Genomic DNA, 142,514 nt, shown 5'->3' with positions numbered 1-142,514 from the left:
GTATTCAATTAAATACTTAGTGGTCTGAGAATCCCTAAGAAAATATATATAATGAACGATTTACCACTAGTACATCTAATCTTCAGAAAGCATGACGCTTGATAAAAAGCACCATTCCGGCTAAAAGTGAACGTTAATCTACAAATTTATGTCAAGAAAAGCACAAGATAAGAAGAGACTCTTTATGACCAAAAGATTAACTAACAAGCCAGAGGTCTTGAGAAAAAATCCTGTCTCGGCTGGATTTTGTATGAACAAAGAGAAGGGTCATACGGGCCTATATTTGGATTTAAATCCTAAAAGGGATTCACCAAAATAATATTATAGCAATTGATAAACAGAGGTAAATTAATTGAAAGATTATCTTATAATGAAACAGGTTCAGTGCTAATTGAAACTGTTTATAGTTCATAACAGTTATTTCATAAGATTAATAATATGTTTTAAGTATTTGCTATAATGAGAAAACATATTATTTAAAACTGACAAGTATTATTGCTTGTTCAAGACCTTGCTGTAGTGATAAGAAGATTAAAACCTGGAGCAGTATTCGATTTACTTAAATGGGAAAATGGTACAAGTTTATTCTTCTTTCTATTGAACAATAAGACTTCTAGACATTATGATATCCATTGAAGTATAGAAGTTAAAAGGTGTTGTGTTATGTTTTGTGTTAAGTTTGTAATAATATACTATAATGTACCTTGTTATTAATCCACTATACTATTGTCTATGGCAGATGGATTCCTTATAATGCGGTGATTTGAAACTGCTGCAGTGAAACCAGGGCCTCTCTTCTTATCTAGAAAGAGGGAATGTCCTTGGGTTCCACTTCAGCAGAGTTGCAAGCCTCATAGAGATGAAGTGTTAAGTTAGTGGTTTAGTACTGATAAGTAAATGTCTTGAAATAATATGCACAACTCATGGCTTAATGGACAGGTCATATATCTAATAAAGTGCTTTGCACAGACTCTGACCTTGAAAAAAACAAGAGACTGTGGAAACTGCTAGCAGTAACATATTCCCAGAGTCAGGTACAGGTCAGAGCCTGGTCAGTACATCTCTTTATGGATACATAATTGTAATGAAAACTATTACCACTTAAACTTAGTGAAACTAAATGACTTGAATATTGTATGAGACAAACTTGTGTCAAATACTCTGTTAGACAATGGTATATGGAATCAAAACTGACTCATTAACAAAATGATGAAACAATATGAAGTTAAAAGAAACACATACCTTTAATTTAGCATAATATAATCACTTAGAAGATGATGTCACATATTAAGAACATCTCTCATATAACACATATAAAATTAGTGTTTTGCATGCAGTAGTGTTTTTATATTATATTATAAACCAAGATCCTGGGAACCTTGGTTCACTTAACGTTTCAGATAAAGGAGGGGCTCGGAGGAAAGCAAAGAAATGAGATCATAGGTTTGGAGTTAGACAAATATGAAGTATTGAATTTATTGAGTACATGACGCCTATTAATTCTGAAAAGTTAGTCTGGATCTTTTGAAAACTATTATTTGTAAAATGGATAAGAACTGTCCCACCTGATTAATGATTGGATTTAATTGAGGCGTCCCATGTATTCCAATGAGACAAAAAACCTATTTAACTCCAGAGTAATTTCAATGGAGTACCACACTCATCCCAGACAGGGCAAGGTGGTCCATCTTCTGCAAACCAAAAACACAATTGAACTGATTTAACTCAGTTTAATTTGCCTGGTGAAGACAGTCATATCCTTTTACGATCTTTATTAAAGGGTAAGCATTAATCAATTATTATTTTATCTCACATGTATTGCATGTATTGCTATAAGGGACTCACGCTATGTTTAGAGGATAGGAGAACATTTGTTGAATGTGCTGAAAAGAGGCTACTGGGTGTATTTAGTGTCGTGGTCGCGGCCAGGCCTGCCGGCTGCACGAATACATAAAGATGTATTAAAGTGTTAACGTTAATATCTGTTAAGACACTGGACTGCCCAGAACGTCTGTCAGCTGGGGATATGAAGTAGCCTGTAGCTACTCAATCCAATATTTAACTGTTAATAAACCGAAGGAGTACTGATCATACTCTGATTCGTAAAGGCACTTTAGATACATGAGTCTGTCAATTTCTTGGGTACTATATTGGTCATCCGAATATACTGCGGGTCCAGAGCACGAACTATATCCCACTAGGAGTAATAACATCTCTGTCCTCCTAACGTCTCCCCTGAGATAAGAGTGTATGCTGAGCAAATAAAAAGAGTACGTAAAGAAATCTGAACACGCGGATTGCGAGACAGGTCTATCTAAAATAATGCCTCTTGCAAAGTCAGCTGACTTACGATAAAAAGATTATAGACCTATAGACACTAACAAAAATATTGTATAGGATGAATAAATACATTCAGTGCTGTGTTTACTGTCTCCGCTCACTCGTTTGCAATAGTTCTTGAATGATTCCTGTTCTTCATGCTGTCTTTAGTGTGTGACTTCAGGACCTGCCCATGTGACTGGAAGGAGTTCAGTAGAAAGTGCTACTACTTTTCCAAGGGCGAGAGGGACTGGCAGAAAGCAAAGGAATTCTGTTACAATCAAGACGCTGTGCTTGCAATGGTCAAAACCCAACAAGAGCTGGTAAGAAACTCCCTCAGCCAGCTTCTCTAATAGAAATGGTGCAAATCACTAGCAAAGGATGACTGAAGCCAGGGTCAGGGGAATTCCAATTCCAATTCCAATTCCAATTCCAATTCCAATTCCAATTCTAATTTCTTTTGAAAATCAATTCCAATCCCCCATTCCCCTTTTAATCATGTCTAGCACATAACTGGTCAAAATTGCAATTAGCAGTATTCTGTTCAAATGAGCGTCTCACAGTGGCAACAAATTACTTCAATTAAAGTCACTGTAATTAGTCAATTAACTTTTCAATATTTAATTGTCAACACATTTCATAATATGTTTGTACAGCTATGGTCAAAACTTTTGCATCACCCGATAGAATTAATAAATGTTGCTTCATAAAGTCAAATTAAACCCGCTGAATAATGTTACATTAACATATTGAATTACACACTGCTCTGTGTACTTAACGAAGAAACTGACAAATTGAAAAATGTGACATTTCGAAATCTAACATGACATACTACTAAAACTGAAATATAACAGCACTTCTTACTGTTTGATTTTACGAAGGGGTTGTGATTCTGTTATTCATCATAGTGCCACTAGGTGGCAGTGTAGGCTAGCTCAGTGACGGTCTCAGCCTCTGCTTGAGAGAGACCCGGGACTGAATGGCAGAGAGAGGGTGCAGCTCTGAAAAATACCTCCCTAAATCTTCCTTGCTTTAAACTCCCATTCATTATATAGAGCAGGTCTCAAATATGCTGCTGAAGGAAACACAAGTACTGGAATTGGTTAAATGCCTCAGTTTGCAAGCCTGGCTTTCGGTCAGTGTTGCACTGGCTTGGTCATTGTCTCCACCTGCTTCCCTGTTGGCCCAGGTGACACTGCTGAGGTGAAATGACCCAGGAACTTTCTCTCATCTAAAGTAGTGCAAGATGTTTTAAAATGCAAAATCATGCTTCATCTATACAGCTAATGGAAGTGCAGCACAGGCTTATGGAATGAGCATCTCAGCTACATCCAGTTACTTTATCTTCATATACAATATCAAAGTTCAGCTTTTGCCTGGGATTGTAAATGCATTTTGAAGAAACAGCTTTTTTCTTTATGAGAAACGCCTGATCTAATCCTTATCGTTTAGTGTTTTTGATTCTTCCATTTTATCAGTAATAACCCTTTGAATAAAACATGCAGGGAGACTCCACACAGAATTGTGAGATTGAAGTTTGAAGTAAAGATAATAATAATAATAATAATAATAATTTTACTTCGACTTCTTTGTGTTGATTTGTTTAAATTTGAGAAATGAGGGTGTTTCTACCCGAGCAGGGAAGACTGTAATGTTGGAATGGATTTTCTATTGTTTTAGCCAGGTTACAGTATTTGCACTGTTTAAATTATTTTATTAATGTTATTCGTTGTTAGAATTAATCCAGAAAAAACGATTACTTGACATTTTCTTTTGTACTCTGCAGCTTATGCTACTGTAGCTTTAATGGGAACACATAAACTTTACCAGCCTACAGACTAAACAGTGGGTGTGTGCGATTTGTCTGATTATCATCGATAAGGGAGCCGCAGTCTTCTTAATCTGTGCTGCGATAGCTTTCTTTAACCCTATATATATATATATATATATATATATATATATATATATATATATATATATATATATACAGTATATACACACACACAGGGTACATATAAATAATACATATTAGGATGAAACTGTATAAGGTTAAAGGTCAGGTTATAGTGATGGTGTTTTATTATATTCTCAAATCCTAGTTTTATATTGGCCGCTCTTGATGTCATCACAGTCAGCGGGGCGGGCTCTTTGGTGTGAATTTCCAGAACATTGGCTCCTCTGTATATTATTCTTACCTAGTTTCCTATTATAAAACGATTCATTCCACAGTAGTCTTGTTCACATTTCAATGGTATTTATTTAAGCAGGACAGAGCCCTTGAGATATACATCTCAGTGTCAAGGGGGTCCTGGCAAGAGAAATAACACTTTACAAAAATCAATAAATCATTCAAACAGGACAGAAACACTAACAGCAAACATGAAAACAGGAATACAAAATCATACGAGCATAAAATAACAGAACAATTTCAACGTGCATGATCCTGGATGATTTAAAAAGGTATTGTGAAAAATAAAGCAGAGAGGATTTCAAAGTCGCTTTTCACAAATCCAGGGCAGTTTTGCTTCACATGTTAAGTCATTTAGCAGGCCACTGCTCAGCAGCCCACAGTCTTCACTGTTTTCATAGTTGTTTGGTTCTCCTTTATGCCACAATCTAAACAATAAAACCACACGAGTTATTTGGTTCAGAATTCCCTATAAACAATATTGAAAGAATGTCACAGATGCCCATAAGGATTGAAAATGTGCATTTACTAGGGACCTCTTCAGTTCAGTTCTTGTGGTCGCAGTTAGGCGGTTTCTTTCAAATGTTTTCAGGACAGAAAGCGGTCTCGTTTTCAAGAAGGGTCAAACTGAGTTATGGTTTAATGGAGAGTTTCTCTAGTTTTGGAAGGGGCGTGGGAAGCAGTTGGCAAAAGAGGGGACTGAGGAAGCTTGTGGAAACCGTGCAGAATTTGGACACAATAAAATAACATGAATGATATACTTTCCAAAGGAAATGTGAACGAGTGGGACATTGTACTTTACTGTGGGTCAGTGTTTGTTTAACATGACCACCTTGGTGGAGTTTTTAAGGTCAGGAACCCATCACTCCAAGTGCTTACCTCTTCTCAACCACACGTCCATCCAGCCACTTCCAGGTGCCTTCGTTATCTGAATCACTCAGTCCAAGCCACAGTTCTTTTGCGGGTCCTTTGTCCTGTAGATATTTCTAAAAACACAATTGCATTATTAGTATTTATATGTAGCAGAGATTAAAACTGAGGCTTGGTAGTCCAGTGGTTAAAGAAAAGGGCTTGATACCAGGATGTTCCCTGTTCTAATCCCAGCTCAATCACTGACACACTGTGTGTGACCCTGAGCAAGTCACTGAACCTCCTTATGTTCAGTCCTTCGGATGAGACGTCAAACAAACGAGGTCCTATTGGAAGTGACTCCGCAGCAGCAGTTGTTGATGCATAGTTCACCCCCTACTCTCTGTAAGTCGCTTTGGATAAAAAAAATATCTGCTAAATGATTAATTAATAATAACAATAAAATAACTTGTAATGTTTTTCTAGGCTTGCTTCGTTTCGCTGGTTTGTTTTATCAGGGGCTCACAAAGTTCTGTAAGAAAGTTTTTTCAGTAATGTGCTTTTATTTGAGCCGACTCGAGTTCTTTATTGAAGCCTCACAAAACCTGTAAATTGTGCAACAGGTTGCAGGGGCTTTGCTACGTTAGGCAATCATTTTCATTTTCAGAGGGGGAAGTATACTGTCTGATAATCACTAACTGTTTCTTACCAGCTCTTCGTCGCTGTTGATCACTGCAAGGTCTGAGTTTTGGGATTGACAGAATGTGCGTGCTTCTTTCCAGCCCTTTTTCTCCTTGGAAAAGTAGTAGAAGGCCCCATTGAACAAGTTCCAGCTACCACTGCAGGTATTGGCACACACTAGAGAAAACAATTGAGGGGCAGGATTACTATACTGGGTGTGGCAGGCGGACCCCCTGCCAGTGTAAACAGGGCTACGTTTGGCAGGGATGGGGTTAAATCTGTCCCTGCCAACAATCACAGGTGTGGCCATTCCCTAATTAGGTAACTGAGTGCTAATTGGGGAATGGCCATGTGTATATAAAAGGGATGCTAAATCCTTTCTCTGGTGGAGGAGTTTGGGGTGAGAGTTTTTGTAAATGGTGTAGTGAAGGTGAATGCCCAGCTTATATGTGTTTATCCTTTTGTTTGAATCTTTTATTTTGGCCCTGTTGGTTTATAATTGTTTAATAAACGTGAGCAAACAGGGCTTCACTGCAGCTTCTGAGTCTCCTTTACTGCCCTAACATCTTGGGCCACAGCGCTATCCTGCCCCAGTTGGAAGAATGAACACTTGTAAACTGGGCTTTCACCTTCACAAAACATTTACAAAAACACAGGTCAAAAACACTGGTGAAACACTCCTCCCCGACTCCTCCACCAAACAAATATATATACAGTCAGCCTCGGTTTACTCCTCGACACCCCACGGGGATGCTGTAGGTTCGACTACAGAATGTCTCTACCACTCTGAAAAACAAACACATTTTTCATGTTGGATTCAGACCTAATATGGAATTCAGTACAATGCAGAGATAAGTTCGCTTTGGTTTAAATATTTACTCATTATCTGTGAAATGCAACACTAACATTCTGTAAGAAAATTAAATGCACGACATGATAACAAACATGTACAATCCCTAGCAATTCTGCCTTTAGGACTTACCTTTATAAACATATTTTTCCAGCTTTGTAACATTTTCAATGATCTGAGAATCTGAAAAGAGACACAAATCAGTGAGCTGGTGCTGTGAGAAATCTCCACCCTACAGAAATTGGTAAAGTACTTCACATAAAAAGATAACTGTGGCCTGCAGCACGCAGATCAAACGCCAACACATTAACACTTACCTTTAGAAATGTAATTCTCAAAATTTGCCACGATTTGAGAATCTGTGAAAAAAGACATCCGATCACTGAGCTGAAGTTATGAGAAGTCTTGTCATGGAATTAATCAAAACCCTTGAGCCTGGCACGGTGTGGAGAATACATCAAATAAATACTGGTGTTCAGGGAGGCTCCTTGTCTAATCTGTTGTTGCAAATACCCACTGACTACACACAGAGGAGTGGAAAGTGACAGATATGGAGGCAAGTCCATATTATATTAGAGACATTAAACTGGCCCGTGGTGTGCCCAGATTAGTGTGTTTATGTGAGCAGACTGAGATGGACAAGTACAGGACTTTCCATAACAGTCCTGCAGGGGATTCCGCAAGATTTGGTTTGAGAGTGAGAAATTCCAAGAATAAACGAGCTTCTCCAAGACACCCAGATTGTTGTTGTGACAAGTGCCAGCTAAGACAGGCCCGTTTAAAAAGAGAGTTTGCACAGTTTGCTCCCCTGGAAGATGTTGTGTTTATACTGAGGTTAGTTCCGGAGAGCCAGTGGTTAATTTCAATGGCAAGGACATAATAAGAGCAACCTGCTTCAAGTGTAAAAAGCCAGTAGACTGGGGAGCCATGGGAAGCATGGTATGCCTGCAGTGTAGGGAGCTGAATGAGAGAGGCGCAGTACATTACAGGTGCCAACCACAGAGAGATCACCAGACCTGTGATGCAAGATACTGGATGCCTGAGACCAGCCTTTGAGGGAGAAGAGGAGAACAGAAAAGGATGGGGTCCCTCTTGACCTGAAGAGAAGAGCTTGCTTGCTGCTAAATACTTTATATCATAAAGTATAGTTACATACTGCATTTTCTATAATAAAAAATAAACCCATGCTTTCTGGTCACTAGCACCAGTCTTCTCTAAAAGATTAACTATAGCTGTCTTTTCTTTTAAAACCTTTTCAGTGAAGCAGCAACGCTGCTAACTAACCATTTTCTCTGACAAACAAACTTATACCCAGTAACAGCCATCTAGATAGTGTATTTTTATCAGTCAGAAGGTCAGTGTGTGGTTTGGTCTTGCAGTATCGCTTGCTAGAGGCAGATTTTTGAGGAAGTAGGCTGAAGTCTATTTTCTGTGAAGGTAAAGATGTATAATTAACATGCTAAACTTTATTACATGTGATAAGCTTATGATTTATATTTACTTAAACTTATGTATTATAATTACATTTACTTAGAGTAGTATGTGCATTTTGCTTAAACATGTTAAATATTTTGTAGTGTGAATTTAAACATTTAGGTAAGCTTGATAGCTAGCAGACACATTGTAACCACATACTGCATGAGCAGGGGGGTTGTGGCGACATCATGAAAGATGGGTAGGCAACTGAAAAATTGGACATAAAAACTTTAAATCAAACAATACCAAAGCATTCTTTTTCTGACCTCTGATCCTCAACTGAGCGCGTGAGAAATCGAACCCAGCCTCTGGGTTCTGATTTGAGGCTTGAAAAGCCTTTACCTGCTGATTAATGTCACCAAGCCGCTCTGAATCAATTGCACCTCAAAGAGAAAGGTAAGCATACATTCATTGCCTGAACTATAGATGTCTTAGTGGATTCACTGTATTAATTTCACTCGGGCCCAGTGCATGAAAATTAGCTACTAGGAGTACTGTTCCCTCTGGAGTTTTACCTTCATAAGACTCGAATGCGACACTCTAAACTAATCCAATAGATCACCTGGCACTAACAATATCTGCAGGGCTGTGGTGTGTCTTCCTCCTAGACTACTTGATGTTCATATATTTTTTTTATTTTTAATTTAGTCGTTGCCAATTATTTTTTATTATTTTCTCCCCAATTTGAAATGCCCAATTATTTTTAGGCTCAGCTCACCGCTACCACCCTTGCGCTGACTCAGGAGGGGCGAAGATGAACACACGCTGTCCTCCAAAGAAAGTGCTGTCAGCCGCCCGCTTCTTTACACTCTGCAGACTCACCGTGCAGCCGCCTCAGAGCTACAGCGTCGGAGGACAACGCAGCTCTGGGCAGCTTACAGGCAAGCCCGCAGGCGCCCGGCCAGACGACAGGGGTCGCTGGTGCGCGGTGAGCCGAGGACACCCTGGCTGACCTAGCCCTCCCTCCCCCCGAACTCGTGACATCCGGCTATAGAGCGCATCCTGCACTCTAGCGAGTGCTTTTACTGGATGCGCCACTCGGGAGCCCCTGATGTTCATAATTTGACTATCAAATACATCCCAAGGTGTTTCTGTGCAGGCTGTTGGGTTTACAACAAAACACATTGCGCACCATTGCTGCCTAGTGTGCTGCACGTGTTGCTGCTGTAGCTTCTTTAGCATCATGATGTTTTGATATTTTTATTCATGAATCAGTTTTGAACACTCATTTTTCTATGTACGGGGAGTGTACCTCCAATATAAATCCTCATTTCTGTCATCTCTGTTTACTCCGAGTAAGTTTCCAGCACAGATTTCATGGAGTCAACTGGTTCATCAGACCTTCACTGGTCGCTTCCACAATGGTTTATTGGTAATGACAGTGGCAATTGTGACCCGCTATGAAACCGATTTATGAACAAGGACGTGTGAATAAAAAAGCTAAACAACGCTTTAATATTTTGGCTCTGATTTTCATTCAGAAAGTAATTTTTACTTCATCGTGCAATCTATCTTTGAAGTATTAGTCTCTCCTCTTTATCACATAGATACTTTCTCAATCCATAGCTCTAAATGTCAGCAGGAGCTGATTTAATTAAACGATTGTAACGGATGCACGTGAGATCTGAGTTCTCGGCTCACCCCCAGTATAAACATCACTCTAATATACTATTATGTGCGCTCTACAGTTGTTTCTCAATAGCATATTATTTAAACAGGCTAACAAACAATTCCAGGTAACAAATATTTCTCAGCCACCTGGGCTGTTTCCTCAATTGACACCCTATTTGGTTTGACTGGAGCTCGGGCATCAGAAATCCCAGTCTGGATTTGAGTTTGTACTGGTGCACATGACATCTCTCAGGATCTGACATCCTACCAGCTAAGAGCCCCATGTAAAAATCTACAATCATAGCCAAAGTGGAGCAGAGGGCCAATTCACAGGACTTTCAAAAATGAAAAACGAAGGATATGTACCTTTTTCTGTCAGGAGAGTTTTCAGGGTTTGTATTTCTGCAGTGCCTGAAAACAAGAAAGCAGATCATATGTGGGGCTCTTAATTTTTGATTGTATTTATTATTTTTATTCCACTGAAATTGCAGTAAACATTCTGGTTTATTTGTGTGGTTTTTGAAATCACCAGTCTGCACTCAGAGAAGGACTCTCCACTCAAACACCACTACCTGAACCTCAACCTCAACTTCCTTTATTGAGGCTCATCATACTTACATTTCACAAACAGCAAGGAGAGCAGAGCCGCCCACATCACAGAGCTAGCGATCAGCAGAACGTAGAGAAACACAATCGATTTGGTTCCGCAGACATTGTGATCTGGAAAATAATAATAACAATAATTCACAATAAATAGTTTCAAAATAGTTCTTTATACCTGTAGTTGCAGTTTGTTTTTTTGAAGTCTTTGTTTGATACATTTCTCTTGGTGTTTCGGGTAATGTACACTGAGGTCAGTGACATTCAGGCTTCCTGTTCAGCACAGAACACACAAACAGTGGTTTGACTTTCATTCCATTAAGTGCTAATTGTGAACTCAATAGAAAGCGTGAACACAGTAGAATATCTGTGAAATGTTGTTTTAGGAACCAGTGAATAAATAACTTACCTTGGGCTGCCTGCATAGTGTTACGTTAATATACTGAATTGTAGTTTTCATAGATGAAAAGTATAAAGTATAAATGACAAACTATTTGAACACTTAAATAAACTTATTTCAGTACATACAGCTATGGCTAAAAATGTTGCGTCACTTTTAGGATTGAGACAATTTAAAAAAACAAAAACTACATGAACATAATTTAGATTGTTTATTTAACATCATTCATATATATATATATATATATATATATATATATATATATATATATATATATATATATATAATCTTTTCGTTTTTGTTTTGTTTTTAGTATATAACACAGCTACTCCCATGACAAGATACTACAATCCCCGTCACACCTAAGCTAGAAGTGACCCTAGATCAGAGATAAGAGACGAGATGTACCTGGAGCTTGGTACCTTTCCCTGTCTTGGTGTTTTCTTTGTCCAGTTTGTTGATGGAAGTCACTGTTTCCATAGACATCATCAGCCATGCTGCTGACCGCACCGATCATGCACCAGTTATGAAGCACTCGCCCGACAACTGCAGTTCACATAGCGACAGGAAGTGTTTATTGGAGGCACCATGAACCACAAATCAACACCTCGCTCAGATAAAGCAGAAGAAAGGTGGACATAAACAACATATATTACAATTTAACATTCACTGTTTTTCAGGTCAGCATTTAAATATAAACTCTGGAGAAAATGATCCATTTCTGTTTTAATAAGTATTATGTTTAATCATGAAATATCTTGAAGTACCTCTTTTTAGACTGTGAAAAAATATATTTTTTACATCCCTACTCATCTTGACTAAGTGTTAACCAACTAATTCAAATCTCAAGCGTGCTGCAAAACACACAAATACAGAGTGAACTTAAGATAGCCGTGGTCTAAAAAGTTATCGGTCCTACAGTTAAAATATATATATATATAATTACTGTCCTATAGACGCTAACACAGGAGGAATGGGAAGCTCCTAGATTACTGTCCTAAAATCTCCCTGGCTCCCCTTGTCTTGTGTACTTAGTTTTTTTGGTTATTTTGTATACTTTATTTTGAGCTCTGTACACTAGTATATTTTAATTAGGGCTCTGTACACTAATGCAACCCCCAGTTCACCTTCCAGTGATACAAACTCATAATGACTACACTTTGGCAGAAGAAACGTTGCATAGGAAATGCATCTTTATTGTTTGTAAAATCTTACACTCTTTAAATCATTGCATACAAGTTATTCTCCAAAACAATATGGGGCCATTTAATAACTTAACAACTACTGGCACTGAACGTTTCTAGACAGGGTTGGGGGGGGGGGGGGGGAGAGGATGGGGGGGTCAGTTCCTGGAATGGGAATTTGAATCGGGAATTGATTTTAAAAAAACATAATTTGATTTCAGAAAAAGCAATTGCCCGCGACCCTGCTTCTATCAATTGAAATGTTCAAATGTTGAAGGGGCAGGTCAAGAAGTATTGCGGACCGTCACACGCACAGAATCGCCTACTTGATGAAAAACAGCAATCAAAGTAAAATAAAGAGACTGCGCACAACTACTGTTACAGTTTGTCTATTGTTTTTTTTTGTTTTTTTAAGTTTGACCTCATCAAGTTTCATCGCACAATACTCTCTACAAGGACCATTACAAGACCCTTCTAGTTTGCTCCTCAGAAGGGCGTTGTGTGTCCTAAGAGAATCAGGATTGTTTTAAAGCTTCATTTCACAAATCCAGTGTTCTTCTGAGTTGCAAGGAATGTCATTCAGCTTGCTGCTGGTCAATATGCCACAGTCTTCATTATTTGCAGCATTGTTTGGCTCCCCAGAATTCCAAAATCTAAATGGTAGAACGACATCAGTTATCAATCGCATGGTGTCCTATAAAACACGAACGTGTGATCACACGAAAATGGGAAACACTTCAAGCTCGCTTTATGAATCATTCTTCAGTTATTACGAGACTTATCACAGTATTGTGTGAGCCCCTGTAAACTGAACGTTGAAAAGAGCGAGTCTAGTTATAGCAATTCAATCTCCCCAGACTGTAAGCTGCAGGGCTGTCTCCTGTGCAGTGCTTACAAGGAATAATCTGAGTGACCAGCTCTCGAGTCTCTCTCTCAGTCTTTTACAGGAATGCTTATTCATTGGAAATTGCACTGAAGAGCAAGCAGTTTCCTGTTTTTAATGAATTTGCAGCGGCATGATGTAATCGCACTAAATTTAGGAACGCATCGTTTGGAAGGACTTGCCTTTTCTCGACTGGGCGTCCGTCCAGCCACTTCCAACTCCCTTCCGTCTCAGAATCACTCAGTCCAAGCCAGTAATGAGTGGAGCCTATTCTGCTCTTCAGATAATCCTGAAAACATCATTGTAGAAAGTAGTTGGAGAGCAAGGGAATCGTTTTTAATAACATATAGTGAATATTAAATAAAATGAGCCTTAACACTTTTACTGTAAAATGATTTTCCTGAGTGGAACTCTGACAAAACTGGTAGAATATTCAATGTGTAATCCTTGGATATCCTTCTCCAGAACCTGATTTGTAATGGTGAAATGAAGAGAACATGTCATACCCAGTCACTTGAATTGGAAATAAGTGGGGTACCCCAGCACCTGTTTATTCAGAGGCACCAGGGTATTTAGTAAGCAAGGGGTCTAAGGCAGGTCAAATGGGCAATACAATTTTGCTAATTTTTTGGCTAATGTCTGGTGCTCTATTTGTGAATGTAATGTTTCACAACCCCATGCTGTCAGTACGCACGCTAGATTCTAGAACTCCTAAATGTTCTAAAGCGTCACTTTTATGTTGGATTGGAACCCGTACCTGCAGTTCCGTCCCTCTGAAGCTGCAAGCTTCACCAATTACTTTACAGCCCTGTGATGTGCGATTGAGTGGACTAGCAGTGTGTCAGGTCAGCGCTACCCCTGCTTACCAGCTCTTGGTCGCTGCTGATCACTGCGAGGGAAGCGTTTTTACTGTTGCAGGACTCCTTTGCTTTGTGCCAGTTTGCGCGCTTCTTGGAGAAGTAGTAGCATGCTTCATTGAACGAGATCCATTCACAGGGGCAGGTTTCGATGCACACTGAAGACAAGGACATCTTCAGTTATCATTATTTTACAGCTCTGGACAAAAGCGATAGGCTTGTGAAACATTTGTACACTTTAATAAACCTGTAAACTATGGGCAGTGTTAAGGTAACTACTCTTTTTTTTAAGGCAGGATTTGGTCAATGGCATGTGTGTTTTGACCAATCATATGCAAGATTACATTAGCAATTAAGATAACAAAGGGTAAAGGCTAGTGACGAGGTGGAAAACGTTGAAGAAAACGGATTACCAAAGAAACGTCTGTTACAGATGCTTACCTTTACTGATTAGGTGAGACATGTCATTTCCAAAGCTAGTGACCAGCGCAGAGAGCTGAGAATCTGAAAGGAAGCACACAGAAGTCCATTACTGAACTATTCTCGGGTCTCTCTCAAGTCCAATACTAATCTAGCTGGGCCAGAACACGTGTAATGCTGACAAGTACATCTTAAGGGTTCCTAATTTTTTTTTAAAGAAAGAAAATAAAAAAAAACGGTCCTATATTATCCACCCAGACCCTCCAAAAAACAGAGCATGATTAATATATAAATATCAGAAAAAAAAGACACAAACTGACAAGAGACAGCTTTATGTTACTTTATTTTACTGAGGACTACAATGGGCAGTACAGAAATGTGTCCACTAGGGTGCGCCAAAGCACCTGTGTAAAGTCATGCCTTTCAAAGGAGTGACTAATGCAACTGAAATGACCAAACCGGGCTTTAACTGTTAAATAAACAGACATGCAATAAAAAATGCTTTTTCCAAGAGTTTGATATTTCATTTGTATTTGTACATTCATCTTCCTTCAGGAGACACTGCTGTATAAATATATTCAGTATGAAAGAGCCCCAGAGCCCTGTGTGTGCCTACCGTTGTCTTGCAAGGTCTTCTGTGTGGTTCTCAGGTCCTGTAGTACTGCAGCTATTTCCAAATCATGAAACAGAAACATTAACGTCATACACCAGCCAGTCTGCCTGTCGGGACACAGCATTAGCTAACCAAGGCTTTCAAAATCCTCTTATTAACCCCTGCTGGGGGTGTGGAGGCGGTCCTGCATTACCAAGGATATCATCCTCTTATCAAATTACCAAACTGGGCTTTAACTGTTAAATAAACAGACATGCAATAAAAAATGCTTTTTCCAAGAGTTTGATATTTCATTTGTATTTGTACATTCATCTTCCTTCAGGAGACACTGCTGTATAAATATATTCAGTATGAAAGAGCCCCAGAGCCCTGTGTGTGCATACCGTTGTCTTGCAAGATCTTCTGTGTGGTTCTCAGGTCCTGTAGTACTGCAGCTATTTCCGAATCTGAAACAGAGACATTAGCGTCATACACAGCCAGTCTGTCTGTCGGGACACAGCATTAGCTAACCAAGGCTTTCAAAATCCTCTTATTAATCTCTGCTGGGAGTGTGGAGGCGGTCCTGCATTACCGAGGATATCATCCTCTTATCAAAGTGTAATTAAACATTTCCTTGCTAATTCTTCTATTCTGTGCATGCTGCTGGATCACGGTCATCAACTGTCCCGTCGCGCGGACAGCTCCAGTTTTGAATTTACGATGCTGGCAGGGGGCTGGATGTTGCTGACATGCTTGTTAGTTCAGTACTGGCAAACATTAGTTTTTATAACATTATTCGTGGATATTCTGGTATTTCAAAAGATCACTTCTTTGACTATAATTTTTGCAACGTCCATTTAAATCCCTGCCTTGAAGGATTCCTTTCTTTCTATGGTAATTTTAGAAATGAAAACCTGGCGATTAGTATCCTGACATCTCTCAGGATCTGACATCCTACCAGCTAAGAGACCCATGTAAAAATCTACAATCATAGCCAAAGTGGAGCAGAGGGCCAATTCACAGGACTTTCAAAAATGAAAAACGAAGGATATGTACCTTTTTCTGTCAGGAGAGTTTTCAGGGTTTGTATTTCTGCAGTGCCTGAAAACAAGAAAGCAGATCATATGTGGGGCTCTTAATTTTTTATTGTATTTATTTATTTTTATTCCACTGAAATTGCAGTAAACATTCTGCTTTATTTGTGTGGTTTTTTATACTTGAAACTCCTTTAGAAATCACCAGTCTGCCCTCGGACAAGGAGAACTGAGGATATAACCTCACAACTCAAACACCAATACCCGAAGAAAGTTAATAAAAAATACAACGTGTAACTACATTATGTACCAAAAAAAAAAATACTATTGCAGATTACATTTTTTGGCTTAAATTGAAATAAATATATTTAAAACATGTGCTGACTAATATAAGGATATCATTTTAAAAAGACAACATGCATAATCTTATTTTTTAATCTGTGTCCAGCAGCACTCAGATCAAACATCATGCTATTAACACTTACCTTTAGAAACGTAATTCTCAAAATTTGCCCTCATTTGAGAATCTGTGAAAGAAGACATCCGATTGGTGAGCTGAAGTTATGAGAAGTCTCTAAACTAATTCAATAGATCGCCTGGCACTAACAATATCTGCAGGTCTGTGGTGTATCTTCCTCCTAGACTACTTGATGTTCATAATTTGACTATCAAATACATCCCAAGGTGTTTCTGTGCAGGCTGTTGGGTTTACAACAAACCCAGTCTTGTGTGTGTTTAAATGTTACAGTGTTTGTTTTATTGAAATGTACCTCCTAGGGGAACTTTACCCTCACATTTTTAATCTTTTAATTCATTATTTCTTATACTGAAACCCCTCTTTGTCTTTGCTTCTTTTTGCTCTGTGCCAAATTGTCAATTAAAAAAAAAAGTGTCTAGGGAACCCAAAGTCAAGGTATTTAAATAAGAGGACGTTGCCCTCTTTAAACACAAGGTGGCGCTCTCGGTGTCTGGTCATCTAGCGATAGCGCTACGAACGGCATCTGTCAGGATCTGACATTCTACCAGCTAAGAGACCCATGTAAAAATCTACAATCATAGCCAAAGTGGAGCAGAGGGCCAATTCACAGGACTTTCAAAAATGAAAAACGAAGGATATGTACCTTTTTCTGTCAGGAGAGTTTTCAAGGTTTGTATTTCTGCAGTGCCTGAAAAAAAAAACCAGATCATATGTGGGGCTCTTAATTTTTTATTGTATTTATTTATTTTTATTCCCCTAAAATTGTAATAAACATTCTGGTTTATTTGTGTGGTTTTTGATTAATACTTTAAAACTGTTTTAGAAATCACCAGTCTGCGCTCAGAGAAGGAGAACTGAGGTTATAACCTCTCCACTAAAACACCACTACCTGAACCTCAGCTGCGTTTCCTTTATTGAGGCTCGTCGTACTTACATTTCACAAACAGCAAGGAGAGCAGAGCCGCCCACATCACAGAGCTAGCGATCAGCAGAACGTAGAGAAACACAATCGATTTGGTTCCGCAGACATTGTGATCTGGATAATAATAATAACAATAATTCACAATAAATAGTTTCAGGATAGTTCTTTATAGCTGTAATTGCAGTTTGTTTTTTTTAAGTCTACGTTTCATACATTTAAAATCATTTCTCATGGTGTTTAATGTACATAAGAACATAAGAAACGTTACAAACGAGAGGAGGCCATTCAGCCCATCTTGCTCGTTTGGTTGTTAGTAGCTTATTGATCCCAGAATCTCATCAAGCAGCTTCTTGACGGATCCCAGGGTGTCAGCTTCAACAACATTACTGGGGAGTTGGTTCCAGACCCTCACAATTCTCTGTGTAAAAAAGTGCCTCCTATTTTCTGTTCTGAATGCCCCTTTATCTAATCTCCATTTGTGACCCCTGGTCCTTGTTCTTTTTTCAGGTCGAAAAAGTCCCCTGGGTCGACATTGTCAATACCTTTTAGGATTTTGAATGTTTGAATCAGATCACCGCATAGCCTTCTCTGTTCAAGACTGAATAGATTCAATTCTTTTAGCCTGTCTGCATACGACATGCCTTTTAAACCCGGGATAATTCTGGTTGCTCTTCTTTGCACTCTTTCTAGAGCAGCAATATCCTTTTTGTAACGAGGTGACCAGAACTGAACACTATATTCTAGATGAGGTCTTACTAATGGATTGTAAAGTTTTAACATTACTTCCCTTGACTTAAATTCAACACTTTTCACAATAAAGACTGATGTCGGTGACATTCAGTCTTCCTGTTCAGCACAGAACACACAAACAGAGGTTTGACTTTCATTCCATCAAGTGCTAATTGTGAAATCAATAGAAAGCGTGAACTCAGTAGAATTTCTGTGAAATGTTGTTTTAGGAACCAGTGAATAAATAGCCTACTTGTGGCTGCCTGTGATTTCACTTCCTCTTTGAATGCTTCTGTTTGGTTTGTTTTTTTCTCCTCCATTTTAATGGAATCTTCAAAATTTTCATAGTCGGCTTCATCATCTTCATCATCCATTCCTGCTGTTGAAATTAAAAATGCAACAGACCCCCTACTTAGCAAAACTTGATCACAATAGCAAGCAAAACAGACTGCGTTTTCTACATCACTGCCCAGGAACAAACTTGGGATTTCGAAGACAACTTTATGCATATTTCAGCAAACACCTAAAAAAAAAAAACACAGCAAAAAATATATATATATATATAATATGTTATTGTGTATTGGCAGAAATGAACTTGTTATTATTTCAGTGTAATTGCTTGTGTTTTACAGAAGTGGGGTGTTGGGATTGTATTGCACATTGTTCCCCTCTCAGACCCCTTACTTACTAAATACTGTGTCTCTTTAAAAATTCTCTTGTCTTTAAAATATGCACAATATTCAGGAATAAATGAAAACGTAATTTTGAGAATGCACTTTTATTTTGAACAAACATCTCACAAACTAAACATCTAAAATAAATTACAAAAATGAAGCCCTAGCATAATATTACACCAATTCATTTATTGAAGGCCTTTCTATTGATATATAGAAAGCCCCCATCCTTGGATTGCTTCGCTCCCCCCCCCCCCCGTTGAGAACCACAGGGTAGCTGTGATGGAATAACCACCACAACACCTCACATCAGCTGTCCATGAACAGTTCACCCTGAGTTGCTGTGATCATAAGTTCTTGAAGACTCTGATCAACGCAAACCAAAGACCGCTAAACGAAAAGCCTGACCTCTCCCACCCAAACCAAGCTGCATCAACAACAGTCAAAGCTGCACAACAGCAGAAACAAGCGGAGGACCGGAGTAAACCGCTGATGCTACAACATCCGCCCTCCTGTCTGTCACCAACTCACTTAAGTGTGCCCGAGCTGCCTCTCTCTCCTCTGTCCTAATTCTCCTCGACCTCTCTGCTGCCTTTGACACTGTTGATCACTCTATTCTACTATCATCTCTTGCTGACCTGGGGATCTCTGGCACTGCTCTGGCCTGGTTCTCCTCCTACCTCTCCAACCGCACTTACCAGGTAACCTGGTGTGGAGCAACCTCCACACCTCACCCACTCTTAACTGGAGTCCCCCAAGGGTCAGTCTTGGGTCCTCTCCTGTTCTCTCTCTACACCCGCTCCCTGGGCCCCCTCATTGCATCCTATGGTTTCTCATACCATTTCTATGCTGATGATGCTCAGATTTTCCTCTCCTTCCCCACCTCTGACTCCACCATCTCCTCCCGTATCTCTACCTGTCTGTCTGCTATTTCCTCCTGGATGCACTCGCATCACCTCAAACTCAACCTCTCTAAATCTGACCTCCTTTTCTTTCCCTCCTCCTCCCCCTCCTCTGATCTCTCTATCTCTGTTCCTCTGGAATCTACCACACTCTCTCCCTCTTCCTACGCTAAGAACCTTGGAGTCACCCTGGACCCCTGCCTCTCTTATTCCCAGCACATCTCCACTCTGGCACGCACTTGCCGATTCTTCCTGAGCAACATCCGAAGAATCCGACCCTTCCTCACCAACTATGCTACCCAGCTCCTGGTCCAGGCCCTGGTACTCTCCCGCCTAGACTACTGCAACTCACTCCTGGCTGGCCTCCCTGCATCCGCCACCCGTCCGCTCCATCTCATCCAGAACTCTGCTGCCCGCCTGGTGTTCTCTCTGCCTTGCTTCGCCCACGCTACTCCACTACTCCGCTCGCTCCACTGGCTCACGATCACCGCTCGCATCCAGTTCAAGACTCTTGTACTAGCCTACAGATGCCTTGATCAGACTGCAACCAGCTACCTCCAGACCCTCATCTCTCCCTACACCCCCACTCGACCTCTCCGCTCCGCCTGCACTAGAAGACTGGCTCTACCTCCGCTACGCTCCCCTGCCTCCCGAGCCCGCTCCTTCTCCACCCTTGCTCCGCAGTGGTGGAATGACCTTCCTACAGATGTCAGGACTGCCCAGTCCCTGACCACATTCCGGCGCCCACTTAAGACTCACCTCTTCAAACAGCAGCTGTAGAACTCCTCTGTTGTATCCTGGGACACTATCACCCTTCATTTAAATATGCTTTATTTTGCTCTTATCTGCCCCCTATTTTACTACATTTAATCCTGTACTTCAGAATATTGTAATCTGCCAAGTGTTTAACCTGTAGTATTTTGTACTTAATCATATCCTGATGTAACTATCACTATTTAATCATATCCTGATGTAACTTTCACTATTATCTGCTGTATTATTGAATTGTGGTTTGTCACACTTGAAAAAAAAAAATTATTGTATTTCTTGCTCTTATTGTATTACTTGTATTGTAACACTTGAATGTATTTTGTATTTGCTTGCGATTGTAAGTCGCCCTGGATAAGGGTGTCTGCTAAGAAATAAATAATAATAATAATAATAATAACATCCATATACATTGTAACTCCTGAATGTGTCCAAGACTTTTGCATAGCAGTGTGTGTATATATATATACATACATATATATATATATATATATATATATATATATATATATATATATATATATATATATATATATACATATATATATATATATATATATATATATATAGATATATATATATATTTTTTTTTTTACTATATAACACAGCTACTCCCATGACAAGATACTACAATCCCGTCACACCTAAGCCTAAAGTAACCCTAGATCAGAGATAAGAGACGAGATGTACCTGGAGCTTGGTATCTTTCCCTGTCGCTGTGTTTTCTTTTTCCAATTTGTTGATGGAAGTCACTGTTTCCATAGACATCGTCAGCCATGCTGCAGATCACACCGATCATGCACCAGTTATGAAGCACTCTCCCAGGAAGTCTTTATTTAAAGCACTACAGAAAATTTGTGTTTCAAAGAACAACAGAAAGTGATAACCACAAACATCTCGCTCAGAAAAAGCAGAAGTAGGATGATGAAGAGCTTACTTGAGTTTCAAAAGGTTTAGTGTCGTTAATGATATGGTATATAGATCTTTTTGGTTGTAATTTGACTAGTCCTTTTTACAATCAGACTGAAAATTGCTTATTGAGATGGCAATGTGTTTGTGTTAAAATGGTGAAGCACTCAGATCCCTGATCGGCTGTGTGCTATGATTGAACACACACAGCATAGAGCTGCACGGTTTCTTTAAAATGACTTCAAAGATCGGAAATATTTCCGCTATAGATCGCTCTGTCCAGCACAAGAAGGGGATATTTCATGTGTTGTTATTTTTACATTTATTTATGTTTTCATTTTGTTTGATAATTCACTGAGAGTGAAAAAATTATGTCTTTATGGACACATAAAAAGTGAAATATTACAATTTAACATTCACTGTTTTTCAGGTCAGCATTTCAATATTTAGGAACAATTGTTGTATAATATAACTCGAGAGAAAATGATCAACTTTGCATGTGACAAACGCTATTTTTCTGCTTTAATAACTATTATGTTTAAATCATGAAATATCTTGAAGTACCTCTTTTTAGCCAGGGTGTTTTTTTTACCATGAACAAAATACAGCCCTACCCATGACTCAGTGTAAACCAACTAATTAAAATCTCAAGCGTGCTGCAAAACACACCCAAATACAGAGTGAACTTACAAAACCTGTGGTCTGTCGCAAGTGACGCTGAATCAGCTAGGCTGGTCAGTAAAATATTGAGTCCTTTGACATGGAGGATCTCGGTAGCTACAGCTGTTGGTTCATCAATTGAATCAGATTCAGTTGTATTGTGTCTGCCAACTGATGATGTGAGGCAGAACAGTAATTGGACACCAGAAAATATGAATAACAGTGAGTTTTGGCCTCCTTCAGTGTTCTGGATGGAAGGCGTACCTCGCAAAGTGACTCTGTGCGAACAAAAGGAAATATAAAGAAATAATATTTACAGCTAAACGTGTCCAAGTATCTTATAGGAATGAAGTCAGGCCATGGAAATCCACACCTGTGATGGAGAAACATTGGATCAAGGGACTTCTTGTGGAAACAACTAAGAGCGAAACCTGGTACAGGAGCTGAATCCTGCTGAGAACATATGGATATGCTGAATATGTACTAGGCGATTTCAAATATGGAATGTATTATAAAATGAAGTGTCAAAGATATTAGGAAGGATAAAGAAAGAGTATCCTTGTACCACTAGTAGGTGGCTCTCTTGCTCCATGAAATAGGTCAGTCCTCTCTTGTTTGGAATTACACATGTATTCAATTAAATACTTAGTGGTCTGAGAATCCCTAAGAAAATATATATAATGAACGATTTACCACTAGTATATCTAATCTTCAGAAAGCATGACGCTTGATAAAAAGCACCATTCCGGCTAAAAGTGAACGTTAATCTACAAATTTATGTCAAGAAAAGCACAAGATAAGAAGAGACTCTTTATGACCAAAAGATTAACTAACAAGCCAGAGGTCTTGAGAAAAAATCCTGTCTCGGCTGGATTTTGTATGAACAAAGAGAAGGGTCATACGGGCCTATATTTGGATTTAAATCCTAAAAGGGATTCACCAAAATAATATTATAGCAATTGATAAACAGAGGTAAATTAATTGAAAGATTATCTTATAATGAAACAGGTTCAGTGCTAATTGAAACTGTTTATAGTTCATAACAGTTATTTCATAAGATTAATAATATGTTTTAAGTATTTGCTATAATGAGAAAACATATTATTTAAAACTGACAAGTATTATTGCTTGTTCACGACTTTGCTGTAGTGATAAGAAGATTAAAACCTGGAGCAGTATTCGATTTACTTAAATGGGAAAATGGTACAAGTTTATTCTTCTTTCTATTGAACAATAAGACTTCTAGACATTATGATATCCATTGAAGTATAGAAGTTAAAAGGTGTTGTGTTATGTTTTTGTGTTAAGTTTGTAATAATATACTATAATGTACCTTGTTATTAATCCACTATACTATTGTCTAATGATGGTAGATGGATTCCTTATAATGTGGTGATTTGAAACTGCTACAGTGAAACCAGGGCCTCTCTTCTTATCTAGAAAGAGGGAATGTCCTTGGGTTCCACTTCAGCAGAGCTGCAAGCCTCATAGAGATGAAGTGTTAAGGTTTATGGAGTTAGTGGTTTAGTACTGATAAGTAAATGTCTTGAAATAATATGCACAACTCATGGCTTAATGGACAGGTCATATATCTAATAAAGTGCTTTGCACAGACTCTGACCTTGGAAAAAACAAGAGACTGTGGAAACTGCTAGCAGTAACATATTCCCAGAGAGGTACAGGTCAGAGCCTGGTCAGTGCATCTCTTAATGGATAAATAATTGTAATGAAAACTATTACCACTTAAACTTAGTGAAACTAAATGACTTGAATATTGTATGAGACAAACTTGTGTCAAATACTCTGTTAGACAATGGTATATGGAATCAAAACTGACTCATTAACAAAATGATGAAACAATATGAAGTTAAAAGAAACACATACCTTTAATTTAGCATAATATAATCACTTAGAAGATGATGTCACATATTAAGAACATCTCTCATATAACACATATAAAATTAGTGTTTTGCATGCAGTAGTGTTTTTATATTATATTATAAACCAAGATCCTGGGAACCTTGGTTCACTTAACGTTTCAGATAAAGGAGGGGCTCGGAGGAAAGCAAAGAAATGAGATCATAGGTTTGGAGTTAGACAAACATACGCGGTGACGTTACCCGTGCACAAACCTTCCCGTAATTAAGTCTAGCAAATACGAGGGGAAAAAGAACAGGCTATTATAGATAAATAATAGCTTAGGTTAATTGGAAACGTCTATAAAACGAAAACGACTCAGGAACTCCTTGCAATGGACGACAATGTGGAAGATAGGGAAAAATAGTTATAGATAATATATATATATAAGAGTATGATAAATATGGATAAAATTAAAGATGAAAACACAGTCAGAAGTAGGGAAAGAGACTGCTAATAAAAAATTGAGTATGTGGAAGAAAGCTGTTACTTGCCTTAATAGGTCCAAAGAAAAAAAGAAAAAGAAAAACAAATTAAGCAATTAAAAGAATAAATCTGATTTAAACAAAAACAAAAAAAAACTGCAAGAGTAAACTCAGTCTGTCTCGGGAAGCTGCAGCTAGCAGAGAGTGAGAGGAGAGCACCGGCTTCACCCACTAATTCATGTGACTTGCGATCAGGTCCTAAAGGGAGTAGGATACAGCACAGAAAGGAACTACCTCTGAAAAACTCAGAGCGCTGAATACATTAGATCACCTATGTATAATACATTGGCTGTTTGAAGCTATGATGGAGGGGGGGGGGGGGGGGGGGGGGGTGTCTAGAGCCCTGTCTGATGCAGGCGGGTTAAGAATTCAGAAAGAAAATTACGATTGGATTAGAAAAAAAAATAAATAAATAAAGTTAGAAATGAGGAATGGATGTAACTGCAACCAGTTTGTTACATGCATTTCATTTGCTATGATTCAGGTAGTCCTACAGAAGGGAATGCTGAATTTAGTCAAATTAATTAAAGCAGTGCTAGCAGCATTGATACAGCCTATCTTGTAATGCAAGTAAGGAATGTTTAGTTCACCCAGAGGGGCGGTAACCTGCAAGGAGAGCGAGAGCTCACAGACTGCACCAACTCGTATGTATAATGAGGAGGGGGTCTTGCAGAGAGAGCCCAGCGAGCAGGAATGCACAGAGAGCAGACCTAAAATAACATAGAGTGATATAGCAGATGTTTAATTTTTAACCCATCAGCACCAGAAGCAGTTGAAATTGTGATAGAGAAGGTGGAAGATTATTTAAAAAATTGAAATTTATAAAATAATACAGAGAAAAAATAAATAAATAATGACATTAAATTAAATAATTAAATACAATTAAATGAAAATAAATAATTAAATTAGGATTAAATTAAATTAAATTAAATTAGATTAAGGATTAGAGTATGAATCTGAGTACAATTTACAAAGAAAAGGTTAACAGTATCTCTTCCCTGAAAATGAAAATGAAGACGAACAACTAGTTATAGGTTGTGATGGAATTGTTTAATTATGTGAAAATACTAATAGGAAAAGTACAAGACATTACCATTAGAGTGAGTGGTAAGCCTTTAGAAGCTCACTTCCACATTGGAGAACAGGCTGTCATAAGGAATAAAGGAGATGAAATGCCAATTAAATATTTGGGTTTCAATTTCTCCTCTACTGAACAGCAGTTTTGTTACGAAGAAAGGTTGATAACTGCCCTTTCTAAAGTAATGGCATCTTTGTTCAATTTAGCTCAGGACGATCTTATTGAAGTTTTCAGTAATATCCCAGGATTAGCTACCCTGACTAAAGGATCACTGATAAACACGAAAGCGCTTAATTTAATGTGGAATAGATGGATTACTTTGCTAGCTAATCCGAAAAATAGTCTATAACACAGTTTCTGAGCTAACCTCTAACCTCAGTAAAAAATTCCAGCACCTTCCCCCATTTGAACAATGGGAGGAACAAACAGTTCCAGCAGGGCAATCATTTACGCCTGACTGTCTGATCTTTACCGATGCATCCTGTCAGACAATTGAGAGCAGGCCAATCTGTGGGATAGGAATTTCCGTCGGGTTCGAACGAAGGAAGTAACAATAATTGGAAATAATCATGCTGATAAACTGGCATAAGAAGCAGTACAAAGTTATTAAAATTTGACCTACCTAGCATCAGCAGCAAGGCTTATTAGTTTGCTTGCTGATAGCCAACTGTTGTCTGAATATCCGTCTGATGGAGACAGATGCCAGCTGGAACAGGGGATCTTATACAAACTGTTTGAAACAAGCTAAAAGATAGTGTCTCCTGAAGCAAGCTGACAGATCATATTACAGACAGCTCACTAAGGAGTAGATGCATTATATAGTGCACTCAGGGGAATCTTAAGACAGTTACGTGAATGTTGGTGTCCTGAATTATATGCTGAAACTGTGGAGGTTTGCAGAAGATGTTTGCCCTGTCTACAACACAATTAAAACAATAGAGGGACAGTGGAACCTATGCTCAGATTTGAAAGGGAATAGCCCTTGTTAAAAAGCAATGATGGATTTTGTGGAACCACTCCTTAAAAGTAGGAGATACCAAAAACATAAAGAAAATAGCTGACAACTACTGAGGTAATATAAGAACAGCAGATAGAGTGTGTTACTTTGCCAGTGCAGGCAGGCAGAGGTAAGGCAGAGAGACTTTTGTTTGATAATGTGACTGTGCAAATAGAACAGATTAAGAACTGTACCTGGAAATATTATATTGAAAATATTTTCATGAATCAAAAATAAATATTTGGATTATAAATTGCATGAAAAATTAAAAGACATATTATTAATTTGGCTAAGATCATTTAAGAAAAGAAAGAATGCATTATACTATTTAACTAGAGTATAATTTAAATAAATGAAATTCTGTTAACAAAATAAATAAATAAATACATTGTTATTGTAGTTTACTAGTAATTCTGTAATGGTTACAAGTGAAGCCTGACATGGTTTTATTTTATTACATGAATTGGAAAAAATTAATAAAATTTGAAATCAAAATGAGTAATAATACATTTGAATAGTAATAAAAGTAAAACCTTTTATACTATACATGTAATTGTTTTAATGGATATATTTGGCTATCATTAAAATAAAACTGAAACTTTTATATTCATAAAAGGAATGTAACAGAATTATTGTCTTGATAAGTAAAGCAAAAACCATGCAAAGGAAAATAACAGAGATTTAGAGAGCAATTTGGAAAGTACAAAAATGCTTATGATTGTTTATTGAGAAAGTGTGTTAATATACACTGTCCTCTGGAAATACAGCAAGCAGCTTCTCTATTGCTAAACTATTTAAAAAAGAAAGAAAGAAAAGGGGAGAGTACAATCAATATGTTTCCTTTTAACACTTTCTTAAATTCAGTTTTGATGTATTCCAGGCATTTTGACAAATGAAGGAGATATGGAATTTGGTCTATGTGTTTCAAATGTATATGTGCTAACTTTTTTGAATCTATGGCCAGGATTGAAAAAAGGGGAGTAAAACTTGCTTGGAAACCATAGCAACACTGATAAGCAAGCCAGCTGGAAGCCAGATTAACTCCTTAGGTACAGGTACAGTGGAAGCAGCTAATAGGGTATGATGCTGTAAGCAATAGAATGTTATAAGTTTGAAATGAAAATAACTTCAAGGATAGTTGAGCCTGTCTTGGTTTTAGTAATTATGTATACTTTGTTAAGACCTATGGGTTTTTGTAACATCATTTTGAGAACATTTTAACATTTTAAGACACTTTGCAGTTTATTCAGATATATGAGATATATTAATTATAACAGATATATCTGCTTGTAATAAGACAAAATAAAATATTTCAATAGAGATCTTGCGAATAAATAACCGAAAGGTGAGACAGGTCATTGATCGAGAAGCAAGCGGTTTTTCTCTGTTACAAGCTGCTTTCCCAGATAATAATAATAGTAATAAAAATACAAATAAAATTAAAGAATAAAATTATAAAATAATAAAATAAATAAACAAGGACCCATAGCATGAGCATTGAAATTTGCTGAACATGTTCTTTATGTCATAGTAATTAATGGGGTTTCATTTATATAGGATGATCTTTAAATACCTTTCCAGCAGACCTTATGGTATAGAAAGAAATATATTTGTGTAACTTCAGTATGTGGGGAATGATAAATATCCATTCCATGAAGCAGTAAGGATTTTGGAAACGTGTTAATATTTGAAAAATGTAAGTAAACTAATGAGAACTTTTATAACTCATGTAAACAATACTGTTGTACTGCACCTCAGCTTTCCTCTATTTGTGGCCTTTATGAGGACTCAGTCTTGGTTTGAATCTGATTCATTTGAGGAACCAAGAGGGGGAAATGTCGCAAGTGACGCTGAATCAGCTAGGCTGGTCAGTAAAATATTGAGTCCTTTGACATGGAGGATCTCGGTAGCTACAGCTGTTGGTTCATCAATTGAATCAGATTCAGTTGTATTGTGTCTGCCAACTGATGATGTGAGGCAGAACAGTAATTGGATACCAGAAAATATGAATAACAGTGAGTTTTGGCCTCCTTCAGTGTTCTGGATGGAAGGCGTACCTCGCAAAGTGACTCTGTGCGAACAAAAGGAAATATAAAGAAATAATATTTACAGCTAAACGTGTCCAAGTATCTTATAGGAATGAAGTCAGGCCATGGAAATCCACACCTGTGATGGAGAAACATTGGATCAAGGGACTTCTTGTGGAAACAACTAAGAGCGAAACCTGGTACAGAAGCTGAATCCTGCTGGGAACATATGGATATGCTGAATATGTACTAGGCAATTTTAAATATGGAATGTATTATAAAATGAAGTGTCAAAGATATTAGGAAGGATAAAGAAAGAGTATCCTTGTACCACTAGTAGGTGGCTCTCTTGCTCCATGAAATAGGTCAGTCCACTCTTGTTTGGAATTACACATGTATTCAATTAAATACTTAGTGGTCTGAGAATCCCTAAGAAAATATATATAATGAACGATTTACCACAAGTATATCTAATCTTCAGAAAGCATGACGCTTGATAAAAAGCACCATTCCGGCTAAAAGTGAACGTTAATCTACAAATTTATGTCAAGAAAAGCACAAGATAAGAAGAGACTCTTTATGACCAAAAGATTAACTAACAATCCAGAGGTCTTGAGAAAAAATCCTGTCTCGGCTGGATTTTGTATGAACAAAGAGAAGGGTCATACGGGCCTATATTTGGATTTAAATCCTAAAAGGGATTCACCAAAATAATATTATAGCAATTGATAAACAGAGGTAAATTAATTGAAAGATTATCTTATAATGAAACAGGTTCAGTGCTAATTGAAACTGTTTATAGTTCATAACAGTTATTTCATAAGATTAATAATATGTTTTAAGTATTTGCTATAATGAGAAAACATATTATTTAAAACTGACAAGTATTATTGCTTGTTCAAGACCTTGCTGTAGTGATAAGAAGATTAAAACCTGGAGCAGTATTCGATTTACTTAAATGGGAAAATGGTACAAGTTTATTCTTCTTTCTATTGAACAATAAGACTTCTAGACATTATGATATCCATTGAAGTATAGAAGTTAAAAGGTGTTGTGTTATGTTTTGTGTTAAGTTTGTAATAATATACTATAATGTACCTTGTTATTAATCCACTATACTATTGTCTATGGCAGATGGATTCCTTATAATGCGGTGATTTGAAACTGCTGCAGTGAAACCGGGGCCTCTCTTCTTATCTAGAAAGAGGGAATGTCCTTGGGTTCCACTTCAGCAGAGTTGCAAGCCTCATAGAGATGAAGTGTTAAGTTAGTGGTTTAGTACTGATAAGTAAATGTCTTGAAATAATATGCACAACTCATGGCTTAATGGACAGGTCATATATCTAATAAAGTGCTTTGCACAGACTCTGACCTTGAAAAAAACAAGAGACTGTGGAAACTGCTAGCAGTAACATATTCCCAGAGAGGTACAGGTCAGAGCCTGGTCAGTGCATCTCTTAATGGATAAATAATTGTAATGAAAACTATTACCACTTAAACTTAGTGAAACTAAATGACTTGAATATTGTATGAGACAAACTTGTGTCAAATACTCTGTTAGACAATGGTATATGGAATCAAAACTGACTCATTAACAAAATGATGAAACAATATGAAGTTAAAAGAAACACATACCTTTAATTTAGCATAATATAATCACTTAGAAGATGATGTCACATATTAAGAACATCTCTTATATATAACACATATAAAATTAGTGTTTTGCATGCAGTAGTGTTTTTATATTATATTATAAACCAAGATCCTGGGAACCTTGGTTCACTTAACGTTTCAGATAAAGGAGGGGCTCGGAGGAAAGCAAAGAAATGAGATCATAGGTTTGGAGTTAGACAAATATGAAGTATTGAATTTATTGAGTACATGACGCCTATTAATTCTGAAAAGTTAGTCCGGATCTTTTGAAAACTATTATTTGTAAAATGGATAAGAACTGTCCCACCTGATTAATGATTGGATTTAATTGAGGCGTCCCATGTATTCCAATGAGACGAAAAACCTATTTAACTCCAGAGTAATTTCAATGGAGTACCACACTCATCCCAGACAGGGCAAGGTGGTCCATCTTCTGCAAACCAAAAACACAATTGAACTGATTTAACTCAGTTTAATTTGCCTGGTGAAGACAGTCATATCCTTTTACGATCTATATTAAAGGGTAAGCATTAATCAATTATTATTTTATCTCACATGTATTGCATGTATTGCTATAAGGGACTCACGCTATGTTTAGAGGATAGGAGAACATTTGTTGAATGTGCTGAAAAGAGGCTACTGGGTGTATTTAGTGTCGTGGTCGCGGCCAGGCCTGCCGGCTGCACGAATACATAAAGATGTATTAAAGTGTTAACGTTAATATCTGTTAAGACACTGGACTACCCAGAACGTCTGTCAGCTGGGGATATGAAGTAGCCTGTAGCTACTCAATCCAATATTTAACCGTTAATAAACCGAAGGAGTACTGATCATACTCTGATTCGTAAAGGCACTTTAGATACATGAGTCTGTCAATTTCTTGGGTACTATATTGGTCATCCGAATATACTGCGGGTCCAGAGCACGAACTATATCCCACTAGGAGTAATAACATCTCTGTCCTCCTAACGTCTCCCCTGAGATAAGAGTGTATGCTGAGCAAATAAAAAGAGTACGTAAAGAAATCTGAACTCGCGGATTGCGAGACAGGTCTAACTAAAATAATGCCTCTTGCAAAGTCAGCTGACTTACGATAAAAAGATTATAGACCTATAGACACTAACAAAAATATTGTATAGGATGAATAAATACATTCAGTGCTGTGTTTACTGTCTCCGCTCACTCGTTTGCAATAGTTCTTGAATGATTCCTGTTCTTCATGCTGTCTTTAGTGTGTGACTTCAGGACCTGCCCATGTGACTGGAAGGAGTTCAGTGGAAAGTGCTACTACTTTTCCAAGGGCGAGAGGGACTGGCAGAAAGCAAAGGAATTCTGTTACTATCAAGACGCTGTGCTTGCAATGGTCAAAACCCAACAAGAGCTGGTAAGAAACTCCCTCAGCCAGCTTCTCTAACAGAAATGGTGCAAATCACTAGCAAAGGATGACTGAAGCCAGGGTCAGGGGAATTCCAATTCCAATTCCAATTCCAATTCCAATTCCAATTTCTTTTGGAAATCAATTCCAATCCCCCATTCCCCTTTTAATCATGTCTAGCACATAACTGGTCAAAATTGCAATTAGCAGTATTCTGTTCAAATGAGCTTCTCACAGTGGCAACAAATTACTTCAATTAAAGTCACTGTAATTAGTCAATTAACTTTTCAATATTTAATTGTCAACACATTTCATAATATGTTTGTACAGCTATGGTCAAAACTTTTGCATCACCCGATAGAATTAATAAATGTTGCTTCATAAAGTCAAATGAAACCTGCTGAATAATGTTACATTAACATATTGAATTACATACTGCTCTGTGTACTTAACGAAGAAACTGACAAATTGAAAAATGTGACATTTCGAAATCTAACATGAAATACTACTAAAACTGAAATATAACAGCACTTCTTACTGTTTGATTTTACGAAGGGGTTGTGATTCTGTTATTCATCATAGTGCCACTAGGTGGCAGTGTAGGCTAGCTCAGTGACGGTCTCAGCCTCTGCTTGAGAGAGACCTGGGACTGAATGGCAGAGAGAGGGTGCAGCTCTGAAAAATACCTCCCTAAATCTTCCTTGCTTTAAACTCCCATTCATTATATAGAGCAGGTCTCAAATATGCTGCTGAAGGAAACACAGGTACTGGAAACACATGCCTCAGTTTGCAAGCCTGGCTTTCGGTCAGTGTTGCACTGGCTTGGTCATTGTCTCCACCTGCTTCCCTGTTGGCCCAGGTGACACTGCTGAGGTGAAATGACCCAGGAACTTTCTCTCATCTAAAGTAGTGCAAGATGTTTTAAAATGCAAAATCATGCTTCATCTATACAGCTAATGGAAGTGCAGCACAGGCTTATGGAATGAGCATCTCAGCTACATCCAGTTACTTTATCTTCATATACAATATCAAAGTTCAGCTTTTGCCTGGGATTGTAAATGCATTTTGAAGAAACAGCTTTTTTCTTTATGAGAAACGCCTGATCTAATCCTTATCGTTTAGTGTTTTTGATTCTTCCATTTTATCAGTAATAACCCTTTGAATAAAACATGCAGGGAGACTCCACACAGAATTGTGAGATTGAAGTTTGAAGTAAAGAAAATAATAATAATAATAATAATAATAATAATAATAATAATAATAATAATAATAATAATAATAATAATAATTTTACTTCGACTTCTTTGTGTTGATTTGTTTAAATTTGAGAAATGAGGGCGTTTCTACCCGAGCAGGGAAGACTGTAATGTTGGAATGGATTTTCTATTGTTTTAGCCAGGTTACAGTATTTGCACTGTTTAGATTATTTTATTAATGTTATTCGTTGTTAGAATTAATCCAGAAAAAACGATTACTTGACATTTTCTTTTGTACTCTGCAGCTTATGCTACTGTAGCTTTAATGGGAACACATAAACTTTACCAGCCTACAGACTAAACAGTGGGTGTGTGCGATTTGTCTGATTATCATCGATAAGGGAGCCGCAGTCTTCTTAATCTGTGCTGCGATAGCTTTCTTTAACCCTTTAAGGTACAAGGGACACGTCCCGCAAAAAAAACTACGCCAACTTTCTTATTTGTGCAACGAGGAGCACGAAACGGGGTTTAAAATGTTCTGACAGGTTGGATCTGGTCATCCACATGGTCAGTGTCCTCCTTGTGAATCCAGAAATGCCATTTTCATCTTGTTTCCTGAAGATTGCGCTTCTGGAGTGAGCTACACTATGCTTCTATCTTTCCCCATAGACGTTTTACCAGCACCTGCACAAGGTGTCAAGGTGGTTGCCCTTTTAATTAGAGACTTGTTGTTGCCCTTTTAAGAAAGGTCAGTAAGATTTTTGAACTTGACCAGGGCAGGTTGGGGAGCCCTGTTTGTGTGCTTGGACTGGACTGAGTGATTTCTGTGAACAGCTGTTTCAGTAGCCTTCAGTCTCCTACACCATTGAGGGATTGAAACGTGCCATTGCTCTCCCCAAATAGAAGCGATCCATCCTTTTTGATTTCTCTTTTATTCTATTGTTTTGTAAAGTGGATTTTCTAGTACTTGAGTGTGGATTACAAGCAATCTGTTTCTGTTTGTTTTACAAACACTACTGCCAGTCCTGGATACAATAAACAACACTGAATATGAAGACAGTGGAAAACCTGAAGACTGGAAGTTACTAAAGAAAAGTGAATATTAAACGAAAAACTGAAAGTGATTACGTTTTCTGAAGCACACACACATACATATACACACACACAGAATATATATATAAATAATACATATTAGGATGAAACTGTTAAAGGTCAGGTTATAGTGATGGTGTTTTATTATATTCTCAAATCCTAGTTTTCTATTGGCCGCTCTTGATGTCATCACAGTCAGCGGGGCGGGCTCTTTGGTGTGAATTTCCAGAACATTGGCTCCTCTGTATATTATTCTTACCTAGTTTCCTATTATAAAACGATTCATTCCACAGCAGTCTTGTTCACATTTCAATGGTATTTATTTAAGCAGGACAGAGCCCTTGAGATATACATCTCAGTGTCAAGGGGGTCCTGGCAAGAGAAATAACACTTTACAAAAATCAATAAATCATTCAAACAGGACAGAAACACTAACAGCAAACATGAAAACAGGAATACAAAATCATACAAGCATAAAATAACAGAACAATTTCAACGTGCATGATCCTGGTCATCGTCCGTATCAACCCAGGCCAGATTTAAACTATTTCTGAATGATTTAAAAAGGTATTGTGAAAAATAAAGCAGAGAGGATTTCAAAGTCACTTTTCACAAATCCAGTGCAGTTTTGCTTCACATGTTAAGTCATTTAGCAGGCCATTGCTCAGCAGCCCACAGTCTTCATTGTTTTCATAGTTGTTTGGTTCTCCTTTATGCCACAATCTAAACAATAAAACCACACAAGTTATTTGGTTCAGAATTCCCTATAAACAATATTGCAAGAATGTCACAGATGCCCATAAGGATTGAAAATGTGCGTTCACTAGGGACCTCTTCAGTTCAGTTCTTGTGGTCGCAGTTAGAATTGGGCGTTTTCTTTCAAATGTTTTCAGGACAGAAAGCGGTCTCGTTTTCAAGAAGGGTCAAACTGAGTTATGGTTTAATGGAGCGTTTCTCTAGTTTTGGAAGGGGCGTGGGAAGCAGTTGGCAAAAGAGGGGACTGAGGAAGCTTGTGCAGAATTTGGACACAATAAAATAACATGAATGATATACTTTCCAAAGGAAATGTGAACGAGTGGGACATTGTACTTTACTGTGGGTCAGTGTTTGTTTAACATGACCACCTTGGTGGAGTTTTTAAGGTCAGGAACCCATCGCTCCAAGTGCTTACCTCTTCTCAACCACACGTCCACCCAGCCACTTCCAGGTGCCTTCGTTATCTGAATCACTCAGTCCAAGCCACAGTTCTTTTGCGGGTCCTTTGTCCTGTAGATATTTCTAAAAACACAATTGCATTATTAGTATTTATATGTAGCAGAGATTAAAACGGAGGCTTGGTAGTCCAGTGGTTAAAGAAAAGGGCTTGATACCAGGATGTTCCCTGTTCTAATCCCAGCTCAATCACTGACACACTGTGTGTGACCCTGAGCAAGTCACTGAACCTCCTTGTGCTCCGTCCTTCGGATGAGACGTCAAACAAACGAGGTCCTATTGGAAGTGACTCCGCAGCAGCAGTTGTTGATGCATAGTTCACCCCCTACTCTCTGTAAGTCGCTTTGGATAAAAAATATCCGCTAAATGATTAATTCATAATAACAATAAAATAACTTGTGATGTTTTTCTAGGCTTGCTTCGTTTCGCTGGTTTGTTTTATCAGGGGCTCACAAAGTTCTGTAAGAAAGTTTTTTCAGTAATGTGCTTTTATTTGAGCCGACTCGAGTTCTTTATTGAAGCCTCACAAAACCTGTAAATTGAGCAACAGGTTGCAGGGGCTTTGCTACGTTAGGCAATCATTTTCATTTTCAGAGGGGGAAGTATACTGTCTGATAATCACTAACTGTCTCTTACCAGCTCTTCGTCGCTGTTGATCACTGCAAGGTCTGAGTTTTGGGATTGACAGAATGTGCGTGCTTCTTTCCAGCCCTTTTTCTCCTTGGAAAAGTAGTAGAAGGCCCCATTGAACAAGTTCCAGCTACCACTGCAGGTATTGGCACACACTGGAGAAAACAATTGAGGGGCAGGATTACTATGCTGGGTGTGGCAGGCGGACCCCCTGCCAGTGTAAACAGGGCTACGTTTGGCAGGGATGGGGTTAAATCTGTCCCTGCCAACAATCACAGGTGTGGCCATTCCCTAATTAGGTAACTGAGTGCTAATTGGGGAATGGCCATGTGTATATAAAAGGGAGGCTAAATCCTTCCTCTGGTGGAGGAGTTTGGGGTGAGAGTTTTTGTAAATGGTGTAGTGAAGGTGAATGCCCAGCTTATATGTGTTTATCCTTTTGTTTGAATCTTTTATTTTGGCCCTGTTGGTTTGTAATTGTTTAATAAACGTGAGCAAACAGGGCTTCACTGCAGCTTCTGAGTCTCCTTTACTGCCCTAACATCTTGGGCCACAGCGCTATCCTGCCCCAGTTGGAAGAATGAACACTTGTAAGCTGGGCTTTCACCTTCACGACACATTTACAAAAACACAGGTCAAAAACACTGGTGAAACACTCCTCCCCGACTTCTCCACCAAACCAATATATATACAGTCAGCCTCGGTTAACTCCTCGACACCCCACGGGGATGCTGTAGGTTCGACTACAGAATGTCTCTACCACTCTGAAAAACAAACACATTTTTCATGTTGGATTCAGACCTAGTAGGGAATTCAGTGCAATGCAGAGATACGTTCGCTTTGGTTTAAATATTTACTCATTATCTGTGAAATGCAACACTAACATTCTGTAAGCAAATGAAATGCACGACATGATAGCAAACATGTACAATCCCTAGCAATTCTGCCTTTAGGACTTACCTTTATAAACATATTCTTCCAGTTTTGTAACATTTTCAATGATCTGAGAATCTGAAAAGAGACACAAATCAGTGAGCTGGTGCTGTGAGAAATCTCCACCCTACAGAAATTGGTAAAGTACTTCACATAAAAAGATAACTGTGGCCTGCAGCACGCAGATCAAACGCCAACACATTAACACTTACCTTTAGAAATGTAATTCTCAAAATTTGCCACGATTTGAGAATCTGTGAAAAAAGACATCCGATCACTGAGCTGAAGTTATGAGAAGTCTTGTCATGGAATTAATCAAAACCCTTGAGCCTGGCACGGTGTGGAGAATACATCAAATAAATACTGGTGTTCAGGGAGGCTCCTTGTCTAATCTGTTGTTGCAAATACCCACTGACTACACACAGAGGAGTGGAAAGTGACAGATATGGAGGCAAGTCCATATTATATTAGAGACATTAAACTGGCCCGTGGTGTGCCCAGATTAGTGTGTTTATGTGAGCAGACTGAGATGGACAAGTACAGGACTTTCCATAACAGTCCTGCAGGGGATTCCGCAAGATTTGGTTTGAGAGTGAGAAATTCCAAGAATAAACAAGCTTCTCCAAGACACCCAGATTGTTGTTGTGACAAGTGCCAGCTAAGACAGGCCCGTTTAAAAAGAGAGTTTGCACAGTTTGCTCCCCTGGAAGATGTTGTGTTTATACTGAGGTTAGTTCCGGAGAGCCAGTGGTTAATTTCAATGGCAAGGACATAATAAGAGCAACCTGCTTCAAGTGTAAAAAGCCAGTAGACTGGGGAGCCATGGGAAGCATGGTATGCCTGCAGTGTAGGGAGCTGAATGAGAGAGGCGCAGTACATTACAGGTGCCAACCACAGAGAGATCACCAGACCTGTGATGCAAGATACTGGATGCCTGAGACCAGCCTTTGAGGGAGAAGAGGAGAACAGAAAAGGATGGGGTCCCTCTTGACCTGAAGAGAAGAGCTTGCTTGCTGCTAAATACTTTATATCATAAAGTATAGTTACATACTGCATTTTCTATAATAAAAAATAAACCCATGCTTTCTGGTCACTAGCACCAGTCTTCTCTAAAAGATTAACTATAGCTGTCTTTTCTTTTAAAACCTTTTCAGTGAAGCAGCAACGCTGCTAACTAACCATTTTCTCTGACAAACAAACTTATACCCAGTAACAGCCATCTAGATAGTGTATTTTTATCAGTCAGAAGGTCAGTGTGTGGTTTGGTCTTGCAGTATCGCTCGCTAGAGGCAGATTTTTGAGGAAATAGGCTGAAGTCTATTTTCTGTGAAGGTAAAGATGTATAATTAACATGCTAAACTTTATTACATGTGATAAGCTTATGATTTATATTTACTTAAACTTATGTATTATAATTACATTTACTTAGAGTAGTATGTGCATTTTGCTTAAACATGTTAAATATTTTGTAGTGTGAATTTAAACATTTAGGTAAGCTTGATAGCTAGCAGACACATTGTAACCACATACTGCATGAGCAGGGGGGTTGTGGCGACATCATGAAAGATGGGTAGGCAACTGAAAAATTGGACATAAAAACTTTAAATCAAACAATACCAAAGCATTCTTTTTCCGACCTCTGATCCTCAACTGAGCGCGTGAGAAATCGAACCCAGCCTCTGGGTTCTGATTTGAGGCTTGAAAAGCCTTTACCTGCTGATTAATGTCACCAAGCCGCTCTGAATCAATTGCACCTCAAAGAGAAAGGTAAGCATACATTCATTGCCTGAACTATAGATGTCTTAGTGGATTCACTGTATTAATTTCACTCGGGCCCAGTGCATGAAAATTAGCTACTAGGAGTACTGTTCCCTCTGGAGTTTTACCTTCATAAGACTCGAATGCGACACTCTAAACTAATCCAATAGATCACCTGGCACTAACAATATCTGCAGGGCTGTGGTGTGTCTTCCTCCTAGACTACTTGATGTTCATATATATATTTTATTTTTAATTTAGTCGTTGCCAATTATTTTTTATTATTTTCTCCCCAATTTGAAATGCCCAATTATTTTTAGGCTCAGCTCACCGCTACCACCCTTGCGCTGACTCGGGAGGGGCGAAGATGAACACACGCTGTCCTCCAAAGAAAGTGCTGTCAGCCGCCCGCTTCTTTACACTCTGCAGACTCACCGTGCAGCCGCCTCAGAGCTACAGCGTCGGAGGACAACGCAGCTCTGGGCAGCTTACAGGCAAGCCCGCAGGCGCCCGGCCAGACGACAGGGGTCGCTGGTGCGCGGTGAGCCGAGGACACCCTGGCTGACCTAGCCCTCCCTCCCCCCGAACTCGTGACATCCGGCTATAGAGCGCATCCTGCACTCTAGCGAGTGCTTTTACTGGATGCGCCACTCGGGAGCCCCTGATGTTCATAATTTGACTATCAAATACATCCCAAGGTGTTTCTGTGCAGGCTGTTGGGTTTACAACAAAACACATTGCGCACCATTGCTGCCTAGTGTGCTGCACGTGTAGCTGCTGTAGCTTCTTTAGCATCATGATGTTTTGATATTTTTATTCATGAATCAGTTTTGAACACTCATTTTTCTATGTACGGGGAGTGTACCTCCAATATAAATCCTCATTTCTGTCATCTCTGTTTACTCCGAGTAAGTTTCCAGCACAGATTTCATGGAGTCAACTGGTTCATCAGACCTTCACTGGTCGCTTCCACAATGGTTTATTGGTAATGACAGTGGCAATTGTGACCCGCTATGAAACCGATTTATGAACAAGGACGTGTGAATAAAAAAGCTAAACAACGCTTTAATATTTTGGCTCTGATTTTCATTCAGAAAGTAATTTTTACTTCATCGTGCAATCTATCTTTGAAGTATTAGTTTCTCCTCTTTATCACATAGATACTTTCTCAATCCATAGCTCTAAATGTCAGCAGGAGCTGATTTAATTAAACGATTGTAACGGATGCACGTGAGATCTGAGTTCTCGGCTCACCCCCAGTATAAACATCACTTTAATATACTATTATGTGCGCTCTACAGTTGTTTCTCAATAGCATATTATTTAAACAGGCTAACAAACAATTCCAGGTAACAAATATTTCTCAGCCACCTAGGCTGTTTCCTCAATTGACACCCTATTTGGTTTGACTGGAGCTCGGGCATCAGAAATCCCAGTCTGGATTTGAGTTTGTACTGGTGCACATGACATCTCTCAGGATCTGACATCCTACCAGCTAAGAGCCCCATGTAAAAATCTACAATCATAGCCAAAGTGGAGCAGAGGGCCAATTCACAGGACTTTCAAAAATGAAAAACGAAGGATATGTACCTTTTTCTGTCAGGAGAGTTTTCAGGGTTTGTATTTCTGCAGTGCCTGAAAACAAGAAAGCAGATCATATGTGGGGCTCTTAATTTTTGATTGTATTTATTATTTTTATTCCACTGAAATTGCAGTAAACATTCTGGTTTATTTGTGTGGTTTTTGAAATCACCAGTCTGCACTCAGAGAAGGACTCTCCACTCAAACACCACTACCTGAACCTCAACCTCAACTTCCTTTATTGAGGCTCATCATACTTACATTTCACAAACAGCAAGGAGAGCAGAGCCGCCCACATCACAGAGCTAGCGATCAGCAGAACGTAGAGAAACACAATCGATTTGGTTCCGCAGACATTGTGATCTGGAAAATAATAATAACAATAATTCACAATAAATAGTTTCAAAATAGTTCTTTATAGCTGTAGTTGCAGTTTGTTTTTTTGAAGTCTTTGTTTGATACATTTCTCTTGGTGTTTCGGGTAATGTACACTGAGGTCAGTGACATTCAGGCTTCCTGTTCAGCACAGAACACACAAACAGTGGTTTGACTTTCATTCCATTAAGTGCTAATTGTGAACTCAATAGAAAGCGTGAACACAGTAGAATATCTGTGAAATGTTGTTTTAGGAACCAGTGAATAAATAACTTACCCTGGGCTGCCTGCATAGTGTTACGTTAATATACTGAATTGTAGTTTTCATAGATGAAAAGTATAAAGTATAAATGACAAACTATTTGAACACTTAAATAAACTTATTTCAGTACATACAGATATGGCTAAAAATGTTGCGTCACTTTTAGGATTGAGACAATTTAAAAAAACAAAAACTACATGAACATAATTTAGATTGTTTATTTAACATCATTCATATATATATATATATCTATATATATATATATATATCTATATATATATATATATATATATATATATATATATATAATCTTTTCGTTTTTGTTTTGTTTTTAGTATATAACACAGCTACTCCCATGACAAGATACTACAATCCCCGTCACACCTAAGCTAGAAGTGACCCTAGATCAGAGATAAGAGACGAGATGTACCTGGAGCTTGGTACCTTTCCCTGTCTTGGTGTTTTCTTTGTCCAGTTTGTTGATGGAAGTCACTGTTTCCATAGACATCATCAGCCATGCTGCTGACCGCACCGATCATGCACCAGTTATGAAGCACTCGCCCGACAACTGCAGTTCACATAGCGACAGGAAGTGTTTATTGGAGGCACCATGAACCACAAATCAACACCTCGCTCAGAAAAAGCAGAAGAAAGGTGGACATAAACAACATATATTACAATTTAACATTCACTGTTTTTCAGGTCAGCATTTAAATATAAACTCTGGAGAAAATGATCCATTTCTGTTTTAATAAGTATTATGTTTAATCAGGAAATATCTTGAAGTACCTCTTTTTAGACTGTGAAAAAATATATTTTTTACATCCCTACTCATCTTGACTAAGTGTTAACCAACTAATTCAAATCTCAAGCGTGCTGCAAAACACACAAATACAGAGTGAACTTAAGATAGCCGTGGTCTAAAAAGTTATCGGTCCTACAGTTAAAATATATATATATATAATTACTGTCCTATAGACGCTAACACAGGAGGAATGGGAAGCTCCTAGATTACTGTCCTAAAATCTCCCTGGCTCCCCTTGTCTTGTGTACTTAGTTTTTTGGTTATTTTGTATACTTTATTTTGAGTTCTGTACACTAGTATATTTTAATTAGGGCTCTGTACACTAATGCAACCCCCCAGTCCACCTTCCAGTGATACAAACTCATAATGACTACACTTTGGCAGAAGAAACATTGCATAGGAAATGCATCTTTATTGTTTGTAAAATCTTACACTCTTTAAATCATTGCATACAAGTTATTCTCCAAAACAATATGGGGCCATTTAATAACTTAACAACTACTGGCACTGAACGTTTCTAGACAGGGTTGGGGGGGGAAGGGATGGGGGGGTCAGTTCCTGGAATGGTAATTTGAATCGGGAATTGATTTTAAAAAACATAATTTGATTTCAGAAAAAGCAATTGCCCGCGACCCTGCTTCTATCAATTGAAATGTTCACATGTTGAAGGGGCAGGTCAAGAAGTATTGCGGACCGTCACAAGCACAGAATCGCCTACTTGTTGAAAAACAGCAATCAAAGTAAAATAAAGAGACTGCGCACAACTACTGTTACAGTTTGTCTATTGTTTTTCTTTGTTTTTTAAGTTTGACCTCATCAAGTTTCATCGCACAATACTCTCTACAAGGACCATTACAAGACCCTTCTAGTTTGCTCCTCAGAAGGGCGTTGTGTGTCCTAAGAGAATCAGGATTGTTTTAAAGCTTCATTTCACAAATCCAGTGTTCTTCTGAGCTGCAAGGAATGTCATTCAGCTTGCTGCTGGTCAATATGCCACAGTCTTCATTATTTGCAGCATTGTTTGGCTCCCCAGAATTCCAAAATCTAAATGGTAGAATGACATCAGTTATCAATCGCATGGTGTCCTATAAAACACGAACGTGTGATCACACGCAAATGGGAAACACTTCAAGCTCGCTTTATGAATCATTCTTCAGTTATTACGAGACTTATCACAGTATTGTGTGAGCCCCTGTAAACTGAACGTTGAAAAGAGCGAGTCTAGTTATAGCAATTCAATCTCCCCAGACTGTAAGCTGCAGGGCTGTCTCCTGTGCAGTGCTTACAAGGAATAATCTGAGTGACCAGGTCTCGAGTCTCTCTCTCAGTCTTTTACAGGAATGCTTATTCATTGGAAATTGCACTGAAGAGCAAGCAGTTTCCTGTTTTTAATGAATTTGCAGCGGCATGATGTAATCGCACTAAATTTAGGAACGCATCGTTTGGAAGGACTTGCCTTTTCTCGACTGGGCGTCCGTCCAGCCACTTCCAACTCCCTTCCGTCTCAGAATCACTCAATCCAAGCCAGTAATGAGTGGAGCCTATTCTGCTCTTCAGATAATCCTGAAAACATCATTGTAGAAAGTAGTTGGAGAGCAAGGGAATCGTTTTTAATAACATATAGTGAATATTAAATAAAATGAGCCTTAACACTTTTACTGTAAAATGATTTTCCTGAGTGGAACTCTGACAAAACTGGTAGAATATTCAATGTGTAATCCTTGGATATCCTTCTCCAGAACCTGATTTGTAATGGTGAAATGAAGAGAACATGTCATACCCAGTCACTTGAATTGGAAATAAGTGGGGTACCCCAGCACCTGTTTATTCAGAGGCACCAGGGTATTTAGTAAGCAAGGGGTCTAAGGCAGGTCAAATGGGCAATACAATTTTGCTAATTTTTTGGCTAATGTCTGGTGCTCTATTTGTGAACGTAATGTTTCACAACCCCGTGCTGTCAGTACGCACGCTAGATTCTAGAACTCCTAAATGTTCTAAAGCGTCACTTTTATGTTGGATTGGAACCCGTACCTGCAGTTCCGTCCCTCTGAAGCTGCAAGCTTCACCAATTACTTTACAGCCCCGTGATGTGCGATTGAGTGGACTAGCAGTGTGTCAAGTCGGCGCTACCCTCGCTTACCAGCTCTTGGTTGCTGCTGATCACTGCGAGGGAAGCGTTTTTACTGTTGCAGGACTCCTTTGCTTTGTGCCAGTTTGCGCGCTTCTTGGAGAAGTAGTAGCATGCTTCATTGAACGAGAGCCATTCACAGGGGCAGGTTTCGATGCACACTGAAGACAAGGACATCTTCAGTTATCATTATTTTACAGCTCTGGACAAAAGCGATAGGCTTGTGAAACATTTGTACACTTTAATAAACCTGTAAACTATGGGCAGTGTGAAGGTAACTACTCTTTTTTTTTAAGGCAGGATTTGGTCAATGGCATGTGTGTTTTGACCAATCATATGTGAGATTACATTAGCAATTAAGATAACAAAGGGTAAAGGCTAGTGACGAGGTGGAAAACGTTGAAGAAAACGGATTACCAAAGAAACGTCTGTTACAGATGCTTACCTTTACTGATTAGGTGAGACATGTCATTTCCAAAGCTAGTGACCAGCGCAGAGAGCTGAGAATCTGAAAGGAAGCACACAGAAGTCCATTACTAAACTATTCTCGGGTCTCTCTCAAGTCCAATACTAATCTAGCTGGGCCAGAACACATGTTATGCTGACAAGTACATCTTAAGGGTTCCTAATTTTTTTTTAAAGAAAGAAAATAAAAAAAACGGTCCTATATTATCCACCCAGACCCTCCAAAAAACAGAGCATGATTAATATATAAATATCAGAAAAAAAAGACACAAACTGACAAGAGACAGCTTTATGTTACTTTATTTTACTGAGGACTACAATGGGCAGTACAGAAATGTGTCCACTAGGGTGCGCCAAAGCACCTGTGTAAAGTCATGCCTTTCAAAGGAGTGACTAATGCAACTGAAATGACCAAACCGGGCTTTAACTGTTAAATAAACAGACATGCAATAAAAAATGCTTTTTCCAAGAGTTTGATATTTCATTTGTATTTGTACATTCATCTTCCTTCAGGAGACACTGCTTTATAAATATATTCAGTATGAAAGAGCCCCAGAGCCCTGTGTGTGCATACCGTTGTCTTGCAAGGTCTTCTGTGTGGTTCTCAGGTCCTGTAGTACTGCAGCTATTTCCGAATCTGAAACAGAAACATTAACGTCATACACCAGCCAGTCTGCCTGTCGGGACACAGCATTAGCTAACCAAGGCTTTCAAAATCCTCTTATTAACCCCTGCTGGGGGTGTGGAGGCGGTCCTGCATTACCGAGGATATCATCCTCTTATCAAAGTGTGATTAAACATTTCCTTGCTAATTCTTCTATTCTGTGCATGCTGCTGGATCACGGTCATCAACTGTCCCGTCACGCGGACAGCTCCAGTTTTGAATTTACGATGCTGGCAGGGGGCTGGATGTTGCTGACATGCTTGTTAGTTCATTACTGGCAAACATTAGTTTTTATAACATTATTCGTGGATATTCTGGTATTTCAAAAGATCACTGCTTTGACTATAATTTTTGCAACGTCCATTTAAATCGCTGACTTGAAGGATTCCTTTCTTTCTTTGGTAATTTTAGAAATGAAAACCTGACGATTAGTATCCTGACATCTCACAGGATCTGACATCCTACCAGCTAAGAGACCCATGTAAAAATCTACAATCATAGCCAAAGTGGAGCAGAGGGCCAATTCACAGGACTTTCAAAAATGAAAAACGAAGGATATGTACCTTTTTCTGTCAGGAGAGTTTTCAGGGTTTGTATTTCTGCAGTGCCTGAAAAAAAAAAACAGATCATATGTGGGGCTCTTAATTTTTGATTGTATTTATTTATTTTTATTCCACTGAAATTGCAGTAAACATTCTGGTTTATTTGTGTGGTTTTTGAAATCACCAGTCTGCACTCAGAGAAGGACTCTCCACTCAAACACCACTACCTGAACCTCTGCTGCGTTTCCTTTATTGAGGCTCGTCGTACTTACATTTCACAAACAGCAAGGAGAGCAGAGTCGCCCACATCACAGAGCTAGCGATCAGCAGAACGTAGAGAAACACAATCGATTTGGTTCCGCAGACATTGTGAACTGGAAAATAATAATAACAATAATTCACAATAAATAGTTTCAGGATAGTTCTTTATAGCTGTAGTTGCAGTTTGTTTTTTTGAAGTCTTTGTTTGATACATTTCTCTTGGTGTTTCGGGTAATGTACACTGAGGTCAGTGACATTCAGGCTTCCTGTTCAGCACAGAACACACAAACAGTGGTTTGACTGCTAATTGCGAACTCAATAGAAAGCGTGAACTCAGTAGAATATCTGTGAAATGTTGTTTTAGGAACCAGTGAATAAATAACTTACCTTGGGCTGCCTGTGCTTTTGGTTCCTCTTTGAATGCTTCCGTTCGGTTTGTTCTTTTCTCCTCCAGCTCAATAGAATCTTCAATATTTTCATAGTCGTCTTCATTATCGTCATCTCTTGCTGTTGAAATAATAAATGCAACAGGCATAAATGTTTAAACAGTCAATCGTAAAATATTTTGTTCATTATGATTGGAGGTATGTTTTCAGCCGTCAAAGGATGGATCGCGATAGTAAGGTACGTTCTTACATGATATCATTAACGTCTCGCTTTTATGTAGGATGCAGATGTCTTAAAAATCCCAGTTAGGGTTACTTAAATCCTTATATAGTCTATACAATCTATTTAAACACTTCTAAACTGCAGACCTTTTAACTTCACAACCCTATAGAATGAACTAATGTTGCTTCATAAAGTCGAATGAAACCTGCTGCATAGTGTTACGTTAACATACTGAATTGTAGTTTTCATAGATGAAAAGTATAAAGTATAAATGACAAACTATTTGAACACTTAAATAAACTTATTTCAGTACATACAGCTATGGCTAAAAATGTTGCGTCACTTTTAGGATTGAGACAATTTAAAAAACAAAAACTACATGAACATAATTTAGATTGTTTATTTAACATCATTCATATATATATATATATATATATATATATATATATATATATCTTTTCGTTTTTGTTTTGTTTTTAGTATATAACACAACTACTCCCATGACAAGATACTACAATCCCCGTCACACCTAAGCTTAAAGTAACCCTAGATCAGAGATAAGAGACGAGATGTACCTGGAGCTTGGTATCTTTCCCTGTCTTGGTGTTTTCTTTGTCCAGTTTGTTGATGGAAGTCACTGTTTCCATAGACATCGTCAGCCATGCTGCAGATCACACCGATCAGGCACCAGTTATGAAGCACTCGCCCGACAACTGCAGTTCACATAGCGACAGGAAGTGTTTATTTGAGGCACCATGAACCACAAATCAACACCTCGCTCAGAAAAAGCAGAAGAAAGATGGGGGGCTATGGGGGGGCAGAACCAGAAATTGAGGGGGCTATGGGGGGGCAGAACCAGAGATTGAGGGGGCTATGGGAGGGCAGAACCAGAAATTGAGGGGGCTATGGGGGGGGCAGAACCAGAGATTGAGGGGGCTATGGGGGGGCAGAACCAGAAATTGAGGGGGCTATGGGGGGGCAGAACCAGAGATTGAGAGGGCTATGGGGGGGCAGAACCAGAGATTGAGGGGGCTATGGGGGGGCAGAACCAGAGATTGAGGGGGCTAAAGGGACATCTTGCATGCAAACGGGACCGGGATTGTGCAACATTGTGACAGACTGGCTCGCAGTGGTTACGTCACGGACCAGGAAATAGAAACCAAACAGTGGATGGGCGGTTGAAGCTGAGTGTAATGGCACTCAGCGTATTTATTAATAAACAAAAGATTTAAACAAAACACAAAACAAAAAGGCACAAGGGCCAAACGAATAAACAAACAAACAAGTAAGTGTCGTGCTGGCTAATCCAGCACGTTTTAGCAATTGTTAATTATCTTATTCTCCTTGCGCTCTTTCTCTCTCCGCTCTCCCGTACTCTCCTCAACACTCCACCCTCAAGTGCAGAGAGCTGCAGGTTTATATACTCTGGCCGAGGGATTAACTAGTTGGTAATTATCTTATTATCCCTCGGCCAGAGTCTGCACGCGTTTGGTAAGGATGCATGACTGTCAGCTAGTTAAATAATCAGTAGCTGATCAGCCATGCATCCTCACGGGGTTTTTAAATATAAAATAATAAAAGCTTTTACCCGCGCCGTAAACAAAAATACAAATAATAATACATAGAGGCGGGACACTCCGCCACAAACATGAATGATAATTTCCCATAGTCCAAACACTTCTCCTTTATGGGTATCTTGTTTTCTGTTGATGCTGTCGACACAAAAAACAACAATACTTCATGGTTTAAAAGCAGGTATAACTTCGATGACAAAATACTTCGAATATTTCCCCAATAACAAAATTTAAGTGAGCAGCAACTGTAGCTATGGCCAAAAGTTTTGCGATCCTGGAGCTGCACATGCTGTAACTAGGGAAACCGACCAATGAGAAGCGAACATGTGTGGTGCATGGTTAAAAGACCCTGGCTGGGTCTTTAAACTACGATATCAGTGAAATGCACCCATTGCCAAGACTGATTGAACACACAATGCATAGAGCTGCATGATTTCTTTAAAATGTCTTTACTGAGAGTGAAAACCAAATGTCTTGAAAAGGTGGACATAAACAACATATATATTACAATTTAACATTCACTGTTTTTCAGGTCAGCATTTAAATATTTAGGAACAATTGTTGTATAATATAACTCTGGAGAAAATTATCCATTTCTGTTTTAATAAGTATTATGTTTAATCATGAAATATCTTGAAGTACCTCTTTCTAGACTGTGAAAAAATATATTTTTTACATCCCTACACATCATGACTAAGTGTTAACCAACTAATTCAAATCTCAAGCGTGCTGCAAAACACACAAATACAGAGTGAACTTAAGATAGCCGTGGTCTAAAAAGTTATCGGTCCTACAGTTAAAATATATATATATATAATTACTGTCCTATAGACGCTAACACAGGAGGAATGGGAAGCTCCTAGATTACTGTCCTAAAATCTCCCTGGCTCCCCTTGTCTTGTGTACTTAGTTTTTTGGTTATTTTGTATACTTTATTTTGAGCTCTGTACACTAGTATATTTTAATTAGGGCTCTGTACACTAATGTAACCCCCCAGTCCACCTTCCAGTGATACAAACTCATAATGACTACACTTTGGCAGAAGAAACGTTGCATAGGAAATGCATCTTTATTGTTTGTAAAATCTTACACTCTTTAAATCATTGCATACAAGTTATTCTCCAAAACAATATGGGGCCATTTAATAACTTAACAACTACTGGCACTGAACGTTTCTAGACAGGGTTGGGGGGGGGAGGGGATGGGGGGGTCAGTTCCTGGAATGGGAATTTGAATCGGGAATTGATTTTAAAAAACATAATTTGATTTCAGAAAAAGCAATTGCCCGCGACCCTGCTTCTATCAATTGAAATGTTCAAATGTTGAAGGGGCAGGTCAAGAAGTATTGCGGACCGTCATACGCACAGAATCGCCTACTTGATGAAAAACAGCAATCAAAGTAAAATAAAGAGACTGCGCACAACTACTGTTACAGTTTGTCTATTGTTTTTGTTTTTTTTTAAGTTTGACCTCATCAAGTTTCATAGCACAATACCCTCTACAAAGACCATTACAAGACCCTTCTAGTTTGCTCCTCAGAAGGGCGTTGTGTGTCCTAAGAGAATCAGGATTGTTTTAAAGCTTCATTTCACAAATCCAGTGTTCTTCCGAGTTGCAAGGAACGTCATTCAGCTTGCTGCTGGTCACTTTGCCACAGTCTTCATTATTTCCAGCATTGTTTGGCTCCCCAGAATTCCAAAATCTAAATAGTAGAACGACATCAGTTATCAATCGCATGGTGTCCTATAAAACACGAACGTGTGATCACACGCCAACAGGAAACACTTCAAGCTCGCTGTATGAATCCTTCTTCAGTTATTACGAGACTTATCACAGTATTGTGTGAGCCCCTGTAAACTGAACGTTGAAAAGAGCGAGTCCAGTTACAGCAATTCAATCTTCCCAGACTGTAGGCTGCAGGGCTGTCTCCTGTGCAGTGCTTACAAGGAGTAATCTGAGTGACCAGGTCTCGAGTCTCTCTCTGTCTTTTACAGGAATGCTTATTCATTGGAAATTGCACTGAAGAGCAAGCGGTCTCCTGTTTTTAATGAATTTGCAGCGGCATGATGTAATCGCACTAAATTTAGGAACGCATCGTTTGGAAGGACTTGCCTTGTCTCGACTGTGCGTCCGTCCAGCCACTTCCAACTCCCTTCCGTCTCAGAATCACTCAGTCCAAGCCAGTAATGAGTGGAGCCTATTCTGCTCTTCAGATAATCCTGAAAACATCATTGTAGAAAGTAGTTGCAGTGCAAGGGAATCGTTTTTAATAACATATAGTGAATATTAAATGAAATGAGCCTTAACACTTTTACTGTAAAATGATTTTCCTGAGTGGAACTCTGACAAAACTGGTAGAATATTCAATGTGTTATCCTTGGATATCCTTCTCCAGAACCTGATTTGTAATGGTAAAATGAAGAGAACACGTCATACCCAGTCACTTGAATTGGAAATAAGTGGGGTACCCCAGCACCTGTTTATTCAGAGGCACCAGGGTATTTAGTAAGCAAGGGGTCTAAGGGAGGTCAAATGGGCAATACAATTTTGCTAATTTTTTGGCTAATGTCTGGTGCTCTATTTGTGAATGTAATGTTTCACAACCCCGTGCTGTCAGTACGCACGCTAGATTCTAGAACTCCTAAATGTTCTAAAGCGTCACTTTTATGTTGGATTGGAACCCGTACCTGCAGTTCCGTCCCTCTGAAGCTGCAAGCTTCACCAATTACTTTACAGCCCTGTGATGTGCGATTGAGTGGACTAGCAGTGTGTCAGGTCAGCGCTACCCCTGCTTACCAGCTCTTGGTCGCTGCTGATCACTGCGAGGGAAGCGCTTTTACTGTTGCAGGACTCCTTTGCTTTGTGCCAGTCTGCGCGCTCCTTGGAGAAGTAGTAGCATGCTTCATTGAATGAGATCCATTCACAGGGGCAGGGTTTGATGGACACTGAAGACAAGGACATCTTCAGTTATCATTATTTTACAGCTCTGGACAAAAGCGATAGGCTTGTGAAACATTTGTACACTTTAATAAACCTGTAAACTATGGGCAGTGTTAAGGTAACTACTCTTTTTTTTTAAGGCAGGATTTGGTCAATGACATGTGTGTTTTGACCAATCATATGCAAGATTACATTAGCAATTAAGATAACAAAGGGTAAAGGCTAGTGACGAGGTGGAAAACGTTGAAGAAAACGGATTACCAAAGAAACGTCTGTTACAGATGCTTACCTTTACTGATTAGGTGAGACACGTCATTTCCAAAGCTAGTGACCAGCGCAGAGAGCTGAGAATCTGAAAGGAAGCACACAGAAGTCCATTACTAAACTATTCTCGGGTCTCTCTCAAGTCCAATACTAATCTAGCTGGGCCAGAACACATTATGCTGACAAGTACATCTTAAGGGTTCCTAATTTTTTTTAAAGAAAGAAAATAAAAAAACGGTCCTATATTATCCACCCAGACCCTCCAAAAAACAGAGCATGATTAATATATAAATATCAGAAAAAAAAGACACAAACTGACAAGAGACAGCTTTATGTTACTTTATTTTACTGAGGACTACAATGGGCAGTACAGAAATGTGTCCACTAGGGTGCGCCAAAGCACCTGTGTAAAGTCATGCCTTTCAAAGGAGTGGCTAATGCAACTGAAATTACCAAACCGGGCTTTAACTGTTAAATAAACAGACATGTTATAAAAAATGCTTTTTCCAAGAGTTTGATATTTCATTTGTATTTGTACATTCATCTTCCTTCAGGAGACACTGCTGTATAAATATATTCAGTATGAAAGAGCCCCAGAGCCCTGTGTGTGCATACCGTTGTCTTGCAAGGTCTTCTGTGTGGTTCTCAGGTCCTGTAGTACTGCAGCTATTTCCGAATCTGAAACAGAAACATTAGCGTCATACACCAGCCAGTCTGCCTGTCGGGACACAGCATTAGCTAACCAAGGCTTTCAAAATCCTCTTATTAACCCCTGCTGGGGGTGTGGAGGCGGTCCTGCATTACCGAGGATATCATCCTCTTATCAAATTACCAAACCAGGCTTTAACTGTTAAATAAACAGACATGTTATAAAAAATGCTTTTTCCAAGAGTTTGATATTTCATTTGTATTTGTACATTCATCTTTCTTCAGGAGACACTGCTGTGTAAATATATTCAGTATGAAAGAGCCCCAGAGCCCTGTGTGTGCCTACCGTTGTCTTGCAAGGTCTTCTGTGTGGTTCTCAGGTCCTGTAGTACTGCAGCTATTTCCGAATCTGAAACAGAAACATTAACGTCATACACCAGCCAGTCTGCCTGTCGGGACACAGCATTAGCTAACCAAGGCTTTCAAAATCCTCTTATTAACCCCTGCTGGGAGTGTGGAGGCGGTCCTGCATTACCGAGGATATCATCCTCTTATCAAAGTGTGATTAAACATTTCCTTGCTAATTCTTCTATTCTGTGCATGCTGCTGGATCACGGTCATCAACTGTCCCGTCATGCGGACAGCTCCAGTTTTGAATTTACGATGCTGGCAGGGGGCTGGATGTTCCTGACATGCTTGTTAGTTCAGTACTGGCAAACATTAGTTTTTATAACATGATTCGTGGATATTCTGGTATTTCAAAAGATCACTTCTTTGACTATAATTTTTGCAACGTCCATTTAAATCGCTGACTTGAAGGATTCCTTTCTTTCTATGGTAATTTTAGAAATGAAAACCTGGCGATCATCAGGGCAGAATCATTAAGGAGGATAATGTGGTCCAGTGGTTAAAGAAAAGGGCTTGTAACCAGGAGGTCCCCGGTTCAAATCCCACCTCAGCCACTGGCTCATTGTGTGACCCTGAGCAAGTCACTTAACCTCCTTGTGCTCCGTCTTTCGGGTGAGACGTAGTTGTAAGTGACTCTGCAGCTGATGCATAGTTCACACACCCTAGTCTCTGTAAGTCGCCTTGGATAAAGACGAATGCTAAAATAAACAAATAATATCGAGTAATCCTGTCTTACTTTACTGTGTACCTAAAGAATATTAAAAAAAAACACATTTCAGATTCTTACATTTCGCAAAGGCCCTGGAGAACAGAGCCATCCACACTGCAGAGCTGCCTATCAGAAGGATGTAGAGAACCACAATCGACTTGGCACCACAGGCATTTGACTCTGAAATAAAGAAGTTACATCATAAATAAATAAATAAATAAATGGTACAAATAATATTTGGTGACACAGATGAAATGTTCACCCGATCTGATTGAGATCAGTCGATTCAATGGGATGTTATCAAGCAAAGATCATCCCATAGGAATGGGCCAGTAGGTATCTATCGCATCCCAACAGGCAGGTCCGGATCAAGCGCTATAATGGACGTCGGATGTAGCAGCCGCTAGAGGGCGCTAAAAAGCAGTGTTGAAATAACAGTAAAAATCACTCTAATAGTAACACAGTTAGGTTTAGGGGTAGAGATTAGATTTAGGGGTAGACATTAGGTTTAGGGGTAGGGGGTAGATTCAGGGGTTAGTAGGCTAGTAGGTACCTACTGGCCCATTCATATGGGATGATTTTTGCTTGATAACGTCCCATTTAATCGACTGATCTCAATCAGATCGCACTACGTCACCTGCTGTGGTCATATCGCAGCGTTATATTTTTAAACACGCTGCCGAATATTTTTTTATCTCACACAGTGGGTCTTGAATCAATTGAGCAATGCTTTTCTCAACATGAGTAAAATGGCGTTTTAAGGTTATCTAGTTTTATATTATAACTTAACATTGGAAGTTAAAAAAATAAACATTTTAGTTAATGCACTTTGCGCTGTTTTAAATGTATCTATTGAGTACCAGCTGTGAATCAATATTGCATTCGTAGCAAACTGAGCCTTTGTTCTGTGTTCAAAGACTTGATCTGTTTAAATAAAATGCCTGTGATTAAATAGCTGTGCCACTGTTTTCCATTCGGTCCAGTGGCATTTGTGAAAGCCTGCAGCGCAATCAAATGAATCGCCTGTCTGTGAAATCTGTGTTTTAGGAACAAGGTGATAAATAGCTTACTTGTGGCTGCTTGTGGTTTCGGTTCCTCTGCGAGTGGTTTCTTTGAGTTTGGTGTTTTTTCCTCCGGTTCAATGGAATCTTCAATATTCGCATAGTCGACTTCCTCTTCATCATCCACTGCTGTTTTTGCTTCAATACAATTATGCGACAGTGATTTTTAAAAAGGATCTTGTAACACGTGAATAGAATAATTTAATAACCCTTTAATCGGATATTGAAGTGACTTGATTCTGATACCATCTGTTGCTTGCAGGCTATAGGGACGTCATTTATCTAATTCTCTGACGTCACCTAACGTTAGAGAGAACGTGGTCAGTAATCTGCTGTAGTTTACAATTGTGTTCGAGTGACTAGAACAGATTACTTTTTTTTTAAAAAAAAACACTGAATGCAAGACGAGAATGTTTGCTTTAATAAAAAAAAGACTTCCTCTTTCTGATATCATCTTGCAGGATTTAACACGTGTTTTCTATGCGGTTTCAACCACATGCATGATTAGAATGTTTTTCTTCTTCACATAGGTGTTAGCTATAAATTGATAGCTCCACTTTGAAAAATGTGTCTCGCCTTGACTGCTGCAACTCCCTCCCGGCCGGCTTCCCTACCCGTCTGCTCCAGCTCATCCAAAACTCTGCTGCTCGCCTTATCTGTTCCCTTCCTCCCCCCACGCTACACCGCTGCTCCGCTCTCTGCAGTGCCTCCCTATCGCTGCTCGCATCCAATTCAAAACTCTTGTACTCGCTTATCGCTGTCTCGACCTTTCTGCTCCCTCCTATCAGGACTGGGGGTGTGAGGGTCTTGGGTATATTTGAATAATAATGACATGTGCATGATATTTTGTTAGCATCACTGGGATACAGTAGGCTATATTTTCAAAGCGGCTACTCCAGTCTTTAATGAACTCCTATTTTTTTGGCTGATTTTATCAATGTAGAACCAAGCAATTGAATGAAATGTTATTCGAGGTCTTACACAATACACAGGAAAGCGGTTTGCTTCTCAGTGTTATATCATGTACTGTATTTAATTAAAGAGAACATCAGGCGGCTCTATTTATACCTGATCGAAACTTCTGCGTTCGGAACCCACGCGGGGAACCAAGCAGAGTCCCGCGCGGCAACAAACAGGATAGCGCCTCTGACGTCATGGGAACACGTGCTCAACATCAGTAGCAATTCATTTTAAACCACGTGTCGAGCTTTAGAAAAACTATGTACTAAGTACTCAATCCTAAAATTCTAGGTGATGCTAAACATTTGGCCATATGTATGTATGTATGTATGTATGTATGTATGTATGTATGTCTGAACTTTGCTATCATGATGATGTCCTGGTGTTTCACCATGGCCTGACGTTACTGCATTGATGTCATTTGAGAAGGTGGATTTAGAAAGTATACCACTTTACTTCAGTCAGTTCTAGGAACTTATCATTAGTCTGTTACTGGACATTAGTGTAAATATAGGAAATCAAAACTGATACGCACATAATTGAATGGGTGTTTAACATAGTTCACCTATTTGTATCCAGAAATCATCATTGGAGGGTGCATATTTTGATAAAAAAAAATGCATCCCATCGAAATCACAGAAGGATGCAAAATATGGTGCAGATTGAATGTCTGAAATTCATACCAGATATATATATATACACAGAGAGAGAGAGAGAGAGAGAGAGAGAGAGAGAGAGAGAGAGAGAGAGAGAGAATAACCAGGTGCATGTACCTATTTTAAAATGTCATTCAATCAAACATTGCAGTGAAACGATTTCATTTCTTATAATATCTGTATTATCTGTATTATCTGTATTATCTGTATTATCTTCCTACACCACAGGAAAAATAAATATGGACCTAATTACGCAAAGCATATAACTACTGCCATTATAACAAACACACTTCAAACACGAAGCAGACGAGTCCGCAGATGAGACATGGAAACTATAGCTGTACCTGGAGCCTGTATTCTCCGCCTGTCTACCAGTGCTCTTCTTCCAGTCTGCTGATGGAAGCCCATATTCCCGTAGATATCACTCCCCTCCATGCCGCCAGTCCAGGTGTGATCCAACAGCCGGACTGATGTTCTGCGCAGAGTTATTCAACTTTACTATCTTCAGTTGTGTTTAATATCGCAACAGGAAGTGTTTATTTGGGGAATGCAGCTGGGTAACCACTTTTTTTTTTAAAACTCGGGGGAAGTGAGCAGTTCTCGCACAGAAGGGAAGAAGCGCCATATTTCAATCAGAGGGGTGAAGCGCCATGTTTCAATCAGAGGGGATGAAGCGCCATGTTTCAATCAGAAGGGAAGAAGCGCCATGTTTCAATCAGAAGGGAAGAAGCGTCATGTTTCAATCAGAAGGGATGCAGCGCCATGTTTCAATCAGAAGGGAAGAAGCGCCATGTTTCAATCAGAAGGGATGAAGCCTCATGTTTCAATCAGAAGGGATGAAGCACCATGTTTCAATCAGAGGGGATGAAGCGTCATGTTTCAATCAGAAGGGATGAAGCGCCATGTTTCAATCAGAAGGAATGAAGCACCATGTTTCAATCAGAGGGGATGAAGCGTCATGTTTCAATCAGAAGGGATGAAGCGTCATGTTTCAATCAGAGGGGATGAAGCGCCATGTTTCAATCAGAAGGGATGAAGCGTCATGTTTCAATCAGAGGGAATGAAGCACCATGTTTCAATCAGAAGGGATGAAGCGCCATGTTTCAATCAGAAGGGATGAAGCGCCATGTTTCAATCAGAAGGAATGAAGCACCATGTTTCAATCAGAAGGGATGAAGCGTCATGTTTCAATCAGAAGGGATGAAGCGTCATGTTTCAATCAGAAGGGATGAAGCGCCATGTTTCAATCAGAAGGAATGAAGCACCATGTTTCAATCAGAGGGGATGAAGCGTCATGTTTCAATCAGAAGGGATGAAGCGTCATGTTTCAATCAGAAGGGATGAAGCGCCATGTTTCAATCAGAAGGAATGACGCACCATGTTTCAATCAGAAGGGATGAAGCGCCATGTTTCAATCAGAGGGGATGAAGCGTCATGTTTCAATCAGAAGGGATGAAGCGCCATGTTTCAATCAGAAGGAATGAAGCACCATGTTTCAATCAGAAGGGATGAAGCGCCATGTTTCAATCAGAAGGGATGAAGCGCCATGTTTCAATCAGAAGGGATGAAGCGCCATGTTTCAATCAGAGGGGATGAAGCGCCATGTTTCAATCAGAAGGGATGAAGCGCCATGTTTCAATCAGAGGGGATGAAGCGTCATGTTTCAATCAGAAGGGATGAAGCGCCATGTTTCAATCAGAGGGGATGAAGCGTCATGTTTCAATCAGAAGGGATGAAGCGCCATGTTTCAATCAGAAGGGATGAAGCACCATGTTTCAATCAGAAGGGATGAAGCGTCATGTTTCAATCAGAGGGGATGAAGCACCATGTTTCAATCAGAGGGGATGAAGCGCCATGTTTCAATCAGAAGGGATGAAGCGCCATGTTTCAATCAGAAGGGATGAAGCGCCATGTTTCAATCAGAAGGGATGAAGCGCCATGTTTCAATCAGAAGGGATGAAGCGCCATGTTTCAATCAGAAGGGATGAAGCGTCATGTTTCAATCAGAAGGGATGAAGCGTCATGTTTCAATCAGAAGGGATGAAGCGCCATGTTTCAATCAGAAGGGATGAAGCGCCATGTTTCAATCAGAAGGGATGAAGCGTCATGTTTCAATCAGAGGGAATGAAGCACCATGTTTCAATCAGAAGGGATGAAGCGCCATGTTTCAATCAGAAGGGATGAAGCGCCATGTTTCAATCAGAAGGGATGAAGCGTCATGTTTCAATCAGAAGGGATGAAGCGTCATGTTTCAATCAGAAGGGATGAAGCGCCATGTTTCAATCAGAAGGAATGAAGCACCATGTTTCAATCAGAGGGGATGAAGCGTCATGTTTCAATCAGAAGGGATGAAGCGTCATGTTTCAATCAGAAGGGATGAAGCGCCATGTTTCAATCAGAAGGAATGACGCACCATGTTTCAATCAGAAGGGATGAAGCGCCATGTTTCAATCAGAGGGGATGAAGCGTCATGTTTCAATCAGAAGGGATGAAGCGCCATGTTTCAATCAGAAGGGATGAAGCGCCATGTTTCAATCAGAGGGGATGAAGCGCCATGTTTCAATCAGAAGGGATGAAGCGCCATGTTTCAATCAGAGGGGATGAAGCGTCATGTTTCAATCAGAAGGGATGAAGCGCCATGTTTCAATCAGAGGGGATGAAGCGTCATGTTTCAATCAGAAGGGATGAAGCGCCATGTTTCAATCAGAAGGGATGAAGCACCATGTTTCAATCAGAAGGGATGAAGCGTCATGTTTCAATCAGAGGGGATGAAGCACCATGTTTCAATCAGAGGGGATGAAGCGCCATGTTTCAATCAGAAGGGATGAAGCGCCATGTTTCAATCAGAAGGGATGAAGCGTCATGTTTCAATCAGAAGGGATGAAGCGCCATGTTTCAATCAGAGGGGATGCAGCGCCATGTTTCAATGCAGCGCTGACAGCACTGTGACGGAGTTTAACACCGCCGTCATTTGAACACGCGCTGCAGGTACACAGCACAGTACAGAATGGAACAGCCTGTGTCTTATTTGTGGTGTTTTTACAGTGATCACCACACAAAGCCAGGCTTTGCATCACCCAGAATGAACTAATTGTGCTTCATAAAGTCGAACGAAACCCGCTGAATAATGTTCACATATTGCATTTGTAGTTCAAATCCCCAGTTAAAATCCCACCTCAGCCACTGACTCATTGTGTGACCTTGAGCAAGTCACTTCACCTCCTTGTGCTCCGTCTTTCGGGTGAGACGTAGTTGTAAGTGACTCTGCAGCTGATGCATAGTTCACACACCCTAGACTCTGTAAGTCGCCTTGGATAAAGGCGTCTGCTAAATAAACTAATAATAATAATAATAATAATAATAATAATAATAATAATAATAATAATAATAATAATAATAATAATAATAATAATTCTCTATATACTTCACGAAAAACTGACAAAAAATCATAAAATGCGATATTTTAAAAAATATTAAAGTCTTTTAATGTGAGCGCCGTCTTCAAACAATATCATCTTTTAATACGTATCTCCTAATGAAACACCACACTGGAGCTGCTTATAAAAACGGGGCAAAAATAGAACAAAATACTTAAAAATGAGGCAAGAGACAAGTTCACTGCTGCAGATGCAATTTATGATAGTTCCATTAAAAGGCAAAGCAACTTCCACAGGAAATATTCTATCGTTAGTCATCCCAGGCGAAACCCCACAGACTCGTATCCTTTGTGCTGATCTTCTGAAGCGGTGTCTGCAGTGCTGATAATGCTGCGGTCTGTTTACGGTTTGGGCTCGAGTTTCTTCATTGTAAGACAGTGGGGTTCATTTCTGAAGGTATCTTCCATTCCTTTCTATAAAGGGAGAGTGTAGATTGAACTCAGGGATTTAGTGCTGGAAATATTAGCTACGTATTCACACGGAGTGTTAACTTGGAAAACTGAAGCCAGCTTTGAATAATGTTCCCACCAGGATCTGAAGGATTAGAAGAGAGATCTGCCAAAAAAAATCGAACCCAAATGAAACAGACTTAAAAAAAAAAGATTTGAAATACATGTCAAAGTTTGGGATGTGGTCCGTATACAGTGGCACACCTGTGATTGTGGGCAGGGGTAGATTTAACCCCGTGATTGCGGGCAGGGGTAGATTTAACCCCGTGATTGCGGGCAGGGGTAGATTTAACCCAGTGATTGCGGGCAGGGGTAGATTTAACCCCGTGATTGCGGGCAGGGGTAGATTTAACCCCGTGATTGCGGGCAGGGGTAGATTTAACCCCGTGATTGTGGGCAGTGATAGATTTAACCCCATCTCTGCCAACCTTCCATTCACACTGCCTTCCATCCAGCCTCAATGCTCATTAAAATATATAGCATATTTTTAAACAGGAGACGGCTACCTATTGGGTTATATCTATTCGATCTAAGCACGTGTACGGAGCGCACTGTCCGAAGGTGGTGACATTATTATTATTATTATTATTATTATTATTATTATTATTATTATTATTATTGGGATATTTTTTGTCCTCGTTTTTTCCTTTTTTTTCGTTTAATATATTTTTTATAACTAGCCTGAATTCATGATGAGAGATTGAAGTTCTGAAAAGTGTATCTGTTTTGAAGAAAACACACGTTGTTGTTTGAAAACGTATAGTTTTGACAATTTGACAAGGGTTCGGTTTACACGTAACTAAAGTTGTTATTATTATTATTATTATTATTATTATTATTATTATTATTATTATTATGCTTCAAAGAAAGTGAAAAGCCATTGAACAAAACTTCGTCATTTTTTTTTTTTTTGTCATTGAATTTTTATTAAGTTCATGTTTTGAGTGTGTTTTCTACTGGTCTATACACATCCCGGAGTCTAAATGAAGTGTGAAAAACTTCTACAGAAAGTGGTGAGAAGGTGTGTGTTATAAAGCCATAGTTATCAATTATCAACCACACCCCTTCTTGTGTTCATATTTATTTTTATAATAAATATATATTATGCATGAATAGCTGTTATATTTGAATTGTTTGAACTGTATTTTTCCTTCACCTGTTCTGTGTTGATCTAACAGACTCTATCAATCAGAGGTGTATCGGTTAATAAAGGGTAAGCAGCTGAAATATCCTTTTTTTAATTTTCACGTTTCTTCACATACAGTTCAGTCGATCCCACGCACCATGCAAACGCTTCTAGTTATATCGGATACTGAGAGGACACTTTCTAGAGTTTCCACTAGAGGGCGCCACAGCATTGTTGCTCGCCATTCGTTGACTGCAGGTGTTTCTAATGCAGTTTTAAATAAAGTTGCATTTGTTGTCAGTTTTCCTTGAAATATATGGGAAACTACAAAGTGTTGTGCAATTCAATGTTATTATTATTTGTTTATTTAGCAGACGCCTTTATACAAGGCGACTTACAGAGACTAGGGTGTGTGAACTATGCATCAGCTGCAGAGTCACTTACAACTACGTCTCACCCGAAAGACGGAGCACAAGGAGGTGAAGTGACTTGCTCAGGGTCACACAATGAGTCAGTGGCTGAGGTGGGATTTGAACCGGGGATCTCCTGGTTACAAGCCCTTTTCTTTAACCACTGGACCACACAGCCTCCTACAGCCTAGTACTGGTATATAAACGCCTGCTTCGATTTTACCAGCTGTTTCGTGCTTCGCAGGATTTGAAATCTCCTCAGAATGATATCAGGTGTAATACAGTACAGGCAACTGACTCTCAAAGAAACCAAACTAACACTGGAAACATAACCGACGGGGAACAAAATGCAGAACCCAGATTTGTTCACTCTGAGCGGGCTGAGACGGTCTGCAAATGCATTCGTCCAAAGAAAATAAGGTGTGTTTTTATAAATCTGTTTTCACATATTAACTCCGTCTGGCAAACGTTAACCCCTTCAGGTAACACAAGGAATTGAGCGGTGAATGTTCAAACAGGTTCTTCTTAAAATACATTTGAGAGCGACTAAACTACTACGAGGAGGAGACTGACCATTTGGATGACCGCATCCAACCCGTCAGTACATTTTAAACTGTTTTCGTGCACCTCGTTGCAAAATATAAGAAAGTTGGCATCGTTTTATTTGCGGCGCCTGCGTCCCAAAAGGATTAAAGCGAGCTATTGCAGCACAGATTAACAAGACCGCGGCTCGCTTTATGTCTGTCTGTCTGTCTGTCTGTCAGGCTGCTGTTAGTTATATCGCGAGATGATAATCAGACCCCCCCCCTCCCTTCTGTCTGGGGGGGGGGGGGGGTTGCCATGGCGATGACGTCACGTTGCAGTATGACCGGCTCCCGAATGTACTGGAGCGCGCATCGCAGACAGTTTCAAGGTGGGAGAGGCAAGCACGATCCGCACAGACCTCACATCATTCCTCTGCAGAGTCCGTTATTGTTATCTTAAATAAATATACATATACACATTTTACAGTTTTTTTGGTGCCGAATTTAAACAATCAACATGCGTGAAATTGTTCATCTGCAAGCCGGCCAGTGTGGAAACCAAATTGGAGCCAAGGTAAGGGGTCGACATTGTGTCGCTGCAAAATATGCATTAATAGCTTGATTCTTCCAGGGCAGCTGCGCGCACGGCTGGATACTTGTGTTCGTTACAATAATCGAGTTATTCAATATAAAGAAAGTGGAGCGGGTTACAGAAGAGGAATAATCATGGATCGGGCGGGTGTGAAATTAGTGAGAGGATGCTCATAAGGGTACCGTGAGAATGCTGTCACTGTTTAACCTTTGCAAAGGACGGGGGGGCGTCTAAGCAAAAAAATGACTATTTTTCAACTATAAAATGTATTTTTTTTGTGTGCAAATATTATAGCAGATTCATTTTAAATGGCGTTTTGTGACAAATCGCGCTTGTAGGGAGCGAGGGAGTGCAGCACAGCGTACAGCTGCGGCATAATAATAATAATAATAATAATAATAATAATAATAATAATAATAATAATAATAATAATAATAATGTTATGGTATGACCTGTCTGGGGTAAGGGATTAATGCATTTGGGTTTGCCTGCTAAAATAACTCGCTGTAATAAGTATGCTGCTCTTTCAAATCGTGTTATCTTTAAAGCGCATTTTATATGCACGGTTGAACGTAGAAGCAAGGGCATATTTAAAATTAAAATATTTTCATTAGATTTCTGAAATGTCAAAAACCGTCTGCGTTTCTTCTTTTCAATTTGGAAACGCCGTCTTTCTGTGAATTATTTGAGAATGCACCGTGATGATGTAATCGTTTAAAACCCATTCGAATCTGCATCATACTCGTCACCCTTGAAAGTGAAAAATAAATTAAGCGTCCTTTTTAAAGGGTGAATGCATGAATTGAATGCAAGAACGCCCTTATAGCAATGCGGTTGTGTGAAACAGCGTGGCCACCGACAGCTAGTATGTTAAATAAACGTATTTAAAAATAAGATTGCATTTCTGTTAATGTCTTTGACTCGTGTTAGAAATGCAGCCCCTACACCTGCAGTCTAAGGGCGCACGCAGCGGCGCAGCTGAATGAAATCTCTCTTCAGTGTCAGAACACAATGGATCGCTTGTGTAAGGTGCCAAAAAACCAGCTCACTGGAAATGCGTTCCGACTGGAGATGCAGAGAAGAAAATGGAGGCTCGGACTGGAGTCCCACGGGGAGGGGTTGAGTGAACTGGCAGACGCATCGAGGCTTTTTCAGCTTGACAAAGAACATGCAGCGAAAACAACCCCCCAAAACGAACACTTGTGGGTGCCGATAGAATAGACTCTTTGTATTGTGTTTTATAAGATACATACTGTAGGCTGCATGATGAGGGAAGCAAGCGGTACAAAGCAAACACTTCCACAGCGAAAGAAAGGAGGGGTTTAATTTTTAAATTCCCAGGTCTTTTTTAAAACGAGGAATAAAAGACATTTGTCTAGAAGCGAACAGCCTTTTGAAGCAGCCGAGAGGAACTTGAAATGGGTCCAAATTCTTGGCTCATTATTTCCGCAGTCTGGAGGCGCAGAGAGCTCCGGCAGGAGACAGCGGGCTCAACCGAGAGGGCGCGGCAGGGTCGCGTTTATTGTCTAATAATTAATAATGAAGCTAGATCTTCAAAGTAACATTTTAAACAGGAAATCGATACACAGTAGAAGGCTTTGCAGCATCTTCACACGCGATACGTTGCTGTTCTTGGTCAGATCTTTAATTGTGCGATTGGTACAGGAATTTGGTCTAGTTATTTCATTTAGCATCTTACAAAAATGCCCGGATATTGCTATTAATTATGCATTTGATGTGTGTTTACGTCCACGTTTCCGCCTGTATCATTTGCAGAGCGAGAATGCTGCTGTCTGACAAAGACTAGTTTGATTTGGGGTGGGGTTTATTCCCTATTAAAAATCCCACAAGCGCAGTGACACCTCAAATATTCTCCATTTACTACCGATGCAGTATAACAGAATGGGAGACTTCTCCACCATTTTACACCACAGAATGCTGCAGGTTTCCGTGATGGAACCTGCCATGATATTTAGTGAACCGTGGCATGGTAATAGATTATAAAGTCCATATATTTAGTGAAGAATGAGTGAGATAAACTGCGTAGTAGTGAGTGAAGTTTTAATGATGTAAAAACGCCTTGATTTCCAATGATCCCATTAGCAGCTGATGCTGTTTGCTTAACAGTAACACCAACCAGCATGCATCGTGCAAATAGACCTTTACATTGGAACACAGGGAGTGTTCTATTTGAGCATTCTTCTTATAGAATATATATATATATATATATATATATATATATATATATATATATATATATATATATATATATATATATATATAAGCTGTTGCCATGGACGTCTCTCGGATGCAGCGTCTCCTTGCAGTGGCTCAGACGGGCCTGTCTGCTTATGAAGCTGGACGTTTCTAATTGTGTTATTGTGTTTTTTCTCCACATCAGGTCTAAAGCTGCAAGTCTATGATTTTCAGAATAAACATTTTTATATAAACTGACTTTGACCATGTGACTCAGACAGAACAAAGGCAGGTGGACTGTCTGGAGCTGCATGAGCACACGCATGCACGCACACACACACGCACACTCACACACACACACACCCCCCCCACAGGGGGGACTCATGATTGGGGGCTTCTTGCAGCAGGTCTGGGAATGGAAAGCTCTCGCTGGAAGTACAAATAGGGAAGTGACGTACAAGCACCTCCAAGGCATGCAGACGCCCAGCGAAGCCTCCTAAAAAATATTCCTGTCATGGGGAAAAGGAAATCACCATGACGACTAAATCCCAAAAGTGACATGCTGCACACGGGTCCCTCCAAACAATCCATACTCTTACTAAGCAAAAGAATTTCCTCTGCAGACTTCACCACAACTGGAAAGGCGTTTTCTCTACATGCAGTGTAGGAATCCTCTCTAAAGGGTTACGCACAGGGCAGGATGGTGATGATAAGGGAGCTGTGATTAACAGGTTGCTGCACACAGTATTCAGCACTGGTTTTCAGTACCAATTCGTCCGAAAAGAAGCATTTACCATTTCTCCCTGTCCCTCTCTTCCGCCCCCTGCTGTCAGTTCTGGGAAGTGATCAGCGATGAACACGGGATCGACCCTACAGGCACCTACCATGGAGACAGCGACCTGCAGCTGGAGAGGATCAGCGTCTATTACAACGAGGCTTCAGGTGGGTAACCCCAAAACATCTGGGGATCTCAACCAAACCCCCACTGGACCAAGGACCCAGGCAGAAGTTATTCCATTTAGGACAGAGGAATCTGAATTGTTTTTTTTTACAGACAGTGGTTGTGATTGTTCATCTGCTTTCAATGGAAGCCAGTTTAATTGAGTAACAAACAGGGCTGCCTATTTGATTTCTGGTTGTATTGCCTTGTTTTGTACAAAGCACACGGCTGCGGCTGTGACCGGATGCTGGTGTTTAACCCTGCGTTCTCCCCTCCTCGCAGGTGGTAAATATGTGCCGAGAGCAATCCTTGTGGATCTGGAACCCGGGACCATGGACTCGGTCCGATCTGGACCCTTTGGGCAGATCTTCAGACCCGATAACTTCGTGTTCGGTGAGTAACCTGGGGGGTGGAATATAAAACCAGACTTTCTCCTCGCCTGAGCTCAGCAGTCACAAGGTCCTAGCAGACAGGTATGCATTCTCAAATGTTGCATTACTAAACAAACAGACAGCTGAGGAGGCGGCAGTGTGCAAGTCTGTACCTACGTGAGCGGAGGGCGTTTGCAGATCGTGATCTATGTATTTATGTTATATTTTTTGTTACTTATTTTTGTTTGGCGTGATAGTATTTGGATACCTCCTTCTTTGTAGGTAGCTGTCTCTTATTTTCTAGAGTCTCTCTTTTTTCCCTGCTGCAATGCAGAGCCATTTCTGTCTTAGAGCAGCTTTGCATGGTTATTTTTATTATTTTAAAATGTAGCCTTTCTCTCCTTCAATCTGTCCTAAATATTTAGACCTTATATCCATGCCCACACTTCAATGAGCTCCCTTTTATAATAGCGTCACTGAGAGAAATAAAGGTGGCTAGGACTTTTAAAGGGAATGTTGAACGAAGTTAACAGGCCTGTACATTTTTTGGTTTGTCTCACGGCCACCAGAGGGCAGTATGTTGCAGGAAATGTAACCTTGACAATATTCAATGTTCAAAATGACCGGCGTCTTTTCAACCTCTGCACAACCCGACGTTACCTTTAAAGTTTTATAGCCACGCAACTTTTCAAGTCGTTTTGTTTTGCCTGCCTTCTGTACTCATATCCTGCCTTCCCTCCTTGTTTCTGTGCAGGTCAGAGCGGCGCTGGCAACAACTGGGCCAAGGGTCACTACACAGAGGGAGCGGAGCTGGTGGATTCGGTCCTGGATGTGGTGAGGAAGGAGGCTGAGAGCTGTGACAGTCTGCAGGGCTTCCAGCTCACTCACTCCCTGGGAGGAGGCACGGGCTCCGGCATGGGCACCCTGCTGATCAGCAAGATCCGCGAGGAGTACCCCGACCGCATCATGAACACCTTCAGCGTGGTGCCCTCCCCCAAGGTGTCGGACACCGTGGTGGAACCCTACAACGCCACCCTGTCCGTGCACCAGCTGGTGGAGAACACGGACGAAACCTACTGCATCGACAACGAGGCCCTGTACGACATCTGCTTCCGCACGCTCAAGCTCACCACCCCCACCTACGGGGATCTGAACCACCTGGTCTCCGCCACCATGAGCGGCGTCACCACCTGCCTGCGTTTCCCCGGCCAGCTGAATGCTGATCTGCGCAAGCTGGCCGTCAACATGGTCCCCTTCCCTCGCCTGCACTTCTTCATGCCCGGCTTTGCCCCTCTCACCAGCAGGGGGAGCCAGCAGTACCGCGCCCTCACCGTCCCGGAGCTCACCCAGCAGATGTTCGACGCCAAGAACATGATGGCGGCCTGCGACCCGCGCCACGGGCGCTACCTCACAGTGGCAGCCGTCTTCCGCGGCCGCATGTCCATGAAGGAGGTGGACGAGCAGATGCTGAACGTGCAGAACAAGAACAGCAGCTACTTCGTGGAGTGGATCCCCAACAACGTGAAGACGGCCGTCTGCGACATCCCGCCCAGGGGGCTGAAGATGGCGGCCACCTTCATCGGGAACAGCACGGCCATCCAGGAGCTGTTCAAGCGCATCTCGGAGCAGTTTACCGCCATGTTCCGGAGGAAGGCCTTCCTGCACTGGTACACCGGGGAGGGCATGGATGAGATGGAGTTCACCGAAGCTGAGAGCAACATGAACGACCTGGTGTCGGAGTACCAGCAGTACCAGGACGCCACGGCCGAGGAGGGAGAGTTCGAGGAGGAAGGGGAGGAGGAGGTGGCTTAAATGTCGCATCTGTCGCTGCCCCTTTTTCTCTCTCTCTCTCCATATTTCTGCTGTTTTATTTTCGGACGTGAAAGATACCTCCTATACCTGTACTTGGTGAATACAACTTGTTTTTTTTTGTTTTCATAACTTCCAACTGCCCCCTTAATGTCTCTCCCTCCTCTCTCTCTCTCTCTCAGTGGTGATTCATGTCTGTGTGAATTCATGTTAAACTCTTTTATCATGTTGGGATTCAAACAATATTAATAACAATAACGTAAACACATGTTGCTTCGATAGAATAAAGAGTTGAAACCTTTGAATTTGGAAGTGTGGTTTCTTTCTGTGTGTGTGGTGGGGGGGGGGGGGGGGGGGGTAGCATGGCGATGGGCCAAAGTTTAGACTAGAATTATTATTTATTTCTTAGCAGACGCCCTTATCCAGGACGACTTACAATTGTTACAAGATATCACATTATTTTCACATACAATTACCCATTTATACAGTTGGGTTTTTACTGGAGCAATCTAGGTAAAGTATCTTGCTCAAGGGTACAGCAGCAGTGTCCCCCACCTGGGATTGAACCCACAACCCTCCAGTCCAGAGCCCTAACCACTACTCCACACTGCTGCCCTCCCTTTTCAATATCCTCAAGTGATCTTCACTCTTTCATCAGTCGTGTGGATTTTACAGTTCTCTTGCGGGTTTGTATGCCACATCACACTTTTAAAAAGGTACAGTTTGTGTGCCTTTGTTACAAAGAAATTCTAAGGCAGGGGTGTCCAATCCCGGTCCTGGAGGCCCATGATTCCACTCCAGGTTTAACAGGTAACATGAGATCATGAACTACTTCAGGGTCTGGATGGAGGTTTAAACAATTTATAGAACAGGGTTGGAACAAAGACCAGGAGTGGAGCTTGGACAACCCCTGATCTAAAATGTCAACTGAATAAAACAGTTAAAAGTTTTAAAATAGATACAGTTTGATGGGAGCGGGTGGGATGGGACAAGGTTGATAATCATAAGAACATAAGAAAGTTTACAAACAATAGGAGGCCATTCAGCCCATCTTGCTCGTTTGGTTGTTAGTAGCTTATTGATCCCAGAATCTCATCAAGCAGCTTCTTGAAGGATCCCAGGGTGTCAGCTTCAACAACATTACATCCTCAAACTTAAAAAAAAACTGTGTGTGTGTGTACTGGAGGAAAACAAGTAGAGAAAATATTCAAATATCTGGAATAAAAAATAAAAGTATCACCTGCTGCAGCACTCAGCCGGATGCAATAGCGAACAACGTCAGAGGTTTGTTTTCCAGTGTCTAAACTCACACAGGAAGTATGAAGCAACTGAATATCTCAGTGTGTGCTTATTGAGGGTTGCAGGTCTGACTGCATGAAGTGATCACATCTATTTTAAAATTGTAACTGCATTGTAGACAAGACCAGGAAGAATGTTCTTTGCCATGTGATACAAGAACACAGAAATGGGGTCTCGGATCAAGTAAGAGATTTTAAATTGCTGCTTTTCTCATCTGCAGCTTTTTGCTGATTTTGTGGTTTGTCTAGCTAACTTCCTATATTTGTCTTTAAATTGTATGTCTCTTCATTTGTTTCCTGCCCAAAAACTACTATTCACTTTTAAAATACTTTCTTTTTTACTTTTAAAACTTTAAAGAGTGTTTTAAGGAATGTTTTTAAGGACTTTATTTTTTGTATTTATAAACTTTCTCTTGGTCAAACAGTGCTTTGAAAAGTTAGAACAGATTTTCTCAAAGCGTTGAAAAAGTGAGCTTTAAAAAATTGGATAGAATTGGATATTATGAGAAGGGAAATTCCAGCCAATATTTTTACACAGTGTATTCCTATAAAGGTTAAATTATGTACAAAATAACATGTCTAAGTTGCTTCTTGTAGGGCTGTTGTGTTATGCTTGACACTCACCTATATTTAGGTCTCATATGCATATTGAGTTTCTCATTTTGTTACATTAATGTGTATATTTAATAAATATATGTTGTAAAACAGGAGTGAACATTGGTATACAAAGCACAGAGACTTTCATTCCTTTGGATAATAATAGAAGCTGCTAGATCAATATCACACAAACAAGCCAGCCCGTGCAGTTAAGATCCATAAACAATGGATTTTAAGAGTTTGTGAAGAGAGACTCATTTTTAGAAATCTTCAAGTTGCTCGTTGGCTCACTAAACCTGAAGCAGCCTATGCACCTGACAGTGACGCTAAAACGATCCAACGTCTTTAGAGACTGGGGTGGTTGCTGCATGCTATAAATAATACCCTTTGACAGACCCATTTATTAGCTTCTCCTGTCTCTCATCTCATCTTAAGCTTTCTCGAGGGCTGTGTTCCGATCTGGTGGCTTCAGTCCCATGTGTTATGAGTTTAGTCAGTAGTCTCAACCCAACCCAAAGTAGACAGCAATGTAATCCACATTGTAAAACAAACTCCACACAATTCAGCACCACTGCCAATCTGTGCTTCAGAGATCTCACTCTCTATCTCTTCTCTCAGCAGCTTGCACTCTCTCTCTCTCTCTTCTCAGCAGCTTGCACTCTCTCTCTCTTCTCAGCAGCTTGCACTCTCTCTCTTCTCAGCAGCTTGCACACTCTCTCTCTCTCTTCTCTCAGCAGCTTGAACTCTCTCTCTCTCAATCTCTCTCTCTCTCTCTCTCTCTCTCTCTCTCTCTCTCTCTCTCTCTCTCTCTCTCTCTCTCTCTCTCTCTCTCTCAGCTGCGAGGGGATGGTCTCTTGCATCACAAATACTTGCACTCTCTTTGAATGGGACTCCTGTCCTGTTTAAGAAGATTCTGCGCTGGCCTGGTCTGAGGGAGAAGCCCTCGCTCTGAACGTGTTAGGCTGTGTTGCACAATTGCGCATTGCAATAAACCGTTTTCGTTTGATGCGCCGTGTTTAACAGTGCCTGTTTATTGGACTAGCTAGAACAACGAGGCTTTACCCCAGAAGACCCTTACAAAGTTTTCATTTAAGTGCACCTACATTGTTTCTTACTGGTTTGGTAACACGTTTTGTAATTTTTGTTGTTTGAGAAACTGAAATGAAAAAGCATTGCTATACACATATCACAATTCTGACACGTTTAACACTGACTCGCGTTTACAGCAAAGCTCGGATTTGTTCCTGTCTAAAAGGAAAAACACCTTTGATTTGAAGCGGTACCACAAAATGTGCAAACGTGTATTCAAAGGAACTAAAGCTGGCACAGAAATAATAGATCAAAACATAATGAAAGAGGAAACTGCACACACACGTCATGCCATTATAAAACCAGTCGGGGCAGCAGACTGAACTCCACAGCTCCGGAAAACCGGTTTTTATGAGAGCCCAGAACAGAAATAACACAAGCTTGGAGCTGCAGCGTGAGGCGAGAAACACGATTACACACATATATTATATATATATACAAGAACGTAATTTAGATGTTTTATTTAACGTGTAATGAAACTACACTGGTATCTCAAAAGTCTACCGGAAGCCATAATAGTAATAATGTCACATTTTCGTGAAGTATACGGAAAACTACAAAGCGATATGCAATTCAATATGTTAACTTAACATTATTCTGCAGGTTACATTTGACTTTATGAAGCAACGTTTGTTAATTCTGTAATTAACCTTTGTCCATAGCTGTATATCAGAGACTCTGGTGAACACTTTTAAATTAGCAGGAGACCACAGAACTGTGCTGGCTGCTGGTCGCTCAGCCCTGAATATTTCTGCTGTCTGCTTCTAAATACCAACAGCAGCAGGACTGCACTGAGTCTGTGTGGCTGTGGTTTCTTTAAGCAGCTCGCATTCGCTTCTGTTAGTTTTAGTTTTTCTGAGCTGAGCAACTCGAACCCACTGCCTTCCACTCTGCAGCCCAGCACTATAACCACTGAGCTACACAAACTCGCTGCCTTTTACACTGCAGCCCAGCACTATAACCACTGAGCTACACAAACTCGCTGCCTTCCACACTGCGGCCCAGCACTATAACCACTGAGCAACTCGAACCCACTGCCTTCCACACTGCAGCCCAGCACTATAACCACTGAGCTACACAAACTCGCTGCCTTCCACACTGCAGCCCAGCACAATAACCACTGAGCAACTCGAACCCACTGCCTTCCACACTGCAGCCCAGCACTATAACCACTGAGCTACACAAACTCGCTGCCTTCCACGCTGCAGCCCAGCACTATAACCACTGAGCTACTCAAACCCACTGCCTTCCACACTGCAGCCCAGCACTATAACCACTGCGCTACACTCACTGCCTTCCACGCTGCAGCCCAGCACTATAACCACTGCGCTACACTCACTGCCTTCCACGCTGCAGCCCAGCACTATAACCACTGCGCTACACTCACTGCCTTCCACGCTGCAGCCCAGTACTATAACCACTGAGCTACACTCACTGCCTTCCACGCTGCAGCCCAGCGCTTTCTCAAACCACTCAGCTGCGATTTGTATTTATTATTATTATTATTTTTCCAGAGACAATCCTGAGAGGACGTTTGAATGGTTCTTTGAAGCCTCGTGTCCCATAGCAAAGGATAAAGGTGAGGGTCATGTTTATAGTTTTCTCTGTTTGTGCTACCGAGTCGTGTGCTTTATTAGTCAGGCCTCTTCTGTAATGTGCGCCTGTAAGTCGGGTGTTGTTACCAAGGCAACGGGGCCTGGTAGTGTCGTACTTGATGTGAGCCCGTCTCCTGCGCAGTTTATCCAGGAAGTGTAACCCATATAAATGCGCTACATACTGTTTAAAACTAAACTTCCTGTGTATGTTTGTTTATTTAGCAGATGCCTTTATCCAAGGCGACTTACAGAGACTAGGGTGTGTGAGCTATGCATCAGCTGCAGAGTCACTTACAACTACGTCTCACCCGAAAGACGGAGCACAAGGAGGTGAAGTGACTTGCTCAGGGTCACACATGAGTCAGTGGCTGAGGTGGGATTTGAACCGGGGACCTGTATATCGAAAATCGTGTAGGGTGCTGAACGACACAAGCTCATATCCACTCCACAACAGAGTATAGCAGCTACCGCGAGTGGGTGAAAACCGGCTATCTTACAGCGTACATAAGAACATAAGATTAAGTTTACAAACGAGAGGAGGCCATTCGGCCCATCTTGCTTGTTTGGTTGTTAATAGCTGATTGATCCCAGAATCTCATCAGGTCTGGGCAAACCTGCTGAATAATGTTATGTTAACATATTGAATCATAGTTTTCCACATACTGACAAAAATGAAAACATTTCGAAATCTAACATGAAATACGACTGTACCACTATTATGGCTTCCGGTAGACTGTTGCAACATCGTTTTGCAGTTTCTTTGATTACACGATGTTAAATAAAATATCTAAATTAAGTTTATATATATATATATATATATATATATATATATATATATATATGTATAATGTCTCAATCCTAAAATTCTAAAACAATACATTTTGGCCAGAGCTGTAGCTAATTTCAATGTGATGTCATTACTATCCGATATAAACTTTCTGATACAAAGACATTTTAGATGGCTGTATCACATCAATACTGGGGTCTGCTTATACTTGGTCTACTTGTAGTAGAATTTTAAAGGGGCTGAGTGCAAAAGCTGACAATAAACTGAGTTTGATTTCATCAGTTCACTAATAACCAGACTTCATCAGTTCACAAACAGACTTGAAAAACACAGATGTGTTGATCCAACCAATATGCCTGTGCAGCTCAAATCTATGTACGAGAGGAGACATCACTGTAAAAAAACACACAGGATAATCACACAAATAAACTGACTAGAAGATTGGTAGAGTTTCCTCTGAGCTGATTAAAAAGTTGTACCAGTGTACTACAGGAAGTGGTTACCAAAGTATCAGCCGCTGATGCCATAGCAACAGACTCACTTCCTGTCAGGTGACGCCAGGAGTTTTATTTTAAAAACCACAGTGACAAGCTCATGCACACTTCCTGTCAAAGTTTGAAGATTTTCAAAGATTTCGTCTCTTTGGCTGTGTTGGGTTGTGTAAAGGCTGAAACAGAAAATGACAACTCAATTTGCAAAATGGTTACACCCATACATTAATCAAAATGAGAACTTTTACATGATTGTCTTCTGAATTAGACAGAAACCTTAACTTTTTCCTTGACAACAGAACGTGGGCCTATTTTTCCATTTGACTGATTTACTTCAAAAACTCCTCTAGTGAGAAGCCATAAAACACAGGACTGGCCTTGCGTTCTGTGTCCTTGACCTGGGGGATTACCCATAACCCTTGGACAATGACACTTTACTTACTGTGGTTTGAGAGAAATAGATACAGAATGTGACAGACAGACAGAAAGCTTACATCTAGTATGACACTTATGAGTTGCCTGCACATTAAAACCGTTTGCATGCCCCTATTCAAACCCATTTCCACTGAGTTTGATCGTGTTTTCCTCTTCTGAAGTACTGAAATCCGAAATACAGAAATAGGCCCACCCTCTTTCCCCATTCTCGAACTAAGCAGAGCCAGTGATCTGATTTGAATATCATTCTGTCCACAATCGCACACAGGTTCAAGGAAAGCATACAGCTATAGCCAAACGTTTTGCATTCTCTAGAGTTTTAGGATTCAGACATAAGAAAAAAAACAAAAAAAACTATATGAACATTATTTAGATCTTTTATTTAACCTTGTGTAATCAAAGAAACTACAAAATGATATCGCAAAAGTCTACCGGAAGCCATAATAGTAGTATTTTAGATTTCGAAATGTAACTTTCTATTTTTCAGTTAGTCATTTTTTTAGCAGATGCCCTTATCTAGGGCAACTTACAATTGTTACAAGATATCACATTATTTTTACATACAATTACATTATTTTTTCATATACAATTACCCATTTATACAGTTGGGTTTTTACTGGAGCAATCTAGGTAAAGTACCTTGCTCAAGGGTACAGCAGCAGTGTCCTCCACCTGGGATTGAACCCACGACCCTCCGGTCAGGAGTCCAGAGCCCTAACCACTACTCCACACTGCTGCCCGTTAAGTATATGGGAAAACTACAAAGCGGTGTGTAATTCAATATGTTAAGGTAACATGATTCAGCAGGTTTCATTTGACTTTATGAAGCACAATGAGCTAATTCTATAGGGGGATGCTAAAGGCTTGGCCGTTGCTGTATTCAGGAGATCATGCCTGTCACCAATGGCAAGGCACTGTGCAGATACAATGGCAGGCAGCACAGCATAGCATAGAGAACCCAGCAAGGTGTGTGACCAGCTTTGTGACAGGTTTAGTGATTCCAGCAGTATGTTGTATATTGAAACTACATCTGATTAATGAGCGCACTGTTGTAATGAATGTAAGACCTGGTACAATAATTCAGCTTCACAGTAAAAACAGACATTGCTGTATCGACATACTGATTTCACCAAGTTATCGGTGAAGTACTGAGAAGCCAACTTTGCATAGTGTCACAGTTTATACTTGGTGTAGTGATATTAAAAGAATGCATGTGCGTGCATGCGTGCATTTGTGTGTGTCTCTGTGTGTGTGCGTGTGTGTGTATCCTATTTCTGATTTGAAGTTCTGGTTTATGTTAATGTTTGTGATCTTAACGCTGCTGTGAAGCATTTTAATAAGGAGTGTGCCGCGGTGCAGTGACAGTTGATTGCTGGAGAGCTGGGTAAGGTAAGTGTCCCTCGCTCGGTCTCTGTGGTTAGTCTCTATGCTGAGCCTCGGCAACCAGCAAGAAACAGGAAGCGGTGACACGGTACAAGGAGTTCTAACCCGAGCCTTCTCAAACTCTTCTACGGTTTAAAAAGTGACCAGGGAGAAAAATATGAGTCAAGGAAAGAGAGTGCTGAGAGGATGAGCATCAATTATAAATCTTTTAATGTGGCTTGAAACTAGGGTAACAATTGTAAGTCGCCCTGGATAAGGGTGTCTACTAAGAAATTAAAAATAATCCCTGAGAATGGATTTCTGAATGGCACCGACACAACCTGATATAAATCACTCTGCTGTTTTTGAAATACAAAGTAGCCCGAGGCCTCTGTTTCCATGCAGACATGAGCACTGAGTCCCAACCCTTATCCACACTGTATGTGTTCCTGTCCGCTAGTATTAAAACTACACTAACCAAGAAATGTAACAGTGCTTCGGTGAGGTGCATGCTCAGACTGTTTCACTGTGAGTGCTGTAATCAGATCTCTCCCTCTCTGCAGACCCTGAAGTTTTACTGCAGTTCCCTGGGGATTTCAATGGCCAGGTATGTGACTCTGGACACTGTGGGTGTCTATCTATCTTAAAAACTTAATTTTAGTTTTTTTAGGGCTACGTAGAAACTTGTTTTTTTGTTTCTGAAAGAAAAATACAATTCTCAAACTACAGCTGTGGCCAAAAGTTTTGCATCACCTAGAATTTTAGGGTTGATACCGAATAATAATAATAATAATAATAATAATAATAATAATAATAATAATAATAATAATAATAAACCCTTATGAACAAAATTTAGATCTTTTTTTAACATCATGTCATCAAAGAAACTACAAAATGATATCGCAAAATTCTTCTGGAAGCCATAACAGCAGTACAGTATTTCATGTTAGATTTCGAAATGTCACATTTTTCAATTTTTGTCAGTTTTTCGTTAAGTAGATGGAAAACTACAAAGCTGTAATTCAATATGTTAACATCACATTATTCAGCAGGTTTCATTCGACTCTATGAAGCAGAACCAGTTCATTCTGTAGGGTGATGCTAAACATTTGGCCAGAGCTGTAATCAAACAGCCACAGCTTGAGACTCCCAGCAAGCCCCTCATTTGAATGGCTGAGTATTTTAAGAGCCAGGCCCAGGTGACCTGATAACCACCGTGTGCTGAACATCTCTAAAGAGAAGCAACGCTCTTCTGTTTCCCTTCAGGAATGTCTTCAGACTCTTCCCAGGTTCTGCTTCCCCTTCGATGTCGAAAGGTAAAAAGAAAATCAGCATTTTGTTTGCCCGTTTCTGTGGTCATCTTTGCAAAATTAAGAAAGTCGAGCGCACAGATGTAGCACGCATTTCATATCTGGTACCTTGCTGAGCTTCATTTCTGTTTGGATCCCTTACTTTCAGCCTTCTCGTAATTAACCCCACAGTGACTGACCTGCCTTGCAGACAGTTACATGCTGAAGACACTTGTACTGGGTCTCCTCCTAGCGGCTGCTGAGTTAATAATGCTGACATCAGCAGAAAGACAGCATAACTGATGGTCACTGTGTTTCTAGAGTGTTCCTGTGTGTTTGATGATAGCTCTTGTTTCTGGAGTGTTCCTGTGTGTTTGACGGTAGCTCTTGTTTCTAGAGTGTTCCTGTGTGCTTGACAATAGCTCTTGTTTCTGGAGTGTTCCTGTGTGTTTGACGGTAGCTCTTGTTTCTAGAGTGTTCCTGTGTGCTTGACAATAGCTCTTGTTTCTAGAGTGTTCCTGTGTGTTTGACGATAGCTCTTGTTTCTGGAGTGTTCCTGTGTGTTTGACGATAGCTCTTGTTTCTAGTGTTCCTGTGTGCTTGATGATAGCTCTTGTTTCTAGTGTTCCTGAGTGTTTGACGGCCGCTCTGTTTCCTGTAGGGTGAGGGAGATCCCGGTGGTCCAGCACTTCACCTTCGTTCTGACTGACCTGGAGGGGCAGCAGCGTTTCGGGTTCTGTCGACTCACCTCCAGGACCTGCCTCTGTATCCTCAGGTAACGGCTGCTCATTTAGATGAACAGTGTGTGTCGTTATGGTGACATGACATACAGTTGGGATTCACAAGAGCATGCTGAGTACACTGGATATGTTCTATCACTCTGCAGTTAGATCTGTCGCCTTAAATAAATCAAAGTGCACTTTGAACATTATTATTTTGTGAAATCAAAATCCCTATTCATGCCACAGAACTCTTAACTGTTGAAGTTAAGAAGAACACAAGAGCATAAGAAAGTTTACAAACGAGAGGAGGCCATTCAGCCCATCTTGCTCGTTTGGTTGTTAGTAGCTTATTGATCCCAGAATCTCATCAAGCAGCTTCTTGAAGGATCCCAGGGTGTCAGCTTCAACAACATTACTGGGGAGTTGGTTCCAGACCCTCACAATTCTCTGTGTAAAAAAGTGCCTCCTATTTTCTGATCTGAATGCCCCTTTATCTAATCTCCCATTTGTGACCCCTGGTCCTTGTTTCTTTTCTCAGGTTGAAAAAGTCCCCTGGGTCGACATTGTCTGTACCTTTTAGTAAGAGGATGTACGGCATCTTATTGTTTAGCTGTCTGATACCAGCTTGTGAGAAGTAATACTTTCACATCCGCTGGGGGCAGAGTGTTGCAGGGGGGACCGGTTAAGGGTTACACCAGCTGAACCTAGAGAGTAGACAAGTTTGAGAGCTCTACTGAGGTCACAGGAAGGCTTTTAAAAACCCACCAGGATTGACTGAAATAGAAAATATTGAGTGAATACAAACAATGAAGGAGATACATTATGATAGCTTTTTGTTTTACCCATGCCAAGTTTTTAATACACATTTTAAACATTATGAGAAATACGCATATATTTCAAATGGTTTAATGTTAAACTAAGATACACTAAGATCAGTCTGCTTTCCTTGTTGCTATACCCAGCCTCCCAGAAGGAGCACTCTCTTCGATAGCAAATAAACCCGATGGTTCCTCTCAAAGTTATTTCTAGAGCTAAACCACATTACCTCAGGCTCCATTAGTCACAGTTATTGCCAAGATATCATAAGAGCATGTTTCACTTTGTTCTTTCACTGAGAGCCACAAAGAGCAATAACAATCTTATCCCTGAATACAGAGTCCTTCAATCCCACAGAAAAGCACTTAGATCTGCTTTTCAAATCCAGTGAACTTATGTTGAGTAAATATCGAATTATGTTGCAAATTTAATTACCTGACTTCACTGTCCAAAATATTTAAAGCCGGGAAAACTCTATTGATAATCGAGACACCAAAAGATGCAGCTTAAAATGGTCACTAGTGTAAAATGTGCCCCTGCATTGGCCTGATGAATGAAAATGAAAAGGAGTTCCCTGTGTTTCTGACGCTGTCTGTCCGGATCTCTTTCTCTGTTCCAGTTACCTGCCCTGGTTTGAAGTCTTCTACAAGCTTCTGAATAACCTAGCTGACTACCTGACCAAAGGACAGGTGAGCAGAGGCTGTCCCTGTGTCTGTCTGTCCGTCTGTCTGCAAGTCACGCTTCTACACAACTGGGCGTTCACGTATTACGTCTTTAAGCTGAGGGAACACGAAGCCACTTTGTGGTTTGGAACTTGGTTTCAGGAGACTAGGTTTCAGGCCACTGTGCGCCACACCAGGGGAGACTTGGGGGGTTTGATACAGCAAACCTCAAACTAGGTCTCTTGGAACCAGGTTTCAAGCTGCTGGTTTTGAAAAAGTGGCTTTGTTTTCTAACTGGACTGTCCTCATAACAGGACGATGCAGTTTGTAGCCAGAACTAAATGCTTTACTTTTTTTTTTCTGTGGAGAAATATGGATTTAGAATGTATGAAATAACTACAGCTTGCGTTTGGTATGTACATAATGGGTTAATGTAGTAATTGGACTGGACAGAAGGTTGGGTATCTTGTGAATTTTGACTGTTAACTCTTTCTCGTTTTGGATTTGGTTTGCAGAGAAGCGAGATGCTGGATTTGTTGTCAGCGTTGTACAAACACCCGGTCCCTCAGCTGGGCAGCCCCGTGCTTCTCACACTTGTAAGTGCTGTGCATCTTACTGTTCACTCATCGTTTCTCTTTGGAATGATTCGAAAGAAGCTGAGCCACGTAGAACGCTGCTGGAATTGTGATGTCATGGGGCGGGGCAAACAGAAAAGTCAAGTCTGGGAAAAAAATAATACAGATCAGCAATGATGTTGTGCTCAGATATAGAGTTACATAAGTAACACAGGCTAGATCCTCAAACTAGAACTGCACTTCGGTCAAGGCAAGCTATAATCTGACTTTACATGTGTCGTTTTAGAAGAAATTCAATGAGATAATGTACAGAAGAATAAAGGACAGTAAATGGATAAATAGACTCACTACCAGGATGCCTGAAGGTTTAAATAGAAAGGTGTAGTGGATTGTTACATCATTGACTATGTAGCTGTCACTATCACAATTAAACAGAAATAAACGAGTGTAGTTACTATGGCATCAAAAGCCTAGAAATATCTCCACTGTTTGTTTTCAAACACACTTAATGTTTTCAAACACACTTAACATCATAGAAAGGTATTAGACATTAAATAATATGAACATGCAACTGGAGTGTTGGTAATAATTCGCTGTTGAAGAGGAAGCCCAGCGAAAAAATGACCTTGTGTTTGACCTCGTGCTTGACCCTGTGTTTGACCTCCTGCTTGACCCTGTGTTTGACCTCATGCTTGACCCTGTGTTGACCCTGTGCTTTCACAACAAGGGCCAGCAATTGCAGATAATCATGGGGACTCAAAATGGTGTGACTGCAGGGAGTCCGACGGTAAGTGTCAGATGTGACCTGCAGGGGGAGCAGTGGGGTCTGTACCTCATCACACTAACCCCAGTAACCCTGTGTGCCTGGGCAGGGGTGGGGAGGTGACTGTGCACAGCCCAGGGACCTGATTCGCTGGTGTTGAATTCTGTATGACATGGATCGCCTAACCTAAAGGAACGGTGCGCCCTCTGGTGTTCCATGTTAAAATGACAGTTGCTCTATTCAGATCTTTCTACGCACATTCAATATTGCTATTATCAGAGAAAACACTTCTCCATTGAATCCTATGTTGAACACAAGTACAGTTAAAAAATACTCCTGTTGCTGCGCAAGAGTCCTTTACGAATTTCACAAGGTCCTGGGCTTTGTGTGTATACTGTGCTGTACTCACCTCACTAACTAAACCTAATCAAATGAAGCGAATACACGTTATAACACATGTCCTGGTGTTTAACAGTCGAAAGTGGTGTTTTACAGAACTAACTCTACCATTTACTTGTGTTACAGTACGACGTGTAAATAAAAGCAAAATTCCTCCTGCTTGTGTGTCTGCATGTTGTGTGGCTCTGGGGTATTTGTTCCCCTCAATCAGACTCTTTCTGCAGTTGGTGTCTGTTTTTTCCCTGGATAACAGGAAGAACGTGTATCTCACCCTGTCGTTCTGCGCTGGTGATGAATTCGGTGCTCCATTGCGTTAACGGGATGTCCTATCTTTGAGACAGTGGATTCCAGAGAGGAGATACACAAAGGCACATGGGCTAGTTCAGATCTCTGGTTAGCGATTTTAGAAGAAGGCACATTTGATCTCAACGCACAGGTAGAGCGACGCGTCTCTAACAGAGATGCACAGTAACTTGGAGCATTTCCAGTGTGCGCCTTATAAACTAAACACAAGAAACGAAAAAGCCTTCTGTTCTGCAGTCTGAGCCACCCTAAAGTTTCACAGAGAGTGCAGTGCTGCTTGTAATCTGCACTCAGTACATTATAGACGGCTTCTCTTTTCATTTCCTGTGGAGCGTGTCCTGTGTTTCGGCGCTGTTTCATTTCGTGTGCAGCAGACAGTCGCCCCAAAACCTGCTTCTTTCACTGCAGGGCAGCTAACTGTGTTTTTCACGATTTCTCCACCAGATTCCCTATTTCATTGCTCCGGACCCTGCAGGCCTGCCCTCCATTCCTGAGAGTGTAAGTGAAGCTGGTTTACTCTGTGATCCAAAGTGCCCGCGGAACCGCTCATCAGAACGATGCATTGGTCCTCCTGATCCTCTGCCCACCTCTCTTGTGTGAAATATCAGTGACTGCATTTAAATCCGCCTGTCTGCTCTAGATCAGTGAATCAGACCCCTTTGCTGCAAGTGAAATATCAATGCCAGTGCTTCAGTGTGTTCAGATTGCAATGCAGCCCTGTAATGGTGTTCTCTCGTTTGCAGAGGAACGTGACAGAGCTGGTTGTCTCTGTGGATGTCACTAACATGCTGCACCTGTACGCCAGCTTGCTGTTTGAGAGACGCATCCTCTTGGCCTCCAGCAAGCTCAGCACGGTGAGGCCTGTCTACTGCTGGTAGAATGCTAGAGCCCAGCATCGGGGTGTCTGCAGACAAACTACACCACTGCAGCCTCGGCACTGCGCCTGGGCAGGGAGAGCCACTCTGTTTAACACAGATCTTTGAAAATGAATTGGAGTCAGGTTTGATTCTGTGCCCATGACTTGGAGGCCAGAGGTCAAAGATTTCTCACTTACCTGTACTTGACAAATAGCATTTTTTTTTTTTTTTTTTACATAACTTCCAGTTGCCCCCTTAATGTCTCTCTCTCTCCCCCTCCCCTCCCTCTCTCCTCCCTCTCTTTTTCACCCTCCCTCACTCCCCCTCCCCTCCCTCTCTTCTATCTTCCTCCCTCCCTCTCTCCTCCCCCTCCCTCTGTTCTATCTCCCTCCCTCCCTCTCACTTCCCCTCCCCTCCCTTCCCTCTCTCCTATCTCCCCCTCCCTTCCTCTCCCCTCCCCTCCCCTCCTCTCCCCCTCCATCTGTTCTCTCTCCCTCTCTCCTTCTCTCCTATCCCCCTCTCCCTCTCTCAGCTCACTGCCTGTGTCCATGCCTCAGCAGCCATGCTGTATCCCATGTACTGGCAGCACATCTACATCCCAGTCCTGCCCCCACATCTACTGGACTACTGCTGGTAAGTGAGTGGAGCGGGCCGTGCTGCGTGGTGCGCTGCCGCTGCAGATTCTGAGATGAGATCTAATGATATTTACTGTAGGAGACTTAGAAAACAATAATAATGTTAATAATAAAACACAGTATTTGAGCAAATGCAATAAAAATCAATCTGAATGATTCTCTCTCTCTCTCTCTTCCCCCCTCTCCCCCCCCTCTCCCCCCCCCCCCTCTCTCTCTCTCTCTCTCTCTCTCTCTCTCTCTCTCTCTCTCTCTCTCTCTCTCTCCCCCCCCCCCCCCCCTCTCTCTTCAGTGCTCCCATGCCCTACCTGATCGGAGTGCATTCAAGCCTCATGGAGGTGAGTTCTCCTTTGTGTTGTGATCAGACTCACAGCTAGATTCTGTTTCCATTCCCTGTGCTCCTGTATGCTGCTGACATACTGGAATCCGTCTGTCCTGAACATGCAGACAGTTTGTGAGCAGCTCTTCAGTTCTGCTTGCCTGCCTTAGACATGTGCAATGCAGGCTAGATCTGCCAAAGAGTATTTATAGAAGGAAACACCAGCACCATCTAGTGCACAGCTAGTGTATTGCAAGCAAAGCAAAAGGAAGTTTCTTTCCAAAATGGCAGATCACGAGAAGGCGCTGGCTCTTCTATAAAGACACTTTGACCTTGTGACCTAAACTCATTTTTTCAGTTTACTTTACGACTGATTTACAGATTATTTTTACAGCCTATTTTGCGACCCTCCACCCAGTTTCCTCAGGACGCTGCTGATAGTTTCTATGATTAACCATCTATTTTACTGATGCTAAACTGAGAACACAGAACATAGGTGCAATAATATTAACTTTTAACACCTTACATTCGCTGATTGGATGCTGTGGTCAGAGGCGGGGCTTGTCTCAGTCTTTGATTGGATCTTGTGGTCAGAGGTGGGGCTTGTCTCAGTCTTTGATTGGACGCTGTGGTCAGAGGCGGGGCTTGTCTCAGTCTTTGATTGGATGCTGTGGTCAGAGGCAGGGCTTGTCTCAGTCTTTGATTGGATCTTGTGGTCGGAGGCGGGGCTTGTCTCATGTGTTCTGCGTGGGTTTCAGAGAGTGAAGAGCAGAGCTCTGGAGGACGTAGTCATATTAAACATCGACACGAACACCCTGGAATCCCCGTTCGAGGACCTGGAGAAACTGCCAGCTGAAGTGGTGAGTGTGGAATTATAATCTGTATAAAACAACAGCCAGGATTTCAGGCACAGGCCCTGGAGCTTGGGTATTGTAACACGTGCTGAGGAATCGAACACGAGTCAAACAGACTGCGAGACTGGCACCAGAAGATCCATCTGAAGATCGAGAGGAGCCACACATCAGACAAATGCCAGCTTTCTTTTTTAAATGAATGTACTATTCCACGATGGCTGTGGGTTCTGTTGCTCCGGTATTGAACCCGTTTTCTCTAAATCTGCCTTCACCCGGGTCTGAGTTGCTTTGAGACTGTCTGGAGAATCGGTCCCTCATTCAAATCATGTGACAATCTCTCTCAGAATTCTCTCTCGCTTCTTAACGGTGGCGCTCTGAATTTCTCCCCAGGTGTCCCACTTGAAGATGAGACTCAAGAAGCAGTCTGGAGCCACGGGAGACGGCGTGGCCAGGGCATTCCTGAGAGCTCAGGCCCTTCTCTTCGGGGGCTATCGAGACGCACTCGCTTGTGAGGGGGTCAGTACTGGGGCTCGGTGCAGCTCGGTGCTTCAAGAAACAAAGAGAGAAAGAAAGAAAGAAAGAAAGAAATAAAGAGAGAAAGAAAGAAAGAAAGAGAGAAAGAAAGAAAGAAAGCTGGGGGCTGCAGTGTGAAAGGCAGTGGGTTTGAGGAGCTCAGTGGTTTGATAAAGAAAGCGCTGGGCTGCAGTGTGAAAGGCAGTGGGTTTGAGGAGCTCAGTGGTTAGAGAAAGAAAGCGCTGGGCTCAGTGTGGAAGGCAGTGGGTTTGAGGAGCTCAGTGGTTAGAGTGCTGGGCTGCAGTGTGGGAGGCAGTGGGTTTGACACAGATGGGTTTAGCTGGTAATTGCCTGCAAGTGATCTCTCTGGTTTTATTTTTCAGGATGATCAGATCATCTTTATGGAGGAAACCTTTATAAATCACAAATCCAACCCCATGAAACAGTTCCTACAAAGCGCAGTCCATCTCCAGCTCTTCAAACAGGTACTTCACAAAGCTTTCAAACTGATCCCTAATGAAGACCGAGGACAGACAGCTCACAGCCTGAGCTTTTCTGTGTTTTATATAGGGTGCTAATTCTGTTTCAATTGACAGGTCCGTGATAATGCATCAAAGTAAAAACCCAAATTTCCTTTTTTCCCCTTTTTTAAAAAAAAATAAATTTAGATCGACCAATTATTTTACCGCCCATTTTCTCCCCAATTATTATTTTTCCCACCTCACCGCTCCCCACACAGCTGCTCAGGAGAGCTGAAGGTTCAGCGAGCGTCCTCCGATCCCACGACCGAGCCAGCTTCCTCTCCCACACCCAGGAACTCCAGAGCGGAGGTCACCGAGCTAGCGCCCTCTGGAGGACAAAGGCCAGCCCTGCAGGTGTCCGCTCTGAGCTCACCGGGCGCCTGGCCGGTAGGGTCCGCTGTAGCGCGATCAGGAGAAACAGTCCCTGCCGGTTTTGTTTCCCTCTGGAATCCCCAGAGAAGACCCCAGTTTATTTTATCATCTCTCGTTCTCTCCTCATTGAAGCTGGTAGTAGTTTATTTTCTCACCCTGTCTAACCTCCCCTCTCTCTCTCTCTCTCTCTCTCTCTCAGTTCATCGATAACCGTCTGGAGAAGCTCAACTCTGGCAATGGATTTGGAGATGTGTTTGAAGAGGAGATAACACACTGTGGACTGTCTGCAGGTGAAAACCAAACTGCAAATGAAGAAAGCATTATTATTTGCTTTATTTTAGCAGACGCCTTTATCCAAGGCGACTTACAGAGACTAGGGTGTGTGAACGATGCATCAGCTGCAGAGTCACTTACAACTACGTCTCACCCGAAAGACAGAGCACAAGGAGGTTAAGTGACTTGCTGAGGGTCACACAATGAGTCAGTGGCTGAGGTGGGATTTGAACTGGGGACCTCCTGGTTACAAGCCCTTTTCTTTAACCACTGGACCACACAGCCCCCTATTACAGTACTGGTTATTGCTAGTGCACTTCCTGCACTGCAAATAAATGCCTGCCTTGTCTTAGCTCCGTTTGTTAACGCACGCCCTCTGAAGTCACGTTGGAGCCTCGCGGGACTCCTAGCTCCCAGTCTCAGGTAGTATAGACATAGACATAGATATGTCCTCATGTATACTCCTAAAGGACTTTATTCGTCAGCTCGACAAAAATGATCCAGGACTGAAAGGGTTAAACGAGTCTTATTAAAGGATGCTATCTTGCTCAGGTCTCTACTTTCTGTATCATTTTTTTTTTGCAGGTGCCTCAAAGTCTCACCAGCAGTGGGTTGACAATTTAAAGGTAATGTATTTGCTTCCTATTAGAAATCATTAGATTCCTTCTGAAAAGGCCCTCGCTGTCACATTGCAATTCCTATGGAACAAAACGTCCTTCAGAAACGTCCTTCAAACAGCTTTTGTTTTTGCATGGCCCAGATTATTTGATCTGCGATTCCCCGTTTTATTGAAGTTCATAAAACACAGCTGATCGCTCTGCAGTAGCGGTGCTTGTGTGTAGACTGCCATTGCAATTTGCAGTTTGTTGAACATTTTTGCTAAGACTTGTACTGGTAGTTTCCTGCTTCAAAATTGTGTAAGAATGTAATTATTAGGTTTTGCAATAATTCTGATCTCTTGTCAATGTTATACGGTTCCTATCCTGGCTGCAGAAAGGAGGCGGCGCATTGATTCACACAGTGAGAGCCAAGACTACACCAGGCGTGAGGCACATGTACAGATGTGTAAGTTGTGTTTCCTTCCTGCAGGCTGTAGAGTGTAAAAGTAAAACAGCGCTTGAAGAAAAATCCTGTCGAGATAATCAACCTCAAATAGGTGTGAAAGAATTCATTTCTGGGAAGCGACTGGGCTGAATCTAGCCAACCACTTTTGTAAATGTAATTTTTTAACATTTTTCTTTATTAGTGTGTGTGTTCTTTTTTTTTTTTTTTGTAAATTTACTTTTCAATTTCTTCCAGGCCAAAGGTCATGCAAAATTGGGTCTGAAGGAGATGAAAAGCAGACTGAAGAACAGGGTGGGTTTTACATGTTTTATATAAAAATAAATAAATAAAATAAAACAAAAAACACTGGAGCCACACTGCTTCCCTCCCTCCCAGTCCCTCCTCAGCTCCACTAGAGCCACGCTGCTTCCCTCCCTCCCAGTCCCTCCTCAGCTCCACTAGAGCCACACTGCTTCCCTCCCTCCCAGTCCCTCCTCAGCTCCACTAGAGCCACACTGCTTCCCTCCCTCCCAGTCCCTCCTCAGCTCCACTAGAGCCACACTGCTTCCCTCCCTCCCAGTCCCTTCTCAGTTCCACTAGAGCCACACTGCTTCCCTCCCTCCCAGTCCCTCCTCAGTTCCACTAGAGCCACACTGCTTCCCTCCCTCCCAGTCCCTCCTCAGCTCCACTAGAGCCACACTGCTTCCCTCCCTCCCAGTTCTTCAACTCTAACAAGTAGTCAGCACATCCTGGCCCCTTTTGAATGGCTGTATGAGGTTATGTGAGGTAGGTGCGTGCTGTGCACTCTGCAGTGGCTGTGTGAGGTCATCTCAGGTTGATGTGTGAGGTTATGTGAGTTAGGTGCGTGCTGTGTACTCTGCAATGGCTGTGTGAGTTCATCTCAGGTAGCTGTGTGAGGTTATGTGAGGTAGGTGCGTGCTGTGCACTCTGCAGTGGCTGTGTGAGGTCATCTCAGGTAGCTGTGTGAGGTTATGTGAGGTAGGTGCGTGCTGTGCACTCTGCAGTGGCTGTGTGAGGTCATCTCAGGTTGATGTGTGAGGTTATGTGAGTTAGGTGCGTGCTGTGTACTCTGCAATGGCTGTGTGAGTTCATCTCAGGTAGCTGTGTGAGGTTATGTGAGGTAGGTGCGTGCTGTGCACTCTGCAGTGGCTGTGTGAGGTCATCTCAGGTAGCTGTGTGAGGTTATGTGAGTTAGGTGCGTGCTGTGCACTCTGCAGTGGCTGTGTGAGGTTATCTCAGGTAGCTGTGTGAGGTTATGTGAGGTAGATGTGTGCTGTGTACTCTGCAGTGGCTGTGTGAGGTCATCTCAGGTAGCTGTGTGAGGTTATGTGAGTTAGGTGCGTGCTGTGCACTCTGCAGTGGCTGTGTGAGGTCATCTCAGGTAGCTGTGTGAGGTTATGTGAGTTAGGTGCGTGCTGTGCACTCTGCAGTGGCTGTGTGAGGTCATCTCAGGTAGCTGTGTGAGGTTATGTGAGTTAGGTGCGTGCTGTGCACTCTGCAGTGGCTGTGTGAGGTCATCTCAGGTAGCTGTGTGAGGTTATGTGAGTTAGGTGCGTGCTGTGTACTCTGCAGTGGCTGTGTGAGGTCATCTCAGGTTGATGTGTGAGGTTATGTGAGTTAGGTGCGTGCTGTGCACTCTGCAGTGGCTGTGTGAGGTCATCTCAGGTAGCTGTGTGAGGTTATGTGAGTTAGGTGCGTGCTGTGCACTCTGCAGTGGCTGTGTGAGGTCATCTCAGGTTGATGTGTGAGGTTATGTGAGGTAGGTGCGTGCTGTGCACTCTGCAGTGGCTGTGTGAGGTCATCTCAGGTAGCTGTGTGAGGTTATGTGAGTTAGGTGCGTGCTGTGCACTCTGCAGTGGCTGTGTGAGGTTATCTCAGGTAGCTGTGTGAGGTTATGTGAGTTAGGTGCGTGCTGTGCACTCTGCAGTGGCTGTGTGAGGTCATCTCAGGTAGCTGTATGAGGTTATGTGAGTTAGGTGCGTGCTGTGCACTCTGCAGTGGCTGTGTGAGGTTATCTCAGGTAGCTGTGTGAGGTTATGTGAGGTAGGTGCGTGCTGTGCACTCTGCAGTGGCTGTGTGAGGTTATCTCAGGTAGCTGTGTGAGGTTATGTGAGGTAGGTGCGTGCTGTGCACTCTGCAGTGGCTGTGTGAGGTCATCTCAGATAGCTGTGTGAGGTTATGTGAGGTAGGTGCGTGCTGTGCACTCTGCAGTGGCTGTGTGAGGTCATCTCAGGTAGCTGTGTGAGGTTATGTGAGGTAGGTGCGTGCTGTGCACTCTGCAGTGGCTGTGTGAGGTCATCTCAGGTAGCTGTGTGAGGTTATGTGAGGTAGATGTGTGCTGTGCACTCTGCAGTGGCTGTGTGAGGTCATCTCAGGTAGCTGTGTGAGGTTATATGAGTTAGGTGCGTGCTGTGCACTCTGCAGTGGCTGTGTGAGGTCATCTCAGGTAGCTGTGTGAGGTTATGTGAGTTAGGTGCGTGCTGTGCACTCTGCAGTGGCTGTGTGAGGTCATCTCAGGTAGCTGTGTGAGGTTATGTGAGGTAGATGTGTGCTGTGCACTCTGCAGTGGCTGTGTGAGGTTATCTCAGGTAGCTGTATGAGGTTATGCGAGGTAGGTGCGTGCTGTGCACTCTGCAGTGGCTGTGTGAGTTCATCTCAGGTAGCTGTGTGAGGTTATGTGAGTTAGGTGCGTGCTGTGCACTCTGCAGTGGCTGTGTGAGGTCATCTCAGGTAGCTGTGTGAGGTTATGTGAGGTAGGTGCGTGCTGTGCACTCTGCAGTGGCTGTGTGAGGTTATCTCAGGTTGATGTGTGAGGTTATGTGAGTTAGGTGCGTGCTGTGCACTCTGCAGTGGCTGTGTGAGGTTATCTCAGGTTGATGTGTGAGGTTATGTGAGTTAGGTGCGTGCTGTGCACTCTGCAGTGGCTGTGTGAGGTTATCTCAGGTTGATGTGTGAGGTTATGTGAGTTAGGTGCGTGCTGTGCACTCTGCAGTGGCTGTGTGAGGTTATCTCAGGTTGATGTGTGAGGTTATGTGAGTTAGGTGCGTGCTGTGCACTCTGCAGTGGCTGTGTGAGGTCATCTCAGGTAGCTGTGTGAGGTTATGTGAGTTAGGTGCGTGCTGTGCACTCTGCAGTGGCTGTGTGAGGTCATCTCAGGTAGCTGTGTGAGGTTATGTGAGTTAGGTGCGTGCTGTGCACTCTGCAGTGGCTGTGTGAGGTCATCTCAGGTTGATGTGTGAGGTTATGTGAGGTAGGTGCGTGCTGTGCACTCTGCAGTGGCTGTGTGAGGTTATCTCAGGTAGCTGTGTGAGGTTATGTGAGTTAGGTGCGTGCTGTGCACTCTGCAGTGGCTGTGTGAGGTCATCTCAGGTTGATGTGTGTGCTGTATGCTGTGTACTCTGCCCTCAGGACTCCAGTGAGGATCGGCAGTTACAGAGAGGGGGGTCGCTGCGCTGCGATCTGGGTTCAGGCCCCCAGTTTCAGAGAAAGATCCAGTCTGACTGTCTACAGGACCGCCTGCCCATCACGCAACACTTCGGCAAGGTGACTGTGTGTCTCCCCCCCCCTTCTCTCTGTGCACTGAAAACCACAGATCAGAAAATATGATAATCAGACACTAACAGATCCCTTTTTTGTTTGTTTGTTTAGTCTCGCCCGAGGCGGCCCACCCGACGTTACACAAGCCCGCTGGGAGAGAGTGATGCGATGGACAAGAACAGAGCCTGGGCGCTCCGCTGGGACGAGGATTATGGGTAAGCAACCCTCCCCACCCCTTGCTGGTGTGTGTTCATGGAGGATGCTTCTCGAATGCACCTCCAAGTGCTGCTGTTTCATACAGTCTCTACACCCCTTGTGTGCTAAGCTTAGCTGCTGGCTTATCTCTGTGTGTCAGCAACGCCTTGACCAGACAACTCCTGCTTGAGCCAGGTCAGTTCACTTTACTTCCCAGGCAATAAGTCATTCAAGCAGCCCACTCCCAACTGCGACCATCGTTCTGTATTTATAATTTTTACTTTACACATCAGATCAGTCAACTGATACAAGATATCCACATGTTAGATTCAGGTAAACCGCTCTGTGTTTCTCTCAGCTCTCCTGACAATGGCGTTCAAGGGGCTGCCGATGATCCCGGTGAGCCCGAAGACTTTAATTTCCTGTCGGGCTCCAGTGAGATGGACTTGCTTGGGGAGATTTTTGACACGCTCAGTACCCAGACCTGCCAGGAGAGGGGGCTGCTGTACGGGACCCGCAGTCTGGACCTCTTCAGCTCAGACAGCTCTGACTACATCCGGAGAGTAAGCCTGGTTTCTCATGTAGCTGTGCTGAAAGCAAGGGAACGGTGAATTACGTACGGGCCTACAATGGGTTTTGCAAAAGCTATTTGTTGGTTGTGAAAATGGGGGAGGGGAGGGGGGTTCAATAATTCAGCACTCTACACGAAACAAAAGCTCTAACTTTTACAAGCCATCCATCTCTTTTATGCAGCTAGTTAAATTCCTGAAGGTGTGCAAGCAATGCTAATGTTCTTCCGTCTCCCCAGGTGAGATCCATCACTCCCAGTAATGAGAGCCTGACTTCCCCTCCATGGAGAGCTGGGAGCGACTTGGGCTGGGAGCTCGAAGAAGAAGATGAGTGTTCTCTGGAGTACGGAGCGTCTTCGACTGACGATATCGCTTCCGAGGACCCGACGGCTGAAACCACAGCAGCGCAACCCGGCGCAGGCACTTTAACAGTCACCTGCATCGCGAGGTCCTTGGGGGAACCCGACGGCAATGTCCTTAAACGCAACAGTGGCAGGTGGGACCGGGGTATCGCAGAGAACGAGGGAAAGGACGGAGGAGAGGAAGGCAACTCTGACCCCATTGCACAGACGCCAACCAGAATCCCCTTGGAGAAGGAGGGAGCAGAGAGAGGTCAAACAGGCTCAGAGGACAACCAGGGGTCAACAGGAAGTGCTGGGAAAAGGGACCAGGGATCTACAGGGAGTACAGTGGTGCAGGTCCAAGGGTCAACAGGATGTACCACGAGTCAGAAATCAACAGGAAGTGAGGATACCGAGCAGGGGTCAACAGGAAGTACAATGGTGGATGGCCAAGGGTCAACGAGTCAGAAATCAACAGGAAGTGAGGATACTGATCAGGGGTCAACAGGAAGCCCAAAGTCCATTACTGAGGGCAAGGAGGGAGTTGATACCCAAGTGAAGACCCAAGGAGAAGCCACAGGGAACGTGGATAGAGCTGGTAATGAAGTGCACTGTAGCAGTGAAGACAGCGCTAGCTCCTCTTCATGCTCTGCAAACCAGCAAGGAGACTCTGCTGAGGAGCTGAAGCAGACCCCTCTAAGAGAGGATTCAGGGACAGACCAGCTCCAGTCTCCCAGGGTGCTGTCCGCTGTGGCTCTCTTCCAAGCCAAAGGGAAGAGCCCAGAACCAAGACCTGGTCCGGCTCGGTTTGGGTGCATCCGTCGCGGGGCGGACGCCAGCCCAGGGAGGAAGAGCCCAGCTTTGGATCCCGCATGGAATGGGAGATTAGAGATCCAGGCGGCCAGCCTGGAGGCCCTGGAGCCGGAGAGGGAGCCTGCAGTGCAGTCCTCACCCAGCCCAGCGCCCGACCCGCTGCCCGTGAAGAAAGTGTCCGAGCTCAAGAAGAGGTTTGAAGCATGACGGGGGGAGGGAAGAGCAAGAGAACGCAGCAAAGACGCGACGAAGGGTCACGCTTCTGATCAGGACCCATTTCATTTCAAAGCGCTTCTCAAAACGCCCGCTCCTGTGCACTGATAGCGTCAGGATTACCGCCCACATTGTCAGGCAGGTAACGCAGCAAGAGCGATCCACGATGCGGTACGGAACAGAAAAGCACTTAAGTTTTTTTTTTGTTTGTTTTTAAGTCACTCTTCCTGCAGTGATTTAGAGGACAGATCTCAAACCCTAGTGCACTAGCGCTTTGAAACAGACTTTAAAGTTAGAAGTGTAAAAAGTTGTCAGGGTGTTTAACAATGAAAAAAAAAACGACAGGTACGTTATTTTTTTTTTAAACGGTTGTAGAACCACGTGGGGACGTGTAATGCTAGATTTTTCAGAATACCGGTAACTTACTCTTTAAGAAAAGAGTTTACAAAGTTATTAATACATTTTTTAAATAAAAATAGACCATGTATTTCTTTATTTAAAAAATAAAACCAATTAATTGTTAACAACTAGATTATCATTTCAACGAATGTGGTCATTTTCTTTTTAATGATTGTTATTGGAGTGCTATTTAAAAAGCCGTTCAAAGGCAGTAATATAATTTACGCAGGTCCTTTTAAAGACTTATTGTAGTAAAGTGCTGTAATGAAATCAGGGTCAGTACCACTGTATGGTACTTTTACTCAGCATGACCCGATAAAATAGGGTTTGTTTTTTTAAACAACGACCCCAGACTTGTAGACCAAAAAATAACAGTCAGCCTTTAATGAAAAAAAGAAACAAACATTGCATTAAATCTCAACCGGGCCAGGAGTTTCTAAAGAAACGACCCGATTCCAAACTGTGCTGCACAGCTCTGGTCAAACGTTTAGCATCACCCTCTAGAATGAACCGGTTCTGCTTCATAAAGTCGAATGAAACCTGCTGATAACGTTAACATATTGAATTGCATACCGCTTGTAGTTTCCCATATACTTAACGAAAAACTGACATTAAAAAGTGCGACATTTCGAAACCTAGCATGAAATACTACTGTACTACTATTACGGTTTCCGGTAGACTTTTGCGCTATCATCTTCTAGTTTCTTTGATTACATCTGTTTTCAAGCTTGTCTTTCAGCTTGCACCTCCTTCTGTCCTCTCATTCACCAATCAGCGGCTTCCCCTGTATTGACGGACATGTTTTCAGCCAGTGACATGCTAGTAAGCGATGTGTAAACTGTAAATAAACTAAAAATGCAGAAAACCAGGGGATTGTGTTTTTTTAGTGAGCAAACGAACCCACGCACATTTTGTCCAGACGCGTCGTTCTTCTTTAAAATGACAGCTGTTTGTCTTTAAAATCGTGGTCAATTCCTGTTTTTCAATTTCAATTCCATTTGCAATTCCTTTTTTAAAATCAATTCCCAGTTCTGAAGGACTTGGAGTTGCTGTTTTAGAGACATCATAATTGTTTAGTTGCTTTCACTTGAAGCCAATTTAATTAACTGAAGTCATGTGTTGCCACTGTGGGAAGCTCATCTGAACAGAATGCTGCCGGTTGTAATTTTGATCAGCGGTGTTCTGGAACCGATTCAAAAGGAATTGGAATTGGAATTGATTTTCAAAAAGGAATTGGAATTGGAACTGAAGAGGAATTCCGCACTTGATATTATGCAGAACTGGTAATAGTCACTAGTAATACAACAATGCCTTTGCACAGGGCAATACATTTCACAACATGGGACAGCTTTCAGACAGACTGATCACTGAAGAGCAGCACAGCATCCAGCCAAGACGGGCTCTGTGACGTATTCAACGATGTATCTTCATTTGCCATTTATAAATAAAACGCTACTGTCTTTTTATTATAATGGCTGATGATTAAATTGTATTTATTTATTTGATACCTTTTTTTAACCAGGGTATCTCTAACAAGATCAGGAAGACAGCAAACAAACATCGCACACACCCACGCACAACCTTACAGTTACATTGCACCAAAGCCATTATCTGCAAATTCACACACAAAAAAAGAGGACTACGCAGTTAATAGGAACTATAGGCCAGCATACCAAAGCACCAAGTCAGAGAGCTTTCTCAACATGCTTCCAGGAGTAGCTAGAAGCTTTTTTTCCTTTTCTTTCTTTTTAAAAAACTGGTAAAAACAAGCTGTCTTGTCATTCTTTCCCCAAACTTCTTTGCCTCACACGCTTCAACCAGAAAATCCACATCAAACACAAATGACAGCCCTATTGGTGTATCTGATTTCATCCACGTTTTTCAGCTTTGACCTTGAAAAAATTCTACATGAATACAGTGGCACTGCAGCTTTAAGATTTTTTTTTTTTGTGTTTAAATGGGTTACTACACCTTTAAGAATAAATCCCCCCTGATGTCATTATTGTAATCTGGGAGAATTCCTGTCTACGAAATGGAAAAACAAAGCAGACTTTGCTCTTCAGGCTTTCCGGTCACTGACCTCTCCGGGTTAATAAAACAACAGGCAGAATGAATTTTAATATTAGGAGCGGACTGCCAAAACAAAGACTGTGTTTTCATTTTATTAATATAACATTTCTTTAAACAGAAAACGTCTTTGTAACGCTGAAAACTGGGGCAATCCCAGTTTTTCCAGGCAGACAGACAGACAGACAGACCTTTCTCTGGAGGCCTGGGTTCAAATTCGGGGGAGGGGTGGGGGGAGGGTAGTAGCACAGCTAGACAGACAGCAGGCTATTTAATTCACAAGGCTCTCATGCTTGTCCACCTCTAGAGACCCGGGTTCCAATTCTGGTGCTCGGGCCCCAATATTTGTTGTAAGTAAAGAATATCAAAAACATAAGTTTTCTCTGTGTTTATAACAAGTCATTATTATTGTGTTCTAAAAAAAAACCTCTGTACAAACAAGAACACTTTGTGTAGTCTTCAAATGTGTTTTAAATTTATTCTGAAGTCTGCAAGGGATTCAGACACACACCATGGCAAGTTGATTGATTCGATTAACGCAACATCATTCAGAAAATTACAGTGTCAATTTCTTTGGCTGACATTTATTATATTAAAAAAAAATAATAATAATTTAAAATCGTTAACATTTAAATATAATATATATAATACTTTCTGATATGAGGGTTAAACAGATAGATTTCTTCACCTCCAAATGTCATTTCAGCTGAATTACGAACCTTATTATCCACCCATTAACGTTGTGTAGTGATTACAAATCAATAATTAACTAACCAGCGGACTATTAAATATCCCTAAACAGTAAAGAAAAAACACAGAACCCTACAATATCATTGCACAATAGATGCATGCCTGACGATTGGGAAAAGCAATTCACTTGGGTTCATACAGTGAATCCCCATGTGCCTGTGTCTGAGCATAAGCGCCCCCTGGTGGTCAATCGGTGTAAACGCAGGTGTTTATGAAAACGACTTACTGTACAGCAGTCTGGTAATCTGTGACAGTAACACTGATACGACCACATTACAGTCCTGCACACAACTCCATGGGCTGATCTCATGTATTTTGCTTGTGTGATTGTTCAGTAAGCGTACTTTACAATAGCCTGGGCTGAAGTGAATGTCTGGTTGAATGACAGTGAATGACTGGTGCCTATAGCAGCCCTAACCAAAGCCTGTTTGAAGTGTGCAACTAACAAACACAATAGTACCAGTGGATGTGATTGGTCACTTAACACCTGCAGTAGTACGTGTGAAACTGTGTGGTTTGCTGATGATTCAGACCCACAGTGTTAAAGTGAGTAATATCCTCCCAAAACAGTAACCAGTTTAAATCATTCTACAAACTAGAAAAAAACTTTAAAAACACCAGCCTACGTCGTGTTATTGAAGCGATGCAATAGTCTTAGAAGATAACAGTACTTTGTACCCTCACAAACGGTTTATGAGAAAACAAAGAGAAATGATAAAACTGGTGCTCTGCTCCAGAAGCTTTTGAAATCTAGCGGACAGACTGAACTGCCTCTGTGAGTTTGGTGACTTTGTATTTTGCTGTATTAAAATCGATTTGCCCAGCACGGCCGTCCAGGGTTAAAGAATGTAAGAGAAACAGTAAAAGTTTACATACAGCAGTCGTTTTGACTTCAAAAAACTTAACTTTTAAAATCTCTCTACAAATTAGAAATACCTTGGATTCTACATTATATAAACACCCGTGCCCACTGAAGGAGGGTAATATAATAGTACAAACAAGGGTTACAAAATAATTCTATCTGCTTAATAACTTTCTTGCAGGTTTATCAGATGTAACACACTATATATGCAATACGAATTACTCATGATTGAAAGCATCATAAGAGAAGTACAAACTCCTCAGACTTTAAAAGTACCATTTTAAATGTACTCTGAACCCCATTTCGTAGGTCGCTTACCATCAATTCTGAGGTAAACTTGAAAAAGTCAAGCAGGCCATCATTTCAGCTAATGCCTTAAATCAGATTTAATCCTACAATGAACCGAGTCAAGATTACTAGCGATTCGGCTGATGCCTTCAATGAGTGTGAAACGAGGAAACCGAGTCACGTAGACCTTTTACCTCGGCTTTGAAAGCAACGCAGAATGACAACAGGGATGCAATTCCAAGCTTCTATTTGACACAAAAGTTCATTTATAAAAACGGACTGAGCCGGAGCGTTTCGTATTGCAGCAAACACGTCTGCGTGCAAGAGGGCTATCAGGCGGGCCAGCCAGCTTGGAAATGGTCATTTCCCCATCCTAGCGGTGTACTGCAGTAAATCCAACGTGTGTGGCGGACCACACTTTCAAAAGGGTGTGGCGTCGACGAGTTCCCAGCAGGGGGCAGCACGCCAGCAGCTGGTTTGATGGAAAACTTCAAATACAGTAAAATCTTCAGGAGGGATTGGAAAGTGCAAGACTTGACTCGGTCTTTCCAGCTCGTCTGAACCCAGGTCTAGATGAGCCGCTCCCCTGGAGGGAGTTTCAGGGTGTTGGGTTGCACACGGGTCCCAGCCTGCTCCTCGCTGCTGGGCCGGTACGTTCCCTCGGTCTGTCGTTTCTCTCGGATCTTCAGAAAGATGACCAGGCCGATGATGCCTGCGATGACTAGGCAGCTCAGGGTCACAATGGGAGCCACAATGGCTGCGATGTTAACAGGCTGTGTGGAGATGGAAAGGGAACGAATGAATTACAGACGATGGGTCACACTGGATGTGTTTCTGATGAGCTTATTACTGGAAATATTATACTGAATGTGGAGCTTCCCCATGGGCTTGTAAGATTGGGCCAAACTCCTGGTCTTGCATTTTGAAGTGGTTAGCAAAATAATTCAATAAATCTTTCTTCTTTTTCAAGGGAACACACGTAACCCTACAGAGCTGGCCAAAAGTTTAGCATCACCTTACAGAATTAACTAGTTTTGCTTCTGCTGAATAATGTGATGTTAACATATTGAATTGCACACCGCTCTGTAGTTTTCCATATACTTAATGAAAAACTGACAAATAAAAAAGTGACATTTCAAAATCTAACATGAAATACTGTACTAAGTAGTATTTCAGCAGTATAATCCATTCATACATTCAATTATCACAGTCGGATTTCTGAAGGACTCTGCTGGTTTCTTTAATGCAAACATCCAGCCTACGGAATATCGTGGAAATGTCTTTTTTTATTCAATAGGATACAGGTGAAAAAAATATATATAAATAGATACAGATCCATTTGTTATTTAGCGCTCACCAAAAGAGAAAGAATATTAGTGACTGCTGCTTCCTAATACCTGGGACCTCTGCTTGAACCTACAACATCTGGAGCAGTGTATTTTAATAACTTGCACTCGCCAAGCGTTCAGGGTATCGAATCAGGACCTCCATATGAAACCAGTTTGACACCCCTGCTTCAATGTGTCAGACTGCGAAGCATCAAAGAACACGTCCTTACCTGAGGAGGACTGCTTGCAGTGGGGGTCGTCACGTTGGCAGCATCCCTTTCCAGAACCGCGGAGGCTGTATTTGCTAGAATAAAAACAGAGCAAGGTATAACTGTGTGTGCTGCTGTCGCTGTGGTGCACGGGCTTATCAAGTCGAAGATTACAGGGTGAAGCTGCTTGACTATTTCATGTATTTCAGTGCTTTGAATATTAAACATCAAGGGTCCTTGGGGGTGAATTTGTGCCAAATCCCAGATCCTGTACCTTTTCTCTGATAGAGAAATAGTACATTAATAGATCTTCTTAAAATCCTATTAAATATCACATTCTATCTTCATCACATAGAAATACATGCCCAGTTTACTGTCCGATAACATGCGGTGTAGTATTTGTTTTTTTTAACAGTTCTCCTAGAAGGGATTCTCATTTTTATAAGGGATCCGCGTCAAATGTGCGACATGACTGTGCAGCTAACTAATTGTGCTTCATAAAGTCGAATGAAACCTGCTGAATAACGTTACGTTAATATACTGAATGACAAAGCGCTTTGTAGTTTTCCACAGGCTTAATGAGAAACTGTAAAAAACAGAGAAATGCGACAATGAAATCTAACATGAAATTCTGCTGTGCTGCTGTTAGGGTTTCCGGTAGACTTTTTCAATCTAATTTTGTAGTTTCTTTGATTACATGATGTTAAATAAAAGATCTAAAACTATGTTTATATAGTTGGTTATTTTTGTCTCAATTCTAAAATTCTCAGTGATGCTACACTTTTGGCTGTAGCTGTACAGCAATTAAAAACCAGCCCGTGACAGATGACCTACCCTCACTAACGTCTCTTCCACACCACTGCAGAAAGATGAAAAACACGCCAAGAAGGTTTTTAGACTGTAGCATCTTCTTTAAAAAAAAAAAAAATGTTGAATGTTTTTAAAATTTTTAAAAAAAGCCACAATTCCTGGCGGTTTCAGTTAAAATCAATTAAAAAGTTCTCAGCATGTCCCAGTGTTGACTTAGCTGTATGCCTCCAGTATGCAATCCACAACCAGGAGGGTTGGAAAGCTTAGAGGAAAAAACAGGAATAGAGGAATCTTCCTCGGGTGTGCAAAGCAGCAGCCGTCTGGTTTTCAAATCTTCAAAAAGAACCCAATCCCTGATCTTGCACTTTGATTGAAGTCCAGTGTTCCTATAAGAAGAAACCAATCAATTAGAAACTCATTTGAAATCAATAGCTTGCAATAGATTTAGCTGGGTATGTGTCTCTGAACTATTTAAAAGGCATCGCCAAACGAATCCTATTGTACAATCATTTAAATAAACTTATTACATTCAAATGATATACAGGTATGTCCAAAAGTTTTGCATCGCCCTACAGAATTAACTAATTTTGCTTTAGAAAAAGTCGAACGAAACCTGATGAATAATGCTACCTTAACATATTGAATTATACAGCTTTGTAGTTTTCCCCATATACTTAATGAAAAACTGTCAAATTGAAAAGTGTGACATTTGAAAATCTAATACTGTACTACTATTATGGCTTCCTACCCTCCTTCTGGCAGACTTTGGGGCTATCGTTTGGAAGTTTATTTGATTACATGATGTGAAATAAAAAGATCTAAATTATGTTCGTAGTTGTTTTTTTAAAAAAATGTCTTGATCCTAAAATTCTAGGCGATGCAAAACCTTAGCCTTTAAAAACATTGTTACAATATCCACAAAAAAAACTAGAAAAACCAAACTTTTAAATCTATTGCATTTCCTCTCCTCTTCTTCATATTCTCTGCTTCTTTATTTGACTTTAAACAAAGATTGTTTCAGTGCGACACAGCAGATTCAAAATGCCTGTTCTTTCCAGTAGCGAATCGCTTGTGTGGGTCAGATTCAATCCTTCAAACTGCAACCCAGATGCATCAGGTGTGCTGTGGGGTTCGAAAACTTGCTTGTGACTCATTCACATTGTCTTTGTACAGAACACGACAGAACAGGAACCGCTCCCATTGCTTCAGTTTATTAAAATCACCAGACATGTTGAAACAGATTCGACCCCAAAAACATAGCCAGCTTTGACACGCTACAGGATTAACCAAGACTTCTCTCCCAGGATATGTCTATGGCACTTAAACACAATGAATTGCAAGCAGTGCTTTTGTTTGATCTGAGATGAACACACATCCCATGAGATAACCCCTTGTAGTCAGCTAGTCTACTTCCCAGGCAAGGGGGAACAGGTATCCGACTGGACAGCCTGGACTGAAAGGGACTATGGGATTGAAGTGGGTCCTGGAAATGCCCATAGTGCAGTGTTTGTTGGAAGGTGCACAATGCTGTGTGTTTGGGTGTCTGGGATGTCATTGTGCTGTGAATCTGTTCAGTATATTTCTCTCTGGGAGAATTGAGAATTTAACAATATTACGGGTTTGGCTTTCTCTTTTGAATTTAACCCCAAGTACCTAATTAATTTCTCTTTGGGAGAAAAAAAACCCCCTGAAAACACAAACTGTGTTTGTTTTTAAATTTGATCTCGTGCATTTAGACTTAACTTTTGCAGTTGACAAAATTAGACTACGTTATAACAATATTGATATATATGTGTGTGTGTGTGTGTGTGTGTGTGTGAACATAATTTAGGTATAGTATTTATTTAACATCATGTAAATCAAAGAAACTACAAATGATATCGCAAAAGTTTACTGGAAGCCATTACAGTAGTACAGTATTTCATGTCAGATTTTGAAATGTCACATTTTTCCATTTGTCAGTTTTTTGTCATGTACACATAAAACTACAAAGCGATGTGTAATTCAATATGTTAACGTAACACACTGGATTACATTATAGGGTGATGCTAAACTTTTGGCCATATGCTGTAGTTAGAGAAAAGACAGAAAAACAAGCAGATGCCAGTTAAAAATGCTCCAATACATCACGATGTAGCCTGTCCTGAAATGAGGACAGTGGCACTGAAAGGGTTAGCGTGTGTGGTGTTTTTACAGAAAGGCCACATACAGACAGAACAGCAATTTAATGTAACTACATGATGTTTGGATCTCAAAGGATAATATATGGCTAATTAAAACCACAACAGCGTTTCTCTGACAATGATAAACTCCACACACAGGGATGCTTAAAAACGCTTTTATGTTTACGCTGCAACAGGACGCAGCCCTACGCAGTTTCCAAACTGTACAGTCAATCTTGGCGGAACCTGACAGGCAATGCCAGCTAAGAGCAAATTTCTTTGCGATTTCACACGCAGTTCTTAAGATAAAGGGGCGTCAATTAGGTGTGGCGTACACAAAACCGCACACACAAACATGAAACGGTTACATAGGAGGGGTGTGGTTCACTAGATAGTGCAGCAGTGTGGAGTATTGGTTAGGGCTCTGGACTCTTGACCGGAGGGTCGTGGGTTCAATCCCAGGTGGGGGACACTGCTGCTGTACCCTTGAGCAAGGTACTTTACCTAGATTGCTCCAGTAAAAACCCAACTGTATAAATGGGTAATTGTATGTAAAAATAATGTGATATCTTCTAACAATTGTAAGTCGCCCTGGATAAGGGCGTCAGCTAAGAAATAAATAATAATAATAATAATAATAATAATAATAGTGCTTGCAATACCCCGAAAACGACACCCCCCCCCCCAAAAAAAAAAAAACAAAAAAAAAAAACAAAGCTACTGCGATTTACAGTCCAACACTCAGCAAAACTTCTCTAATCAATGTCCCGTTTCAGAGCAACCGAATCACTGATACTGAAGACAATGGCAGGGTGAAAACGCAGGCGTGACCTGAGACACGTATAGGTTTGTTTAAATAGATTTGAAAACACGCTTAATTAAAATATAAACCGCATCTTTAGTCTTGACACACGATAAGAATTAAAACTAATTTATAATAGTGTTGACAATTGTTTGAAGTTTTTTTTTTTAAACACACGCACATTCATTTCAGAATATCTAAATAATCCGCTTCCCATCAAATCATATTTTCTATTGATCGCCCATTAAATCCATATTGTTTCTAAAAAAATAATTAAAAAAATGAATTAGGCCTTATTTTGCAAACATAGTGCATTTTATTAATTAGGAATTAAAGACAAAATGTTGTGAATACATTTTCGCACTGAAATTATTTTTCTCCTTTTGCCACAGTTTTCCTCGAACGATGAATATATTATCGATAAAAAAAAACGTTGCATTTTTTTAAATCGGATAACGCGCCTGTACAGCAATTTAATTCACAAACCATAAACTGGTAATACCTTTACAAAATAAACAATACAAAATACCAGAAACGAATATGAAACAGCTGATATATCAGCTTCTCCAGTCTTTTTTAAATGTTGTATTATTGCATTTAGAACATTATTCAGCAATTTGCTCGGTCACATCCCAGTTTCACCCGAAACCTGGCTCAAAGTCAACTCGACTCTGAAACTCGGCTAAAACGACTGCAGGAACTTGTTAAATAAGGCTACAATTTTCAAGACAAAAAAAAATACCCTTCTCAAGATTTGGTGTAATGTACCTGTTCGGAAAGGTTAAATCCTCTTTGCTGCGGAATTCCTCCCCAGCCAGGTCGCTTCCGCCTCACCTGGACCGAAACTGGCTTGAAACACAATCGTTCTGTATTGTCTAAACAGGTTGTGTGTGTGTGTTTTTTTTTAATTATTATTATTTAGTGCGGTATTATTTTACTTATTTTGCTTTTGTAAGGTGTTTTTAAATCCCAGGTCTTCTTTAAAGTCTTTCTTTCGCTTGCAAGTACTTTTTTTTCGCTTTTCCTTATTTCCCGATCACGTGTCCGCCAGTCTCACATTACCATACCTGAGAGCCGAACCTGTTCTTTGGCGAGAGTCTCTCCTTCTGCGCATGCACTCGGCCGACTGTCGACAGGTATTTCAAAACGGGACAGCATATTATTAAGCACTTTGCAGTATTTGCTTTGTTTAAAAAAAAAAACATTTTAGACTAAATTCAGACCACGGTTTTGTGTGGGCTTTCAACAAAATACGAGACAGCTTTACTATTTAAGGGTAATGACAAACAGCTTATTACACGTGTTTGTGTTTTAACTAAAAGGCATCGCTTTGCATTCTCCCTGTAAAGGTGTATTTGGTTTTAAATGTGCCGTGTTTACGTGTCTTGTTGCCTGGGACGCTGAAAAACACCCGCCCCACCCCCATCAACAGGTGCACTGACGTCACTTTTCCTCAATTTCTCACACTGCGCACGGACCGCCGTTTTTCACACGTATTTCACAGTGATATGCGTGTATGTGTGCAACAAAAATAAAATCTTGGAACATTTTCAAAATGGGCAAATGATTGATAGTCTAATTTAACTGATGACTTTAATAGGCCACACATGCAATTCATTTAAAACAGTAAAGAGAAAAGGAACACAGAGCCACACATGGTAAAATGCAGGAGAGTTTGTTTTAGAAGTTAAGACGCCTGATTAAAGCACAGAGTGATCTAACATTTTCACACACGAGCGCCTATTGTTTCTACGTCACTGATTGCACAGGAGTGTATATAAAACATTTAAATGACAAGCCATGAGATGTTCTAATACATTTTCACGCGCCGGTATTAATTGCGCATTCCCTGTGCATGCACAGGCAGACCCTGTGGATTTTAAATGGGGTTCAGTTTCTACATATAAACACCACATCACCATTCTTCTCGGCTCTGCAATAGTTCAAACCTGGGTCAGCACAGTGATCGGTCTAATCTTTCAAAGAGTAAACAGTGTCCCAATGGTTATCTCCTGGGTTTGTTTGAATTTGATCGCTATACTAACAATGCATACTGGCCAAAAACCAATGCTTTTACCCTGAAAAACATAGCTTACTGAACATCAGCTACTGTTGTTTACCACAGTGGGTACTGTAATCTACATTAATGATTTAGATTCTGGTATAGTAAGCAAACTTGTTAAATTTGCAGACGACACAAACATAGGAGGAGTGGCAAACACCGTTTGCAGCGGCAAAGGTCATTCAGAATGATCTAGACAGCATTCACACATGGCAAATTACATTTAATAAAGAAAAGTGTAAGGTACTGCACGCAGGCAATAAAAATGTGCATTATAAATATCATATGGGAGATACTGAAATTGAAGAAGGAATCTATGAAAAAGACCTAGGAGTTTATGTTGACTCAGAAATGTCTTCATCTAGACAATGTGGGGAAGCTATAAAAAAGGCCAACAAGATGCTCTGATATATTGTGAGAAGTGTTGAATTTAAATCAAGGGAAGTAATGTTAAAACTTTACAATGCATTAGTAAGACCTCACCTAGAATATTGTGTTCAGTTCTGGTCACCTCGTTACAAAAAGGATATTGCTGCTCTAGAAAGAGTGTGAAGAAGAGCCACCAGAATTATCCCGGGTTTAAAAGGCATGTCGTATGAGGACAGGCTCAAAGAATTGAATCTATTCAGTCTTGAACAAAGAAGACTACGCGGTGATCTGATTCAAACATTCAAAATCCTAAAAGGTATAGACAATGTCGACCCAGGGGACTTTTTTGACCTAAAAAAAGAAACAAGGACCAGGGGTCACAAATGGAGATTAGATAAAGGGGCATTCAGAACAGAAAATAGGAGGCACTTTTTTACACCGAGAATTGTGAGGGTCTGGAACCAACTCCCCAGTAATGTTGTTGAAGCTGACACCTTGGGATCCTTCAAGAAGCTGCTTGATGAGATTCTGGGATCAATAAGCTACTAACAACCAAACGAGCAAGATGGGCTGAATGGCCTCCTCTCGTTTGTAAACTTTCCTATGTTTACGTGTTCTTATATCACAGAGGCTGGGGATGACTTTGCTAGAGGTAAGAGCCTAGGTTGGCTTTCTGTCAGGCAGACAAAAAGAAAAGAATAAAAAAGATTTCAGGCCCACTGGTGACTTCACGTTTCATTTGTAGTTTTGAGAATGTTTTGATCTTGCAATCTAAGCCCTGCAGAGTCAAAGGTTAAAATAGACCACCTGTTGCTTGGCAACGCTGTTCAGTGAGCTATACAGAGACGAGAGGGTCATTGTTTCAACCCAAAACGATGTCATTAATACTGATGGTAACGCTGCCTGCTCCCCCAAAAAATGGTTCTACAATTGCGAATGTTGGAGTTTGAGAGTGTCCTTTTACAACAGCGCAGTGCAGGGTACAGCCGCAGCACAACTGGGAACTTGAGTCTGATGCAAAAACAGAAATCGCCACCAGGGGTCAATGTTTATCCCAAAGTTTACTCTTATCTTTACACTTCTAATGAACTCCGCAAAAACTGTTTCAATAAGAGGAGCTGACATGATCAGGAGTCAAGTCAGCATAAAACGCAATGTTAATACACCAGTAGCCCTGCTTTGCTGCACTGTAAACACGCACGTTGCCGCGTCACACTACGTGCTGCACGCTCCTCCTGTACTTTGCTGGAACATGTCAATTTGTTTTACAGAAACGTTCTAACTTGTAACCCAACTCATTCTTCTGTGATATTAAGCGAGGCTGAGCCAGCCGCAGCCCTGACGCGTACATGTGAGTGATGTTATGCGGGTTCTCATCAGGAGCTTGCGTCATCTCATCCTATTCTGGCCAGGGCACCGGTGGAGAAGTGGAGGAGAAACGGATCACTCCCATTCTGCAATATGGCTCCCTCTGGTGGTGCATTTAAGAAAGACCACTCCGACATTATGAAGGTCCAAGTTTTAAAATAAAAAATAAAAAATCTGTGGTGTATCGTGACATAGCCTACCGCAACGGAGCGATCTGTTTGGCTGTGAAGGTTGTGATGCTGTATAATTTACCATGCATCCTTTTGCTTAGCTAATGACACCTGGAGCGTTTCCTATTCTGTACTGTTCTGAACAGGCTGTTTGTACGCGCCATGTCCTTCATCCTGCTCGCTGTGATGTTGATTTCAAGCCGCGGCGCGGGTGGATGTTGCTGACGGCTTTCCAAAGAGAGAGAGAGGGGGTAGTTTACTGATAGCGCTTGTTTATTTGAGCTCTTCCCGGTATCTTAGATTAATGAAAGCCTTCTGATAGTCTGTGGTGGAGTTTAGACCCATGTGAATTCCTGGCACCTCGTTTGCTTATCGCTGGAGTTACAGTTTAGCGCGCACCGAGTCGCTACTGAGAAATGTCTTTCTCTTTGCTGCTCCAGATACTCCCCAGTCTACCGATGTGCGCTCCAAACCTATCCGCTTGCTGCATTGCGTGATTTCAATCCGCTGCTTACTCAAATGGTATTTTTCTATCTCATAAACCCTTTGAAATGCTGGCTTGAGATTTTCAGTTTACTGGAAACTCCTCAAGATGTAGGGGTACCTATAGGTTAAAAACATGAAACTGCTTTTGTGGGTGTCATGTGTCTCACTGCATGACCACAGTCTCTCAGATACCCTTTGAGGGAGAGTCTTCCTATTTGCTGGGTTCTATAAACCCGTTATGCTGAGTTTACTGTCCACTAAAATGCTTCACTGTTTAACCCGCGGTATGTGTGATGTTTTCTTCACATACATAAGAACATAAGAACATAAGAAAGTTTACAAACGAGAGGAGGCCATTCAGCCCATCTTGCTTGTTTGGTTGTCAGTAGCTTATTGATCCCAGAATCTCATCAAGCAGCTTCTTGAAGGATCCCAGGGTATCAGCTTCAACAACATTACTGGGGAGTTGGTTCCAGACCCTCACAATTCTCTGTGTAAAAAAGTGCCTCCTATTTTCTGTTCTGAATGCCCCTTTATCTAATCTCCATTTGTGACCCCTGGTCCTTGTTTCTTTTTTTAGGTTAAAAAAGTCCCCTGGGTCGACATTGTCTATACCTTTTAGGATTTTGAATGCTTCAATCAGATCGCCGCGTAGTCTTCTTTGTTCAAGACTGAATAGATTCAATTCTTTTAGCCTGTCTGCATACGACATGCCTTTTAAACCCGGGATAATTCTGGTGGCTCTTCTTTGCACTCTTTCTAGAGCAGCATTATCATTTTTGTAACGAGGTGACCATAACGGTACCACTTTTAAAAAAAATATTCTCTTGCTGAAGTTTCGTAACAGTAGCTTCTTACTGACAGTGTTATGGCAGGTGTTGCTGATATATATATATATATATATATATATATATATATATATATATATATATATATATATATATATATATTTACCTGTCTAATCTTTTAAACAGTAAACAGTGTCCCAATGGTTATCTCTGGGGTTTGTTTGAATTTTATCTCTATCCCAACCATGCATCCATGCCAAAACTCTTACTTTGGCTCAGAAAAAGTAGCTTACTGGAAATCAGAATTTTTTTATTTAAGTAACCCTTTCCTGGTAGAATGCTCCTGTTGTTTAGCCACATCGGGTATTGCGATATTTACAGAAGTTCTAGCAAATTAATTCATCTTATCTCTTAATGAACTTTCAATCGCGATGTAGGACTATCATGTGCAGGTTTGAATCCCACATCCACTACAGAGCGCCCAAGTGACCCGGATTTCACAGATTAGACCCTCAAACTGACATTAAAACCGACAGACCCGTCTGTCATCGTGCAACCCGCAAAATAAGATTGAAATGTAAGATGTTTGTTTGGGTGATGTATCAACATATGACTGTATTGCCCACTCCATTAATTGATGGGTTTTTCATTCAAGTTTGCAGGTTATATCATTTTAAATTAATCCACCTTGTTGTGTCGTTTTTATTTTATTGATTTGATATGTAGGTCAGGATTAATCATTTTCCAAAATGTTCTCGGGGAAGGGGGGTTTTGAAATGTCGCGTTATTCATTTGTTGTGTGCATTTTCCGTTAAGTTTATGGAAAACTACAAAGCGGTGTGCAACAGGATTCAGCAGGTTTCTCTCGACTTTATGAAGCAAAATGAATTCATTCTATAGGGTGATGCAACATTTTGGCCATAGCTGTATATTTTAACATCTAGAGAACCTCTCGTTTAACTAAAACTACACGAACAATTAAAAAAAAACCTCTTTGTTTGCTACAGCGTAATGATTGCGTGTGTTTTTAAGTTGAGGGGTGCATATCTGTTGTACACAATGTTGCTTTTTGCAACACCTGAACGGGTCAAACTGGAGGCGTTGCTTTGCTGTGCAAACGATTCTCAAGGTTATCAGTTTGCAAGCTGTGCTGCCAGTGTATAAAGAGCCTTCACTGTAAAGCAATGCGCTTCGGACTCTCAGCTCACCATCATGAGTGTGGCTACAGTCTGCGTGGCTCTCCTGGCGCTCTCCTTCCCAGCACTTTGTAATGGGAGCCCACTGTGAGTATTCCTGATATAATTATAGAACGCATTGCATGTTATCTGGTCCGGTATTTATACAGTCAAAACCTTTTAATATCAGCTCAAAGAGACTGGGCAGACAAGTTGATAAGTAAGTAAGTAAGTGGGTCGTTAATACAGTCAAATGTGTTTCTTATAGCGTCCTGAATTCATTTTTTCAGATTGTATTTTATTAACATAGCAAAGAACTCATAAAGGAGAGTTTTTAATTATTATTGAACAGTTTTATAAATAAGTAAGCAATGAAACAGCATTAATGAATGCTGCAATTTGATTTGATATTAAAGAGGTCGGGGTTTGATGTCGTTCTGCGCTAGCAGCACACAGGAATACCCCCTAGAAAGTGTCCTGAGGACATCAGATGATTCTTAATGGTTAGGTTTAGGGTTAGGTATTGGGTTTGAGGTTAGGTTTTAGGGCAGGGGTTGTTTAAGCTTAGGGTTGGGGTTGGGGTTGGGGTTGGGGTTGGGGTTGGGGTTGGGGTTGGGGACAGGATGGCTTGATTTTGTAGAGTTGCTGAAAGGTGGGCATGCTTGGCAAATGCCCTCGAATCATCTGATGCCCTCAGAACACTTTCTAGGGATATTTCTTTATGCTGCACAGCGTTATGGCTTCTGCATTACAGAAAGTCACCAGGATGTGTCTATGACAATGCTTACCTTTCATATCCCGTGCTGCTCTATGAACTAGTAAGAAGAAAGATGAAGGTTGCTTTTTGAAGTTTCAGTTGGCGCGCGGTCAAAAGTTGCATTTTATAAACGTGGAGGACTTTTGACCCACGTTGAGACAAGGCAAATATTTATGCATGGGAGCAAGTGGGCTTGTTTTGCAATACAAGCTGGCAGACCACAGTGGCACCAGATCAGAGACCTGTCCTAAAGTTGCGAGGTCACGTGATCGGAATGGAAGGAGGCGATCTGTTCCGTTCTGGAACTTCGGATTCTCCAGACGAGCTTGGATAGATTTATAGACAAAGTGGAACAACTCAACAGGGACGCGACATAGCGGCTGTACTGCAAACGCTACAGAAGAATGCTGTATAGTGAAACGAGGATGTTAAACGTGTACGTTTTCCTTACAGATACGTGATGACCGCGCCCAATGTGCTGCGGGTTGAAAGTGATGAAAACGTCGTCGTGGAAGCTCATGGTGCTGCAGGAATCATCGAGGTTGAAATTCTGGTGCAAGACTTTCCGGCTAAAAGACAGAACTTGTATTCAAGCAAGCCTAAGATTATTCTGAAAGGAGAGAATAGTTACCAGGTCACAACGCCTATCAAGGTGTGTGTTTAATCGCGTCATGAAACTTGTATTAAGCTTTCTGCCTGAGTCAGTTTTTCATTAAGTATATGGAAAACCACAAAGCAGTATGCAATTCAAAATATGAACGCAAAATCATTCAGCAGGTTTCGTTTGACTATATGAAGCAAAATGAGTTAATTCTACAGGGTGAGGCAAAACTTTTGGCTATAGCTGTTTCCAGTTATTTTAATTTTCTCTTTAACTATATTGTTATGACTCCTCACGTTAAGTCATAATTCAAATATACATAAATAAACACAGCTTGTCCAAGTGGGTACCGGACTACATCCCCCAGAATGCCTCGGGGTTGGAATTAGCCTGCAGGCAGGAATCCCTCATTCTATTACAGCCCCGAGGCATTCTGGGGGATGTAGTCCTATATCCACTTGGACTACACCTGTCCTCCCCCTCCAGTATTAAATCTGCTAATACAGTCTTACACATTGAAAAAAACACCAGCATTTGAATAACTGGAGCTAGAACCACAAAGAAACATCAAAAAAGAGGAAGGGAACATTAACAAACAAACAAACTCTGCTCTGTGTAGGTTCTGGTGGCAACGTGACACTGTAATAATCTGTAATAATCTGTAATAATCTGTAATAATCTGTAATAGAAACTCTCTTGTTTTTCCCCATCCAGATACCAGCAGATTCTTTTCAAAAGGAGTCCCGGACGAGTCAGTTTGTCTATCTGATAGCAAAATCGAATTTGTTCATCCTGGAGAAAGTCATTGTGGTGTCTTTCCACTCTGGATATGTCTTCGTGCAGACAGACAAGCCCATCTACACCCCAACAGACACAAGTAAGGCTGTTGTGTTTCTTTCGAAATCCACTGCCGTGTTTTCAACTGCTAATCTTGTCAAACCGTTTGAGCTGCAGTCTTCATATTTTGAATGTTATGGAAATTCCTGTGATAAAAAAAAAAGTTCGGTTTGACCTGGAACCTAATAATAGGGCTGGTCTTTTGTTGGTATATAGCTGTATTCTATGCTTCTCTCTGTAAATTTGCACAGTCGTTCTGTTTCTATTTAGCATAGTTTTTATTTAAATATGCTTAATCATACCTTATTGGTCTTTACAATGCTTAACCATGCTTTCACTGTGTTTTATTACACTTTGCTATGCTTTTAAATATGGGAGCCTTTTCCAGTAAGTCAGAATGAATCTTTTCAAAGCACATTGTTTGAGCCCCATTGTATTTTTCTTTCTCGTTCTCTCCAGTTCTCTACAGAGTCTTCGCTCTAACCCATCATTTGGATCCCACCAGCAACGCCATCTCTCTTGAGATTATGGTAAAGGGCTTTTCTTTACACAAGCTCACCCTTTTCTGTTAAAACCTCTGTCCGCCTTTTGTAACCCGTGCATTCCTTCCTAAACGTGCGGATTGCTTTGCAGAATCCGGACGGGATCATCATTAATAAGGAACAGATGAAACCGGTCACTGGGATCTCATCCAGCTCTTACAAGCTGCCAGAGGTTGTCAGGTACGTTTCAAAGATGCCCATTTTAGTATAGTGAGTTGAATGGCGAGGGAAACGCGGTTTGCTGTAACGCTGTTTGAATGCGGAGTTGTAGTTTATGATTCTCTGATCATCCCTTTCTTTTCTTTCTCTCTTTTTATAGTCCTGGTATTTGGAAGGTGGTTGCCAAGTATGAACACACACCCCAGGAAAATTTCACCTCCGAATTTGAAGTTAAGGAGTACGGTGAGGAGAGCTCTCTTGTTATTGGGGTTACAGAAAGGTCACGCTCAGGGTCGGGGGTGAATGCCTGTTTTGCGATTCCCTTTTTAAAAATCCATTCCCAATTCCTGTTCCCTGTTTCCATACCCACTATTGATTGCTCAAAATCGCAATGAGCAGCATTCTGTTAAAGCTTCTCGCAGCGGCAACACGTTATTAAAGTGAAGTCGAAGTTCGTTCGCCAATTAAATTGGTTTCAAATGAAGCAGCTGAGCGATCACAGCAATTACTGTGTCTCTCAAATATCAATTCCAAGTCCTTCAAGGGAATTGGAACTGGAATTGGAACTGGAATTGGAATTGATTCTAAAAAGGAATTGGAACTGGAATTGATTCTAAAAAGGAATTGGAATTGATTCTAAAAAGGAATTGGAATTGAAAAACAGGAATTGACTCCAGCCCTGCTCACCCTTTATTTAAAGTGGCACTTTTTTAAAAACTTTATCAACTGTAATCAAGCTAGCTTCTGAACACATCCAATGGTTATTTCTTATAAAGTAGCCTCTTCCCAAACTAATGAATAAATCTAACCTGCAGTGAGCTTCCATTCGCTGCTGTATGGTGTTCACTTCTGAAAGAGACACACGTTACAGTAACCATGCAAACTCATGTTTAAACGTGATGCACTAAATTAAAGAAATAAGCTATGGGGAGTGCTGGGATTACTTTGTCAATCTGATTTAACCCATTCAGTACCAAACAGAACACAAGCTGTATTTATTGATGCCATTTTGATACATTGCATTTCGACTGAACAAAATCAGAGTAAGTTATCGAAACAATGTAGTTTAAGAGAAAATGAAAATTGCAGGGAGATTAAAAAAAATGAAGAGAGCGGTGCTTAGGGGTCTGAATAGAATAACTGTGCTGCTTGTAACCTGTCTCCAATCTGGAATAACTGTGCTGCCTGTAACCTGTCTCCAATCTGGAATAACTGTGCTGCCTGTAATCTGTCTCCAATCTGGAATAACTGTGCTGCCTGTAATCTGTCTCCAATCTGGAATAACTGTGCTGCCTGTAATCTGTCTCCTATCTGGAATAACTGTGCTGCCTGTAATCTGTCTCCAATCTGGAATAACTGTGCTGCCTGTAATCTGTCTCCAATCTGGAATAACTGTGCTGCCTGTAATCTGTCTCCTATCTGGAATAACTGTGCTGCCTGTAATCTGTCTCCAATCTCCTGCAGTGCTGCCCAGCTTTGAAGTGAAGGTGGAGCCGATGCAGAAGTTCTTCTACATTGATGATAATGAGCTGACTGTCGAAATCACTGCCACGTTAGTGACCTTTTATTCTTCATAATAAGGGTACTTTAATATAGGGAGGCTTAGTTGTTATTGATGCATACTTCACCCCCTAGTCTCTGTAAGTCGTTGGGACTCTGTGTTCCAAGCAGGGTCGGGGGTCAAACCCTGTTTTTCAATTCCAGTTCCATTTCCAATTGCTTTTTTGTCATAAGAACTGTTGTGACTGTCCAACTGCTTTCATTGTGAAGCCAATTGAATTGCCTAGCAAACAGGGACTTCAATGTAAGTAACATGCTGCCACTCATTTTAACAGCACACTGCTGATTGCAATTTTGATCAATGGGGTGCTGGAATTGACTAAAAGGGAACAGGAATTGGAATTGGAATTGGAATTGAGAATTGGAATTGAGAATTGGAATTGAGAACTGGAATTGAGAATTGGAATTGAGAACTGGAATTGAGAATTGGAATTGAGAATTGACTTCAACCCTGGTCCCAATCCAGCTCCAGTTTCCCAATTTAATACTTTCGCTTAAAAACAAACCTGCAGTATCAGATTTTAAATCGTTACAACATGTAAAGAAGAATAAGAAGTGAATACTGGACCTCATTAGAAGTACCAAGTCTAGTTTTGATGCTGGAGTACAACATATATGTTTATAACTGCCCTTTTAAAATCGTCCCTCTCTTTCTCTTTAGTTACCTGTATGGGAAGAAGGTTTCAGGCAATGCTTATGTTATTTTTGGAGTGCTGGTCGACGATGAGAAGAAAAGCTTCTCCAGTTCCCTTCAGAGAATAGCGGTACGGGATTTGTTTCACAGACCCTTTTCACAAAAGAAAAGCACAGAGCTTCAAATGAGATTTTCAGAGTGTATTTCTGTGTCTTAATGGTTAACTATTCAGAGATAGCAGGGAGTTTAGTAAGTAAGGGCTCTGAGTGAGGAAGCACGGGCAACGCAATCCCCAGCCCTAGACTTGATGGAAATCATTTGCTGTTTGAACACGTCTGGAAGTCTGTGAAGGGGAGCGAGAACAGAAAAGCACCTCCGGAACGAGTGAGAAATAAGAAAGGAAAGAAAGAAGGAAGGAAGAAACTAGGAAAGGAAACAATTTAATAGAATTCCTTTTTTTTCAGATTAACGATGGCCGGGGATTGGCTGTTCTGAAAAGAGAAGACATTTTGAGCTCTTTCCCAGACATCGACAAACTTCTTCAAATGCCTATCTATGTCTCTGTAACTGTTTTAACACAAAGTGGTAGGTTTTGTTTACAAGAGAACTACCAAATTATATCTCAAAAGTCTACCGGAAGCCATAATAGTAGTACAGTAGTATTTCATGTTAGATTTTGAAATGGCACATTTTTCAATTTGCGTCATTAAGTGTATGAAAAACTACAAGGCGGTGTGCAATTCAATATGTTAACATTATTCAGCAGGTTTCATTGGACTTGAAGAAGCACAATGAGTTCATTCTACAGGGTGATGCAACATGTTTTGCTGTATATTAGTGTGCATTACATATATTATTATAATTTTTTTTATTATTGTGTCATTATTTTCTTAGCCAAACGGGTAACAGTAATTCTGAATGGATTTGTTCTGTCTTTCTCTTGCAGGAAGTGACATGGTGGAAGCTGAGAGGTCTGGGATCCAGATTGTGAAATCCCCTTACACGATTCTCTTCACAAAAACTTCCAAATATTATAAGCCTGGAATGCCTTTTGATGTGATGGTAAGACTTAGCAATACATCTAAACCCTAAACCCTAACCCTAACCCTAACCCTAAACCCTAACCCTAACCCTAAACCCAAACCCTAACCCTAACCCTAACCAATACTACTAAACCCTAACCCTAACCCTAAACCCTAACCCTAAACCCTACCAATACAACTAAACCCTAACCCTAACCCTAACCCTTAGCAATACAACTAAACCCTAACCCTAACCCTAACCCTTAGCAATACTACAAACGCATGATGAAGAGCGTGCTTGTGCAGCACAATGCTGTAAATAATTTGACTGTAGCTAACCTGAGCGAGCAAGTGTTTAAGATCTTAAATGGAATAGCTAGTTAACCCAAGACACTATATATATATATTCATTCAGTCATTGAGTGCACAATTGTGCCACATTCATTTTTCTATCTATTTATCTATCTTAGAATGCATATATGTTTTTTCAAAGTTCACACAAAACTGTTTCAATTAAAAATGAAAATAAAAAATCATGACCAAAGGAGATGATAGATAGATAGATAAGTAGATAGATAGATAGATAGATAAGTAGATAGATAGATAGATAGATAGATAGATAGATAGATAGATAGATAGATAGATAGATAGATAGATAGATAGATAGATAGATGTATGCAGGTTTTAAAGGAGGTATAACTGCTGTGTTCGAAAATGAAACGTTTTTTGGGGGATGTACACAAAAGGCTTAAACGAGTACAAAATCCTAATTTATTTATTGTGTAGATCTAGAAATGTTTTTTTGTGTTTTATGTATAATCAATACAATAAAAACAAGCAACACACTTACAGTTGTTCCAAACAAGAAACGTTTTTTTTTTGTTTGTTTTTTTGTAAAGACTTGTTGTTTGTTATCTCTTTAAGATCCCTTCATTGACTCTTCTGTTTATTTTTCTATTGAAAGGTGGTGGTGGTGAATCCGGACGGCTCCCCAGCCAGTAACATTGATGTTGTTGCAGATCCAGGGAATGTTGCTGGAAAAACCCAGAACCAAGGCACAGTGAAGCTCACCCTCAACACACAGGGGAGCGCTGTACATCTGCCCATAACTGTATGTACTGCAAGACGAGCAGTTTCATATTATTATTATTATTATTATTATTATTAATCAGTCATTTAGCAGGCGGTTTTATCCAAAGTGACTTACAGAGACTCGGGGGGTGAACTATGCATCAACAATTGCTGCTGCAGAGTCACTTCCAATAGGACCTCGTTTGAAAGCTGAATTGATGAAAATGTGGCTTTTTTTCAACAGGTGAAAACAAAAATGGAGGGTCTCCCAGCACACAGACAGGCACAGGAGCAGATGATCGCACTGCCATATATAACACAGTATGGATCAAACAACTACCTGCACATTGGAGTCCAGACATCAGTACTGGTACCCGGAGAGAATCTCCCCATCAATCTGAACATCCGCAATGATAATCCAGCAACGTCAGATCAGATTCAGTACTTTTCTTACCTGGTACGTTTGTGATAACACTAACAGATATGTTTAGTTGTTAACATACCAGAGAAAGGTGCTGTCTAATGCAACGTTACATTATTATAGCTCTGGCCAAAAGTTTTGCATCACCCTATAGAATCAATTCTGCTTCATCAGGTCGAATGAAACCTGCTGAATAATGTTACGTTATTCAGAAAAAAAACCCAGAGCAGTTGAAACCTTGGGAACAATCAATTAAAAAATATATATATATATATACAGGTAGTGGACAAAAAAATGGAAATACCAGGGTAAATGAGGGACACCAAGTATATTGAAAGCAAGGGCTTCCACACAGGTGTAGCTCATGTGATAATTAAGCAAATCCCAGCATGTTTAGGGTCATGTATAAGGCCTGGTTGCCTATAATTATGGCTAGCATGGCTACAAGAGGAGACCTCAGTGACTTTGAAAGAGGGGTGATTTTTGGGGCACGTTTGGCAGGCGCTTCAGTGACCAAGACAGCTCAACTTGCTGATGTTTCACGAGCAACAGTGTCTAAGGTGATGTCGGCATGGAACTCCGAGGGAAAGACATCATCAGCAAAGGGCAACAGTGGGCAGAAGCACATACTCCATGATCGTGATATCCGTGCATTAATTCAAAGTGCAAGGCAAAACAGGCGAGCAACTGCAGATCAATTGACCTCAAATTTCAACCTGGGGCGCGATCAGCCAGTTTCACCAAAAACGGTCGGACAAGAACTCCACAGAGCGGGATACCATAGTGGCCCAACGCCCTATTAAGTGACTTTACATTGGTGTTTCCATTTTTTTGTCCACTACCTGTATGTGAGATCACAATTAATAATCGGTTGAAGAAAGGGTGAGTAAATGCCATTGGTAACCAGGCGTTTTACCAATTCTGTAACGAGCAGGCGCCAGTGCTTAGAGACAGAACACAACGGTGAGGTTTGTAGGGTGTGTTAGAGATGCATCTAATTGATGAGGGATATAAAACATATACGCTTTATTCAATGTGTTTAATGTAAGCAGAAACAGGGGAAAGAATTGGTCCACATTAGCAAACTGTTATTTTGTTATCTGATAGCTGAAAACAAATGTAACCCCTGAAGGTAGACAAGGAATCGAGCGCTTCATAAAATTGAGAGCGACTCCAGTATCACGAGAAGGAAAACTGACAATCTGGAAATTCGTCAGGAAATTTGAAACCTGTGAACCTCATTGCAAAAAATAATAAAGTTAGCATCATTTGTATTTGTGGGGCAAAAAGGGGTTAAGAGCCTGATGTTTCGATTGTTCTGTCTTCCAGATTATAAACAAAGGCAAGCTTCTCAAGGCTGGGAGACAAATCCGTCAAGCAGGACAGACGCTGATCACCATCTCGCTGCCCATCGATAAACAAATGATACCCTCGTTCCGGTTCGTGGCCTATTATCATGTGACCAACCAGGGCAGACAGGAAGTGGTGGCTGACTCTGTGTGGGTGGACGTGAAGGATTCCTGCATGGGAACAGTAAGGATCCACGTGATACGTACAGGAGCAACGCTATGTATCAAGCGCCTTCTCGTGAACCAAGACGTCACAGATGAAACACATTCAATTCCATTCCGGTTCCAGAAACCCTGAAAGAACAAAAGTTACAAACGGAATGAACTCTTGTTAAATCTCTAGCAACCTCAATCAAGAACAAAGCTGCAAAGATAGAAACTGACAAGCAAGCTGTAGATCCTATGAGCCTTTATAATGCATTTTTTAAAACAGTTTTATTAGCTTTGTTCACATTGAAATACAGCTTATATAATAATATTTTGCACTTGTTGCCGGAGTAAATTTGTTTTAGTTTGAGGAACTTTGTCCATAATTATAAAACACTCAATAGTGGAATATTTTGAAATTGTAAAATTATAAAATTCAGTGGCACATGCTTTGATTGCATGCGTTTTGTCAGTGTCAGGTTTTTATACTGCTAGTCTCTTTATTCTAACTATTGCAGTTTCTACTTGAATAGCGTTACCAGGGTTACTCACCAAAGTTTTTTTTAACAATGAGTGGTTCTTAATTTCTGCCCCTTCAGTAACTGCTGTGGGTTAGTAAATAGAGAAACTCGATTTAAAAAAAATAGACCACCCTAGTGATCAAACCGCCTCATTTCAGCAATTTTGAGGAGTCTTTTCAGAAGCAGACCATGTGGTTTGAAAATGACATTTTTGCTGGAATAGTCAGTAAGCATGATACACTTACAATCATAATCTCAGCAGAAACCTCAATAAAGAATTTGCATAGGAAATTAAACAGGCGAGGAATTAAATATCATATTATTATTATCATTTAAGCAGACGCTTTTATCCAAAATTGACTTGGGGGTGAACTATGCATCACCAACTGATGCTGCTGCAGAGTCACTTCCAATAGGACCTCGTTTGTTTTACGTCTCATCTGATGGACGGATCACAGGGGGGTTAAGTGACTTGCTCAGGGTCACACACAGTGAGTCGGAGACTGAGCTGGGATTGAACCAGGAAGCTCCCGGTAACAAGCCCCTTTCTTTAACCACTGGACCCCCAAGCCTGCTTAAAAATTAGAAAGCTACTGTGATTTAGCGTGTGCTTCAGAGTTACTGACATACCTGTTTGTTTCTCCTCAGCTCCTCATAACCCCAGTCAATGACAAAGACAGACGGGTCTACCAACCTCGCAAGCAATTCAGCTTCCGCTTAAGAGGCGATCCGGATGCCAAAGTTGGGCTTGTAGCCGTGGATAAGGGGGTGTTCGTGTTAAACAACAAAAACAAGCTGTCCCAGACCAAGGTAAGAGGCACAGAGGAGAACCCGGGGAGGGGAGGCAGAACCTCCAGGCAGAACCTCCAGACTCTCCCAGCCCGGCCCATCTGGACTGGGGTTCACAGGGGGCGTCGCATTGGCTCGTCAGGAGCCCGGTGAGCTCAGATCAGACATCAGACCTGAGTGAAACGAACAGAGGATAACTAAATCAGCCCTCACGTATATACGAGCATCTGCAATAAAAATAAGCGGGCAAGACTTTAGTTTAGGTATCTGTTATGCGTGATTATAAATAATCTATAACAATGTTATAAAAATGATATAGTATACATTATAACGCGATTAATACTGTCATTTATAATGCAGATTATAACATGTCTCCTGCTGCTCTCCTCTCCTCAGATCTGGGATATCATTGAGAAGAATGACATCGGCTGCACAGCAGGGAGCGGAGCTAGCAATATGGGCGTCTTCACAGATGCCGGGCTGGTGTTTGAATCAAGTGCTGGCATTGGTACAAAGTCCCGGTCAGGTAATGGGCTGCTGCATTTACTTCACAGATCTGGGTTTGAAATGTCACCGGCATCTTCACTGGCACGTTCTTCTTCTTGTTTGGTTGTCTGTCTCCCTCAACCCATCCTGATTGGATTTTAAAACAGAGAAGTTTAAAGCACCCTGTGGTTTCTCCCCGAGTACAGCTGGAACACCAGTGTGTAACCATTAACAACCCCCACCCCCTGCAACAATCTGCCCCAGGGGAGGGGGGGGGGGGGGCAGGTTAAAAGCTACACATTGGTGTACCGGCTGTACTCGGAGGTTAGACATGATTCTGAGAGCTCTTTTGAGGCATCAGCGGGTGCTGAGTTTTAAGAAGGTCATTAGGATGTGATGACTGAAACCAATAGGAAGAAGTGTGCGAAACAGCTTGCGATCAGAGGTGAGCACCAGCTCGCATTTAAACAGAATATAAACTGGAAAGAGAAGCTAATAGTTAAAACAATGCTTATATTTCATAGCCAGGCCAAGCTGCTATTTAAAGTAACACCTTCTCAAATAACGTCATGAAAAACTATATGATTTGCATGACTATTAAAGATAAGAGTTAGCACAGAGAGCTCACACAGCCATTCCAGTAAGTCTTACCTTATATGAAGTGGGGGGGGGGGGGGGATGCACACGATATAAAGAATCCCTTTGTGTCTGCATGTAATATGCTCTGAATTCTTATTCTAGAGCCCCACTGCCCCCTGCCTCCCAAGAGAAGACGCCGTTCAGTCGTTCTGATTGAACACAAGACAACGCTGGGTGAGTGAGCTTCGTCCACTCTTAGAAGTCGCTGTGTGTCAGATCCTATGTCATGAGCTTCAGCTAGTGAGCATGTGTAGGCAATTGAAATTGGACAGCGCTGTTTCTTAAGGTGAGTTTACACTTTCACGGATATTCCGGAACGAGATGCCAAGAGGACGTATTCCGGGATGCGAGCGTTCCGGAACGCGTCCTCTTATCCTCTCAGAAGCTGGGGTTCGATTTCTGGCACAGCCGGAATATTTGCTAGTGTAACGATTCCAGATCATCACTGCACAGGAGCGTTTTATTCTTATGTCTTATTATCTTGATTTGTGTTGCAGAGAGCAAGTACGCCGACAAGCACATTAAAAAGTGCTGCAGAGACGGCATGAAAGAGATTCGCATGGACTACACCTGTGAGAAGAGATCTCAGTACATCACTTCCAGCAAAGAGTGTGTGGATGCCTTCCTGCACTGCTGCACCGAGATCGCAAAGAGGAGGAAGGAAGGGCAGCGGGATGACCTTACCCTTGCACGCAGTGGGTACCCTAGCAGGGAAATCGACCTGCATTTCAACTGTGATATGCTTCCACCAGATCATCCTTTCAGTCTTTTTCGGCCCTGAATGGGACACTCCCCTTCGAAATCACAAGTCATATTGGAGAGCTCACTGAGCTGTATTTGAGAGCATAAGAACATTATTATTATTATTATTATTATTATTATTATTATTATTATTATTATTATTATTATTATTATCCAGGGCGACTTACAATTGTTACAAGATATCACATTATTTTTTACATACAATTACCCATTTATACAGTTGGGTTTTTACTGGAGCAATCTAGGTAAAGTACCTTGCTCAAGGGTACAGCAGCAGTGTCCCCCACCTGGGATTGAACCCATGACCCTCCGGTCAAGAGTCCAGAGCCCTAACCACTACTCCACACTTCTGCCCTCATGCACGGGTCGTCTGTGTTCGTGTAACAGGGCGGAGGCTGGGCTTGAACCGGCGACCCCACACACATTGTATGGCGCTTACTGCCTCCACAGTGCCTCCCTCAGGCCTCAGATGTGTGTACGATTCCAGTACCCTGCCTGACAATTCTCCCCATGTCCTTTCCCACCGCAGGCGACGAGGATGATGAATACATGAGCGATGATGAGATCGTATCCCGAACAGAGTTCCCGGAAAGCTGGCTTTGGGATGTGGTGAAGTTACCATCAGGACCCAAAGACAGGAATGGGTAAAGCACAGTTCAGGGGCTTTTAATCATTGGCATGCTAATGGTTTCCAAGCATGTCCTGGTTGAACATCATGTGTTCAAATTTATGTTGGTTTTCAAACTTTTGAACACTCCTCTCATATGAAACGGCATAGAGCAGGTTTGAAATGTCCTGATGATACACTGTGACTTTCATGACCCAAGACACAGTTTGCTCTCCTTTGCACTACAGGCTTGTTTCCCTGGACCTCAGACACTTCCTGAAGGACTCCATCACAACCTGGGAGATCCTGGCCATCAGTGTCTCACCACAGAAAGGTAAGGCACATGATAGAGTTGTGACTAACACTACCAGGGCTCTCCTCTGTCAATGTCAGGGCTGCGTTGAGCATTACAGGAGGGGCCTCATGCGAACAAAATGTGGAACTTCTTAACTTCTTAAATCAACTCAAACTGTCCACGACCCGGGGGCCTCTCAGTAAACTGAATGCATTTTTTTTTCTCATGAAAAGACAAGCAGCCGCCTCTCGGGATCTGCGTGGCGGATCCCTACGAGGTCACAGTGATGCAGGATTTCTTCATCGATCTCAAGCTGCCATACTCCGTGGTGCGCAACGAGCAGGTGGAGATCAAGGCCGTGCTGTACAACTACGGCTCAGACGACATAACTGTAAGTCCGGCTCAGTTCTGTGCTTTGATCTTCCAATTTCAGAGAACTACCCGACTATGCGGCTTCAAGTGTGATTTCCATGGTTGGCTCCCCTTCCTATTGGGTGCCGTTTGCAATCGCTCTGGGGGGTTTAACGGTTCGAAGCTTGTCTAGAGAATCCGAACTGCCGGGACTGAATACTTTCAAATTGTACATTGGTATATTAGTTTACTAGTCTACTGCTATTCCTTAGACCTGTGTCCAGGTATATACAACAATGGCACTGTTTACTGTTGTATTATTATTATTATTATTATTATTATTATTATTATTATTATTATTATTATTATTATTAATAAAACCCACAAAAAAAAACCTCCCGCTCCACAGGGAATCTCACTACAGAGTATTCAAGTTCATAGTAATAGTATTATTATGTGAATAAAAAAAGTGAAAACAAAGCATAGGAGTCTACGTATAGGAAAGAAATGCATGAACAAATACACACACACACACACACACACACACACACACACACACACACACACATACACACACACACACACACACACACTGTTGTCCATCCATCAACAGTCCAAAGCACCTCTGACCATTGTTCCACAGTCCAGTTTCTGTGTTCTTGTGCATATTATATCCTTTTAGTTTTGTTCCCCTTTCTTAACAGAGGTATTCTTACTGCAACACATCCTTTAAGTCCTGATTTCAAGAGTGACTTTCGCTCTGTTGGTTTGATGGACAACGACACCAGTTCTATTGTCAATTCAACACTTGTTTTCGTTCTGTTCCTTAAGGATATTATATTCAAGTGTTGCTTGTCATGGTTTGACAGCTTTTTGGGTCTTTCAAGTCAAGGTTGTTATAACAGTATAAAACACCAGTGGATGCTTTGAGTAAATTGTTGATATGCACATACACATGCATAAATAACTACAAACAGAGGCAATTCAAAATGTACTAGCAAATGCAGGCCTGCTATACAGAATGTAAAAACTAAGAAAAATAACGCATTGTAGCTCCTTGAACCATGTAAGGAAATAGAGGCCCCCGAATGTTATTGCCCGCACTCCGAGCCTGATTCCCTGGACCCCCCTTTGAAAACGCACGCCCCCCCCTCCCCCCTCGTCAGGGTTTGCATGGCCCTGTTCATGTCTCTGTCTGTCTCTCAGGTTCGCATCGAGCTCCTGGAGAATGAACTCGTCTGCAGTGCGGCAAGTCAGAAGAGGAAGTACAGGCAGGAAGTTCTAGTGGAAGCTTCCTCATCTCGGGCCGTACCATTCATCATCATCCCACTGAAACGTGGGGAGGTAGAAATTGAAGTGAAGGCTTCCGTAAAAGGGACTCTGGCTTCTGACGGGGTTCGGAAGAAGCTCCTCGTTGTGGTGAGTGCAAACGCCGTCCTCTCTGGATATTTACAACGGGGTCATACCATCATCAAGGCCTGTGGGGGTCGCAATAACCCCGCCCTCCTTGCGGAAAAGTGGTTTGCTCCGGGTAGAACATACTCACTTGCAACAAATTCCTTTCTACAGCTGCCTTCAGGACTGAAAGGGTTAAACAAGCAAAGAATTAAAATATCCCTTTTTCTTTAGTACTATCTGTTTGTAAACAGTACTACAACCCCTGTCTAACTGCAGCCTGTGTTGAGTGATGCTGGATACATTCCTATTAGTTTAAACGTTGTATTGTGAAGCAGGTGCTTGGAATTGCCTGCTTCTGTTCGGCTGCTTCATTTCATCAAAGTAAGATGCGTTTTCTTTTTATTTTTTATCAATCTTAACAGCCCGAGGGAGTGAAAGTGAAAAAGGCTGTAAGAAGTGTTGTCCTAAACCCCTCCATCGTGGGTAAGTTACCCAGCCGACCAAGAAAGAAATATTCGAAATTGCACGAAATAATTCCCCATCCCAGTTTCACCCGTTCTTCTTCCTAATTTGAAATTTCGCCTCATCATTACAAACTCGGCTCCAGAGGCTGATCGCCTCACTTCACCTCCACAACCAAGCTGCTGAGCCCAGGGAGGACCTCCATCTGGACTCGTCGACTTTCTGGCCGATGTGGGGCTCTGAAGCACAGAGAAGCAAACTGGCCCTACTCAACGTCGATCAAATCCTCTCCCATTCATTAAGATGTGACGAAATCCCCTTCAGCCATTATGAATTTGTAATGGAGGAAAATTTCCAAAATGGCAGAAATATAAATCAATGAAAGACACTTTACCTTACACTGAGTGTCTCTAAATTACTGTGCATGTATTACATAGTAAATACAAGTGTGCTTTTGCACATCATTACAATGTTATTATGCATAGTTACAAGGTACTTAACGTGGAAATCCTTTTGCACGATATATGCAAGTACACACTTTTATCAGAAAGGGTTTAGGCTTGGGGTTTAGGGAAACCATGCATGCTAACATTGTCATCATGTGTAAGTATTTAGTAAGTAACTACCATGTAACCACACAGTAATTAGAGACAGTGCATGTAAAGTGATACCTAAATAAGGATCCCTGTCCTAGATTGAGTGAATTGAAGTTGCGTTCCTCTTCAGTAGGTGGGGTACAGAATGAGTACGTTCCCCCGGTCGACCTGAGGTCTATTGTCCCCGACAGCGATGCCCAGACGTTCATCAATGTTCAAGGTAATCCACGACTAGCACAGCCATTGGCTAGATGTGCTGGAATACCGTTTACTGCTGTATATTGTGTTTAAAAGTTTAACCATCATTATTCGTGTATAATGTTTGCCTTGGTGTATGTGCAGTAGTATGTGTTAATATTTTACATTACTGCAGTAAAATACACAAATATAGTCAGATATATGCAGGGCAGGCATAGCATTGGTTGGGGTAAATACACACAAATTTGTTACTGGCTTTTGCCACTACTGCTGTTATTATTATTTATTTCTTAGCAGACACCCTTAGCAGACTTACAATTGTTACAAGATATCACATTATTTTTACAAACAATTACATTATTTTTTACACATTATTTTTACATACAATTACCCATTTATACAGTTGGGTTTTTTACTGGAGCAATCTAGGTAAAGTGCTCAAGGGTACAGCAGCAGTGTCCCCCCACCTGGGATTGAACCCACGACCCCTCCGGTCAAGAGTCCAGAGCCCTAACCACTACTCCACACTGCTGTAATAATGTTACTTTCTCATAAACCATTTGAGATGCCAGCTTCATATTTTCCAAGCTGGATCTAACTGCACTCATGACTTTGACCTATGACCCTTTAATGTACACAAGGAATTGAGCGCACGTTCAAACGGTTTCTTCTTGAAATCCATTTGAGATCGACTCGAGCATCGCGAGGAGGACACTGACCGTGTGGATGACCAGATCCATCCCGTCAGTACATTTTAAACCCTGTTCCGTGCTCCTCGTTGCAGCAATTATAGAGTTAGCATCGTCATTATTTTTGGGATGGTATGTCCCTTGTACCTGGAAAGGGTTAAGTTTGCGGTCATGTGACTTTTTGGTTTCCCGATTTGATAAAGACCGAACCCCTTGAGATATCGCACTCAACGGTATTCTCTGATTCTCTCGGACAAGCTTCATTGTGGGTATCGAACAAGAAAAATAATAATAAGATTGTACAAATCTTAATTACCAGTCAAAATCATACAATTCTTGCATGCAATTTTTTAAGCAATTTCAGTTGCTTGCTTATATAGAATAACTGAAGCTTGTATTGACCTGAGCAGGTGAGATATTGGGGCAAACCCTTGAAAGTGCCATTAGTGGAGACAAACTGGGCCATCTTATCACGGTGCCTGGTGGGTGCGGAGAGCAGAACATGATCACAATGACTCCCCCAGTGATCGCAACCCTCTACCTGGATAAGACCAACCAATGGGAGTATGCTGGGGTGCAACGGAGAGCTGAAGCCATCAGAAACATCAAGCAAGGTAAGGAGAAACAACCTGATTGGCTGTGGATTGTTTCCAGCCATCTCAATGTTCATTTAAAAGGGGAGAGCTAATTCAAATCAAATGTATCGTACCTGAATTTTTTTTTCCTGCCAGTGACACTTCGACATCGTTTTCTTTTTTGTTTCCAGGTTATACTCAGCAGCTGGTATATCGTCAGAAGGACAGCTCTTACGCTGCATGGCAAAACAAGCCAGGAAGTACCTGGTAAGGTGTCTTACTGTACAACCGCTATTGACAGTCAGGGGAGCGCAGGGGTCCCCGAGGGTCTCCCCTGGTAAAGGCACGACCGCGTGGTGTGCAGGGGGAGTCACGCAGTCAGGGGAGCGCAGGGGTCCCCGAGGGTCTCCCTTGGTAAAGGCATGGCTGCGTGGTGTGCAAGGGGAGACAGACAGTCAGGGGAGCGCAGGGGTCCCTGAGGGTCTCCCTTGGTAAAGGCATGGCTGCGTGGTGTGCAGGGGGAGACAGACAGTCAGGGGAGCGCAGGGGTCCCTGAGGGCCTCCCCTGGTAAAGGCATGGCCGCGTGGTGTGCAGGGGGAGTCACACAGTCAGGGGAGCGCAGGGGTCCCCGAGGGTCTCCCCTGGTAAAGGCACGGCCGCGTGGTGTGCAGGGGGAGTCACACAGTCAGGGGAGCGCAGGTTCCTGACTATGCAGAGTTGCTGTTCTTCACTGGGGATTCCACAGGGAGCATTGGAGAATATTGCATGGGTGGCTTTGGTCATCCCAGGGTCTCTTTAGAGCTTCTGTAGATCGCATATCCGTGTAGATTAAACCGTGCAGCTGTATGTTTGTAGCTTTGTAAAATTCCAATGGTGTTTTTTTTTTCTTCTTTTCACTTGTGTCTTCCTGTCTTTCAGGCTCACTGCGTATGTAGTGAAGGTGTTCTCCATGGCATACTCCCTGACGTCTGTGGATGAGAATGTGCTGTGTGAAGCCGTGAGATGGCTGATTCTAAACAAGCAGCAGCCAGACGGCACATTCAGAGAGGATGCCCCTGTTATTCACGGAGAGATGGTGGTATGTTGAACCAGGACTCACACACACACAGTGCAGCTATGGCCAAATTCACCAGGTTTCATTCGTCTTTATGAAGCAAAATGAGTTCATGTTATAGGGTGATGCAAAACTTTTGGCCATAACTGCGTGCATCTATTTTAAGGACCTTAAACTGTCTGGATTAATATTCATTTATTTGCTTTCTGGTCTAAAATACAAACAAACACACATCTTATTATACCGTCAACTCTGTTGTCTCGTTTCAAAAGCTGTTTTGTTCTTTCTCTTTCCAGGGAGGCCAGAGATCTTCAGAACCTGAAGCCTCTCTCACAGCTTTTGTCCTCATAGCTCTGCTGGAATCGGAAAAAATCTGCAAACAGCTGGTCCCTGTGAGTAACCCCAAAGGATGTGGGCTGCCTTTACATCCGTTCCTTTGTTTTTCTGCTATTTTACTGTGTTTCTCAGCGTCTACTCACCGTTCAAGAGAATTGAGCTTTGTCTAGGTTAGGCACTGTGGACTGCCTAACCATGGCAGAATATCTTCAAACTTCTTAATGTATCTTCAAACTTTTCGTGGACGATTTAAATCTGTCTTTCAGCTACAGTTAAAATGTCAACGATAACTTGAGCCTTTTTTCCATTTATAGTATCACTTTAAAGACTGGAGACCCATAACAGTATGACTATTGCATTACTCCGCGGTAGCCCTGTATTATTCTCCAGATTGACGGTGTAGATAACAGGTGTACATATTTATTAAAACCTAATTTTCATCGCAGTGCATCCAGATCAGGCTCCCTCCTGCAACAGTGCTGGCACTCTGATTGGAATGAGCGGTGTATCGCGGGAACAGAAAACCAGCATTGTTGCAGGAGGGAGCGTGATCTGGATACACGGTGATCATCACAAGATTTCTGTTGGGAATTAGTGTCGTGGTGGGCTTCTTCTGACCCTTTACTACCCATTAGGAGTTTGAATCCATCCTCTAATCCTGTTATATATGCGGTATGATGTTTATACATGCAATCATTGATAGAATATTCTCCCCAACCCTTTCAGTCCTTGCCAAGAAGCATTGAAAAATCTGCAGGCTATTTGGAGAAACGCATCAATGGCCTACAGACTCCGTACGCTGTGGCCATGACGACATACGCTCTAGCCTTGAGCGGCCGCACTGATTACGACGCCGTTCTCTTGAGATTCGCATCGGCAGGTAAGATGGCAACGCATCTTTTCAACAAAGATTTGAACGTCTGTATATTTCGGACAACGGTGAAACGTTTAACACTTGACTGATGTTTAAAACTATTAACACCCCGAGCTTGAAGTCCAGCATGTGTTTTTTTTTTTCGTGAAATTATTAGGTTGTGATACTTTAACAATGGGATCTGAAGCTAATCGATTAGTTGCTTACCATAGATCAATGAGTTTTTGTTTTTTTTACTAGAAAGCACCAGCACCATCTAGTGCACAGCTGTGTATTGCAAGCAAAGCAAAAGATAACGGACCACTAGATGGCGCTGGCTGTTACTTCTTCAGGCACACTCTGGCTGATCCAGCCTGTGTTAATGAAGAGCAACTCATCACAGGCGTATCAAATAATTACCCGCAGGGTTTGAATATCTGCAGTAAGATCGATACAGAACAAGTGTAAATATCACAGGAGGGAAAGTTAAAAAAAAATTAAGACAATTGCTTAACCAAATAATGAATTTGAAAACACACCTGCTTTCGTTTTGTTGACCTTTTGGGTGTCATATCTCACCCCACTCCGGGGGTTGAGAATTTGTGTTGGATCTCAGTGGATCCTAGATCAGGTACCTGTGTGTCCGACAGGAGAGAATTGTATTAGGTCCTCTGCTATTCCTAATCTACATTAATGATTTAGATTCTGGTATAGTAAGCAAACTCGTTAAATTTGCAGACAACACAAAAATAGGAGGAGTGGCAAACACTGTTGAAGCAGCAAAGTCATTCAAAATGATCTAGACAGCATTCAAAATTGGACAGACACATGGCAAATGAAATTTAATACAGAAAAGTGTAAAGTATTGCATGCGGGCAATAAAAATGTGCATTATAAATATCATATGGGAGATAGTGAAATTGAAGAAGGGAACTATGAAAAAGACCTAGGAGTTTATGTTGACTCAGAAATGTCTTCATCTAGACAATGTGGGGAAGCTATAAAAAAGGCTAACAAGATGCTCGGATATATTGTGAGAAGTGTTGAATTTAAATCAAGGGAAGTAATGTTAAAACTTTACAATGCATTAGTAAGACCTCACCTAGAATATTGTGTTCAGTTCTGATAATCTTGTTGCAAAAAGGATATTGCTGCTCTAGAAAGAGTGCAAAGAAGAGCGACCAGAATTATCCCGGGTTTAAAAGGCATGTCGTATGCAGACAGGCTAAAAGAATTGAATCTATTCAGTCTTGAACAAAGAAGATTACGCGGTGGTCTGATTCAAGCATTCAAAATCCTAAAAGGTATTGACAATGTCGACCCAGGGGACTTTTTTGACCTGAAAAAAGAAACAAGGACCAGGGGGTCACAAATGGAGATTAGATAAAGGGGCATTCAGAACAGAAAATAGGAGGCACTTTTTTACACAGAGAACTGTGAGGGTCTGGAACCAACTCCCCAGTAATGTTGTTGAAGCTGACACCCTGGGATCCTTCAAGAAGCTACTTGATGAGATTCTGGGATCAATAAGCTACTAACAACCAAACGAGCAAGATGGGCTGAATGGCCTCCTCTCGTTTGTAAACTTTCTTATGTTCTTATGTGCTCCCCACCCTGAGCGCACAGCCCTGCTGCAGCCTCTCTTCATGCTTGTTTGATTCAGATCGAAGCCATTGGCCTGTACCTGCATCCCATCTCTTCACCCTTGAAGCCACAGCCTACGCCCTCATGGCCAGTGTGAAGGCGAAACAATACGATCGCGCCGGGAAAGCTGTGAAATGGTTGACTGAGCAAAGGTTCTATGGAGGAGGCTATAGCTCCACACAGGCAAGTGTAGAAAGTGGGCGCCCGTGTTTACCGGGGGTTTTACCCACTCGGAAGGTTGGTCAAAGACATTGTTGTGCACAGCTGTGGCAGAATGTTTTGCATCATCCAGAATTTTAACATCGTGTCAACTGGAAGCCATAATAGTAGTCCAGTATTTCATGTTAGATGTCATGTTAGTTAGGAGGCTGTGTGGTCCAGTGGTTAAAGAAAAGGGCTTGTAACCAGGAGGTCCCCGGTTCAAATCCCACCTCTGCCACTGACTCGTTGTGTGACCCAGAGCAAGTCACTTAACCTCCTTGTGCTCCGTCTTTCGGGTGAGACGTAGTTGTAAGTGACTCTGCAGCTGATGCATAGTTCACACACCCTAGTCTCTGTAAGTCGCCTTGGATAAAGGCGTCTGCTAAATAAACAAATAATAATTTTGAAATGTCACATTTCTCATTAAGTATATGGAAAACTACAAAGTGGTGTGTAATTCATTATGTTCACATGACATTATTCAGCAGGTTTAATTCGAATTTATGATGCAAAACTTTTGGCCAGAGCTGTAGTTTTATTACATATTCCAATGTTGTTTTATAGTTCTGGATGAACCAGATTTCTAGTTTTGGATTGAATTTCATGCAAAAGCAAAGAGTTCAGACCAGAGTGCACAAGCATGCATGCCAGTATTGCCATTACAGAGATAAACCATGCATCTCTTTCACTAAAACAGCGTTGAAGGTGTTTTGTTACCGGTTGAAATTTGAAAAGGAAGTCCTTCAGTTTGGCACCTGTACCTGGTAACCACGTCCCACTAAGTTAAAAGGGTTACAGTGCAGGAAACACATTGCTTTACCTGGTCTGTACCTTGCGTTTTAGTCAATGCACTTTGCAATTTTGTTTTGATTATGTTTTTTTTATTCATACAACCTATTCCTCAATCAGCTGGGAAAACCAAGAAATGTTTTTTTTTGCTTTGTAGGCGTTCGGCAGTGTAAAAGACAACTGAGGTGCTGACTGTCTCAATTGATCTGTGAATGTCTCTTGTGTCATTGCAGGCGACCATCATTGTCTTCCAGGCTATAGCTGATTACATGGTCGCGGTGCCTCTGGTCCAGGACGTGAACCTGGACGTGGAGCTCAGCTTGTCTGGCCGCAGCAAGCCTGTCAAATGGAAGATCAGCAACGACAATATCTACATGCCAAGGTCCGAGAAGGTAAGGAGAAGACGACTGGGAAAACCTTCTATCACGGGTTCAGTCATCACATCCTGGGGACTCTTTTAAAGAAGTGTAACCCTCCTTCCTCTGTGTCTTCAATAGAGCTCTCAGAGTCACGTCTAACCCGGGGGCAGTACGTAGGGTACACCACTAATCTGTGCACCCGCAACACTCCTGTGGATTTAAGAAATACCACCTGAACCAAGGAGGACTCTTCTGTAGTTAAATTCACTAGTTTCACTTCACAGCTGTGCGTCTGCTTTGTTACAGGCAAGGATCGACCAAGCATTCAACGTGACAGCTAAAGGCGTCGGCCAGGGCACCTTGACCGTGAGTACACCGGATAAGAGCCGAAGCCTTTGTCGACTTGAATACGATTTCTTTTCAGGTTGTGCCTTGGCATTTTGATTGAGCGTTTAGAAGCTTTGGAGTGGAAGTCGGTGGCTGGGATTACCTCGTCTGGTGGTGTCTAGATTTTCACATTTTATCATTCGCTCCCAGCTTTTCCTATTGAATTTTTAGCCTGCATTTGGCCATAGTCTTTTTTAACCTTTCACTGTGCATGTATTAGTTTGGAGTTAGGCATGCTTTTAAGAGGTACACAAACGCTTCCTTTTCTAGTAGAACTGTGTGAGGTAGAAGCAGAGTTGTCGATAGCGAGTAAGGACTCATTCGAGGCTGTCGATCTCCACACACAAACTGAAAACACAACGGCGTTGAAATCAGCTCAGATCGGATTCATTCTCCTAATGCAACTCCTTTAAATTGCCACCATGTGTTTGAAATGAATTCCCAGGTGATGACGTTCTACAATGCTATCCCAGAGGGGAAGTCGACTGACTGCAAAAACTTTGAACTGGATGTATCAATCACAAGACCCAATAACGGTACGCTGCCTTTCCCCCCTTTGAACCTCAAAGCATTTCAACGTGATCTCATCAAGTAACGGTTATAGTGTACAGCCCTGACCAAAGGTGCTGCATCACCCTATGGAATGAACTAACGTTGCTTCATAAAGTCGAATGAAACCTGCTGAACAATGTTAACATATTGAATTACACACCGCTTTGTAGTTTGCCGTACACTTAACGAAAAACTGACCAAAATTGTAAAATGCGACATTTTAAAAATCTAACATGAAATGCTGCACTACTATTATGGCTTCCGGTGGACTTCTGTGATTTTGTAGTTTATTTGATTGCATGATGTTAAATAACTCTAAATTATGTGCATATAGATGTTTAATCCATTGAAATATTCAGACTAGCGGGGCTTTTAAGGAGGGAGATACGATTAATCAATGATAAAAACAATATATATATAATTCATTTGTCAAATCATTTGAGCCAGGTTTTGTTTTTTATTTATTATTTAATTTGATTTATAGTGAAAAAACCTGAAGGAGCCTTGGACACGCTAGAAATAAAAATCTGTGCAACGTAAGTGTGCCTTTCTTTTCTTTCTCCTGTGGAAATGGAATGCTTTCTAATTTTTCTGTTACCATGGAAATGGAATGCTTTGTAATTATTCTGCGTTACCGTGGAAATAGAATGCGTTCTTGTGCTTACCTCAAGTACTGTGCAAATAAAAAATATATATATATTGCCGGTAACATTTGATCTCCTGTCACATGTTTTCCTATGCCAGATCATTTGGGAAGCCTATTGTTTTATATCAATGTCCAGTGTTTTTAATTATTACAGTTAAAAAAAGATTCACTTCATCTCATCAGAATGTAAACGATGATCCTGGAGGTATTAGAGGCTCTCTCTCTGTGTCGCCTCCTTGCCTGGTATTTATACTATAGTAGGCTCAGAGCATACACGACTGCAGCCTGTTTCTGTTATCTTACTATTTATCAATAGAAATTAATTATCCATCTGTCACTCCATTCAAGTGCAACCAACCCCTAACTACTCTCTTTTCCTATGACTCAGTCTGTGTATTTAATTCCGAGAATCTCATCTTGTTCTTCTGTAGCTATCTGGGTACAAGAGACGCCACGATGTCTATCGTTGATATCACCATGCTAACAGGATTCAGACCTGACAAGGACGATCTTGAAAAGGTAAGCCACCAGTCACTTCTCTTAATATAACTTCACAGGGACTGGGTGACATAGAGTCGCGTGCACATTTATCAGAACACCCCATTGCTTCTGTTATTTGGATTAGTTAGATTACTGGTCGGAAATTGAAATTCTCACACCCAGAGGTTTTTGTGCAGGTAGCTACATAAATGATATGAATTAATATATCTAATTTGATAGAAGATTTCAGAGAGACCATCTCAATTAATATGGGCGCTTACATCGAATCTGGATTGACTGCAATGCATATTTTCGGATTGTTTTTCCTAACCAGATGACGAATGGAGTGGACCAGTATTTTCAGAAGTTTGAGATGGACACAGCTCTTTCAGATAAGGGCTCTCTCATCCTTTACTTTGACAAGGTACCCAGTCTGTTTTCCGTTAGCTGTAACTAGCTCACTAACATATTCATACATATTGTTCTTTTTGTTTGTTTGTGATTACAGCTATGGTCAAAAAGTTTTCACCCTAGAGAATTAACTAAATTTGCTTTATAAATGTCAAATGCAGCCTGCTGAATAATGCTACGTTAACATATTGAATTACATTCCGCTTTGTAGTTTTACATATAATAAAGAAAAACTTACAACAGAAAAATTGGACATTTCGAAATCTAAAATACTGTACTACTGTCATGGCTTCCGGTAGACTTTTTTCATTTTGTAGTTTCTTTGACATGATGTTAAATAAAAGATCTAAATTATGTTCATATCTGTTTGTTTTTTTTAAATGATGTCTGAATCCTAAAATAGTAGGTGGTGCAAAACATTTGGCCAGAGCTGTATTCTCTGAAGATGTTAATGTAGTATTGTTAAAAAAATGAGATCAGGGTTTATTTAATTTATTAAGAGGTTTATATCAACAGAAAAACTTTTGTAAAAGTTGGGTGGCTAATGGACTAAAAAGTTATTCAATAGGGCAAAAGTTCTGACTCCAGGCACTAACCTATTACTGGTTCGTATGTATTCTTAAAACACTTTTTTTAAAACCCTGAAAGTTGCGTGCAACGGATTAGCCGTGGTGCGATTGAGTGGCTGTTGAAACGGGTGCTCTGTGCTTGCAGATATCTCACAAGTTCAAGGACTGCATCTCTTTTAGAGTGCACAAGGAGTTTGAAGTGGGTCTGATCCAGCCAGCTGCAGTCACTGTCTATGAGTACTACGCCTTAGGTAAGGGTTTAAGAATGAAAAACTAGGTGCAGGTACCAAGATTAAGAAGCTTCTTTATAGCAAGCACACGTTTCAGATATCCCCTGCAGTCACTGTGTGCACAATTATACTGTGTTAAGTTTCCTATGTGTGTGTCTACAGCTACATCCAAAAGTTTAGCATCGCCTTATATATATGAACATAATTTAAATATTGTATTTAACATTGTGTAACCAAAGAAACTACAAACTGATATCGCAAAAGTCTACCGGAAGCCCTAATTTTAGTACAGGATTTCATGTTAGATTTTGATTTTAGTTTTGTGAAGCATATGGAAAAAACTACAAAGTGGTACTAATTCAACATGCTAACGTAACATTATTCAGCAGGTTTCATTCGACTTTATGAACAAGAATTAGTCAATTCTGTATAGAGGGTGATGCAGAGCTTTTGGCTGTCCATTATTACTGTACCTCCTCCTCTAAAAGAGTAGATACTACAACATTGAACTCTGTTTCCTGCCCTTACTGCTCTAGCTGTGGCAGCATTATCGCGGCTCAATGGAATTCTTCCACCTTTTCTTGGCTGGGTTAATGCTGACTAAGCCCCTTCTCATTGCAGAGAACCGCTGTATGAAATTCTACCATCCAGACAAAGAAAGCGGTCTGCTGAGCAAGATCTGCCAAGAAGAAGTGTGCAGGTGTGCCGAAGGTAGCTTCATCATGTTCTAATACGTAGCAGACCCAGATACTGATGCAGGGACGGAAACGAGACTCCCGGTGCATGGCAGTCCGATCCATTCCTGGTTTTACTATGCGGTTAATAATAAGACACACCTGAGCTTGTTATTATTATTATTATTTATTTCTTAGCAGACGCCCTTATCCAAGGCGTCTTACAATTGTTGCAAGATATCACATTATTTTTACATACAATTCCATTATTTTTTACACATTATCTTTACATACAATTACCCATTTATACAGTTGGGTTTTTACTGGAGCAATCTAGGTAAAGTACCTTGCTCAAGGGTACAGCAGCAGTGTCCCCCCATCTGGGATTGAACCCACGACCCTCCGGTCAAGTGTCCAGAGCCCTAACCACTACTCCACACTGCTGCCTTATATCCATCCAGAGTCTTTCCCTACCCCTGTGATGCGATACAACCATGTGACATTTCTTTATATCACACAAGTGAATTGCTCAGAACACCCCATTGCTTCTGTTGTTCTGGTTTGCTGTGCATATGAGATCAAACCACTGTGACTGCAACTCTTGGAAATGTGTCAAAAATAGGCAAATTAATGATTGTCTGATTTAACTGATGACTTTAATAGGCCACACGTGCAATTCATTTAAAACAGTCAGAGAAAAGGAACACAGAGCCTCAGATGGTAAAATGCAGGAGACTTTTTAGAAGTTGTTTAAGACGCCTGATTAAAGCACAAAGCGGTCTAACATTTTCACACATGAGCACCTGTTATTTCTATATCACCAATTACTGACCGGAAATTGAAAATCTCACCCCCAGAGGTTTTCATGCAGGTAGGTATATGAAAGATATAAATGACAAATCTTGAGGTGTTCCAATAAATTTGCACGACTGTACATTAACTGAAAAACATCACTTGTGTCTTTTTTCTTTTTTTTAAACCCCTCACAGAAAACTGCAGTTTACAGAAAAAACAAGATCGCAAAATCACTGTGAATCAGAGACTTGACATTGCTTGTGAACCTGGAACGGAGTACGGTAATTAAACATGTTAATTAAACATGATGTCACTGAGAAAGACATGTAAATCAACACCAAATAGCAAAGACAGCCATTCTGTATATAGAAACACATATCAAAGGGGTCCCGGAAAGGCTCACTTGGTAAAGTGGAGCTCAAGGGTGTAAAGAGGGGATTGGATTGGCTCGGCAGTGGGATTGAACAACACCCACTGACTTTCAGCTCTCCTGAGCTGTGGAACAACGTGTTGATTCAGGGTTAGCTGTGCTTTCAATAGTGATTAAGCTGAGTCGATCTGGCCTTGGTGTTTTGCTTTGTTGCTGGTGTTTGTTCTAATGATTCATTGTGTCTCTCTCTCAGTGTACAAAGCCAAACTAGTGAGCGCCAGACGAAACTCAACATATGATTACTACACCATGGTCATTGAGCAAATTATCAAAGAAGGTAACCTCCATTCTTTCTATTGACTTTGTGCTCGTTTTGTGTTTGAAATGTGAACAGTTTATATTCCTGGCTAATACAGAGAGCTGTAAGGGTTAAATATGAGTGACTTTACTGTTATTATTATTAATTTCTTAGCTGACGCCCTTATCCAGGGCGACTTACATAAGACGACACTTATTAATTAAAAGAATTAAAAAAAAAAAAAAGTGTTGATGTCTTAAACAGAAAAATAGATAAAGGGGATTAATAATGGGGCAATTGTATCAAAAAAATAAATAGCGTTCAGTAAATTTGTTGAAATTGATTTGAAAGTCTATTGTTCTATCCAGAGCAGAAAGATAGTTGATGGCTGTTTAAAAAAAGAAATACATAAATGAAAAAGAAACAGAGTTCCTTCCCTCCAGAGTTTCCAAATGAACTCAGATGGGTTGGTTTAGAAACCAAACATGAGAGTATACCTTGAAGCAAGCTGCAGGTATCTGCACGGGTTTGTGTTTGCTGTCTGATCATGTCCTCTGATCTCTGAGAGATGATTTATCTTGAAGCAAGCTGCAGGTATCTGCACGGGTTTGTGTTTGCTGTCTGATCATGTTCTCTGATCTCTGAGAGATGAATTCTCTTGAAGCAAGCTGCAGGTGTCTGCATGGGTTTGTGTTTGCTGTCTGATCATGTTCTCTGATCTCTGAGAGATGAATTCTCTTGAAGCAAGCTGCAGGTGTCTGCATGGGTTTGTGTTTGCTGTCTGATCATGTTCTCTGATCTCTGAGAGATGATTTCTCTTCCAGGGAGTGATGAAAATCCTTTACACAAGAAGAGAGACTTCATCTCCCACAGCAGTTGCCGAACAGCCCTGGACCTGCAGGAGGGCAGGTACTACCTAATCATGGGCAAAGATCAGGATCTGTGGAGACTGGGAAGCGGGTGAGTACCCAGAGCTGCTCATTACTAGAGGCAAGCGGCTGAACCTTAATGAAATATTACTGTACTACTATTATTATTATTATTATTATTTATTTCTTAGCAGACGCCCTTATCCAGGGCGACTTACAATCGTAAGCAAAAACATTTCAAGCGTTACAATACAAGTAATACAATAAGAGCAAGAAATACAATAACTTTAGTTCAAGTAAAGTACAAGTTTGACAAACCACAATTCAATAATACAGCAGGTAATAGTGATAGTTACATCAGGATATGATTAAATAGTGATAGTTACATCAGGATGTGATTAAATACAAAGTACTACAGGTTAAAAACTTGGCAGATTACAGTATTCTGAAGTACAGGATTAAATGCAGTAAAATAGGGGCTGATAAGAGCAAAATAAAGCACATTTACATGAAGGGTGATAGTGTCCCAGGATACAAACAGAGGAGTTCTACAGGTGCTCTTTGAAGAGGTGAGTCTTAAGGAGGCGCCGGAATGTGGTCAGGGACTGGGCAGTCCTGACATCTGTAGGAAGGTCATTCCACCACTGCGGAGCAAGGGTGGAGAAGGAGCGGGCTTTGGAGGCAGGGGAGCGTAGCGGTGGTAGAGCTAGTCTTCTAGTGCAGGCGGAGCGGAGAGGTCGAGTGGGGGTGTAGGGAGAGATGAGGCTATTATGGCTTCCGGTAGAAGTTTGCTAAATCATTTTGTAGTTTCTTTGATTACACGATGTTAAATAAAAGATCTAAATTACATTCATGTAGTTGTTTTTTTCTTTTTTAAATGATGTCTCAATCTGAAAATTCTAGGTGGTGCAAAACCTTTGGCCACAGCTGTCCACCCAGTGTATTAACTTATCCAGACGCCTGTGGTAATACATGGAAAACATGTGCTTTTTTTAAAAAAAGCAATCTGATCACACCGTTGGTCATCTTTTACAGGATGAGCTACATCCTAGGAGGCGGGACCTGGATAGAGTGGTGGCCGACCAATAAGGAATGCCAAGAACATAACATGCTCGCCACATGCCAGGACATCCAATCATTCGCAGACGAAATGGTCTTCGGCTGCCCCAGTTAAACACTGTGTGTGGGGCTAATCTGGCACTAAGGAGTGCAGAGTCTTTTACCATATGTTCTTGCCTAAAATCAATTCTCACACATTAACGTTTTTATTATTATTATTATTATTATTATTATTATTATTATTATTATTATTATTATTAATTTTTCCATTGCTGATTCAGGTAATGCCATTAACACAATAAAGATTATTAAAAAAAAAAGAAAAACTGCTTTGTGTTTGTGAAAAGGGATTCCTATTTATTATTAGTTTATTTAGCAGATGCCTTTATCCAAGGCAACTTACAGAGACTAGGGTGTGTGAACTATGCATCAGCTGCAGAGTCACTTACAACTACGTCTCACCCGAAAGACGGAGCACAAGGAGGTGAAGTGACTTGCTCAGGGTCACACAATGAGTCAGTGGCTGAGGTGGGATTTGAACCGGGGACCTCCTGGTTACAAACCCTTTTCTTTAACCACTGGACCACACAGCCTCTCTGGAAGACCACGGTCCTTAAACTTTGGTTAATTACAAGTGTCAGAGACAACAACAATCGTTTATGGATGTTTAAGCATGAGTCCGGATTGCTGGTTATTACAACGAACAAATCATCACGCATTCTCTGTTTATTTCAATAGCCTACCAGCAAATTCCAGCCCCTGGGATTCACAAAGCAAAAATCAAAACACTTCTTCACATTAGTGTCGTGAACACGTTAGCCTGACGCCACAACGGTATTTACAGAAGGATATAACTGAGGGAAACGAAATCCTGTTTTAAGTAAAACGCTTAAGTAAAAGGTTTTTTTTTTTAAACTCACGTTGAAACAGCTCTCAAACACCAACCCCTCCTCTCATCAGCTCTCGGTTAGTGAAGCGAAACATTCAGACAGCGAGCTTTCACACTGCCACGCCCCGTAACTACATCCCTCTTCTGTGAATGGACAGCTAAATCGAAATCTCTGCTATCATTGGTTGCTTCAAGTGTCCAATAAACGAAACCCACTGATGTTGCGAACTGGAGTTTCCACCTATCGCTCTCCGTTTATTGTTTTTATAAAACCTTGAAGCAGCCAATGATAGCGCTAGCAGGGATGGACGGCACACACACACACACACACACACACACACACACACACGGCTTCCAGGGCCGTGAAGCACTGTAATGACTCTGTGAAGAGGCGTCCTATGACATGCAAATGAGATATCTCATGAATGCTTCATCTCTTTCGACAAGATGAGACCTACTCGTTGTTTTTTTTAGTGTGAGCAATTATCTATGATTAAGACATTTGTATTGTAAAGCGAATACCTGAACTCAGCCCAAGAACAGTTAGGGTAGCATTTTCAAACTAAAATATTATAAGGCCTGTTCACAACATATATATATATATAATTGAGATCCTTTGTTTAACATCGTGTAATCAAAGACACTGCAAAAGGATATCGCAAAAGTCTACCTGAAGCCATAATAATAGTACAGTATTTCATGTTAGATTTCGAAATGTCACATTTTTCAATTTTAGTCAGTTATTCTACAAAGCAGTATGTCATTCAAAATGTTACCGTGACATTACTCAGCAGGTTTCATTCGACTTTATGAAGCAGCGTTAATTCATTCTATAAGGTGATGCAAAACTTTTGGCCAGAGATGTAATCACTAACAGAAAAATGAGGTTTCAGTCATATAAAAAAAAATCGCAAACACACCAAATTGAACCAAAAAATATTCATTTTAATCTTGAACAACACTTAGGAAATGAACATCTACAGATTTTAAACATTTTATCACTGATGTAATTTTGCACGTTTGTGCGTCTAAATATCCGCACATTAAAATAAACACTAAGGTGTGTTTGGAAGCTGCTGAAAGAGCTTTCTTTTTACTTCAGGTACATTTACAGTGAATAACGAGGCTACAAACTAACAGCCACTGTTAAAGTTAACTGTGGTCTAATAGGACAGAAGCGCTGCGTTGTTAAATGTGAGTCGTGTGATCATAGGGGTGCAACAGAACCACACTGCTGGTCACACAGAAAGTTGTATTTTTTAAAATAAATGCAGTTATTTAATGTCACGTCTTACACATACATTACAATAGTGTACGTTACACGACTTTTAGGTTACAGTTTGCAGGCATGCGTCATTTTCCAAAAAAACAGAACTGATGACAATACAGATGACCAACTCCGTAGAATACGGCACAATAGGGAAATATATAGGAATACAACGCGTCATTAAAGGATTTTTAAGTCACTTCTATTGCATCGTGACGGGTCCGCCTCTGTCCGTGTGCCCGGTTCCCAAAGCGAGCCCCAGTCTCCTGTAGACCCCGCTCAGCCATTCCTTTGTGAATACAAAGTCCGAAACACCCACGAGTTCACCGAATTGTTGGGAAACCTTCAGAATTATTTCATCAGGGACTGGAATGCGCCTCTCCACAGCAATGCTCATCAGCCAGAGAAACACAGAATTCTCCACCTGAAGCACTTTGGGCTTCACACACCCCGATGACGTTTTAACACTCGGTTTTACATTAAGAACAGATCCCGTGTTCTTGCTGCTATCTCCATGGGTCAGAACCCCGCATGGATGCTTGGGTGCCAACCGAGTTCCATGTGTTGTGCGTTCCTCTACGTCACAGCGCTTTCTCTTACATACGGGTGCTCTGGTGTCCTTCGTCACAATCAGACTGCAGGTTCTGCTCCCGTTGGCTGTTTCAGGTGAAGGTGCGCAGAGTTTATTTGTATCAACAGCCACTGCAGCTGTATTTGTAGAAATATTTGCCTCCTGTTGTCCATTCAGTAGCGCTGGTATTTTCTCAAGCATTTTGTCTTTCCTGTCATTCGGGCTTGTCTTTTTAACTTGGGTCGGGTTGCCAGTAGCTTTATTCTCTGTAGAAAGCCATTTCTCCCGGTCCCTGATGATTCTGCTAACCGTGACATGATGCGCCTTTACGCCGTAGTTGAGCTGGAACGTGTCGGCAATTTCTCGGTATGTTTCTCCAGGGTTGTTCTCCCAGTAAAGACATATTTCCCTTTTCATGACGCGGGATATGGTGACTCTCGTCTTCCGTTTCACCGGTCCGAATTCCATCGTGTGGTTCCAAATCTGCTCTCCCTGCAAACAGTCCTTCTCTCGGGTGCAGCTCATCCAAGTGTGCCCCCGGGTGTCTCTCCCCCTGCCGTTTATAGAGAGGACCGCACTGGCCATTCACACCTGGGCTCCACTGGTGCGAAATGCTTTTGGAATCTTAAGATATGCAAATGTTAAATACCTCAATTAACCCGATCCCTTTGACACGGGTATGTTTTTAACTGTTGTGTTTGACAATATTATTTGTGTGTTTTTAATGATTCCGTTTTAAACACAGCAAATATATACAGTGCATCCGTCCCGTTTTACTGTAGCCAACCCCTTAGAAATGGACTTCCATATTGTGCAGAGAATCTATTCATAAATCTATGTAGCTATGATGAAGATACTACTGGAAACCTGCGCGCTGATACAGAATACAAGTGTTAACATCGCTTTACATTAAGAATAGCAGTCAGCCATTAAGGAGATTTTAGTACAATATATGCCGTAAGAACGTATAGCTTTGGCCAAAAGTGTTGCATCACCCTACAAAATGAACTCATGTTGCTTCATAAAGTCGAATGAAACCTGCTGAATAATGTTACCTTAACGTATTGAATTACACGCTGCTTTGTAGGTTTCTATACTTAACGAAACACTGACAAATGTAAAAATGTGACATTTTGAAATCTAACATGAAATACTGTACTACTATTATGGCTTCCTTCCTGTAGATTTTTGGATATCATTTTGTAGTTTCTTTGATTACATGATGTTAAATAAAATATACAAATGATGTTCATATATATATATATATATATATATATATATATATATATATATATATATATATATATATATATATATATATATATGGCCATAACTGTATGTATTACAATTCCTGGGTTAAGAATACATCTTATGGATCTGTTTGTGTTTAATTTTAGATGCACCAATTAAACAATACAGTGTACAGAAATACTGTAAGAAGTTTCTAATGTGTTTCAGTTTAGTTCTTCAGCATGCTGTTTGCAATGCACCCTTCGCATTTTATAAATAAGATATGCATTGTCCAATAGCACGCAATGTTAATATTGAATGCGTTGTAATGTTTCAAAACTGCTAGAGGCGTGTGTCCCTGTATAGCGGCCATTCACACAAGGGCTGCAGGCCTTTTGTTCTTCAAAGCAGGTCCAGATGGCCAATATGACCTCTTTAGTCTTTAATGCTTTACAATCGCCTCGTTTAAAAGCGCAGCTCTCTGAAAACAAAGGCGTTTGATGACTGTGTTTTATAGTTACATACACAGTAAATAAAGCGTGCGCATTTGAGACAGTGTTCATGGAAAGGTCGTGGTCAGTAAAATAGGTTATCTCAAAGACTCGTCTCTGTCATGCGTGTCTCGCTGAAACACGGCCCTTTAATGAATATTCAATATTCCCCTTAAACCAATTTAAACAATCTACAAAACTTTGATCATTTGTTCCATAATATGCATGTTTAATGCTTAAACACTGGCTTTAAAGCCACTTTACATGAGGATTATTGGTCAAACCTGCTCAGTTTTGGGGTAAATACATGAGCACGAGGCACATACCCCTCCGGAATTACACGTGCGAATGAATAGTCAGGTAATGTAGTGACCCTGTTTTTATCCGTGTGTTTGAATTCACCTCCGCTTCCCAGAACGCCGGTCGCTGTCCAGAGTTCTGAACATCTCGCTTGCACTGCAGCCCCGAAAGCGCGACAGCAGACTCGCTAACGAACCCCTATTTAAAGGTGAATCGTGATATATGTAATTCACACAGTAGGTACAGTAAACACACAGGCCGATT

At 41.1% G+C, this 142,514-nt stretch overlaps 7 protein-coding genes across 20 annotated transcripts; 3 read left to right on the top strand and 4 right to left on the bottom strand.

Annotated features, from left to right (window-relative positions):
- Positions 1-4,561: 4,561 nt before the first annotated feature.
- Positions 4,562-11,514, bottom strand: LOC117409849 (CD209 antigen-like protein D). Its single transcript, XM_059007051.1, has 8 exons — positions 11,383-11,514; positions 10,593-10,694; positions 10,341-10,385; positions 7,205-7,246; positions 7,020-7,070; positions 6,066-6,214; positions 5,387-5,493; positions 4,562-4,935 (listed from the first exon to the last, which is right to left on the bottom strand). Exons 1-8 carry the CDS (start codon positions 11,489-11,491, stop codon positions 4,809-4,811), a joined length of 732 nt encoding a protein of 243 aa, XP_058863034.1. The 5' UTR covers positions 11,492-11,514; the 3' UTR covers positions 4,562-4,808.
- A 1,155-nt stretch (positions 11,515-12,669) lies between these two features.
- LOC117966878 (hepatic lectin-like) lies at positions 12,670-46,731 on the bottom strand. 11 transcript variants are annotated; one of them, XM_059007038.1, is made up of 13 exons: positions 24,398-24,545; positions 21,108-21,261; positions 18,327-18,452; positions 17,357-17,458; positions 17,066-17,110; positions 16,430-16,471; positions 15,967-16,011; positions 15,315-15,377; positions 14,935-14,985; positions 14,340-14,402; positions 13,908-14,056; positions 13,224-13,330; positions 12,670-12,811 (listed from the first exon to the last, which is right to left on the bottom strand). In XM_059007038.1, exons 2-13 carry the CDS (start codon positions 21,214-21,216, stop codon positions 12,685-12,687), a joined length of 1,029 nt encoding a protein of 342 aa, XP_058863021.1. In that variant the 5' UTR covers positions 21,217-21,261; positions 24,398-24,545; the 3' UTR covers positions 12,670-12,684. The 11 variants fall into 11 exon arrangements, with proteins under 11 accessions (XP_058863021.1, XP_058863022.1, XP_058863023.1 ...); XM_059007039.1 differs by having other exon boundaries at positions 18,327-18,449; XM_059007040.1 differs by lacking the exons at positions 17,066-17,110; positions 17,357-17,458; positions 18,327-18,452; positions 21,108-21,261; positions 24,398-24,545 and adding exons at positions 39,930-39,974; positions 40,182-40,283; positions 45,810-45,929; positions 46,607-46,731.
- A 479-nt stretch (positions 46,732-47,210) lies between these two features.
- On the bottom strand, positions 47,211-55,722 carry LOC117409848 (C-type lectin domain family 4 member M-like). Its single transcript, XM_059007050.1, has 9 exons — positions 55,596-55,722; positions 53,645-53,773; positions 52,653-52,754; positions 51,804-51,866; positions 51,425-51,487; positions 50,835-50,897; positions 50,402-50,550; positions 49,718-49,824; positions 47,211-49,307 (listed from the first exon to the last, which is right to left on the bottom strand). The coding sequence occupies exons 1-9, from the start codon at positions 55,684-55,686 to the stop codon at positions 49,181-49,183; spliced, it is 894 nt and encodes a 297-aa protein (XP_058863033.1). The 5' UTR covers positions 55,687-55,722; the 3' UTR covers positions 47,211-49,180.
- Positions 55,723-61,557: 5,835 nt separating this feature from the next.
- LOC117409819 (tubulin beta-4B chain-like) lies at positions 61,558-67,410 on the top strand. Its single transcript, XM_034016114.3, has 4 exons — positions 61,558-61,771; positions 64,819-64,927; positions 65,208-65,318; positions 66,051-67,410. Exons 1-4 carry the CDS (start codon positions 61,715-61,717, stop codon positions 67,106-67,108), a joined length of 1,335 nt encoding a protein of 444 aa, XP_033872005.1. The 5' UTR covers positions 61,558-61,714; the 3' UTR covers positions 67,109-67,410.
- A 1,024-nt stretch (positions 67,411-68,434) lies between these two features.
- LOC117409818 (DENN domain-containing protein 1B) lies at positions 68,435-93,235 on the top strand. Of its 2 annotated transcripts, XM_034016112.3 has the most exons (23): positions 68,435-68,587; positions 71,604-71,668; positions 75,323-75,366; positions 76,026-76,075; positions 76,710-76,823; positions 78,206-78,275; positions 78,764-78,844; positions 79,551-79,610; positions 80,733-80,786; positions 81,032-81,142; positions 81,678-81,778; positions 82,070-82,115; positions 82,855-82,956; positions 83,341-83,466; positions 83,847-83,948; positions 84,556-84,646; positions 85,215-85,255; positions 85,623-85,694; positions 85,929-85,985; positions 89,103-89,237; positions 89,343-89,446; positions 89,785-89,989; positions 90,235-93,235. In XM_034016112.3, exons 1-23 carry the CDS (start codon positions 68,571-68,573, stop codon positions 91,354-91,356), a joined length of 2,970 nt encoding a protein of 989 aa, XP_033872003.3. In that variant the 5' UTR covers positions 68,435-68,570; the 3' UTR covers positions 91,357-93,235. The 2 variants fall into 2 exon arrangements, with proteins under 2 accessions (XP_033872003.3, XP_033872004.3); XM_034016113.3 differs by lacking the exon at positions 79,551-79,610.
- Positions 93,236-94,275: 1,040 nt separating this feature from the next.
- On the bottom strand, positions 94,276-102,575 carry LOC117962340 (protein crumbs homolog 3-like). Of its 2 annotated transcripts, XM_059007287.1 has the most exons (5): positions 102,107-102,575; positions 101,808-101,888; positions 98,100-98,461; positions 97,287-97,360; positions 94,276-96,501 (listed from the first exon to the last, which is right to left on the bottom strand). In XM_059007287.1, exons 3-5 carry the CDS (start codon positions 98,170-98,172, stop codon positions 96,298-96,300), a joined length of 351 nt encoding a protein of 116 aa, XP_058863270.1. In that variant the 5' UTR covers positions 98,173-98,461; positions 101,808-101,888; positions 102,107-102,575; the 3' UTR covers positions 94,276-96,297. The 2 variants fall into 2 exon arrangements, with proteins under 2 accessions (XP_058863270.1, XP_034766481.2); XM_034910590.2 differs by lacking the exon at positions 101,808-101,888.
- A 4,856-nt stretch (positions 102,576-107,431) lies between these two features.
- On the top strand, positions 107,432-137,807 carry LOC117409788 (complement C3). Of its 2 annotated transcripts, none has more exons than XM_059006826.1 (41): positions 107,432-107,565; positions 108,668-108,866; positions 109,530-109,692; positions 110,112-110,182; positions 110,286-110,374; positions 110,514-110,596; positions 111,818-111,905; positions 112,575-112,677; positions 113,012-113,132; positions 113,494-113,609; positions 114,534-114,680; positions 114,885-115,097; positions 116,391-116,594; positions 117,727-117,888; positions 118,264-118,393; positions 119,095-119,166; positions 119,490-119,687; positions 120,284-120,398; positions 120,610-120,695; positions 120,890-121,047; positions 122,214-122,426; positions 122,828-122,888; positions 123,597-123,683; positions 124,761-124,964; positions 125,117-125,192; positions 125,845-126,004; positions 126,277-126,372; positions 127,043-127,196; positions 128,833-128,996; positions 130,037-130,195; positions 130,469-130,528; positions 130,995-131,085; positions 131,586-131,637; positions 132,179-132,266; positions 132,562-132,651; positions 133,353-133,458; positions 134,059-134,148; positions 135,101-135,187; positions 135,530-135,613; positions 136,399-136,534; positions 137,479-137,807. In XM_059006826.1, the coding sequence occupies exons 1-41, from the start codon at positions 107,495-107,497 to the stop codon at positions 137,615-137,617; spliced, it is 4,986 nt and encodes a 1,661-aa protein (XP_058862809.1). In that variant the 5' UTR covers positions 107,432-107,494; the 3' UTR covers positions 137,618-137,807. The 2 variants fall into 2 exon arrangements, with proteins under 2 accessions (XP_058862809.1, XP_058862808.1); XM_059006825.1 differs by having other exon boundaries at positions 123,594-123,683.
- The last annotated feature ends 4,707 nt before the right edge of the window (positions 137,808-142,514 follow it).

The sequence above is a fragment of the Acipenser ruthenus genome, chromosome 34, assembly GCF_902713425.1.
Source record: "Acipenser ruthenus chromosome 34, fAciRut3.2 maternal haplotype, whole genome shotgun sequence".
NCBI classification, from domain to species: domain Eukaryota; kingdom Metazoa; phylum Chordata; class Actinopteri; order Acipenseriformes; family Acipenseridae; genus Acipenser; species Acipenser ruthenus.
Note: the sequence above shows the minus strand (reverse complement) of the source record. Positions and strands in the feature narration are given on the sequence as shown.

What these genes read in the sequence shown, in the direction of transcription:
- LOC117409849 (XM_059007051.1), bottom strand. Translation starts at nt 11,491, where the DNA reads ATGATCGGTGCGGTCAGCAGCATGGCTGATGATGTCTATGGAAACAGT. An exon ending in AACTCTCCTGACAGAAAAAG is followed by an intron (nt 7,247 to 10,340) that starts GTACATATCCTT and finishes CTTTTTTCACAG; the next exon opens with ATTCTCAAATCGTGGCAAAT. An exon ending in TGAGAATTACATTTCTAAAG is followed by an intron (nt 7,071 to 7,204) that starts GTAAGTGTTAAT and finishes GTCTCTTTTCAG; the next exon opens with ATTCTCAGATCATTGAAAAT.
- LOC117966878 (XM_059007038.1), bottom strand. Translation starts at nt 21,216, where the DNA reads ATGATCGGTGTGATCTGCAGCATGGCTGACGATGTCTATGGAAACAGT. An exon ending in GAAGATCTTGCAAGACAACG is followed by an intron (nt 14,986 to 15,314) that starts GTATGCACACAC and finishes ATTTGGAAATAG; the next exon opens with CTGCAGTACTACAGGACCTG. An exon ending in TCAGCAGCGACCAAGAGCTG is followed by an intron (nt 13,331 to 13,907) that starts GTAAGCAGGGGT and finishes TGATGTTTTCAG; the next exon opens with GATTATCTGAAGAGCAGAAT.
- LOC117409818 (XM_034016112.3), top strand. An exon ending in TCCCATAGCAAAGGATAAAG is followed by an intron (nt 71,669 to 75,322) that starts GTGAGGGTCATG and finishes CCCTCTCTGCAG; the next exon opens with ACCCTGAAGTTTTACTGCAG. An exon ending in CCTCCAGCAAGCTCAGCACG is followed by an intron (nt 81,143 to 81,677) that starts GTGAGGCCTGTC and finishes TCCCTCTCTCAG; the next exon opens with CTCACTGCCTGTGTCCATGC.
- LOC117409848 (XM_059007050.1), bottom strand. Translation starts at nt 55,686, where the DNA reads ATGGAGGGGAGTGATATCTACGGGAATATGGGCTTCCATCAGCAGACT. An exon ending in GAAGACCTTGCAAGACAACG is followed by an intron (nt 50,898 to 51,424) that starts GTATGCACACAC and finishes GCTTCCTTTCAG; the next exon opens with ATTCTCAGCTCTCTGCGCTG. An exon ending in GGACGCACAGTCGAGACAAG is followed by an intron (nt 49,308 to 49,717) that starts GCAAGTCCTTCC and finishes TCTACTATTTAG; the next exon opens with ATTTTGGAATTCTGGGGAGC.
- LOC117962340 (XM_059007287.1), bottom strand. Translation starts at nt 98,172, where the DNA reads ATGCTACAGTCTAAAAACCTTCTTGGCGTGTTTTTCATCTTTCTGCAG. An exon ending in TGGAAGAGACGTTAGTGAGG is followed by an intron (nt 97,361 to 98,099) that starts GTAGGTCATCTG and finishes TTTTTATTCTAG; the next exon opens with CAAATACAGCCTCCGCGGTT. An exon ending in CTGCAAGCAGTCCTCCTCAG is followed by an intron (nt 96,502 to 97,286) that starts GTAAGGACGTGT and finishes ATCTCCACACAG; the next exon opens with CCTGTTAACATCGCAGCCAT.
- LOC117409788 (XM_059006825.1), top strand. Translation starts at nt 107,495, where the DNA reads ATGAGTGTGGCTACAGTCTGCGTGGCTCTCCTGGCGCTCTCCTTCCCA. An exon ending in ACGGCTCAGACGACATAACT is followed by an intron (nt 121,048 to 122,213) that starts GTAAGTCCGGCT and finishes TCTGTCTCTCAG; the next exon opens with GTTCGCATCGAGCTCCTGGA. An exon ending in TCTGCAAACAGCTGGTCCCT is followed by an intron (nt 126,373 to 127,042) that starts GTGAGTAACCCC and finishes CAACCCTTTCAG; the next exon opens with TCCTTGCCAAGAAGCATTGA.
- LOC117409819 (XM_034016114.3), top strand. Translation starts at nt 61,715, where the DNA reads ATGCGTGAAATTGTTCATCTGCAAGCCGGCCAGTGTGGAAACCAAATT. An exon ending in GAAACCAAATTGGAGCCAAG is followed by an intron (nt 61,772 to 64,818) that starts GTAAGGGGTCGA and finishes CCCTGCTGTCAG; the next exon opens with TTCTGGGAAGTGATCAGCGA. An exon ending in CTATTACAACGAGGCTTCAG is followed by an intron (nt 64,928 to 65,207) that starts GTGGGTAACCCC and finishes CCCTCCTCGCAG; the next exon opens with GTGGTAAATATGTGCCGAGA.